The sequence below is a fragment of the Pseudorca crassidens genome, chromosome 3 (assembly GCF_039906515.1).
Source record: "Pseudorca crassidens isolate mPseCra1 chromosome 3, mPseCra1.hap1, whole genome shotgun sequence".
Taxonomy (NCBI): domain Eukaryota; kingdom Metazoa; phylum Chordata; class Mammalia; order Artiodactyla; family Delphinidae; genus Pseudorca; species Pseudorca crassidens.
In genome coordinates, this window is record NC_090298.1 from 173716972 (window position 1) to 173860003 (window position 143032).

Here is a 143032-nt window from a genome sequence, read left to right on the forward strand (position 1 = left end):
GGTTAGGATTAGGGCACGGGTGAGGGTCAGGCTTCGGGGAAGGCTTAGGGTTAGGGTTCTGGCTAGGGTTAGGGTTAGGGGACGGGGACGGGTTAGGGTCCAGGTGAGGGTACGACAACGCTTTACGGGGAGCGTACGTGTGAGGGCGCGGGTTAGTGTCAGCGTACGGGTTAGGATTATGGGACGGGTGAGGGTCAGGCTTCGGGGTAGGGTTAGGTTTAGGATTCGGACTAGGGTTAGGGTTAGGGGATGGGGACGGCTTAGGGTCCAGGTGAGGGTACGACAACGGTTTAGGGGGAGCGTACGTGTGAGGGCGCGGGTTAGTGTCAGGGTACGGGTTAGGATTAGGGGACGGGTGAGGGTCAGGCTTCGGCGAAGGTTTAGGTTTAGGGTTCGTGCTAGGGTTAGGGTTAGGGGACGGGGACGGTTTAGGGTCCAGGTGAGGGCACGACAACGCTTTAGGGGGAGCGTACGTGTGTGGGCAAAGGTTAGTGTCAGCGTACGGGTTAGGATTAGGGGATGGGTGAGGGTCAGGCTTCGGGGAAGTGTTAGGGTTAGGGTTCAGGCTAGGGTTATGGTTAGGGGACGGGGACGGTTTAGGGTCCAGGTGAGGGTACGACAACGCTTTAGGGGGAGCGTAGGTGTGAGGGCGTGGGTTAGTGTCAGCGTACGGGTTAGGATTAGGGGACGGGTGAGTGTCAGGCTTCGGGGAAGGGTTAGGGTTAGGGTTCGGGCTAGGGTTAGGGTTAGGGGACGGGGACGGTTTAGGGTCCAGGTGAGGGTACGACAACGCTTTAGGGGGAGCGTACGTGTGAGGGCGCGGGTTAGTGTCAGTGTTCGGGTTAGCATTAGGGGACGGGTGAGGGTCAGGCTTCGGGGAAGGCTTAGAGTTAGGGTTCGGGCTAGGGTTAGGGTTAGGGGACCGGGACGGTTTAGGTTCCAGGTGAGGGTACAACAACGCTTTAGAGGGAGCACACGTGTGAGGGCGCGGCTTAGTGTCAGCGTACGGGTTAGGATTAGTTGACGGGTGAGGGTCAGGTTTCGGGGAAGGGTTAGGGTTAGGGTTCGGGCTAGGGTTAGGGTTAGGAGACGGGGACGGGTTAGGGTCCAGGTGGGGGTACGACAACGTTTTGGAGGGAGAGTACGTGTGAGGGCACGGGTTAGTGTCAGCGTACGGGTTAGGATTAGGGGACGGGTGAGTGTCAGGCTTCGGGGAAGGGTTAGGGTTAGGGTTCGGGCTAAGGTTAGGGTTAGGGGACGGGGACGGTTTAGGGTCCAGGTGAGGGTACGACAACGCTTTAGGGGGAGCGTACGTGTGAGGGCGCGGGTTAGTGTCAGTGTTCGGGTTAGGATTAGGGGACGGGTGAGGGTCAGGCTTCGGGGAAGGCTTAGAGTTAGGGTTCGGGCTAGGGTTAGGGTTAGGGGACCGGGACGGTTTAGGTTCCAGGTGAGGGTACAACAACGCTATAGAGGGAGCACACGTGTGAGGGCGCGGCTTAGTGTCAGCGTACGGGTTAGGATTAGGGGACGGGTGAGGGTCAGGTTTCGGGGAAGGGTTAGGGTTTGGGTTCGGGCTAGGGTTAGGATTAGGAGACGGGGACGGGTTAGGGTCCAGGTGGGGGTACGACAACGTTTTGGAGGGAGAGTACGTGTGAGGGCACGGGTTAGTGTCAGCGTACGGGTTAGGATTAGGGGACGGGTGAGTGTCAGGCTTCGGGGAAGGGTTAGGGTTAGGGTTCGGGCTAGGGTTAGTGTTAGGGGACGGGGACGGTTTAGGGTCCAGGTGAGGGTACGACAACGCTTTAGGTTGAGCGTACGTGTGAGGGCGCGGGTTAGTGTCAGCGTACGGGTTAGGATTAGGGCACGGGTGAGGGTCAGGCTTCGGGGAAGGCTTAGGGTTAGGGTTCTGGCTAGGGTTAGGGTTGGGGACGGGGACGGTTTAGGGTCCAGGTGAGGGTACGACAACGCTTTACGGGGAGCGTACGTGTGAGGGCGCGGGTTAGTGTCAGGGTACGGGTTAGGATTAGGGGACGGGTGAGGGTCAGGCTTCGGCGAAGGGTTAGGTTTAGGGTTCGTGCTAGGGTTAGGGTTAGGGCACGGGGACGGTTTAGGGTCCAGGTGAGGGCACGACAACGCTTTAGGGGGAGCGTACGTGTGTGGGCAAAGGTTAGTGTCAGCGTACGGGTTAGGATTAGGGGATGGGTGAGGGTCAGGCTTCGGGGAAGTTTTAGGGTTAGGGTGCGGGCTAGGGTTAGGGTTAGGGGACGGGGACGGTTTAGGGTCCAGGTGAGGGTACGACAACGCTTAAGGGGGAGCGTAGGTGTGAGGGCGTGGGTTAGTGTCAGCGTACGGGTTAGGATTAGGGGACGGGTGAGTGTCAGGCTTCGGGGAAGGGTTAGGGTTAGGGTTCGGGCTAGGGTTAGGGTTAGGGGACGGGGACGGTTTAGGGTCCAGGTGAGGGTACGACAACGCTTTAGGGGGAGCGTACGTGTGAGGGCGCGGGTTAGTGTCAGTGTTCGGGTTAGCATTAGGGGACGGGTGAGGGTCAGGCTTCGGGGAAGGCTTAGAGTTAGGGTTCGGGCTAGGGGTAGGGTTAGGGGACTGGGACGGTTTAGGTTCCAGGTGAGGGTACAACAACGCTTTAGAGGGAGCACACGTGTGAGGGCGCGGCTTAGTGTCAGCGTACGGGTTAGGATTAGTTGACGGGTGAGGGTCAGGTTTCGGGGAAGGGTTAGGGTTAGGGTTCGGGCTAGGGTTAGGGTTAGGAGACGGGGACGGGTTAGGGTCCAGGTGGGGGTACGACAACGTTTTGGAGGGAGAGTACGTGTGAGGGCACGGGTTAGTGTCAGCGTACGGGTTAGGATTAGGGGACGGGTGAGTGTCAGGCTTCGGGGAAGGGTTAGGGTTAGGGTTCGGGCTAGGGTTAGGGTTAGGGGACGGGGACGGTTTAGGGTCCAGGTGAGGGTACGACAACGCTTTAGGTTGAGCGTATGTGTGAGGGCGCGGGTTAGTGTCAGCGTACGGGTTAGGATTAGGGCACGGGTGAGGGTCAGGCTTCGGGGAAGGCTTAGGGTTAGGGTTCTGGCTAGGGTTAGGGTTAGGGGACGGGGACGGGTTAGGGTCCAGGTGAGGGTACGACAACGCTTTACGGGGAGCGTACGTGTGTGGGCGTGGGTTAGAGTCAGCGTACGGGTTAGGATTAGGGGACGGGTGAGGGTCAGGCTTCGGGGAAGGGTTAGGGTTAGGGTTCGGGCTAGGGTTAGGGTTAGGGGACGGGGACGCGTTAGGGTCCAGGTGAGGGTACGACAACGCTTTAGGGGGAGCGTACGTGTGAGGGCGCGGGTTAGTGTCAGTGTTCGGGTTAGCATTAGGGGACGGGTGAGGGTCAGGCTTCGGGGAAGGCTTAGAGTTAGGGTTCGGGCTAGGGTTAGGGTTAGGGGACCGGGACGGTTTAGGTTCCAGGTGAGGGTACAACAACGCTTTAGAGGGAGCACACGTGTGAGGGCGCGGCTTAGTGTCAGCGTACGGGTTAGGATTAGTTGACGGGTGAGGGTCAGGTTTCGGGGAAGGGTTAGGGTTAGGGTTCGGGCTAGGGTTAGGGTTAGGAGACGGGGACGGGTTAGGGTCCAGGTGGGGGTACGACAACGTTTTGGAGGGAGAGTACGTGTGAGGGCACGGGTTAGTGTCAGCGTACGGGTTAGGATTAGGGGACGGGTGAGTGTCAGGCTTCGGGGAAGGGTTAGGGTTAGGGTTCGGGCTAGGGTTAGGGTTAGGGGACGGGGACGGTTTAGGGTCCAGGTGAGGGTACGACAACGCTTTAGGTTGAGCGTATGTGTGAGGGCGCGGGTTAGTGTCAGCGTACGGGTTAGGATTAGGGCACGGGTGAGGGTCAGGCTTCGGGGAAGGCTTAGGGTTAGGGTTCTGGCTAGGGTTAGGGTTAGGGGACGGGGACGGGTTAGGGTCCAGGTGAGGGTACGACAACGCTTTACGGGGAGCGTACGTGTGTGGGCGTGGGTTAGAGTCAGCGTACGGGTTAGGATTAGGGGACGGGTGAGGGTCAGGCTTCGGGGAAGGGTTAGGGTTAGGGTTCGGGCTAGGGTGAGGGTTAGGGGACGGGGACGCGTTAGGGTCCAGGTGAGGGTACGACAACGCTTTAGGGGGAGCGTACGTGTGAGGGCGCTGGTTAGTGTCAGCGTACGGGTTAGGATTAGGGGACGGGTGAGTGTCAGGCTTCGGGGAAGGGTTAGGGTTAGGGTTCGGGCTAGGGTTAGTGTTAGGGGACGGGGACGGTTTAGGGTCCAGGTGAGGGTACGACAACGCTTTAGGGGAACGTACTTGTGAGGGCGCGGGTTAGTGTCAGTGTTCGGGTTAGGATTAGGGGACTGGTGAGGGTCAGGCTTCGGGGAAGTCTTAGAGTTAGGGTTCGGGCTAGGCTTAGGATTAGGGGACCGGGACGGTTTAGGGTCCAGGTGAGGGTACATCAACGCTTTAGAGGGAGCACACGTGTTAGGGCGCGGTTTAGTGTCAGCGAACGGGTTAGGATTAGGGGACGGGTGAGAATCAGGCTTCGGGGAAGGGTTAGGGTTAGGGTTCGGGCTAAGGTTAGGGTTAGGGGACGGGGACGGTTTAGGGTCCAGGTGAGGGCACGACAACGCTTTAGGGGGAGCGTACGTGTGTGGGCACAGGTTAGTGTCAGCGTACAGGTTAGGATTAGGGGATGGGTGAGGGTCAGGCTTCGGGGAAGTGTTAGGGTTAGGGTTCGGGCTAGGGTTAGGGTTAGGGGACGGGGACGGTTTAGGGTCCAGGTGAGGGTATGACAACGCTTAAGGGGGAGCGTAGGTGTGAAGGCGTGGGTTAGTGTCAGCGTACGGGTTAGGATTAGGGGACGGGTGAGTGTCAGGCTTCGGGGAAGGGTTAGGATTAGGGTTCGGGCTAGGGTTAGGGTTAGGGGACGGGGACGGTTTAGGGTCCAGGTGAGGGTACGACAACGCTTTAGGGGGAGCGTACGTGTGAGGGCGCGGGTTAGTGTCAGTGTTCGGGTTAGGATTAGGGGACGTGTGAGGGTCAGGCTTCGGGGAAGGCTTAGAGTTAGGGTTCAGGCTAGGGTTAGGGTTAGTGGACCGGGACGGTTTAGGTTCCAGGTGAGGGTACAACAACGCTATAGAGGGAGCACACGTGTGAGGGCGCGGCTTAGTGTCAGCGTACGGGTTAGGATTAGGGGACGGGTGAGGGTCAGGTTTCGGGGAAGGGTTAGGGTTAGGGTTCGGGCTAGGGTTAGGGTTAGGAGACGGGGACGGGTTAGGGTCCAGGTGGGGGTACGACAACGTTTTGGAGGGAGAGTACGTGTGAGGGCACGGGTTAGTGTCAGCGTACGGTTTAGGATTAGGGGACGGGTGAGTGTCAGGCTTCGGGGAAGGGTTAGGGTTAGGGTTCGGGCTAGGGTTAGGGTTAGGGGACGGGGACGGTTTAGGGTCCAGGTGAGGGTACGACAACGCTTTAGGTTGAGCGTACGTGTGAGGGCGCGGGTTAGTGTCAGCGTACGGGTTAGGATTAGGGCACGGGTGAGGGTCAGGCTTCGGGGAAGGCTTAGGGTTAGGGTTCTGGCTAGGGTTAGGGTTAGGGGACGGGGACGGGTTAGGGTCCAGGTGAGGGTACGACAACGCTTTACGGGGAGCGTACGTGTGAGGGCGCGGGTTAGTGTCAGCGTACGGGTTAGGATTATGGGACGGGTGAGGGTCAGGCTTCGGGGTAGGGTTAGGTTTAGGATTCGGACTAGGGTTAGGGTTAGGGGACGGGGACGGCTTAGGGTCCAGGTGAGGGTACGACAACGGTTTAGGGGGAGCGTACGTGTGTGGGCAAAGGTTAGTGTCAGCGTACGGGTTAGGATTAGGGGATGGGTGAGGGTCAGGCTTCGGGGAAGTGTTAGGGTTAGGGTTCGGGCTAGGGTTATGGTTAGGGGACGGGGACGGTTTAGGGTCCAGGTGAGGGTACGACAACGCTTTAGGGGGAGCGTAGGTGTGAGGGCGTGGGTTAGTGTCAGCGTACGGGTTAGGATTAGGGGACGGGTGAGTGTCAGGCTTCGGGGAAGGGTTAGGGTTAGGGTTCGGGCTAGGGTTAGGGTTAGGGGACGGGGACGGTTTAGGGTCCAGGTGAGGGTACGACAACGCTTTAGGGGGAGCGTACGTGTGAGGGCGCGGGTTAGTGTCAGTGTTCGGGTTAGCATTAGGGGACGGGTGAGGGTCAGGCTTCGGGGAAGGCTTAGAGTTAGGGTTAGGGCTAGGGTTAGGGTTAGGGGACCGGGACGGTTTAGGTTCCAGGTGAGGGTACAACAACGCTTTAGAGGGAGCACACGTGTGAGGGCGCGGCTTAGTGTCAGCGTACGGGTTAGGATTAGTTGACGGGTGAGGGTCAGGTTTCGGGGAAGGGTTAGGGTTAGGGTTCAGGCTAGGGTTAGGGTTAGGAGACGGGGACGGGTTAGGGTCCAGGTGGGGGTACGACAACGTTTTGGAGGGAGAGTACGTGTGAGGGCACGGGTTAGTGTCAGCGTACGGGTTAGGATTAGGGGACGGGTGAGTGTCAGGCTTCGGGGAAGGGTTAGGGTTAGGGTTCGGGCTAGGGTTAGGGTTAGGGGACGGGGACGGTTTAGGGTCCAGGTGAGGGTACGACAACGCTTTAGGTTGAGCGTATGTGTGAGGGCGCGGGTTAGTGTCAGCGTACGGGTTAGGATTAGGGCACGGGTGAGGGTCAGGCTTCGGGGAAGGCTTAGGGTTAGGGTTCTGGCTAGGGTTAGGGTTAGGGGACGGGGACGGGTTAGGGTCCAGGTGAGGGTACGACAACGCTTTACGGGGCGCGTACGTGTGTGGGCGCGGGTTAGTGTCAGCGTACGGGTTAGGATTAGGGGACGGGTGAGTGTCAGGCTTCGGGGAAGGGTTAGGGTTAGGGTTCGGGCTAGTGTTAGTGTTAGGGGACGGGGACGCGTTAGGGTCCAGGTGAGGGTACGACAACGCTTTAGGGGAACGTACTTGTGAGGGCGCGGGTTAGTGTCAGTGTTCGGGTTAGGATTAGGGGACTGGTGAGGGTCAGGCTTCGGGGAAGTCTTAGAGTTAGGGTTCGGGCTAGGCTTAGGATTAGGGGACCGGGACGGTTTAGGGTCCAGGTGAGGGTACATCAACGTTTTAGAGGGAGCACACGTGTTAGGGCGCGGTTTAGTGTCAGCGAACGGGTTAGGATTAGGGGACGGGTGAGAATCAGGCTTCGGGGAAGGGTTAGGGTTAGGGTTCGGGCTAAGGTTAGGGTTAGGGGACGGGGACGGTTTAGGGTCCAGGTGAGGGCACGACAACGCTTTAGGGGGAGCGTACGTGTGAGGGCGCGGGTTAGTGTCAGGGTACGTGTTAGGATTAGGGGACGGGTGAGGGTCAGGCTTCGGCGAAGGGTTAGGGTTAGGGTTCGTGCTAGGGTTAGGGTTACGGGACGGGGACGGTTTAGGGTCCAGGTGAGGGCACGACAACGCTTTAGGGGGAGCGTACGTGTGTGGGCACAGGTTAGTGTCAGCGTACAGGTTAGGATTAGGGGATGGGTGAGGGTCAGGCTTCGGGGAAGTGTTAGGGTTAGGGTTCGGGCTAGGGTTAGGGTTAGGGGACGGGGACGGTTTCGGGTCCAGGTGAGGGTACGACAACGCTTAAGGGGGAGCGTAGGTGTGAGGGCGTGGGTTAGTGTCAGCGTACGGGTTAGGATTAGGGGACGGGTGAGTGTCAGGCTTCGGGGAAGGATTAGGGTTAGGGTTCGGGCTAGGGTTAGGGTTAGGGGACGGGGACGGTTTAGGGTCCAGGTGAGGGTACGACAACGCTTTAGGGGGAGCGTACGTGTGAGGGCGCGGGTTAGTGTCAGTGTTCGGGTTAGGATTAGGGGACGGGTGAGGGTCAGGCTTCGGGGAAGGCTTAGAGTTAGGGTTCGGGCTAGGGTTAGGGTTAGTGGACCGGGACGGTTTAGGTTCCAGGTGAGGGTACAACAACGCTATAGAGGGAGCACACGTGTGAGGGCGCGGCTTAGTGTCAGCGTACGGGTTAGGATTAGGGGACGGGTGAGGGTCAGGTTTCGGGGAAGGGTTAGGGTTAGGGTTCGGGCTAGGGTTAGGGTTAGGAGACGGGGACGGGTTAGGGTCCAGGTGGGGGTACGACAACGTTTTGGAGGGAGAGTACGTGTGATGGCACGGGTTAGTGTCAGCGTACGGGTTAGGATTAGGGGACGGGTGAGTGTCAGGCTTCGGGGAAGTGATAGGGTTAGGGTTCGGGCTAGGGTTAGGGTTAGGGGACGGGGACGGTTTAGGGTCCAGGTGAGGGTACGACAACGCTTTAGGTTGAGCGTACGTGTGAGGGCGCGGGTTAGTGTCAGCGTACGGGTTAGGATTAGGGCACGGGTGAGAGTCAGGCTTCGGGGAAGGCTTAGGGTTAGGGTTCTGGCTAGGGTTAGGGTTAGGGGACGGGGACGGGTTAGGGTCCAGGTGAGGGTACGACAACGCTTTACGGGGAGCGTACGTGTGAGGGCGCGGGTTAGTGTCAGCGTACGGGTTAGGATTAGGGGACGGGTGAGGGTCAGGCTTCGGGGAAGGGTTAGGGTTAGGGTTCGGGCTAGGGTGAGGGTTAGGGGACGGGGACGGGTTAGGGTCCAGGTGAGGGTACGACAACGCTTTAGGGGGAGCGTACGTGTGAGGGCGCTGGTTAGTGTCAGCGTACGGGTTAGGATTAGGGGACGGGTGAGTGTCAGGCTTCGGGGAAGGGTTAGGGTTAGGGTTCGGGCTAGGGTTAGTTTTAGGGGACGGGGACGGTTTAGGGTCCAGGTGAGGGTACGACAACGCTTTAGGGGGAGCGTACGTGTGAGGGCGCGGGTTAGTGTCAGTGTTCGGGTTAGGATTAGGGGACTGGTGAGGGTCAGGCTTCGGGGAAGTCTTAGAGTTAGGGTTCGGGCTAGGGTTAGGATTAGGGGACCGGGATGGTTTAGGGTCCAGGTGAGGGTACATCAACGCTTTAGAGGGAGCACACGTGTTAGGGCGCGGGTTAGTGTCAGCGAACGGGTTAGGATTAGGGGACGGGTGAGAATCAGGCTTCGGGGAAGAGTTAGGGTTAGGGTTCGGGCTAAGGTTAGGGTTAGGGGACGGGGACGGTTTAGGGTCCAGGTGAGGGCACGACAACGCTTTAGGGGGAGCGTACGTGTGAGGGCGCGGGTTAGTGTCAGCGTAAGGGTTAGGATTAGGGGACGGGTGAGGGTCAGGCTTCGGGGAAGGGTGAGTGTTAGGGTTCGGGCTAGGGTTAGGGTTAGGGGATGGGGACGGTTTAGGGTCCAGGTGAGGGCACGACAACGCTTTAGGGGGAGCGTACGTGTGAGGGCGTGGGTTAGTGTCAGCGTAAGGGTTAGGATTAGGGGACGGGTGAGGGTCAGGCTTCGGGGAAGGGTTAGGGTTAGGGTTCGGGCTAGGGTTAGGTTTAAGGGACGGGGACGGTTTAGGGTCCAGGTGAGGGAACGACAACGCTTTACGGGCAGCGTACGTGTGAGGGTGCGGGTTAGTGTCAGCGAACGGGTTAGGATTAGGGGACGGGTGAGGGTCAGGCTTCGGGGAAGTGTTAGGTTTAGGGTTCGTGCTACGGTTAGGGTTAGGGGACGGGGACGGTTTAGGGTCCAGGTGAGGGCACAACAACGCTTTAGTGGGAGCGTACGTGTGAGGGCGCGGTTTAGTGTCAGCGTAGGGGTTAGGATCAGGGGACGGGTGAGGGTCAGGCTTCGGGGAAGGGTTAGGGTTAGGGTTCGGGCTAGGGTTAGGGTTAGGGGATGGGGACGGTTTAGGGTCCAGGTGAGGGCACGACAACGCTTTAGGGGGAGCGTACGTGTGAGGGCGTGGGTTAGTGTCAGCGTAAGGGTTAGGATTAGGGGACGGGTGAGGGTCAGGCTTCGGGGAAGGGTTAGGGTTAGGGTTCGGGCTAGGGTTAGGTTTAAGGGACGGAGACGGTTTAGGGTCCAGGTGAGGGAACGACAACGCTTTACGGGCAGCGTACGTGTGAGGGTGCGGGTTAGTGTCAGCGAACGGGTTAGGATTAGGGGACGGGTGAGGGTCAGGCTTCGGGGAAGTGTTAGGGTTAGGGTTCGTGCTACGGTTAGGGTTAGGGGACGGGGACGGTTTAGGGTCCAGGTGAGGGCACAACAACGCTTTAGTGGGAGCGTACGTGTGAGGGCGCGGTTTAGTGTCAGCGTAGGGGTTAGGATCAGGGGACGGGTGAGGGTCAGGCTTCGGGGAAGGGTTAGGGTTAGGGTTCGGGCTACGGTTAGGGTTAGGGGACGGGGACGGTTTAGGGTCCAGGTGAGGATACGACAACGCTTTAGGGGGAGCGTACGTGTGAGGGCGCGGCTTAGTGTCAGCGTACGGGTTAGGATTAGGGGACGGGTGAGGGTCAGGCTTCGGGGAAGGGTTAGGGTTAGGGTTCGGGCTAGGGTTAGGGTTAGGGGACTGGGACGGTTTATGGTCCAGGTGAGGGTACGACAACGCTTTAGGGGGAGAGTACGTGTGAGGGCGCGGGTTAGTGTCAGGGTACGGGTTAGGATTAGGGGACGGGTGAGGGTCAGGCTTCGGCGAAGGGTTAGGGTTAGGGTTCGTGCTAGGGTTAGGGTTAGGGGACGGGGACGGTTTAGGGTCCAGGTGAGGGCACGACAACGCTTTAGGGGGAGCGTACGTGTGTGGGCGCAGGTTAGTGTCAGCGTACGGGTTAGGATTAGGGGATGAGTGAGGGTCAGGCTTCGGGGAAGTGTTAGGGTTAGGGTTCGGGCTAGGGTTAGGGTTAGGGGACGGGGACGGTTTAGGATCCAGGTGAGGGTACGACAACGCTTTAGGGGGAGCGTAGGTGTGAGGGCGCGGGTTAGTGTCAGCGTACGGGTTAGGATTAGGGGACGGGTGAGTGTCAGGCTTCGGGGAAGGGTTAGGGTTAGGGTTCGGGCTAGGGTTAGGGTTAGGGGACGGGGACGGTTTAGGGTCCAGGTGAGGGTACGACAACGCTTTAGGGGGAGCGTACGTGTGAGGGCGCGGGTTAGTGTCAGTGTTCGGGTTAGGATTAGGGGACGGATGAGTGTCAGGCTTCGGGGAAGGCTTAGAGTTAGGGTTCGGGCTAGGGTTAGGGTTAGGGGACCGGGACGGTTTAGGGTCCAGGTGAGGGTACAACAACGCTTTAGAGGGAGCACACGTGTGAGGGCGCGGGTTAGTGTCAGCGAACGGTTTAGGATTAGGGGACGGGTGAGAATCAGGCTTCGGGGAAGGGTTAGGGTTAGGGTTCAGGCTAAGGTTAGGGTTAGGGGACGGGGACGGTTTAGGGTCCAGGTGAGGGCACGACAAGGCTTTAGGGGGAGCGTACGTGTGAGGGCGCGGATTAGTGTCAGCGTAAGGGTTAGGATTAGGGGACGGATGAGGGTCAGGCTTCGGGGAAGGGTTAGTGTTAGGGTTCGGTCTAGGGTCAGGGTTAGGGGACGGGGACGGTTTAGGGTCCAGGTGAGGGCACGACAAAGTTTACGGGGAGCGTACGTGTGAGGGCGTGGGTTAGTGTCAGCGTAAGGGTTAGGATTATGGGACGGGTGAGGGTCAGGCTTCGGGGAAGCGTTAGGGTTAGGGTTCGGGCTAGGGTTAGGTTTAAGGGACGGGGACAGTTTAGGGTCCAGGTGAGGGCACGACAATGCTTTACGGGCAGCGTACGTGTGAGGGTGCGGGTTAGTGTCAGCGAACGGGTTAGGATTAGGGGACGGGTGAGGGTCAGGCTTCGGGGAAGTGTTAGGGTTAGGGTTCGGGCTAGGGTTAGGGTTAGGGGACGGGGACGGGTTAGGGTCCAGGTGAGGGTACGATAACGCTTTAGGGGGAGCGTACGTGTGAGGGCGCGGGTTAGTGTCAGCGTACGGGTTAGGATTAGGGGACGGGTGAGGGTCAGGCTTCGGGGAAGTGTTAGGGTTAGGGTTCGGGCTAGGGTCAGGGTTAGGGGACGGGGACGGCTTAGGGTCCAGGTGAGGGTACGACAACGCTTTAGGAGGAGCGTACGTATGAGGGCGCGGGTTATTGTCAGCGTACGGCTTAGGATTTGGGGACGGTTGAGGGTCAGGCTTCGGGGAAGGGTTAGGGTTAGGGTTCGGGCTAGGGTTAGGGTTAGGGGACGGGGACGGTTTAGGGTCCAGGTGAGGGTACGGCAACGCTTTAGGGGGAGCGTACGTGTGAGGGCGCGGGTTAGTGTCAGCGTACGGGTTAGGATTAGGGGACGGGTGAGGTTCAGGCTTCGGGATAGGGTTAGGGTTAGGGTTCGGGCTAGGGTTAGGGTTAGGGGACGGGGACGGTTTAGGATCCAGGTGAGGGTACGACAACGCTTTAGGGGGAGCGTACGTGTGAGGGCGTGGGTTAGTGTCAGCGTACGGGTTAGGATTAGGGGACGGGTGAGGGTCAGGCTTCGGGGAAGGTTTAGGGTTAGGGTTCGGGCTAGCGTTAGGGTTAGGGGATGGGGATGGTTTAGGGTCCAGGTGAGGGCACGACAACGCTTTAGGGGGAGCGTACGTGTGAGGGCGCGGGTTAGTGTCAGCGTACGGGTTAGGATTAGGGAACGGGTGAGGGTCAGGCTTCGGGGAAGGGTTAGGGTTAGGGTTCAGGCCAGGATTAGGGTTAGGGGACGGGGACGGCTTAGGGTCCAGGTGAGAGTACGACAACGCTTTAGGGGGAGCGTACGTGTGAGGGCGCGGGTTAGTGTCAGCGTACGGGTTAGGATTAGGGGACGGGTGAGGGTCAGGCTTCGGGGAAGTGTTAGGGTTAGGGTTCGGGCTAGGGTTAGGGTTAGGGGACGAGGACGCTTTAGGGTCCAGGTGAGGGTACGACAACGCTTTTAGGGAGCGTACGTGTGAGGGCGCGGGTTCGTGTCAGCGTAAGGGTTAGGATTAGGGGACGGGTTATGGTCAGGCTTCGGAGAAGGGTTAGGGTTAGGGTTCGGGCTAGGCTTAGGGTTAGGGGACGGGGACGGTTTAGGGTCCAGGTGAGGGCACGACAACGCTTTAGGGAGAGCGTACGTGTGAGGGCGCGGGTTAGTGTCAGCGAACGGGTTAGGATTAGGGGACGGGTGAGGGTCATGCTTCCAGGAAGGTTTAGGTTTAGGGTTCGGGCTAGGGTTAGGGTTAGGGGACGGGGACGGTTTAGGGTCCAGGTGAGGGCACGACAACGCTTTAGTGGGAGCGTACGTGTGAGGGCGCGGTTTAGTGTCAGCGTACGGGTTAGGATCAGGGGACGGGTGAGGGTCAGGCTTCGGGGAAGGGTTAGGGTTAGGGTTCGGGCTACGGTTAGGGTTAGGGGACGGGGACGGTTTAGGGTCCAGGTGAGGATACGACAACGCTTTAGGGGGAGCGTACGTTTAAGGGCGCGGCTTAGTGTCAGCGTACGGGTTAGGATTAGGGGACAGGTGAGGGTCAGGCTTCGGGGAAGGGTTAGGGTTAGGGTTCGGGCTAGAGTCAGGCTTAGGGGACGGGGACGGCTTAGGGTCCAGGTGAGTATACGACAACGCTTTAGGGGTAGTGTACGTGTGAGGGTGCGGGTTAGTGTCAGCGTACGGGTTAGGATTAGGGGACGGGTGAGGGTCAGGCTTCGGGGAAGGGTTAGGGTTAGGGTTCGGGCTAGGGTTAGGGTTAGGGGACGGGGACGGTTTATGGTCCAGGTGAGGGTACGACAACGCTTTAGGGGGAGAGTACGTGTGAGGGCGCGGGTTAGTGTCAGCGTACGTGTTAGGATTAGGGGACGGGTGAGGGTCAGGCTTCGGGGAAGGGTTAGGGTTAGGGTTCGGGCTAGGGTTAGGGTTAGGGGACGGGGACGGTTTAGGGTCCAGGTGAGGGCACGACAAGGCTTTAGGGGGAGCGTATGTGTGAGGGCGCGGGTTAGTGTCAGCGAACGGGTTAGGATTAGGGGACGGGTGAGGATCAGGCTTCGGGGAAGGGTTAGGGTTAGGGTTCGGGCTAGGGTTAGTGTTAGGGGACGGGGACGCGTTAGGGTCCAGGTGAGGGTACGACAACGCTTTAGGGGAACGTACTTGTGAGGGCGCGGGTTAGTGTCAGTGTTCGGGTTAGGATTAGGGGACTGGTGAGGGTCAGGCTTCGGGGAAGTCTTAGAGTTAGGGTTCGGGCTAGGCTTAGGATTAGGGGACCGGGACGGTTTAGGGTCCAGGTGAGGGTACATCAACGTTTTAGAGGGAGCACACGTGTTAGGGCGCGGTTTAGTGTCAGCGAACGGGTTAGGATTAGGGGACGGGTGAGAATCAGGCTTCGGGGAAGGGTTAGGGTTAGGGTTCGGGCTAAGGTTAGGGTTAGGGGACGGGGACGGTTTAGGGTCCAGGTGAGGGCACGACAACGCTTTAGGGGGAGCGTACGTGTGAGGGCGCGGGTTAGTGTCAGGGTACGTGTTAGGATTAGGGGACGGGTGAGGGTCAGGCTTCGGCGAAGGGTTAGGGTTAGGGTTCGTGCTAGGGTTAGGGTTACGGGACGGGGACGGTTTAGGGTCCAGGTGAGGGCACGACAACGCTTTAGGGGGAGCGTACGTGTGTGGGCACAGGTTAGTGTCAGCGTACAGGTTAGGATTAGGGGATGGGTGAGGGTCAGGCTTCGGGGAAGTGTTAGGGTTAGGGTTCGGGCTAGGGTTAGGGTTAGGGGACGGGGACGGTTTCGGGTCCAGGTGAGGGTACGACAACGCTTAAGGGGGAGCGTAGGTGTGAGGGCGTGGGTTAGTGTCAGCGTACGGGTTAGGATTAGGGGACGGGTGAGTGTCAGGCTTCGGGGAAGGATTAGGGTTAGGGTTCGGGCTAGGGTTAGGGTTAGGGGACGGGGACGGTTTAGGGTCCAGGTGAGGGTACGACAACGCTTTAGGGGGAGCGTACGTGTGAGGGCGCGGGTTAGTGTCAGTGTTCGGGTTAGGATTAGGGGACGGGTGAGGGTCAGGCTTCGGGGAAGACTTAGAGTTAGGGTTCGGGCTAGGGTTGGGGTTAGTGGACCGGGACGGTTTAGGTTCCAGGTGAGGGTACAACAACGCTATAGAGGGAGCACACGTGTGAGGGCGCGGCTTAGTGTCAGCGTACGGGTTAGGATTAGGGGACGGGTGAGGGTCAGGTTTCGGGGAAGGGTTAGGGTTAGGGTTCGGGCTAGGGTTAGGGTTAGGAGACGGGGACGGGTTAGGGTCCAGGTGGGGGTACGACAACGTTTTGGAGGGAGAGTACGTGTGAGGGCACGGGTTAGTGTCAGCGTACGGGTTAGGATTAGGGGACGGGTGAGTGTCAGGCTTCGGGGAAGTGTTAGGGTTAGGGTTCGGGCTAGGGTTAGGGTTAGGGGACGGGGACGGTTTAGGGTCCAGGTGAGGGTACGACAACGCTTTAGGTTGAGCGTACGTGTGAGGGCGCGGGTTAGTGTCAGCGTACGGGTTAGGATTAGGGCACGGGTGAGAGTCAGGCTTCGGGGAAGGCTTAGGGTTAGGGTTCTGGCTAGGGTTAGGGTTAGGGGACGGGGACGGGTTAGGGTCCAGGTGAGGGTACGACAACGCTTTACGGGGAGCGTACGTGTGAGGGCGCGGGTTAGTGTCAGCGTACGGGTTAGGATTAGGGGACGGGTGAGGGTCAGGCTTCGGGGAAGGGTTAGGGTTAGGGTTCGGGCTAGGGTGAGGGTTAGGGGACGGGGACGGGTTAGGGTCCAGGTGAGGGTACGACAACGCTTTAGGGGGAGCGTACGTGTGAGGGCGCGGGTTAGTGTCAGTGTTCGGGTTAGGATTAGGGGACTGGTGAGGGTCAGGCTTCGGGGAAGTCTTAGAGTTAGGGTTCGGGCTAGGGTTAGGATTAGGGGACCGGGACGGTTTAGGGTCCAGGTGAGGGTACATCAACGCTTTAGAGGGAGCACACGTGTTAGGGCGCGGGTTAGTGTCAGCGAACGGGTTAGGATTAGGGGACGGGTGAGAATCAGGCTTCGGGGAAGGGTTAGGGTTAGGGTTCGGGCTAAGGTTAGGGTTAGGGGACGGGGACGGTTTAGGGTCCAGGTGAGGGCACGACAACGCTTTAGGGGGAGCGTACGTGTGAGGGCGCGGGTTAGTGTCAGCGTACGGGTTAGGATTAGGGGATGGGTGAGGGTCAGGCTTCGGGGAAGTTTTAGGGTTAGGGTTCGGGCTAGGGTTAGGGTTAGGGGACGGGGACGGTTTAGGGTCCAGGTGAGGGTACGACAACGCTTAAGGGGGAGCGTAGGTGTGAGGGCGTGGGTTAGTGTCAGCGTACGGGTTAGGATTAGGGGACGGGTGAGTGTCAGGCTTCGGGGAAGGGTTAGGGTTAGGGTTCGGGCTAGGGTTAGGGTTAGGGGACGGGGACGGTTTAGGGTCCAGGTGAGGGTACGACAACGCTTTAGGGGGAGCGTACGTGTGAGGGCGCGGGTTAGTGTCAGTGTTCGGGTTAGCATTAGGGGACGGGTGAGGGTCAGGCTTCGGGGAAGGCTTAGAGTTAGGGTTCGGGCTAGGGTTAGGGTTAGGGGACCGGGACGGTTTAGGTTCCAGGTGAGGGTACAACAACGCTTTAGAGGGAGCACACGTGTGAGGGCGCGGCTTAGTGTCAGCGTACGGGTTAGGATTAGTTGACGGGTGAGGGTCAGGTTTCGGGGAAGGGTTAGGGTTAGGGTTCGGGCTAGGGTTAGGGTTAGGAGACGGGGACGGGTTAGGGTCCAGGTGGGGGTACGACAACGTTTTGGAGGGAGAGTACGTGTGAGGGCACGGGTTAGTGTCATCGTACGGGTTAGGATTAGGGGACGGGTGAGTGTCAGGCTTCGGGGAAGGGTTAGGGTTAGGGTTCGGGCTAGGGTTAGGGTTAGGGGACGGGGACGGTTTAGGGTCCAGGTGAGGGTACAACAACGCTTTAGGTTGAGCGTATGTGTGAGGGCGCGGGTTAGTGTCAGCGTACGGGTTAGGATTAGGGGACGGGTGAGGGTCAGGCTTCGGGGAAGGCTTAGGGTTAGGGTTCTGGCTAGGGTTAGGGTTAGGGGACGGGGACGGGTTAGGGTCCAGGTGAGGGTACGACAACGCTTTACGGGGAGCGTACGTGTGTGGGCGCGGGTTAGTGTCAGCGTACGGGTTAGGATTAGGGGACGGGTGAGGGTCAGGCTTCGGGGCAGGGTTAGGGTTAGGGTTCGGGCTAGGGTGAGGGTTAGGGGACGGGGACGCGTTAGGGTCCAGGTGAGGGTACGACAACGCTTTAGGGGGAGCGTACGTGTGAGGGCGCTGGTTAGTGTCAGCGTACGGGTTAGGATTAGGGGACGGGTGAGTGTCAGGCTTCGGGGAAGGGTTAGGGTTAGGGTTCGGGCTAGGGTTAGTGTTAGGGGACGGGGACGGTTTAGGGTCCAGGTGAGGGTACGACAACGCTTTAAGGGAACGTACTTGTGAGGGCGCGGGTTAGTGTCAGTGTTCGGGTTAGGATTAGGGGACTGGTGAGGGTCAGGCTTCGGGGAAGTCTTAGAGTTAGGGTTCGGGCTAGGCTTAGGATTAGGGGACCGGGACGGTTTAGGGTCCAGGTGAGGGTACATCAACGCTTTAGAGGGAGCACACGTGTTAGGGCGCGGTTTAGTGTCAGCGAACGGGTTAGGATTAGGGGACGGGTGAGAATCAGGCTTCGGGGAAGGTTTAGGGTTAGGGTTCGGGCTAAGGTTAGGGTTAGGGGACGGGGACGGTTTAGGGTCCAGTTGAGGGCACGACAACGCTTTAGGGGGAGCGTACGTGTGAGGGCGCGGGTTAGTGTCAGGGTACGTGTTAGGATTAGGGGACGGGTGAGGGTCAGGCTTCGGCGAAGGGTTAGGGTTAGGGTTCGTGCTAGGGTTAGGGTTACGGGACGGGGACGGTTTAGGGTCCAGGTGAGGGCACGACAACGCTTTAGGGGGAGCGTACGTGTGTGGGCACAGGTTAGTGTCAGCGTACAGGTTAGGATTAGGGGATGGGTGAGGGTCAGGCTTCGGGGAAGTGTTAGGGTTAGGGTTCGGGCTAGGGTTAGGGTTAGGGGACGGGGACGGTTTAAGGTCCAGGTGAGGGTACGACAACGCTTAAGGGGGAGCGTAGGTGTGAGGGCGTGGTTTAGTGTCAGCGTACGGGTTAGGATTAGGGGACGGGTGAGTGTCAGGCTTCGGGGAAGGGTTAGGATTAGGGTTCGGGCTAGGGTTAGGGTTAGGGGACGGGGACGGTTTAGGGTCCAGGTGAGGGTACGACAACGCTTTAGGGGGAGCGTACGTGTGAGGGCGCGGGTTAGTGTCAGTGTTCGGGTTAGGATTAGGGGACGGGTGAGGGTCAGGCTTCGGGGAAGGCTTAGAGTTAGGGTTCAGGCTAGGGTTAGGGTTAGTGGACCGGGACGGTTTAGGTTCCAGGTGAGGGTACAACAACGCTATAGAGGGAGCACACGTGTGAGGGCGCGGCTTAGTGTCAGCGTACGGGTTAGGATTAGGGGACGGGTGAGGGTCAGGTTTCGGGGAAGGGTTAGGGTTAGGGTTCGGGCTAGGGTTAGGGTTAGGAGACGGGGACGGGTTAGGGTCCAGGTGGGGGTACGACAACGTTTTGGAGGGAGAGTACGTGTGAGGGCACGGGTTAGTGTCAGCGTACGGTTTAGGATTAGGGGACGGGTGAGTGTCAGGCTTCGGGGAAGCCTTAGGGTTAGGGTTCGGGCTAGGGTTAGGGTTAGGGGACGGGGACGGTTTAGGGTCCAGGTGAGGGTACGACAACGCTTTAGGTTGAGCGTACGTGTGAGGGCGCGGGTTAGTGTCAGCGTACGGGTTAGGATTAGGGCACGGGTGAGGGTCAGGCTTCGGGGAAGGCTTAGGGTTAGGGTTCTGGCTAGGGTTAGGGTTAGGGGACGGGGACGGGTTAGGGTCCAGGTGAGGGTACGACAACGCTTTACGGGGAGCGTACGTGTGAGGGCGCGGGTTAGTGTCAGCGTACGGGTTAGGATTATGGGACGGGTGAGGGTCAGGCTTCGGGGTAGGGTTAGGTTTAGGATTCGGACTAGGGTTAGGGTTAGGAGACGGGGACGGCTTAGGGTCCAGGTGAGGGTACGACAACGCTTTAGGGGGAGCGTACGTGTGAGGGCGCGGGTTAGTGTCAGGGTACGGGTTAGGATTAGGGGACGGGTGAGGGTCAGGCTTCGGCGAAGGTTTAGGTTTAGGGTTCGTGCTAGGGTTAGGGTTAGGGGACGGGGACGGTTTAGGGTCCAGGTGAGGGCACGACAACGCTTTAGGGGGAGCGTACGTGTGTGGGCAAAGGTTAGTGTCAGCGTACGGGTTAGGATTAGGGGATGGGTGAGGGTCAGGCTTCGGGGAAGTGTTAGGGTTAGGGTTCGGGCTAGGGTTATGGTTAGGGGACGGGGACGGTTTAGGGTCCAGGTGAGGGTACGACAACGCTTTAGGGGGAGCGTAGGTGTGAGGGCGTGGGTTAGTGTCAGCGTACGGGTTAGGATTAGGGGACGGGTGAGTGTCAGGCTTCGGGGAAGGGTTAGGGTTAGGGTTCGGGCTAGGGTTAGGGTTAGGGGACGGGGACGGTTTAGGGTCCAGGTGAGGGTACGACAACGCTTTAGGGGGAGCGTACGTGTGAGGGCGCGGGTTAGTGTCAGTGTTCGGGTTAGCATTAGGGGACGGGTGAGGGTCAGGCTTCGGGGAAGGCTTAGAGTTAGGGTTCGGGCTAGGGTTAGGGTTAGGGGACCGGGACGGTTTAGGTTCCAGGTGAGGGTACAACAACGCTTTAGAGGGAGCACACGTGTGAGGGCGCGGCTTAGTGTCAGCGTACGGGTTAGGATTAGTTGACGGGTGAGGGTCAGGTTTCGGGGAAGGGTTAGGGTTAGGGTTCGTGCTAGGGTTAGGGTTAGGAGACGGGGACGGGTTAGGGTCCAGGTGGGGGTACGACAACGTTTTGGAGGGAGAGTACGTGTGAGGGCACGGGTTAGTGTCAGCGTACGGGTTAGGATTAGGGGACGGGTGAGTGTCAGGCTTCGGGGAAGGGTTAGGGTTAGGGTTCGGGCTAGGGTTAGGGTTAGGGGACGGGGACGGTTTAGGGTCCAGGTGAGGGTACGACAACGCTTTAGGTTGAGCGTATGTGTGAGGGCGCGGGTTAGTGTCAGCGTACGGGTTAGGATTAGGGCACGGGTGAGGGTCAGGCTTCGGGGAAGGCTTAGGGTTAGGGTTCTGGCTAGGGTTAGGGTTAGGGGACGGGGACGGGTTAGGGTCCAGGTGAGGGTACGACAACGCTTTACGGGGCGCGTACGTGTGTGGGCGCGGGTTAGTGTCAGCGTACGGGTTAGGATTAGGGGACGGGTGAGTGTCAGGCTTCGGGGAAGGGTTAGGGTTAGGGTTCGGGCTAGTGTTAGTGTTAGGGGACGGGGACGCGTTAGGGTCCAGGTGAGGGTACGACAACGCTTTAGGGGAACGTACTTGTGAGGGCGCGGGTTAGTGTCAGTGTTCGGGTTAGGATTAGGGGACTGGTGAGGGTCAGGCTTCGGGGAAGTCTTAGAGTTAGGGTTCGGGCTAGGCTTAGGATTAGGGGACCGGGACGGTTTAGGGTCCAGGTGAGGGTACATCAACGTTTTAGAGGGAGCACACGTGTTAGGGCGCGGTTTAGTGTCAGCGAACGGGTTAGGATTAGGGGACGGGTGAGAATCAGGCTTCGGGGAAGGGTTAGGGTTAGGGTTCGGGCTAAGGTTAGGGTTAGGGGACGGGGACGGTTTAGGGTCCAGGTGAGGGCACGACAACGCTTTAGGGGGAGCGTACGTGTGAGGGCGCGGGTTAGTGTCAGGGTACGTGTTAGGATTAGGGGACGGGTGAGGGTCAGGCTTCGGCGAAGTGTTAGGGTTAGGGTTCGTGCTAGGGTTAGGGTTACGGGACGGGGACGGTTTAGGGTCCAGGTGAGGGCACGACAACGCTTTAGGGGGAGCGTACGTGTGTGGGCACAGGTTAGTGTCAGCGTACAGGTTAGGATTAGGGGATGGGTGAGGGTCAGGCTTCGGGGAAGTGTTAGGGTTAGGGTTCGGGCTAGGGTTAGGGTTAGGGGACGGGGACGGTTTCGGGTCCAGGTGAGGGTACGACAACGCTTAAGGGGGAGCGTAGGTGTGAGGGCGTGGGTTAGTGTCAGCGTACGGGTTAGGATTAGGGGACGGGTGAGTGTCAGGCTTCGGGGAAGGATTAGGGTTAGGGTTCGGGCTAGGGTTAGGGTTAGGGGACGGGGACGGTTTAGGGTCCAGGTGAGGGTACGACAACGCTTTAGGGGGAGCGTACGTGTGAGGGCGCGGGTTAGTGTCAGTGTTCGGGTTAGGATTAGGGGACGGGTGAGGGTCAGGCTTCGGGGAAGGCTTAGAGTTAGGGTTCGGGCTAGGGTTAGGGTTAGGGGACCGGGACGGTTTAGGTTCCAGGTGAGGGTACAACAACGCTATAGAGGGAGCACACGTGTGAGGGCGCGGCTTAGTGTCAGCGTACGGGTTAGGATTAGGGGACGGGTGAGGGTCAGGTTTCGGGGAAGGGTTAGGGTTAGGGTTCGGGCTAGGGTTAGGGTTAGGAGACGGGGACGGGTTAGGGTCCAGGTGGGGGTACGACAACGTTTTGAAGGGAGAGTACGTGTGAGGGCACGGGTTAGTGTCAGCGTACGGGTTAGGATTAGGGGACGGGTGAGTGTCAGGCTTCGGGGAAGTGTTAGGGTTAGGGTTCGGGCTAGGGTTAGGGTTAGGGGACGGGGACGGTTTAGGGTCCAGGTGAGGGTACGACAACGCTTTAGGTTGAGCGTACGTGTGAGGGCGCGGGTTAGTGTCAGCGTACGGGTTAGGATTAGGGCACGGGTGAGAGTCAGGCTTCGGGGAAGGCTTAGGGTTAGGGTTCTGGCTAGGGTTAGGGTTAGGGGACGGGGACGGGTTAGGGTCCAGGTGAGGGTACGACAACGCTTTACGGGGAGCGTACGTGTGAGGGCGCGGGTTAGTGTCAGCGTACGGGTTAGGATTAGGGGACGGGTGAGGGTCAGGCTTCGGGGAAGGGTTAGGGTTAGGGTTCGGGCTAGGGTGAGGGTTAGGGGACGGGGACGGGTTAGGGTCCAGGTGAGGGTACGACAACGCTTTAGGGGGAGCGTACGTGTGAGGGCGCTGGTTAGTGTCAGCGTACGGGTTAGGATTAGGGGACGGGTGAGTGTCAGGCTTCGGGGAAGGGTTAGGGTTAGGGTTCGGGCTAGGGTTAGTGTTAGGGGACGGGGACGGTTTAGGGTCCAGGTGAAGGTACGACAACGCTTTAGGGGGAGCGTACGTGTGAGGGCGCGGGTTAGTGTCAGTGTTCGGGTTAGGATTAGGGGACTGGTGAGGGTCAGGCTTCGGGGAAGTCTTAGAGTTAGGGTTCGGGCTAGGGTTAGGATTAGGGGACCGGGACGGTTTAGGGTCCAGGTGAGGGTACATCAACGCTTTAGAGGGAGCACACGTGTTAGGGCGCGGGTTAGTGTCAGCGAACGGGTTAGGATTAGGGGACGGGTGAGAATCAGGCTTCGGGGAAGTGTTAGGGTTAGGGTTCGGGCTAAGGTTAGGGTTAGGGGACGGGGACGGTTTAGGGTCCAGGTGAGGGCACGACAACGCTTTAGGGGGAGCGTACGTGTGAGGGCGCGGGTTAGTGTCAGCGTAAGGGTTAGGATTAGGGGACGGGTGAGGGTCAGGCTTCGGGGAAGGGTGAGTGTTAGGGTTCGGGCTAGGGTTAGGGTTAGGGGATGGGGACGGTTTAGGGTCCAGGTGAGGGCACGACAACGCTTTAGGGGGAGCGTACGTGTGAGGGCGTGGGTTAGTGTCAGCGTAAGGGTTAGGATTAGGGGACGGGTGAGGGTCAGGCTTCGGGGAAGGGTTAGGGTTAGGGTTCGGGCTAGGGTTAGGTTTAAGGGACGGGGACGGTTTAGGGTCCAGGTGAGGGAACGACAACGCTTTACGGGCAGCGTACGTGTGAGGGTGCGGGTTAGTGTCAGCGAACGGGTTAGGATTAGGGTACGGGTGAGGGTCAGGCTTCGGGGAAGGGTTAGGGTTAGGGTTCGGGCTACGGTTAGGGTTAGGGGACGGGGACGGTTTAGGATCCAGGTGAGGGTACGACAACGCTTTAGGGGGAGCGTAGGTGTGAGGGCGCGGGTTAGTGTCAGGGTACGGGTTAGGATTAGGGGACGGGTGAGGGTCAGGCTTCGGCGAAGGGTTAGGGTTAGGGTTCGTGCTAGGGTTAGGGTTAGGGGACGGGGACGGTTTAGGGTCCAGGTGAGGGCACGACAACGCTTTAGGGTGAGCGTACGTGTGTGGGCGCAGGTTAGTGTCAGCGTACGGGTTAGGATTAAGGGATGAGTGAGGGTCAGGCTTCGGGGAAGTGTTAGGGTTAGGGTTCGGGCTAGGGTTAGGGTTAGGGGACGGGGACGGTTTAGGATCCAGGTGAGGGTACGACAACGCTTTAGGGGGAGCGTAGGTGTGAGGGCGCGGGTTAGTGTCAGCGTACGGGTTAGGATTAGGGGACGGGTGAGTGTCAGGCTTCGGGGAAGGGTTAGGGTTAGGGTTCGGGCTAGGGTTAGGGTTAGGGGATGGGGACGGTTTAGGGTCCAGGTGAGGGTACGACAACGCTTTAGGGGGAGCGTACGTGTGAGGGCGCGGGTTAGTGTCAGTGTTCGGGTTAGGATTAGGGGACGGATGAGTGTCAGGCTTCGGGGAAGGCTTAGAGTTAGGGTTCGGGCTAGGGTTAGGGTTAGGGGACCGGGACGGTTTAGGGTCCAGGTGAGGGTACAACAACGCTTTAGAGGGAGCACACGTGTGAGGGCGCGGGTTAGTGTCAGCGAACGGTTTAGGATTAGGGGACGGGTGAGAATCAGGCTTCGGGGAAGTGTTAGGGTTAGGGTTCAGGCTAAGGTTAGGGTTAGGGGACGGGGACGGTTTAGTGTCCAGGTGAGGGCACGACAAGGCCTTAGGGGGAGCGTACGTGTGAGGGCGCGGATTAGTGTCAGCGTAAGGGTTAGGATTAGGGGACGGATGAGGGTCAGGCTTCGGGGAAGGGTTAGTGTTAGGGTTCGGGCTAGGGTCAGGGTTAGGGGACGGGGACGGTTTAGGGTCCAGGTGAGGGCACGACAACGTTTACGGGGAGCGTACGTGTGAGGGCGCGGGTTAGTGTCAGCGTAAGGGTTAGGATTATGGGACGGGTGAGGGTCAGGCTTCGGGGAAGCGTTAGGGTTAGGGTTCGGGCTAGGGTTAGGTTTAAGGGACGGGGACGGTTTAGGGTCCAGGTGAGGGCACGACAATGCTTTACGGGCAGCGTACATGTGAGGGTGCGGGTTAGTGTCAGCGAACGGGTTAGGATTAGGGGACGGGTGAGGGTCAGGCTTCGGGGAAGTGTTAGGGTTAGGGTTCGGGCTAGGGTTAGGGTTAGGGGACGGGGACGGGTTAGGGTCCAGGTGAGGGTACGATAACGCTTTAGGGGGAGCGTACGTGTGAGGGCGCGGGTTAGTGTCAGCGTACGGGTTAGGATTAGGGGACGGGTGAGGGTCAGGCTTCGGGGAAGTGTTAGGGTTAGGGTTCGGGCTAGGGTCAGGGTTAGGGGACGGGGACGGCTTAGGGTCCAGGTGAGGGTACGACAACGCTTTAGGGGGAGCGTACGTATGAGGGCGCGGGTTATTGTCAGCGTACGGCTTAGGATTTGGGGACGGTTGAGGGTCAGACTTCGGGGAAGGGTTAGGGTTAGGGTTCGGGCTAGGGTTAGGGTTAGGGGACGGGGACGGTTTAGGGTCCAGGTGAGGGTACGGCAACGCTTTAGGGGGAGCGTACGTGTGAGGGCGCGGGTTAGTGTCAGCGTACCAGTTAGGATTAGGGGACGGGTGAGGTTCAGGCTTCGGGATAGGGTTAGGGTTAGGGTTCGGGCTAGGGTTAGGGTTAGGGGACGGGGACGGTTTAGGATCCAGGTGAGGGTACGACAACGCTTTAGGGGGAGCGTACGTGTGAGGGCTTGGGTTAGTGTCAGCGTACGGGTTAGGATTAGGGGACGGGTGAGGGTCAGGCTTCGGGGAAGGTTTAGGGTTAGGGTTCAGGCTAGCGTTAGGGTTAGGGGACGGGGATGGTTTAGGGTCCAGGTGAGGGCACGAGAACGCTTTAGGGGGAGCGTACGTGTGAGGGCGCGGGTTAGTGTCAGCGTACGGGTTAGGATTAGGGAACGGGTGAGGGTCAGGCTTCGGGGAAGGGTTAGTGTTAGGGTTCAGGCCAGGGTTAGGGTTAGGGGACGGGGACGGCTTAGGGTCCAGGTGAGAGTACGACAACGCTTTAGGGGGAGCGTACGTGTGAGGGCGCGGGTTAGTGTCAGCGTACGGGTTAGGATTAGGGGACGGGTGAGGGTCAGGCTTCGGGGAAGTGTTAGGGTTAGGGTTCGGGCTAGGGTTAGGGTTAGGGGACGAGGACGCTTTAGGGTCCAGGTGAGGGTACGACTACGCTTTTAGGGAGCGTACGTGTGAGGGCGCGGGTTCGTGTCAGCGTAAGGGTTAGGATTAGGGGACGGGTTAGGGTCAGGCTTCGGAGAAGGGTTAGGGTTAGGGTTCGGGCTAGGCTTAGGGTTAGGGGACGGGGACGGTTTAGGGTCCAGGTGAGGGCACGACAACGCTTTAGGGGGAGTGTACGTGTGAGGGCGCGGGTTAGTGTCAGCGAACGGGTTAGGATTAGGGGACGGGTGAGGGTCATGCTTCCAGGAAGGTTTAGGTTTAGGGTTCGGGCTAGGGTTAGGGTTAGGGGACGGGGACGGTTTAGGGTCCAGGTGAGGGCACGACAACGCTTTAGTGGGAGCGTACGTGTGAGGGCGCGGTTTAGTGTCAGCGTACGGGTTAGGATCATGGGACGGGTGAGGGTCAGGCTTCGGGGAAGGGTTAGGGTTAGGGTTCGGGCTACGGTTAGGGTTAGGGGACGGGGACGGTTTAGGGTCCAGGTGAGGATACGACAACGCTTTAGGGGGAGCGTACGTGTGAGGGCGCGGCTTAGTGTCAGCGTACGGGTTAGGATTAGGGGACAGGTGAGGGTCAGGCTTCGGGGAAGGGTTAGGGTTAGGGTTCGGGCTAGAGTCAGGCTTAGGGGACGGGGACGGCTTAGGGTCCAGGTGAGTGTACGACAACGCTTTAGGGGTAGCGTACGTGTGAGGGTGCGGGTTAGTGTCAGCGTACGGGTTAGGATTAGGGGACGGGTGAGGGTCAGGCTTCGGGGAAGGGTTAGGGTTAGGGTTCGGGCTAGGGTTAGGGTTAGGGGACGGGGACGGTTTATGGTCCAGGTGAGGGTACGACAACGCTTTAGGGGGAGAGTACGTGTGAGGGCGCGGGTTAGTGTCAGCGTACGTGTTAGGATTAGGGGACGGGTGAGGGTCAGGCTTCGGGGAAGGGTTAGGGTTAGGGTTCGGGCTAGGGTTAGGGTTAGGGGACGGGGACGGTTTAGGGTCCAGGTGAGGGCACGACAACGCTTTAGGGGGAGCGTATGTGTGAGGGCGCGGGTTAGTGTCAGCGAACGGGTTAGGATTAGGGGACGGGTGAGGATCAGGCTTCGGGGAAGTGTTAGGGTTAGGTTTCGGGCTAAGTTTAGGGTTAGGGGACGGGGACGGTTTAGGGTCCAGGTGAGGGCACGACAACGCTTTAGGGGGAGCGTACGTGTGAGGGCACGGGTTAGTGTCAGCGTACGGGTTAGGATTAGGGGACGGGTGAGGGTCAGGCTTCGGGGAAGGGTTAGGGTTAGGGTTCGGGCTAGGGTTAGGGTTAGGGGACGGGGACGGTTTAGGGTCCAGGTGAGGGTACGACAACGCTTTAGGGGGAGCGTACGTGTGAGGGCGCGGGTTAGTGTCAGCGTACGGGTTAGAATAATGGGACGGGTGAGGGTCAGGCTTCGGGGTAGGGTTAGGGTTAGGATTCGGGCTAGGGTTAGGGTTAGGGGACGGGGACGGCTTAGGGTCCAGGTGAGGGTACGACAACGGTTTAGGGGGAGCGTACGTGTGAGGGCGCGGGTTAGTGTCAGGGTACGGGTTAGGATTAGGGGACGGGTGAGGGTCAGTCTTTGGCGAAGGGTTAGGGTTAGGGTTCGTGCTAGGGTTAGGGTTAGGGGACGGGGACGGTTTAGGGTCCAGGTGAGGGCACGACAACGCTTTAGGGGGAGCGTACGTGTGTGGGCGCAGGTTAGTGTCAGCGTACGGGTTAGGATTAGGGGATGGGTGAGGGTCAGGCTTCGGGGAAGTGTTAGGGTTAGGGTTCGGGCTAGGGTTAGGGTTAGGGGACGGGGACGGTTTAGGGTCCAGGTGAGGGTACGACAACGCTTTAGGGGGAGCGTAGGTGTGAGGGCGCGGGTTAGTGTCAGCGTACGGGTTAGGATTAGGGGACGGGTGAGTGTCAGGCTTCGGGGAAGGGTTAGGGTTAGGGTTCGGGCTAGGGTTAGGGTTAGGGGACGGGGACGGTTTAGGGTCCAGGTGAGGGTACGACAACGCTTTAGAGGGAGCACACGTGTGAGGGCGCGGGTTAGTGTCAGCGAACGGTTTAGGATTAGGGGACGGGTGAGAATCAGGCTTCGGGGAAGGGTTAGTGTTAGGGTTCAGGCTAAGGTTAGGGTTAGGGGACGGGGACGGTTTAGGGTCCAGGTGAGGGCACGACAAGGCTTTAGGGGGAGCGTACGTGTGAGGGCGCGGATTAGTGTCAGCTTACGGGTTAGGATTAGGGGACGGATGAGGGTCAGGCTTCGGGGAAGGGTTAGTGTTAGGGTTCGGGCTAGGGTCAGGGTTAGGGGACGGGGACGGTTTAGGGTCCAGGTGAGGGCACGACAATGCTTTACGGGCAGCGTACGTGTGAGGGTGCGGGTTAGTGTCAGCGAATGGGTTAGGATTAGGGGACGGGTGAGGGTCAGGCTTCGGGGAAGGGTTAGGGTTAGAGTTCGGGCTAGGGTTAGGGTTAGGGTACGGGGACGGGTTAGGGTCCAGGTGAGGGTACGATAACGCTTTAGGGGGAGCGTACGTGTGAGGGCGTTGGTTAGTGTCAGCGTACGGGTTAGGATTAGGGGACGGGTGAGGGTCAGGCTTCGGGGAAGTGTTAGGCTTAGGGTTCGGGCTAGGGTTAGGGTGAGGGGACGGGGACGGTTTAGGGTCCAGGTGAGGGTACGACAACGCTTTAGGGGGAGCGTACGTGTGAGGGCGTGGGTGAGTGTCAGCGTAAGGGTTAGGATTAGGGGACGGGTGAGGGTCAGGCTTCGGGGAAGGGTTAGGGTTAGGGTTCGGGGTACGGTTAGCTTTAGGGGACGTGGACGGTTTAGGGTCCAGGTGAGGGTACGACAACGTTTTAGGGGGAGCGTACGTGTGAGGGCGCGGCTTAGTGTTAGCGTACGGTTTAGTATTAGGGCACGGGTGTGGTTCAGCCTTCGGGGAAGGGTTAGGGTTAGGGTACGGTCTAGGGTTAGGGTTAGGGGATGGGGACGGGTTAGGGTCCAGGTGAGGGTACGACAACGCTTTAGGGGGAGCGTACGTGTGAAGGCGCGGGTTAGTGTCAGCGTACGGGTTAGGATTAGGGGACGGGTGAGGGTCAGGCTTCGGGGAAGTGTTAGGGTTAGGGTTCGGGCTAGGGTCAGGGTTAGGGGATGGGGACGGTTTAGGATCCAGGTGAGGGTACGACAACGCTTTAGGGGGAGCGTACGTGTGAGGGCGTGGGTTAGTGTCAGCGTACGGGTTAGGATTAGGGGACGGGTGAGGGTCAGGCTTCGGGGAAGGGTTAGGGTTAGGGTTCGGGCTAGGGTTAGGGTTAGGGGACGGGGATGGTTTAGGGTCCAGGTGAGGGTACGACAACGCTTTAAAGGGGAGCGTACATGTGAGGGCGTGGGTTAGTGTCAGCGTACGGGTTAGGATTAGAGGACGGGTGAGGGTCAGGCTTTGGGGAAGGGTTAGGGTTAGGATCCGGGCTAGGGTTACGGTTAGGGGACGGGGACGGTTTAGGGTCCAGGAGAGGGTACGACAGCGCTTTAGGGGGAGCGTACGTGTGAGGGCGCGGGTTAGCATCAGCGTACGGGTTAGGATTAGGGGACGGCTGAGGGTCAGGCTTCGGGGAAGGGTTAGGGTTAGGGTTCGGGCTAGGGTTAGGGTTAGGGGACGGGGTCGGGTTAGGGTCCAGGTGAGTGCATGACAACGCTTTAGGGGGAGCGTACGTGTGAGGGCGTGGGTTAGTGTTAGCGTAAGGGTAAGGACTAGGAGATGGGTTAGGGTAAGGCTTCGGGGAAGGGTTAGGGTGGATCATACTCTGGATTCCACATGCATGTTTTAGCTGAAGGAAGAATCCCTGAAACCTGGAGAGTTGAGACCCGTGTAATGGGTACCATGCAATATGACTTCAAAGGGTCTTCATTTGCTCACCGAACCTCTCCAATCCTATCACTGCTGCATTTATTCCCCTGTACACACGCTTGCTTCTCTTTCGGAGACATAGAAATCCATAGGTTTTAAGATACTTACTAGTCAGGTACATTCTTAGGCGTTTAATATGGGGTGTTGAGTCCATTTCGTTGAGCAAGGAGTAGCTCTTGTCTATTCCATATTTCACTTAAGGAACTTTATCTGTGCTCATTTCAATCTCTGGTTTTATGCAGCACCCCAACTCACCTTTCCCCTTAAGCAAGCATAAGTTGGTTTTCTAAATTTGAGACCCTGTTCTGTTTTGTAATTCAGTTCCTATGTAGCCAAGTTTACATTCCGTGTATTAGAGATATCTTATGATGTTTCTCTTTCTGTGTGACTTCTTTCAGTTAGAATCATCATACGTGAATCCACTCATTATGCTGCTATGGGCCTGATGACATAGATTTCATTGCTGAGTGATATTGCATTGTATGTAAGTACCACAACTTCTTTATCCATTTTTCACTTTCTGCGATATTGAACTTGTACCGTAAACGAGGTTCTTGTAAACAGAGCCGTCCCAAACTTTGGGGTGGCTGTGTCTTTTTGATTTTAATTTCCCTAAGCTATAGGACCATAAGTGGAAGTGCCCTAGGCTCTGTTGCTTTGTTTTTTAGGTGTTTCAGGAAACACCATACAATTCATCCCAGTGGCTGTTGGCAATTTACATCCCCCCCATCAGCATAACAAGGCTCCCAGTTCTCCATGGCCTGTCCTGCCTTTCTGGATTTTACACTTTTTTCAGATGGCCCTTTTGACCGGGGTAAGTGAGACTTCATTGTAGTGCAGATTTCCTTTGCAAGCTTGCTTGGTTGGCCAAAAAGGGCGTATGCGTTTTTTCCTGAATATATTCAGGAAAAAACGCATACGCCCTTTTTGGCCAATTGCATCATTGTCAACGTTCTGCCTCTTTTCCTATGCTTTAAATGCAATTCCAGTCAACCTCCTGAAATCGGTTTCCTGCAATTCTGCCTTGCTTTCAATGCCTCTTCATAGCCTTACCTCAATATATTTTTTGAAAATAGTTGGCCTTTATAACTCTGCAGGTTTTTGAATTGCAGTGGCCCTTAGCTCCATTTTTCAGCTCTTATTTTTGTGATCTTGCCTCATAACCACAGGATTCCTTCAGGCCCTTTTCTTCTTCTGGGGCACCTTGCTGTTCCTTTGGTTTATTCTTCTTACTGATGTGAAATTAGAGTGACATGTGCCCATTGAAACCGCTACAGCTAGTTTCTCACTGGTTCCCCCTATTCCCATTCATCCTCCGCACTAACTGCAGACTGTGTGATACCAGAACTTAAAGGCATTGACTCTCCATGTGGGGATATTTTTGGTAAAGCGGCTGGAATGTCGATCCGGAGCCCCAGGAGAGGAAAAATGAGGTGCGTTTTAGAAACCTTTCCCGATCATATGGTATACCAGTCGCTGGGTTTCCCAAGCATGGTTTAGCTGTAGGAAGATTCCCTTCAACCTGGAGTGTTGGGACCCTTGGAATGAGTAGCATGAAGTATTGCATTAAACTTTTGGCAGTTGCTCACCGAAGCTCACCAATCCTGTCAGCCCCAAGTGTCCAGCCTTATGTCTTATCCAGCTGTGGGTTTATATGTGGTCAATCCAGGTTGCATCACAGCCCCTGAGCGAATTTTGTAAGAATTTTTCTCTCTTTCATTGTTTCTGCGTTTTGTTTTTAAAATTTATTTCTATAATGGGGTTTAGCTCATTTTCACTGCTGTGTTTGTGCCGCTCTGCACACACTTGATTCCCTTATGGAGATATATCAATACATGGGTTTTAAGATTCTTATAACTCAGATATATTTCTCTGCGGTGTATAGGGTGTGTTGAGGCCAGTTCATTGAGCAAGGTGTAGATCTTGTCTAATACCTATTTGGTTTATTGAACGGTATCTGTGCTAATTTCAAACTCTGGTTTTATGCATCACCCCACCTCTCCTTTCCCCTTAAGCTGACATAAGTGTGTTTTCTAAATGTGAGACACTGTTCTGTTCTGTAATTCATTTCTTGTGCAGCCATATTTACCCTCCCTCTATAAGTGATATCTTATGATATGTTTCTTTTTCTGTTTGACTTATTTCAAGTAGTATTATCGGACCTAAATCCACTCTTTATCCTTCTACTAGCCTTATTACATTGATTTCATGGTGAAGAGATATTCCATTGTACATAAGTACCACATCTTCTTTATCCATTGTTCTCTTTCCTGGGATATTTAAGGTGTACTGAAGTTGAGGTTCTTGTAAACAGAGTAGCCCTAAACTGTGGTGTGCTTGTGTCTTGTTGATTTTTAGACTTCCCTAGATATACTCCCATGATTGGAAGTGTCCTATGCTCTGTAGCTCTGTTTTTTAGATGATTTAGGAACCACCATACACTTCTCCAGAGTGGCTCTCGGCAGTTCACACACTGCCCATCAGCGTATAAAGGCTCCCTGTTCTCCATGGCCTGTCCTGCATTTCTGGTTTTTACAATTTTTTAGGATGGCCCTTTTGACCGGTGGGAAATGAGACTTCTTTGTTGTGCACATTCACATTGCTTGCTTGCTTTGTTGCCCATAAAGTGCGTATGCGTTTTTTCCTGGATATAATCAGGAAAAAACGCATACGCCCTTTTGGGCCAACTGCATCATTGTTGAAATTCTGCCACTTTTCATGTGCTTTAAAGACGAGTCCAATCTATCTCTTGAAATCTGTTTCTTGCAATTCTGTCTTGCATTCAGATCCTCTTCTTTGCCTTACCTCAACATATTTTTGGACGTTAGTTTTCATTTATAACTCTGCAGGTTTGTGAATTGCAGTGACCCTGAGCTCCATTTCTTAAGTTGCTCTTTTGTGAGCTGGCCTCAAACCCGCAGGATTGCTTCAGGCCCTATTTTGGCTCGGGCGAGGCGGGCTGAGCCTTTTTTCAATTCTTATTCTTAATGGGAAATTAGAGTGATATGTGCCCGTCCAAACCCCTACAACTATTCTCTCATTGGTTCCCCCTCTTCCCGTTCATCCTCCTCACAATTTGCAAAATGTGTGAAACAGAAGTTGAAATGTGCTGATTCTCCAAGTGGGGAGATTCTAAGTAACGTGGCTGGAATGGTGAACAGGAGCACCAGGAGAGGATAAATGAGCTGCATTTTAGACACATCTCCCGATCACATGGTGTACAGTCCTCTGGGTTTTCCATGCATGTTTTAGCTGTAGGAAGATCCCTTGAACCTGCAGATTTGGGACCCATTGAATGGGTACCAGGTAGTATTACTTTAAAGAGTGTGCATTTCCTCACCCAAACTCACATTTCTCTTAGCGCAAACAGTTTCCAGCCTTATGTCTCATCCTGCTGTGGGTCTAGATGTGTTCAATCCATGTTGCATCACCGGCCCTGAGGAAAAGTTGTAAGAGGTTTTCTCTGTCTCTCTGTCGTTTATTTTTTTCAATTTATTACTATATTGGTTACAGCTGATTTTCAAAGCTCTGTTTCTTGCTGCTGTACATCCACTTGATTCACGTACAGAGAGACATCAGTAAATTCTTTTTCAGATTCTTACCAGTCGTATATATTCTTTTCCGGTGACTTGAGTGTGCTGAGTGCAGTTCTTTTAGCTACCGTGTAGGCCTTGTTGATTATCAGTTTGGTATTTGGAATGGTATCTTTGCTAATTTCAACCTCCTGGATGATGCCTCACCCCTTCCCACCTTTCCCGTTTAGCAGCCTTATGCGTGTTTTCTACATATTTGACTATGTTTTTGTTTTGTAATTTATTTCATGTGTAGCCATTTTGGATTCCACCTTTAAGTGATATCTTATGATATGTGTCTTTTTCTTTTTGAATTATGTCACTTAGAAAGATCATACGTAACTCCTCCGGAGTTGTTACAACTGGCCATATTTCATTGATTTCCAGGCTGAATAATATTCCACTCTACCTAAGTACAACATCTCTACCCATTTTTTCCCTCCAGAGACATTTAAGTTATATCCTAGTCGAGGATCTTTTAAACAGAGAGGGGGTAAACATTGGGGTGCCTGTGTCCTCTCGATTTTTGTTTTTCTCAAGATATACGCCCATGAGTGCAAGTGCCCTATGCTCTGTAGCTCATTTTTTAGATGCTTTAGTAAACACAATACACTTCTCCAGAATGGCCGTTGGCAATATACATTTCCACTATAAGTCTCACAGGGCTCCCTCTTCTCCTTGCCCTGTCCTGCATTTCTGTTGTTTACGCTTTATGAGGATGGCTCTTCTGACTGATGCGAAGTGATATCTTTTGTAGTATTGACTTCCAGTGCCCACCTGTTTGGTTGGCTAAAAAAGTGTATGCCCTTTTCTTGAATATATACAGAAAAAAACGCATACACCCTTTTTGGCCAACTGCAATGTTGGCAATGTTCAGCTCCTTTTCTTGTGCTTAATGGCGAGTCCTTTCTACCTCCTCAAATCCCTTTCCTGCCATTCTCCCTTGCTTACAAGTCCTTTTCTCTGACTTTCCTCAAGACATTTTTCAGTGATGGATATTTTCAACTCTGCAGTTTCGTGAATTTTACTGCCCCTGAGTTCCATTGTTCAACTTGTGTTTATGGGAACTGGCCACAAAGCAGCGGGATTTCCTCAAGCCCTATACTGTTTCCATGGGCAACCCTAGCTTTTGGTCAATTCGTCTTCCTGATTGGAAATTAGAGTGACATGTGCCTGTCTGAACACCTAGGACTTGTCTCTCATTGTTCCTCATCCTTCCGCTTCATCCTCTGGACAAATTCCAAACTGTACGCAACAGGATGTTGACAGTGCTGACATCTCCAAGTGGGGAGACTGTTAGTAAAGACGCTGGAGGGGTGAACCCGAGCACCAGGAGATGAGGAGATGAGATGCCTTTTCCAAACTCTTCCCGATCAGACGGTATACCATCCTCTGGGTGTGACAGACATGTTTTAGCAGTAGGAAGAGTCCCATTCATGTAAGGAGAACACCAGGGCTTTTTCAAAATCAGTGTCTCCCCGAAACCCAAACTGGGGAATTTTTTAAGCTACGGCTACACATATGTTCATTAAGGGCCTTGGGAAGTAGGCAGAGTCCAAACTTTAGATGATTGAAGTCTTCAGGGTCAGAAGCACTCACCACCAGCTTCCCTTAGGTTACACTTTAACTGTCATTGATAGATGATGTCAATAAAAATATCTATTCTTTTTCAGATTATTTCCCCTTATAGGTTATTGCCAAATGTTGAGTGTAGTTCCCTGTGCTATACAGTAGTTCCTTGTTGATGATCTATTTTATACATAGCAGTGTGTATGTGTTAATCCCAAACTGTTAGTTTATCCCTCCTCCCACCTTTCCCCTTTGGTAATAATAAATTATAAGATTTTATACTTCTCAGAAATGGGGGAGCTGAAAGAGAGGTATCATTTTCAATGGAAAAGCATTTAAAACAAGATTGAAGCTTTAACCAAGATTATTAGATGTACATCCTTGGAAAGAAATCACTTCGTTTCTCTAATATTGACCTGACAAATAAGACAAACCTTTTCATTGAACTTGCTTATAATAAAGTGATGGAAATATCAAATGGAAGCGTTAGAAACATCTTATTTTACCCGAGCCTTATACACTGTTCTATGTTAACTACAGTTTGGCTCACACATCTGTTCATTGAGGTTACAATAGTCTCAATTTCTGTTACTGATCCTCCAGAGTGGACCCCAACAAGTGTCCCCCTGCCCAGTGTCATTGGGGCCAACAGATCGAGACTGAGTTTGGTTCACAAGCAAAGGAAACTTTATATTTTGATCAGAGAATGGAGAGGTGAGAGCATGCACTACCCCGTGGGCTGTGGGCTGGGCTGCTGTGTAGAGATCCTGTCAGAGTCAGTGGGAGGGAGGGAGGGTGCGGAGCTCTCGAGGGCCGGGTTGGCTGTAGCTCAGGCTCTATATCGCGGAGTCTGCACTGGGCCCCAGGAGCTGAGGTGTCGTCCCAGCCATTCTGCACTAGGAAATCTGGTCTGAAGTGCCGGGTGTGGAACCTCTGCATGCGGGACCCTAGGAGCACATGAAATTAGACAAAGCACAAAGGATAAAAAAGGTTAGACTTGACTTTATTGCCCAGATTCTATTTTTATCTCCCAGGGATTTTTAATGGGCTTTGCTGGGGACAAACCCCTCCTCTGCCTTTTGTCCCGTTCCTCATTCTTGGAGTGCTGAGGGTGCAGACGCTTCTTCTGTAACTGCTGAGTGCTGAGTTGGGAGCCCTAATACCCGGGGGCGAGGGTCAGAGCTTCTCCCCAGCAGCCTCCAGGTGACGTTGATTGTCCCCAGGCCCCCTGCCTCCCTGCTCGTCCACCTGAGCACCAGCATTGGAAGTGTTATAGATTCTAATGACCTTTAAGGGTCCAGGAAAGAGATGTGCAGAGACGCTGTGGGGGCCGGTTTCACCCCGCCCCACATTTGTTCGGCCACCTTAGGCTGACCGTTTCTGCCAGCCTAGATGCTCTGACCAGTAGTCTGCGCTTTCTTCAATTAGGCCCCTGAATTAACGTACAAACAGCACCAGGTGTCAGAGCCCTGCCCGCTCAACTCCCAGACAGTCCAGGGTCAGTGGTGATCAAGGACCATGATGGCCACTGAGTCAACAGCCTTTTGAAGTAAACAGGAGTCCAGCCGGTCTTATTGGCCACCATCATCACGGTGTCTGTAGGCTTTTCTATGGTGACAGTGTGATATACGGTTCCCCCGCCAAGATTATTAGCTCCCCTCTGGGTGCAGTAAGTCCTGCAAGCAGTAGTCTACTCTTTTGGGACACACTCTTGTTGTTTTATGAGAGAAACTCCAGGTCAAGTGATGTTCACACGAGTCGTCATGGTGCCCTGTTGCCCCCGGTTATCTGCGGCAGTGGGCCAAGCCCCTTGGTGACCGTAGTTTATCCTACCTGGATGGCATTCTTGCATTGTTCCATTTCAAGTGGTCCCAGTTTTTGCACTAATTCTCCAATGGCGATTCACCTTTCACCGGGAATGTAAAGGTCAAAGGGTTTAGCTAAATTAGGGAGTTCCAGGGCAAGGGTCTGAATTGACTGCTCTTTCCATTCTTGAAAGGCCACTTCTGGATTCTATTCAAAAGGATCATCATCTTTTCCTTTCAGTGTTTCATATAGAGGCCCAGCTAGTAGACTGTAGTTAGGGATCCAGAAGCAGCAAACCCTGGCCTCCCCAGGAACCCCTAAGCTGTCTTCTAGTTTTAGAAAGGGGTAAGGCCGAAAATGGTTTCTTCCTTTTCCTGGGATGGGCTTCTCCGACCTTCTGTGAGAATGAAGCCCAGGCAGGTCACCGCAGTCTGTGATATTTGAGCTTTTTCTTGGACAACTTCTATCCTTTATTGGCTTGGTAGTTCAGAGGCCTCCTTAGTAGGGCTGGCGATCAGAATGTCATCTGCGTACTGAAGGAGGGTTTCATTTTCCAGAGGTAGAACTTTTAGGTATTTAGCTAAGCTTTCCCCAAAGATGGTGTGGGAATTTTTGCAACCTTGGGGCAAGACGGCCCGGAAGTATTGTTTTAGTTGTATGTTGAGTCCTGCCACTCACAAGCCAAAATTTCTTGTGACTCTGGGACTAATGGAATACAAAAGAAGGCATCATTGAAGACTAATACAGAATACCATGTCCTGCTGGTTGGTAGAATGACCAGCAGGGTGTAGGAATTAGGAGCAGCTGGAGGTATATCCTCGGTGGCTTCACTGACTGTCCTGACATCCTTTACCATGTCCCCAGCAGCCCACGGGGCTCTCGTAGTCAGGCCCCTCCCAGGATACAGAGCTACCCTTGCAGGTACCGTGGCAGGGCTGGGCACACAGGAACCGTGCACATAGCCCTCATTGCAGAGCACCCCCAGCTCACCTGTCGCTCAGAGCTGAGACAGAGCACCTCAGAGCAGGTCTTGAACTAACAAACAGCAGCTGCGACAGGTCTGTGACCCTGGGCATCACTCTGTGTGGCCTCCCTCCACCTGGTCTTCCAGAGACTTCCACTGCACCCGGGGCACCAGGCCTCTGTCTCCAACCACCACCTACCCCTCCTCTCCCTGACTCCTGGGTTCCTCTCATTAGGAGAGGGTTTTCTTGAAGTTGTCTCCCACTCATGGGCCAGATAAAATGATTAGAAAACAAGCCAAAGCTGCAGCCCCTTGTCTATCCTGACTCTCAGGAGCCCACACCTGTTCTTTGGACCTGGCCGGTTCAGCAAGTTCCATTTTCTGCAACTGTGAGCCCCTGAGGGGTGATGATTGGCTGACCTGGGCAGCCTTACCGTGCCGGCCAGCCCTCCCCAGGTGTGCCTGGGTTGAGATCAATATAAATACCACTCCAGGCAGCAAGAGCCCCTGCAGCCGTGCCTGACGCCATTTTCTCTGCCCTGTCAGCAGTCTCGGGGCTGGGCTGGTGGGAGGGAGTGAGAGGCCACGGCTTTGTGGGTGGCCCAGTGTGAGTGGGGCTCTGCTGGACTTTCTGCAGCAGTTGCCAGGCTGCCACCTGCTAAAGAAGAGGATGTGTCACCCATACCTGCTGCTGGAATTTCTCCCTGGGCAGAGGTGAGGAAGGAAAAAAGCAGTGGGGGCAGGGACAGGACGGGTATCTCAGGCAGGGAAATGGAAATCTTCCAGAAGAGCACCCAGGGCCAGGACCATCCTGGCTGGCCTGCAGGCACCAAGTCGGCCGGCATGCTGTCACTCGTGTGGCTCTATGGCCCTTCCTCTAGGCTTTCAAGTCCTTGTATATATTCAGGTGTTTTACCTGGGATGGGTGGGAATAGTTCAGCAGCAACTGGCCTGGGGCTCAGCTCACGTTTACTCACAGATGCCTCGGCACGGTGCCCCAGCTTTGCAATGAGGACGCTTGTTGCGTGGGGGCTGCTGGCTGAATGGGAGACGATTCCCCACCACTGACCAACTTCAGAATTGTTTACAACTGGAGCAAGTGCCCTGATACGGTTTTCCTCTGTGGAACTGGTGGGTTCTGTGTTTTTTTTCTCTTTTTCGTTTTTGGTTCAAGGTAGATTTTATTCCTCTTTTTTGTATTTACAGATATAAGCATGGAAATAATTTATTCATATAAATACATGTATGTGCAGGGAATAGTTGTTTTTTCTGTTTTATTTTTTAAATTTTATTTCTTTTTAATTTTGAATTTTATTTTATATTTTTATACAGCAGGTTCTTATTGGTTATCTATTTTATACATATAAATGTATACATGCCAATCCCAGTCTCTCAACTCCTCCCACCACCACCCCCCCAACAGCTTTCCCCCCTTGTTGTCCATACGTTTGTTGTCTACATCTGTTGCTCTATTTATGCCTTGCAAAATGGTTAATCTGTACAGTTTTTCTAGGTTCCACATATATGCATGAATATACAAGATTTGTTTTTCTCTTTCTGACTTACTTCACTCTGTATGACAGTCTCTAGATCCATCGACGTCTCTACAAATGACCCAATTTCATTCCTTTTCATGGCTTAGTAATATTCCATTTTATATATGTACCACAGCTTTATGCATTCGTCTGTCTGTGGGCATTTAGGTTGCTTCCATTACCTCGATATTGTAAATAGTGATGCAATGAACATTGCGGTGAATGACTCTTTTTGATTTATGGTTTTGTCTGGGTATATGTCCAGTACTGGGATTGCTGTATCATATGGTAATTCTATTGTTAGTTTCTTAAGAAATTCCATATTGTTCTCCATAATGACTGTATCAATTTATATTCCCAACAATAGTGGAAGAGGGTTCCTTTTCTCCACACACTTTCCAGCATTTTTTGTTTGTAGATTTTCTATGATGCCTATTCTACCAGGTGTGAGGTGATACCTCATTGTTGAATCCATTTCGTTGAGCAAGGGGTAGGTCTTGTCTATTCCATATTTGGCTTATGGAATGGTATCTGTGCTAATTTCAAACTCTGCTTTTATGCAGCACCCCAACTCACCTTCCCCCTTAAGCAGGCATAAGTTGGTTTTCTAAACTTGAGACCCTGTTCTGTTTTGTAATTCAGTTCATGTGTAGCCAAATTCACATTCCGTGTATTAGTGATACCTTATGATGTTTCTTTTTCTGTGTGACTTATTTCACTTAGAATCATCGTGCCTCAATCCACTCATTATGCTGGTACGGGCCTGGTGACATAGATTTCATTGCTGAGTGGTATTCTGTTGTACATGAGTACCGCAACTTCTTTATCCATTATTTGCTCTCTGGGATATTTAACTTGTGCCACAGAAGAGATTCCTGTAAAAAGAGCCGTCCCAAATTTTGGGGTGGCTGTGTCTTTTTGATTTTAATTTCCCTAAGCTATAGGACCATAAGTGGAGGTGCCCTAGGCTCTGTTGCTTTGTTTTTTAGATGTTTCAGGAAACACCATACACTTCTACAGAGCGGCTGTTGGCAATTTACATCCCGCCCATCAGCATAACAAGGCTCCCAGTTCTCCATGGCCTGTCCTGCCTTTCTGGATTTTACACTTTTTTCAGATGGCCCTTTTGACCGGGGGGAAGTGAGACTTCATTGTAGTGCAGATTTCCTTTGCAAGCTTGCTTGGTTGGCCAAAAAGGGCGTATGCGTTTTTTCCTGAATATATTCAGGAAAACCGCATACGCCCTTTTTGGCCAAGTGCATCATTGTGGACGTTCTGCCTCTTTTCCTATGCTTTCAATGCAATTCCAGTCTACCTCCTGAAATCGGTTTCCTGCAATTCTGCCCCGCTTTCAAGTCCTCTTGGCAGCCTTACTTCAGTATATTTTTGGACGATAGCTGTCATTTATAAGTCTGCAGGTTTGTGAATTACAGAGCCCCTGAGCTCCTTTCTTCACCTCGCTTTCTTGTGAGCTGGCCGCAACACCGCAGGATTGCTTCAGGCCCTAATCTGGTTCCGGCAGGGCATGCTGAGCCTTTGGTTAATTCCTCTTCCTGGTGGGAAATGAGAGTTAAATTTGCCCGTCCAGACACCTCCAGCTAGTCTCTCATTGGTTCTCCCTATTCCTGTTCATCTTCCGCAGAATAGCAAACTGGGCCAAACAGGAGGTTAAAGGCACTGACTCTCCAAGTCGGGAGAGTGTTAGTAAAGTGTCTGGAATGTTGCACCCGAGTACCAGGGGACGAAAACTGAGACATACTGGAACACGTCTCCCGATCACACGGTTGATCATACTCTGGGTTCCACGTGCATGTTTTAGCTGAAGGAAGAATCCCTGAAACCTGGAGAGTTGAGACCCGTGGAATGGGTACCATGCAATATGACTTCAAAGGGTCTTCCTTTGCTCACCGAACCTCTCCAATCCTATCACTGCTGCATTTATGCCCCTTGACACACGCTTGATTCTCTTTTGCAGACATAGCAATCCGTAGGTTTTAAGATACTTAATAGTCAGATACATTCTTAGCGTTTAATATGGGGTGTTGAGTCCATTTCGTTGAGCAAGGAGTAGCTCTTGTCATTACATATTTGGCTTAAGGAACTTTATCTGTGCTCATTTCAATCTCTGGTTTTATGCAGCACCCCAACTCACCTTTCCCCTTAAGCAAGCATAAGTTGGTTTTCTAAATTTTAAACCCTGTTCTGTTTTGTAATTCAGTTCCTGTGTAGCCAAGTTTACATTCCGTGTATTACTGATATCTTATGATGTTTCTTTTTCTGTGTGACTTATTTCAGTTAGAATCATCATACCTGAATCCACTCATCATGCTGCTATGGGCCTGATGACATAGATTTCATTGCTGAGTGATATTGCATTTTACGTATGTACCACAATTTCTTTATCTATTTTTCACTTTCTTCGATATTGAACTTGTACCGTAAACGAGGTTCTTTTAATCAGAGCCGTCCCAAACTTTTGGGTGGCTGTGTCTTTTTGATTTTAATTTCCCTACGCTATAAGAACATAAGTGGAAGTGCCCTAGGCTCTGTTGCTTTGTTTTTTAGATGCTTCAGAAAACACCATACACTTCTCCAGAGTGGCTGTTGGCAATTTACATCCCGCCCATCAGCATAACAAGGCTCCCAGTTCTCCATGGCCTGTCCTGCCTTTCTGGATTTTACACTTTTTTCAGATGGCCCTTTTGACTGGGGGGAAGTGAGACTTCATTGTAGTGCAGATTTCCTTTGCAAGCTTGCTTGGTTGGCCAAAAAGGGCTTTTGCTTTTTTTCCTGAATATATTCAGGAAAAAACGCATACGCCCTTTTTGGCCAAGTGCATCATTGTGGACGTTCTGCCTCTTTTCCTGTGCTTTCAATGCAATTCCAGTCTACCTCCTGAAGTCGGTTGCCTGCAATTCTGACCCGCTTTCAACTCCTCTTGGCAGCCTTACTTCAGTATATTTTTGGACGATAGCTCTCATTTATAAGTCTGCAGGTTTGTGAATTACCGTGCCCCTGAGCTCCTTTCTTCAACTCGCTTTCTTGTGAGCTGGCCGCAACACCGCACGATTGCTTCAGGCCCTAATCTGGTTCAGCCACGGCACGCTGAGCCTTTGGTTAATTCCTCTTCCTGGTGGGTAATGAGAGTTAAATTTGCCCGTCCAGACACCTCCAGCTAGTCTCTCATTGGTTCTCCCTATTCCTGTTCATCTTCCGCAGAAATTGCAAACTGGGCCAAACAGGAGGTTAAAGGCACTGACTCTCCAAGTCGGGAGAGTGTTAGTAAAGCGTCTGGAATGTTGCACCCGAGTACCAGGGGACGAAAACTGAGACATATTTGAACACGTCTCCCGATCACACGGTGGATGATACTCTGGGTTCCACATGCATGTTTTAGCTGAAGGAAGAATCCCTGAAACCTGGAGAGTTGAGACCCGTGGAATGGGTACCATGCAATATGACTTCAAAGGGTCTTCCTTTGCTCACCGAACCTCTCCAATCCTATCACTGCTGCATTTATGCCCCTGGACACACGCTTGATTCTCTTTTGGAGACATAGCAATCCGTAGGTTTTAAGATACTTAATAGTCAGATACATTCTTAGCGTTTAATATGGGGTGTTGAGTCCATTTCGTTGAGCAAGGAGTAGCTCTTGTCTATTACATATTTGGCTTAAGGAACTTTATCTGTGCTCATTTCAATCTCTGGTTTTATGCAGCACCCCAACTCACCTTTCCCCTTAAACAAGCATAAGTTGGTTTTCTAAATTTGAGACCCTGTTCTGTTTTGTAATTCAGTTCCTGTGTAGCCAAGTTTACATTCCGTGTATTAGTGATATCTTATGATGTTTCTTTTTCTGTGTGACTTATTTCAGTTAGAATCATCATACCTGAATCCACTCATCATGCTGCTACGGGCCTGATGACATAGATTTCATTGCTGAGTGATATTGCATTGTACGTAAGTACCACAACTTCTTTATCCATTTTTCGCTCTTTACGATATTGAACTTGTACCGTAAACGAGGTTCTTGTAAACAGAACCATCCCAAACTTTGGGGTGGCTGTGTCTTTTTGATTTTAATTTCCCTAAGCTATAGGACCATAAGTGGAAGTGCCCTAGGCTCTGTTGCTTTGTTTTTTAGATGTTTCAGGAAGCACCATACACTTCTCCCGAGTGGTTGTTGGCAATTTACATCCAGCGCATCAGCATAACAAGGCTCCCAGTTCTCCATGGCCTGTCCTGCCTTTCTGGATTTTACACTTTTTTCAGATGGCCCTTTTGACCGGGGGGAAGTGAGACTTCATTGTAGTGCAGATTTCCTTTGCAAGCTTGCTTGGTTGGCCAAAAAGGGCGTATGCGTTTTTTCCTGAACATATTCAGGAAAAAACGCATACGCCCTTTTTGGCCAAGTGCATCATTGTGGACGTTCTGCCTCTTTTCCTATGCTTTCAATGCAATTCCAGTCTACCTCCTGAAATCGGTTTCCTGCAATTCTGCCCCGCTTTCAAGACCTCTTGGCAGCCTTACTTCAGTATATTTTTGGACGATAGCTGTCATTTATAAGTCTGCAGGTTTGTGAATTACAGTGTCCCTGAGCTCCTTTCTTCAACTCGCTTTCTTGTGAGCTGGCCGCAACACCGCACGATTGCTTCAGGCCCTAATCTGGTTCTGGCACGGCACGCTGAGCCTTTGGTTAATTCCTCTTCCTGGTGGGAAATGAGAGTTAAATTTGCCCGTCCAGACACCTCCAGCTAGTCTCTCATTGGTTCTCCCTATTCATGTTCATCTTCCGCAGAATAGCAAACTGGACCAAACAGGAGGTTAAAGGCACTGACTCTCCAAGTCGGGAGAGTGTTAGTAAAGCGTCTGGAATGTTGCACCCGAGTACCAGGGTACAAAAACTGAGACATATTTGTACACATCTCCCGATCACATGGTTGATCATACTCTAGGTTCCACATGCATGTTTTAGCTGAAGGAAGAATCCCTGAAACCTGGAGAGTTGAGACCCGTGGAATTGGTACCATGCAATATGACTTCAAAGGGTCTTCATTTGCTCACCGAACCTCTCCAATCCTATCACTGCTGTATTTATGCCCTTGTACACACACTTGATTCTCTTTCGGAGACATAGCAATCCATAGGTTTTAAGATACGTACTAGTCAGGTACATTCTTAGGCATTTAATATGGGGTGTTGAGTCCATTTCGTTGAGCAAGGAGTAGCTCTTGTCTATTACATATGTGGCTTAAGTAACTTTATCTGTGCTCATTTCAATCTCTGGTTTTATGCAGCACCCCAACTCACCTTTCCCCTTAAGCAAGCATAAGTTGGTTTTCTAAATTTTAAACCCTGTTCTGTTTTGTAATTCAGTTCCTGTGTAGCCAAGTTTACATTCCCTGTATTAGTGATATCTTATGATGTTTCTTTTTCTGTGTGACTTATTTCAGTTAGAATCGTCATACCTGAATCCACTCATGATGCTGCTACAGGCCTGATGACATAGATTTCATTGCTGAGTGATATTGCATTTTACTTATGTAAGACAATTTCTTTATCTGTTTTTCACTTTCTTCGATATTGAACTTGTACCGTAAACGAGGTTCTTTTAATCAGATCCGTCCCAAACTTTTGGGTGGCTGTGTCTTTTTGATTTTAATTTCCCTACGCTATAAGACCATAAGTGGAAGTGCCCTAGGCTCTGTTGCTTTGTTTTTTAGATGTTTCAGGAAACACCATACACTTCTCCCCAGTGGCTGTTGGCAAATTACATCCCGCCCATCAGCATAACAAGGCTCCCAGTTCTCCATGGCCTGTCCTGCCTTTCTGGATTTTACACTTTTTTCAGATGGCCCTTTTGACCGGGGGGAAGTGAGACTTCATTGTAGTGCAGATTTCCTTTGCACGCTTGCTTGGTTGGCCAAAAAGTGCGTATGTGTTTTTTCCTGAATTTATTCAGGAAAAAATGCATACGCCCTTTTTGGCCAAGGACATCATTTTAGACATTCTCCCTCTTTTCCTATGCTTTCAATGCAATTCCAGTCTACCTCCTGAAATCGGTTTCCTGCAATTCTGCCCCGATTTCAAGTCCTCTCGGCATCCTTACTTCAGTATATTTTTGGACGATAGCTGTCATTTATAAGTCTGCAGGTTTGTGAATTACAGTGTCCCTGAGCTCCATTCTTCAACTCGCTTTCTTGTGAGCTGGCCGCAACACCGCAGGATTGCTTCAGACCCTAAACTGGTTCCGGCACGGCACACTGAGCCTTTGGTTAATTCCTCTTCCTGGTGGGATATGAGAGTTAAATTTGCCCATCCAGACACCTCCAGCTAGTCTCTCATTGGTTCTCCCTATTCCTGTTCATCTTCCGCAGACATTGCAAACTGGGCCAAACAGGAGGTTAAAGGCACTGACTCTCCAAGTCGGGAGAGTGTTAGTAAAGCGTCTGGAATGTTGCACCCGAGTACCAGGGGACGAAAACTGAGACATATTTGAACACGTCTCCCGATCACACCGTGGATCATACTCTGGGTTCCACATTCATGTTTTAGCTGAAGGAAGAATCCCTGAAACCTGGAGAGTCGAGACCCGTGGAATGGGTACCATGCAATATGACTTCAAAGGGTCTTCATTTGCTCACCGAACTTCTCCAATCCTATCACTGCTGCATTTATGACCCTGTACACACGCTTGATTCTCTTTTGGAGACATAGCAATCCATAGGTTTTAAGATACTTACTAGTCAGCTACATTCTTAGGCGTTTAATATGGGGTGTTGAGTCCATTTCGTTGAGCAAGGAGTAGCTCTTGTCTATTACATATTTGGCTTAAGGAACTTTATCTGTGCTCATTTCGATCTCTGGTTTTATGCAGCACCCCAACTCACCTTTACCCTTAAGCAAGCATAAGTTGGTTTTCTAAATTTGAGACCCTGTTCTGTTTTGAAATTCAGTTCCTGTGTAGCCAAGTTTACATTCCGTGTATTAGTGATATCTTATGATGTTTCTTTTTCTGTGACTTATTTCAGTTAGAATCATCATACCTGAATGCACTCATTATGCTGCTATGGGCCTGTTGACATAGATTTCATTGCTGAGTGATATTGCATTGTATGTAAATACGACATCTTCTTTATCCATTTTTCACTTTCTGCGATATTGAACTTGTACCGTAAACAAGGTTCTTGTAAACAGAACCATCCCAAACTTTGGGGTGGCTGTGTCTTTTTGATTTTAATTTCCCTAAACTATAGGACCATAAGTGGAAGTGCCCTAGGCTCTGTTGCTTTGTTTTTTAGATGTTTCAGGAAGCACCATACACTTCTCCCGAGTGGTTGTTGGCAATTTACATCCAGCGCATCAGCATAACAAGGCTCCCAGTTCTCCATGGCCTGTCCTGCCTTTCTGGATTTTACACTTTTTTCAGATGGCCCTTTTGACCGGGGGGAAGTGAGACTTCATTGTAGTGCAGATTTCCTTTGCAAGCTTGCTTGGTTGGCCAAAAAGGGCGTATGCGTTTTTTCCTGAACATATTCAGGAAAAAACGCATACGCCCTTTTTGGCCAAGTGCATCATTGTGGACGTTCTGCCTCTTTTCCTATGCTTTCAATGCAATTCCAGTCTACCTCCTGAAATCGGTTTCCTGCAATTCTGCCCCGCTTTCAAGACCTCTTGGCAGCCTTACTTCAGTATATTTTTGGACGATAGCTGTCATTTATAAGTCTGCAGGTTTGTGAATTACAGTGTCCCTGAGCTCCTTTCTTCAACTCGCTTTCTTGTGAGCTGGCCACAACACCGCACGATTGCTTCAGGCCCTAATCTGGTTCTGGCACGGCACGCTGAGCCTTTGGTTAATTCCTCTTCCTGGTGGGAAATGAGAGTTAAATTTGCCCGTCCAGACACCTCCAGCTAGTCTCTCATTGGTTCTCCCTATTCATGTTCATCTTCTGCAGAATAGCAAACTGGGCCAAACAGGAGGTTAAAGGCACTGACTCTCCAAGTCGGGAGAGTGTTAGTAAAGCGTCTGGAATGTTGCACCCGAGTACCAGGGTACAAAAACTGAGACATATTTGTACACATCTCCCGATCACATGGTTGATCATACTCTAGGTTCCACATGCATGTTTTAGCTGAAGGAAGAATCCCTGAAACCTGGAGAGTTGAGACCCGTGGAATTGGTACCATGCAATATGACTTCAAAGGGTCTTCATTTGCTCACCGAACCTCTCCAATCCTATCACTGCTGTATTTATGCCCTTGTACACACACTTGATTCTCTTTCGGAGACATAGCAATCCATAGGTTTTAAGATACGTACTAGTCAGGTACATTCTTAGGCATTTAATATGGGGTGTTGAGTCCATTTCGTTGAGCAAGGAGTAGCTCTTGTCTATTACATATGTGGCTTAAGTAACTTTATCTGTGCTCATTTCAATCTCTGGTTTTATGCAGCACCCCAACTCACCTTTCCCCTTAAGCAAGCATAAGTTGGTTTTCTAAATTTTAAACCCTGTTCTGTTTTGTAATTCAGTTCCTGTGTAGCCAAGTTTACATTCCCTGTATTAGTGATATCTTATGATGTTTCTTTTTCTGTGTGACTTATTTCAGTTAGAATCGTCATACCTGAATCCACTCATGATGCTGCTACAGGCCTGATGACATAGATTTCATTGCTGAGTGATATTGCATTTTACTTATGTAAGACAATTTCTTTATCTGTTTTTCACTTTCTTCGATATTGAACTTGTACCGTAAACGAGGTTCTTTTAATCAGATCCGTCCCAAACTTTTGGGTGGCTGTGTCTTTTTGATTTTAATTTCCCTACGCTATAAGACCATAAGTGGAAGTGCCCTAGGCTCTGTTGCTTTGTTTTTTAGATGTTTCAGGAAACACCATACACTTCTCCCCAGTGGCTGTTGGCAAATTACATCCCGCCCATCAGCATAACAAGGCTCCCAGTTCTCCATGGCCTGTCCTGCCTTTCTGGATTTTACACTTTTTTCAGATGGCCCTTTTGACCGGGGGGAAGTGAGACTTCATTGTAGTGCAGATTTCCTTTGCACGCTTGCTTGGTTGGCCAAAAAGTGCGTATGTGTTTTTTCCTGAATTTATTCAGGAAAAAATGCATACGCCCTTTTTGGCCAAGGACATCATTTTGGACATTCTCCCTCTTTTCCTATGCTTTAAATGCAATTCCAGTCTACCTCCTGAAATCGGTTTCCTGCAATTCTGCCCCGATTTCAAGTCCTCTCGGCAGCCTTACTTCAGTATATTTTTGGACGATAGCTGTCATTTATAAGTCTGCAGGTTTGTGAATTACAGTGTCCCTGAGCTCCTTTCTTCAACTCGCTTTCTTGTGAGCTGGCCGCAACACCGCAGGATTGCTTCAGACCCTAAACTGGTTCCGGCACGGCACGCTGAGCCTTTGGTTAATTCCTCTTCCTGGTGGGATATGAGAGTTAAATTTGCCCATCCAGACACCTCCAGCTAGTCTCTCATTGGTTCTCCCTATTCCTGTTCATCTTCCGCAGACATTGCAAACTGGGCCAAACAGGAGGTTAAAGGCACTGACTCTCCAAGTGGGGAGAGTGTTAGTAAAGCGTCTGGAATGTTGCACCCGAGTACCAGGGGACGAAAACTGAGACATATTTGAACACGTCTCCCGATCACATGGTGGATCATACTCTAGGTTCCACATGCATGTTTTAGGTGAAGGAAGAATCCCTTAAACCTAGAGAGTTGAGACCCGTGGAATGGATACCATGCAATATGACTTCAAAGGGTCTTCATTTGCTCACTGAACCTCTCCAATCCTATCACTGCTGCATTTATGCCCCTGTACACATGCTTGATTCTCTTTTGGAGACATAGCAATCCATAGGTTTTAAGATACTTACAAGTCAGGTACATTCTTAGGTGTTTCATATGGGGTGTTGAGTCCATTTCGTTGAGCAAGGAGTAGCTCTTTTCTATTACATATTTGGCTTAAGGAACTTTATCTGTGCTCATTTCAATCTCTGGTTTTATGCAGCACCCCAACTCACCTTTCCCCTTAAGCAAGCATAAGTTGGTTTTCTAAATTTGAGACCCTGTTCTGTTTTGTAATTCAGTTCCTGTGTAGCCAACTTTACATTCCGTGTATTAGTGATATCTTATGATGTTTCTTTTTCTGTGTGACTTATTTCAGTTAGAATCATCATACCTGAATCCACTCTTCATGCTGCTACGGGCCTGATGACATAGATTTCATTGCTGAGTGATATTGCATTGTACGTAAGTACCACAACTTCTTTATCCATTTTTCGCTCTTTGCGATATTGAACTTGTACCGTAAACGAGGTTCTTGTAAACAGAGCCGTCCCAAACTTCCGGGTGGCTGTGTCTTTTTGATTTTAATTTCCCTAAGCTATAGGACCATAAGTGGAAGTGCCCTAGGTTCTGTTGCTTTGTGTTTTAGATGTTTCAGGAAACACCATACACTTCTCCTGAGTGGCTGTTGGCACTTTACATCCCACCCATCAGCATAACAAGACTCCCAGTTCTCCATGGCCTGTCATGCCTTTCTGGATTTTACACTTTTTTCAGATGGCCCTTTTGACCGGGGGGGAATTGAGACTTCATTGTAGTGCAGATTTCCTTTGCAAGCTTGCTTGGTTGGCCAAAAAATGCGTATGCATTTTTTCCTGAATATATTCAGGAAGAAACGCATACGCCCTTTTTGGCCAACTGCATCATTGTGGATGTTTTGCCTCTTTTCCTATGCTTTCAATGCAATTCCAGTCTACCTCCTGAAATCGGTTTCCTGCAATTCTGCCCCGCTTTCAAGTCCTCTTGGCAGCCTTACTTCAGTATATTTTTGGACGATAGCTGTCATTTATAACTCTGCAGGTTTGTGAATTACAGTGCCCCTGAGCTCCTTTCTTCACCTCGCTTTCTTGTGAGCTGGCCGCAACACCGCACGATTGCTTCAGGCCCTAATCTGGTTCTGGCACGGCACGCTGAGCCTTTGGTTAATTCCTCTTCCTGGTGGGAAATGAGAGTTAAATTTGCCCGTCCAGACACCTCCAGCTAGTCTCTCATTGGTTCTCCCTATTCATGTTCATCTTCCACAGAAATTGCAAACTGGGCCAAACAGGAGGTTAAAGGCACTGACTCTCCAAGTTGGGAGAGTGTTAGTAAAGCGTCTGAAATGTTGCACCCGAGTACCAGGGGACGAAAACTGAGACATATTTGAACACGTCTCCCGATCACACGGTGGATGATACTCTGGGTTCCACATGCATGTTTTAGCTGAAGGAAGAATCCCTGAAACCTGGAGAGTTGAGACCCGTGGAATGGGTACCATGCAATATGACTTCCAAGGGTCTTCATTTGCTCACCGAACCTCTCCAATCCTATCACTGCTGTATTTTTGCCCTTGTACACACACTTGATTCTCTTTCGGAGACATAGCAATCCATAGGTTTTAAGATACGTACTAGTCAGGTACATTCTTAGGCATTTAATATGGGGTGTTGAGTCCATTTCGTTGAGCAAGGAGTAGCTCTTGTCTATTACATATTTGGCTTAAGGAACTTTATCTGTGCTCATTTCAATCTCTAGTTTTATGCAGCACCCCAACTCACCTTTCCCCTTAAGCAAGCATAAGTTGGTTTTCTATATTTCAGACCCTGTTCTGTTTTGTAATTCAGTTCCTGTGTAGCCAAGTTTACATTCCCTGTATTAGTGATATCTTATGATGTTTCTTTTTCTGTGTGACTTATTTCAGTTAGAATCGTCATACCTGAATCCACTCATGATGCTGCTACAGGCCTGATGACATAGATTTCATTGCTGAGTGATATTGCATTGTACGTAAGTACCACAACTTCTTTATCCATTTTTCACTTTCTGCGATATTGAACTTTTACCGTAAATGAGGTTCTTTTAATGAGAGCTGTCCCAAACTTTTGGGTGGCTGTGTCTTTTTGATTTTAATTTCCCTAAGCTATAGGACCATAAGTGGAAGTGCCCTAGGCTCTGTTGCTTTGTTTTTTAGATGTTTCAGGAAACACCATACACTTCTCCAGAGTGGCTGTTGGCAATTTACATCCCGCCCATCAGCATAACAAGGCTCCCAGGTCTCCATGGCCTGTCCTGCCTTTCTGGATTTTACACTTTTTTCAGATGGCCCTTTTGACCGGGCGGAAGTGAGACTTCATTGTAGTGCAGATTTCCTTTGCAAGCTTGCTTGGTTGGCCAAAAAGGGCGTATGCGTCTTTTCCTGAATATATTCAGGAAAAAACGCATATGCCCTTTTTGGCCAAGTGCATCATTGTGGACGTTCTGCCTCTTTTCCTATGCTTTCAATGCAATTCCAGTCTACCTCCTGAAATCGGTTTCCTGCAATTCTGCCCCGCTTTCAAGTCCTCTTGGCAGCCTTACTTCAGTATATTTTTGGACGATAGCTGTCATTTATAACTCTGCAGGTTTGTGAATTACAGTGCCCCTGAGCTCCTTTCTTCAACTCGCTTTCTTGTGAGCTGGCCGCAACACCGCCGTATTGCTTCAGGCCCTAATCTGGTTCTGGCACGGCATGCTGAGCCTTTGGTTATTTCCTCTTCCTGGTGGGAAATGAGAGTTAAATTTGCCCGTCCAGACACCTCCAGCTAGTCTCTCATTGGTTCTCACTATTCCTGTTCACCTTCCGCAGAAATTGCAAACTGGGCCAAACAGGAGGTTAAAGGCACTGACTCTCCAAGTCGAGAGAGTGTTAGTAAAGCATCTGGAATGTTGCACCCGAGTACCAGGGTACGAAAACTGAGACATATTTGAACACGTCTCCCGATCACATGGTTGATCATACTCTAGGTTCCACATGCATGTTTTAGCTGAAGGAAGAATACCTTAAACCTTGGTAGTTGAAACCCGTGGAATGGATACCATGCAATATGACTTCAAAGGGTGTTCATTTGCTCACCGAACCTCTCCAATCCTATCACTGCTGCGTTTATGCCCCTGTACACATGCTTGATTCTCTTTCGGAAACATAGCAATCCATAGGTTTTAAGATACTTACTAGTCAGGTACATTCTTAGGCGTTTAATATGGGGTGTTGAGTCCATTTCGTTGAGCAAGGAGTAGCTCTTGTCTATTCCATATTTGGCTTAAGGAACTTTATCTGTGCTCATTTCAATCTCTGGTTTTATGCAGCACCCCAACTCACCTTTCCCCTTAAGCAAGCATAAGTTGGTTTTCTAAATTTGAGACACTGTTCTGTTCTGTAATTCAGTTCCTGTGTAGCCAAGTTTACATTCCGTGTATTACTGATATCTTATGATGTTTCTTTTTCTGTGTGACTTATTTCAGTTAGAATCATCATACCTGAATCCACTCATTGTGCTGCTAAGGGCCTGATGACATAGATTTCATTGCTGAGTGATATTGCTTTGTAAGTAAATACCACAACTTCTTTATCCATTTTTCACTTTCTGCGATGTTGAACTTGTACTGTAAACGAGGTTCTTGTAAACAGAGGCGTCCCAAACTTTGGGGTGGCTGTGTCTTTTTGATTTTAATTTCCCTAAGCTATAGGACCATAAGTGGAAGTGCCCTAGGCTCTGTTGCTTTGTTTTTTAGATGTTTCAGGAAACACCATACACTTCTCCTGAGTGGCTGTTGGCAATTTACATCCCGCCCATCAGCATAACAATGCTCCCAGTTCTCTGTGGCCTGTCCTGCCTTTCTGGATTTTACACTTTTTTCAGATGGCCCTTTTGACCGGGGGGAAGTGAGACTTCATTGTAGTGCAGATTTCCTTTGCAAGCTTGCTTGGTTGGCCTAAAAGGGCGTATCCGTTTTTTCCTGAATATATTTAGGAAAAAACGCATACGCTCTTTTTGGCCAAGTGCATCATTGTGGACGTTCTGCCTCTTTTCCTGTGCTTTCAATGCAATTCCAGTCTACCTCCTGAAGTCGGTTTCCTGCAATTCTGCCCCGCTTTCAACTCCTCTTGGCAGCCTTACTTCAGTATATTTTTGGACGATAGCTGTCATTTATAAGTCTGCAGGTTTGTGAATTACCATGCCCCTGAGCTCCTTTCTTCAACTTGCTTTCTTGTGAGCTGGCCGCAACACCGCACGATTGCTTCAGGCCCTAATCTGGTTCCGGCACGGCACGCTGAGCCTTTGGTTAATTCCTCTTCCTGGTGGGTAATGAGAGTTAAATTTGCCAGTCCAGACACCTCCAGCTAGTCTCTCATTGGTTCTCCCTATTCCTGTTCATCTTCCGCAGAAATTGCAAACTGGGCCAAACAGGAGGTTAAAGGCACTGACTCTCCAAGTCGGGAGAGTGTTAGTAAAGCGTCTGGAATGTTGCACCCGAGTACCAGGGGACGAAAACTGAGACATATTTGAACACGTCTCCCGATCACACGGTGGATGATACTCTGGGTTCCACATGCATGTTTTAGCTGAAGGAAGAATCCCTGAAACCTGTAGAGTTGAGACCCGTGGAATGGGTACCATGCAATATGACTTCAAAGGGTCTTCATTTGCTCACCGAACATTTCCAATCCTTTCACTGCTGCGTTTATGCCCCTGTACACACGCTTGATTCTCTTTTGGAGACATAGCAATCCATAGGTTTTCAGATACTTACTAGTCAGGTACATTCTTAGGCGTTTAATATGGGGTGTTGAGTCCATTTCGTTGAGCAAGGAGTAGCTCTTGTCTATTCCATATTTGGCTTAAGGAACTTTATCTGTGCTCATTTCAATCTCTGGTTTTATGCAGCACCCCAACTCACCTTTCCCCTTAAGCAAGCATAAGTTGGTTTTCTAAATTTGAGAACATTTTCTGTTTTGTAATTCAGTTCCTATGTAGCCAAGTTTACATTCCGTGTATTAGTGATATCTTACGATGTTTCTTTTTCTGTGTGACTTATTTCAGTTAGAATCATCATACCTGAATCCACTCATTATGCTGCTACGGGCCTGATGACATAGATTTCATTGCTGAGTGATATTGCATTGTACGTAAGTACCACAACTTCTTTATCCATTTTTCACTTTCTGCGATATTGAACTTTTACCGTAAATGAGGTTCTTGTAAACAGAGCCGTCCCAAACGTTGGGATGGCTGTGTGTTTTTGATTTTAATTTCCCTAAGCTATAGGACCATAAGTGGAAGTGCCCTAGGTTCTGTTGCTTTGTGTTTTAGATGTTTCAGGAAACACCATACACTTCTCCCGAGTGGCTGTTGTCAATTTACATCCCGCCCATCAGCATAACAAGGCTCCCAGTTCTCCATGGCCTGTCCTGCCTTTCTGGATTTTACACTTTTTTCTGATGGCCCTTCTGACCGGGGGGAAGTGAGACTTCATTGCAGTGCAGATTTCCTTTGCAAGCTTGCTTGGTTGGCCAAAAAGGGCGTATGCGTTTTTTCCTGAATATATTCAGGAAAAAACGCATACGCCCTTTTTGGCCAAGTGCATCATTGTGGACGTTCTGCCTCTTTTCCTGTGCTTTCAATTCAATTCCAGTCTACCTCCTGAAATCGGTTTCCTGAAATTCTGCCCCGCTTTCAACTCCTCTTGGCAGCCTTACTTCAGTATATTTTTGGACGATAGCTGTCATTTATAAGTCTGCAGGTTTGTGAATTACAGTGCCCCTGAACTCATTTCCTCAACTCGCTTTCTTGTGAGTTGGCCGCTACACCGCAGGATTGCTTCAGGCCCCAATCTGGCTCTGGCACGGCACGCTGAGCTTTTTGTTAATTCCTCTTCCCGGTGGGAAATGAGAGTTAAATTTGCCAGTCCAGACACCTCCAGCTAGTCCCTCATTGGTTCTCCCTATTCCTGTTCATCTTCCACAGAAATTGCAAACTGGGCCAAACAGGAGGTTAAAGGCACTGACTCTCCAAGTCGGCAGAGTGTTAGTAAAGCATCTGGAATGTTGCACCCGAGAACCACGGGACAAAAACTGAGACATACTGGAACACTGCTCCCGATCACACGGTTGATCATACTCTGGGTTCCACATGCATGTTTTAGCTGAAGGAAGAATCCCTGAAACCTGGAGAGTTGAGACCCGTGGAATGGGTACCATGCAATATGACTTCAAAGGGTCTTCATTTGCTCACCGAACCTCTCCAATCCTATCACTGCTGCATTTATGCCCCTGTACACATGCTTGATTCTCATTTGGAGACATAGCAATCCATAGGTTTTAAGATACTTACTAGTCAGGTACATTCTTAGGCGTTTAATATGGGGTGTTGAGTCCATTTCGTTGAGCAAGGAGTAGCTCTTGTCTATTCCATATTTGGCTTAAGGAACTTTATCTGTGCTCATTTCAATCTCTGGTTTTATGCAGCACCCCAACTCACCTTTCCCCTTAAGCAAACATAAGTTGGTTTTCTAAATTTCAGACCCTGTTCTGTTTTGTAATTCAGATCCTGTGTAGCCAAGTTTACATTCCGTGTATTAGTGATATCTTATGATGTTTCTTTTTCTCTGTGACTTATTTCAGTTAGAATCATCATAACTGAATCCACTCATTGTGCTGCTACGGGCCTGATGACATAGATTTCATTGCTGAGTGATATTGCATTGTAAGTAATTACCACAAATTCTTTATCCATTTTTCACTTTCTGCGATATTGAACTTGTACCCTAAATGAGGTTCTTGTAAACAGAGCCGTCCCAAACTTTGGGGTGGCTGTGTCTTTTTGATTGTAATTTCCCTAAGCTATTGGACCATAAGTGGAAGTGCCCTAGGCTCTGTTGCTTTGTTTTTTAGATGTTTCAGGAAACACCATACACTTCTCCCCAGTGGCTGTTGTCAATTTACATCCCACCCATCAGCATAACAAGGCTCCCAGTTCTCCATGGCCTGTCCTGCCTTTCTGGATTTTACACTTTTTTCAGATGGCCCTTTTGACCGGGCGGAAGTGAGACTTCATTGTAGTGCAGATTTCCTTTGCAAGCTTGCTTGGTTTGCTAAAAAGGGCGTATGCGTTTTTTCCTGAATATATTCAGGAAAAAACGCATACGCCCTTTTTGGCCAAGTGCATCATTGTGGACATTCTGCCTCTTTTCCTATGCTTTCAATGCAATTCCAGTCTACCTCCTGAAATCGGTTTCCTGCAATTCTGCCCCCCTTTCAAGTCCTCTTGGCAGCCTTACTTCAGTATATTTTTGGACGATAGCTGTCATTTATAACTCTGCAGGTTTGTGAATTACAGTGCCCCTGAGCTCCTTTCTTCAACTCGCTTTCTTGTGACATGGCCGCAACACCGCAGGATGGCTTCAGGCCCTAATCTGGTTCCGGCTCGGCACGCTGAGCCTTTGGTTAATTCCTCTTCCTGGTGGGAAATGAGAGTTAAATTTGCCCGTCCAGACACCACCAGCTTGTCTCTCATGGGTTCTCCCTATTCCTGTTCATCTTCCGCAGAAATTGCAAATTGGGCCAAACAGGAGGTTAAAGGCGCTGACTGTCCAAGTGGGGAGAGTGGTAGTAAAGTATCTGCAATGTTGCACCCGAGTACCAGGTGACGAAAACTGTGATACATTTGAACACGTCTCCCGATCACAGGATTGATGATACTCTGGGTTCCACATGCATGTTTTAGCTGAAGGAAGAATTCCTTAAACTTGGAGAGTTGAGACCCGTGGAATGGGTACCATGCAATATGACTTCACAGGGTCTTCATTTGCTCACCGAACCTCTCCAATCCTATCACTGCTGCGTTTATGCCCCTGTACACACGCTTGATTCTCTTTCAGAGACATAGCAATCCCTAGGTTTTAAGATACTTACTAGTCAGGTACATTCTTAGGCGTTTAATATGGGGTGTTGAGTCCATTTCGTTGAGCAAGGAGTTGCTCTTGTCTATTCCATATTTGGCTTAAGGAACTTTATCTGTGCTCATTTCAGTCTCTGGTTTTATGCAGCACCCCAACTCACCTTTCCCCTTAAGCAAGCATAAGTTGGTTTTCTAATTTTGAGACCCTGTTTTGTTTTGGAATTCAGTTCCTGTGTAACCAAGTTTACATTCTGTGTATTAGTGATATCTTATGTTCTTTCTTTTTCTGTGTGACTTATTTCAGTTAGAATCATCGTACCTGAATCCACTCATTATGCTGCTACGGGCTTGATGACATAGATTTCATTGCTGAGTGATACTGCATTGTACGTAAGTACCGCAAGTTCTTTATCCATTTTTCACTTTCTGTGATATTGAACTTGTACGGTAAACGAGGTTCTTGTAAACAGAGGCGTCCCAAACTTTGGGGTGGCTGTGTCTTTTTGATTTTAATTTCCCTAAGCTATAGGACCATAAGTGGAAGTGCCCTAGGCTCTGTTGCTTTGTTTTTTAGATGTTTCAGGAAACACCATACACTTCTGCTGAGTGGCTGTTGGCAATTTACATCCCGCCCATCAGCATAACAAGGCTCCCAGTTCTCCATGGCCTGTCCTGCCCTCTGGATTTTACACTTTTTTCAGATGGCCCTTTTGACCGGGGGGAAGTGAGACTTCATTGTAGTGCAGATTTCCTTTGCAAGCTTGCTTGGTTGGCCAAAAAGTGCGTATGCGTTTTTTCCTGAATATATTCAGGAAAAACTGCATAAGACCTTTTTGGCCAAGTGCATCATTGTGGACGTTCTGCCTCTTTTCCTATGCTTGAAATGCAATTCCAGTCTACCTCCTGCAATCGGTTTCCTGCAATTCTGTCCCGCTTTCAAGTCCTCTTGGCAGCGTTACTTCAGTATATTTTTGGACGATAGCTGTCATTTATAACTCTGCAGGTTTGTGAATTACAGTGCCCCTGAGCTCCTTTCTTCAACTCGCTTCCTTGTGAGCTGGCCGCAACACCGCAAGATGGCTTCAGGCCCTAATCTGGTTCCGGCACAGCATGCTGAGCCTTTGGTTAATTCCTCTTCCTGGTGGGAAATGAGAGTTAAATTTGCCCGTCCAGACACCTCCAGCTAGTCTCTCATTGGTTCTCCCTATTCCTGTTCATCTTCCGCAGAAATTGCAAACTGGGCCAAACAGGACGTTAAAGGCACTGACTCTCCAAGTCGGGAGAGTGTTAGTAAAGCGTCTGGAATGTTGCACCCGAGTACCAGGGGACGAAAACTGAGACATATTTGAACACGTCTCCCGATTATACGGTTGATCATACTCTGGGTTCCACATGCATGTTTTAGCTGAAGGAAGAATACCTTAAACCTGGAGAGTTGAGACCCGTGGAATGGGTACCATGCAATTTGACTTCAAAGGGTCCTCATTTGCTCACCGAACCTCTAAAATCCTATCACTGCTGCGTTTATGCCCCAGTACGCACGCTTGATTCTCTTTCGGAGACATAGCAATCCCTAGATTTTAAGATACTTACTAGTCAAGTACATTCTTAGGCGTTTAATATGGGGTGTTGAGTCCATTTCGTTGAGCAAGGAGTAGCTCTTGTCTATTCCATATTTGGCTTATGGAACTTTATCTGTGCTCATTTCAATCTCTGGTTTTATGCAGCACCCCAACTCACCTTTCCCCTTAAGCAAGCATAAGTTGGTTTCCTAAATTTGAGACCCTGTTCTGTTTTGGAATTCATTTCCTGTGTAGCCAAGTTTACATTCCGTCTATTACTGATATCTTATGATGTTTCTTTTTCTGTGTGAATTATTTCAGTTAGAATCATCATACCTGAATCCACTCATTGTGCTGCTACGGGCCTGATGACATAGATTTCATTGCTGATTGATATTGCATTGTACGTAAATACCACAAATTCTTTATCCATTTTTCACTTTCTGCGATATTGAACTTGTACCCTAAATGAGGTTCTTGTAAACAGAGCCGTCCCAAACATTGGGGTGGCTGTGTCTTTTTGATTTTAATTTCCCTAAGCTATAGGACCATAAGTGGAAGTGCCCTAGGCTCTGTTGCTTTCTTTTTTAGATGTTTCAGGAAACACCATACACTTCTCCCGAGTGTCTGTTGGCAATTTACATCCCGCCCATCAGCATAACAAGGCTCCCAGTTCTCCATGGCCTGTCCTGCCCTCTGGATTTTACACTTTTTTCAGATGGCCCTTTTGACCGGGCGGAAGTGAGACTTCATTGTAGTGCAGATTTCCTTTGCAAGCTTGCTTGGTTGGCCAAAAAGGGCGTATGCGTTTTTTCCTGAATATATTCAGGAAAAAACGCATACGCCCTTTTTGGCCAAGTGCATCATGGTGGACGTTCTGCCTCTTTTCCTATGCTTGAAATGCAATTCCAGTCTACCTCCTGAAATCGGTTTCCTGCAATTCTGCCCCCCTTTCAAGTCCTCTTGGCAGCCTTACTTCAGTATATTTTTGGACGATAGCTGTCATTTATAACTCTGCAGGTTTGTGAATTACAGTGCCCCTGAGCTCCTTTCTTCAACTCGCTTTCTTGTGAGCTGGCCGCAACACCGCAGGATGGCTTCAGGCCCTAATCTGGTTCCGGCACGGCACGCTGTGCCTTTTCTTAATTCCTCTTCCTGGTGGGAAATGAGAGTTAAATTTGCTCGTTCAGACACCTCCAGCTAGTCTCTCATTGGTTCTCCCTATTCCTGTTCATCTTCCGCAGAAATTGCAAACTGGGCCAAACAGGAGGTTAAAGGCACTGACTCTCCAACTCGGGAGAGTGTTAGTAAAGCGTCTGGAATGTTGCACCCAAGTACCAGGGGATGAAAACTGAGACATATTTGAACACGTCTCCCAATCACACGGTTGATCATACTCTGGGTTCCACATGCATGTTTTAGCTGAAGGAAGAATACCTTAAACCTGGAGAGTTGAGACCCGTGGAATGGGTACCATGCAATATGACTTCAAAGGGTCTTCATTTGCTTATCGAACCTCTCCAATCCTATCACTGCTGTGTTTATGCCCCTGTACACACGCTTGATTCTCTTTCAGAGACATAGCAATCCCTAGGTTTTAAGATACTTACTAGTCAGGTACATTCTTAGGCGTTTAATATGAGGTGTTGAGTCCCTTTCGTTGAGGAAGGAATAGCTCTTGTGTATTCCATATTTGGCTTAAGGAACTTTATCTGTGCTCATTTCAATCTCTGGTTTTATGCAGCACCACAACTCACCTTTCCCCTTAAGCAAGCATAAGTTGGTTTTCTAAATTTGAGACCCTGTTCTGTTTTGGAATTCAGTTCCTGTGTAGCCAAGTTTACATTCCGTGTATTAGTGATATCTTATGATGTTTCTTTTTCTGTGTGACTTATTTCAGTTAGAATCATTATACCTGAATCCACTCATTATGCTGCTACGGGCCTGATGACATAGATTTCATTGCTGAGTGATATTGCATTATACGTAAGTATCACAACTTCTTTATCCATTTTTCACTTTCTTCGATATTGAACTTGTACGGTAAATGAGGTTCTTGTAAACAGAGCCATCGCAAACTTTGGGGTGGCTGTGTCTTTTTGATTTTAATTTCCCTAAGCTATAAGACCATAAATGGAAGTGCCCTAGGCTCTGATGCTTTGTTTTTTAGATGTTTCAGGAAACACCATACACTTCTTCCAAGTGGCTGTTGGCAGTTTACATCCCGCCCATCAGCATAACAAGGCTCCCAGTTCTACATGGCCTGTCCTGCCTTTTTGGATTTTACACGTTTTTCAGATGGCCGTTTTGAGCGGGGGGAAGTGAGACTTCATTGTAGTGCAGATTTCCTTTGCAAGCTTGCTTGGTTGGTGAAAAAGTGCGTATGCGTTTTTTCCTGAATATATTCAGGAAAAAATGCATACGCCCTTTTTGGCCAAGTGCCTCATTGTGGACGTTCTGCTTCTTTTCCTATTCTTGCAATGCAATTCCAGTCTACCTCCTGAAATCGGTTTCCTGCAATTCTGCCCCGCTTTCAAGTCCTCTTGGCAGCCTTACTTCAGTATATTTTTGGACGATAGCTGTCATTTATAACTTGCAGGTTTGTGAATTACCGTGCCCCTGAGCTCCTTTCTTCAACTCGCTTTCTTGAGGGCTGGCCGCAATACCGCAGGATGGCTTCTGGCCCTAATCTGGTTCGGGCATGGCAAGCTGAGCCTTTTGTTAATTCCTCTTCCTGGTGGGAAATGAGAGTTAAATTTGCCCGTCCAGACACCACCAGCTAGTCTCTCATGGGTTCTCCCTATTCCTGTTCATCTTCCGCAGAAATTGCAAACTGGGCCAAACAGGAGGTTAAAGGCGCTGACTCTCCAAGTGGGGAGAGTGGTAGTAAAGCGTCTGGAATGTTGCACCCGAGTACCAGGGGACGAAAACTGTGATATATTTGAACACGTCTCCCGATCACACGATTGATGATACTCTGGGTTCCACATGCATGTTTTAGCTGAAGGAAGAATTCCTTAAACCTGGAGAGTTGAGACCCGTGGAATGGGTACCATGCAATATGACTTCAAAGGGTCTTCATTTGCTCACCGAACCTCTCCAATCCTATCACTGCTGCGTTTATGCCCTGTACACACGCTTGATTCTCTTTCGGAGACATAGCAATCCATAGGTTTTAAGATACTTACTAGTCAGGTACATTCTTAGGCGTTTAATATGGGGTGTTGAGTCCATTTCGTTGAGCAAGGAGTAGCTCTTGTCTATTCCATATTTGGCTTAAGGAACGTTATCTGTGCTCATTTCAATCTCTGGTTTTATGCAGCACCCCAACTCACCTTTCCCCTTAAGCAAGCATAAGTTGGTTTTCTAAATTTGAGACCCTGTTCTGTTTTGGAATTCAGTTCCTGTGTAGCCAAGTTTACATTCTGTGTATTAGTGATATCTTATGTTGTTTCTTTTTCTGTGTGACTTATTTCAGTTAGAATCATCGTACCTGAATCCACTCATTATGCTGCTACGGGCTTGATGACATAGATTTCATTGCTGAGTGACACTGCATTGTACGTAAGTACCACAAGTTCTTTATCCATTTTTCACTTTCTGTGATATTGAACTTGTACGGTAAACGAGGTTCTTGTAAACAGAGGCGTCCCAAACTTTGGGGTGGCTGTGTCTTTTTGATTTTAATTTCCCTAAGCTATAGGACCATAAGTGGAAGTGCCCTAGGCTCTGTTGCTTTGTTTTTTAGATGTTTCAGGAAACACCATACACTTCTGCTGAGTGGCTGTTGGCAATTTACATCCCGCCCATCAGCATAACAAGGCTCCCAGTTCTCCATGGCCTGTCCTGCCCTCTTGATTTTACACTTTTTTCAGATGGCCCTTGTGACCGGGGGGAAGTTAGACTTCATTGTAGTGCAGATTTCCTTTGCAAGCTTGCTTGGTTGGCCAAAAAGTGCGTATGTGTTTTTTCCTGAATATATTCAGGAAAAACTGCATAAGCCCTTTTTGGCCAAGTGCATCATTGTGGACGTCCTGCCTCTTTTCCTATGCTTTCAATGCAATTCCAGTCTACCTCCTGAAATCGGTTTCCTGCAATTCTGCCCCGCTTTCAAGTCCTCTTGGCAGCGTTACTTCAGTATATTTTTGGACGATAGCTGTCATTTATAACTCTGCAGGTTTGTGAATTACAGTGCCCCTGAACTCATTTCCTCAACTCGCTTCCTTGTGAGCTGGCCGCAACACCGCAGGATGGCTTCAGGCCCTAATCTGGTTCCGGCACGGCACGCTGAGCCTTTGGTTAATTCCTCTTCCTGGTGGGAAATGAGAGTTAAATTTGCCCGTCCAGACACCTCCAGCTAGTCTCTCATTGTTTCTCCCTATTCCTGTTCATCTTCCGCAGAAATTGCAAACTGGGCCAAACAGGACGTTAAAGGCACTGACTCTCCAAGTCGGGAGTGTGTTAGTAAAGCGTCTGGAATGTTGCACCCGAGTACCAGGGTACGCAAACTGAGACATATTTGAACACGTCTCCCGATTATACGGTTGATCATACTCTGGGTTCCACATGCATGTTTTAGCTGAAGGAAGAATACCTTAAACCTGGAGAGTTGAGACCCGTGGAATGGGTACCATGCAATTTGACTTCAAAGGGTCTTCATTTGCTCACCGAACCTCTCCAATCCTATCACTGCTGCGTTTATGCCCCAGTACGCACGCTTGATTCTCTTTCGGAGACATAGCAATCCCTAGATTTTAAGATACTTACTAGTCAAGTACATTCTTAGGCGTTTAATATGGGGTGTTGAGTCCATTTCGTTGAGCAAGGAGTAGCTCTTGTCTATTCCATATTTGGCTTAAGGAACTTTATCTGTGCTCATTTCAATCTCTGGTTTTATGCAGCACCCCAACTCACCTTTCCCCTTAAGCAAGCATAAGTTGGTTTTCTAAATTTGAGAACATTTTCTGTTTTGTAATTCAGTTCCTATGTAGCCAAGTTTACATTCCGTGTATTAGTGATATCTTACGATGTTTCTTTTTCTGTGTGACTTATTTCAGTTAGAATCATCATACCTGAATCCACTCATTATGCTGCTACGGGCCTGATGACATAGATTTCATTGCTGAGTGATATTGCATTGTACGTAAGTACCACAACTTCTTTATCCATTTTTCACTTTCTGCGATATTGAACTTTTACCGTAAATGAGGTTCTTGTAAACAGAGCCGTCCCAAACGTTGGGATGGCTGTGTGTTTTTGATTTTAATTTCCCTAAGCTATAGGACCATAAGTGGAAGTGCCCTAGGTTCTGTTGCTTTGTGTTTTAGATGTTTCAGGAAACACCATACACTTCTCCCGAGTGGCTGTTGTCAATTTACATCCCGCCCATCAGCATAACAAGGCTCCCAGTTCTCCATGGCCTGTCCTGCCTTTCTGGATTTTACACTTTTTTCTGATGGCCCTTCTGACCGGGGGGAAGTGAGACTTCATTGCAGTGCAGATTTCCTTTGCAAGCTTGCTTGGTTGGCCAAAAAGGGCGTATGCGTTTTTTCCTGAATATATTCAGGAAAAAACGCATACGCCCTTTTTGGCCAAGTGCATCATTGTGGACGTTCTGCCTCTTTTCCTGTGCTTTCAATTCAATTCCAGTCTACCTCCTGAAATCGGTTTCCTGAAATTCTGCCCCGCTTTCAACTCCTCTTGGCAGCCTTACTTCAGTATATTTTTGGACGATAGCTGTCATTTATAAGTCTGCAGGTTTGTGAATTACAGTGCCCCTGAACTCATTTCCTCAACTCGCTTTCTTGTGAGTTGGCCGCTACACCGCAGGATTGCTTCAGGCCCCAATCTGGCTCTGGCACGGCACGCTGAGCTTTTTGTTAATTCCTCTTCCCGGTGGGAAATGAGAGTTAAATTTGCCAGTCCAGACACCTCCAGCTAGTCCCTCATTGGTTCTCCCTATTCCTGTTCATCTTCCACAGAAATTGCAAACTGGGCCAAACAGGAGGTTAAAGGCACTGACTCTCCAAGTCGGCAGAGTGTTAGTAAAGCATCTGGAATGTTGCACCCGAGAACCACGGGACAAAAACTGAGACATACTGGAACACTTCTCCCGATCACACGGTTGATCATACTCTGGGTTCCACATGCATGTTTTAGCTGAAGGAAGAATCCCTGAAACCTGGAGAGTTGAGACCCGTGGAATGGGTACCATGCAATATGACTTCAAAGGGTCTTCATTTGCTCACCGAACCTCTCCAATCCTATCACTGCTGCATTTATGCCCCTGTACACATGCTTGATTCTCATTTGGAGACATAGCAATCCATAGGTTTTAAGATACTTACTAGTCAGGTACATTCTTAGGCGTTTAATATGGGGTGTTGAGTCCATTTCGTTGAGCAAGGAGTAGCTCTTGTCTATTCCATATTTGGCTTAAGGAACTTTATCTGTGCTCATTTCAATCTCTGGTTTTATGCAGCACCCCAACTCACCTTTCCCCTTAAGCAAACATAAGTTGGTTTTCTAAATTTCAGACCCTGTTCTGTTTTGTAATTCAGATCCTGTGTAGCCAAGTTTACATTCCGTGTATTAGTGATATCTTATGATGTTTCTTTTTCTCTGTGACTTATTTCAGTTAGAATCATCATAACTGAATCCACTCATTGTGCTGCTACGGGCCTGATGACATAGATTTCATTGCTGAGTGATATTGCATTGTAAGTAATTACCACAAATTCTTTATCCATTTTTCACTTTCTGCGATATTGAACTTGTACCCTAAATGAGGTTCTTGTAAACAGAGCTGTCCCAAACTTTGGGGTGGCTGTGTCTTTTTGATTGTAATTTCCCTAAGCTATTGGACCATAAGTGGAAGTGCCCTAGGCTCTGTTGCTTTGTTTTTTAGATGTTTCAGGAAACACCATACACTTCTCCCAAGTGGCTGTTGTCAATTTACATCCCACCCATCAGCATAACAAGGCTCCCAGTTCTCCATGGCCTGTCCTGCCTTTCTGGATTTTACACTTTTTTCAGATGGCCCTTTTGACCGGGCGGAAGTGAGACTTCATTGTAGTGCAGATTTCCTTTGCAAGCTTGCTTGGTTTGCTAAAAAGTGCGTATGCGTTTTTTCCTGAATATATTCAGGAAAAAACGCATACGCCCTTTTTGGCCAAGTGCATCATTGTGGACATTCTGCCTCTTTTCCTATGCTTTCAATGCAATTCCAGTCTACCTCCTGAAATCGGTTTCCTGCAATTCTGCCCCCCTTTCAAGTCCTCTTGGCAGCCTTACTTCAGTATATTTTTGGACGATAGCTGTCATTTATAACTCTGCAGGTTTGTGAATTACAGTGCCCCTGAGCTCCTTTCTTCAACTCGCTTTCTTGTGACATGGCCGCAACACCGCAGGATGGCTTCAGGCCCTAATCTGGTTCCGGCTCGGCACGCTGAGCCTTTGGTTAATTCCTCTTCCTGGTGGGAAATGAGAGTTAAATTTGCCCGTCCAGACACCACCAGCTTGTCTCTCATGGGTTCTCCCTATTCCTGTTCATCTTCCGCAGAAATTGCAAATTGGGCCAAACAGGAGGTTAAAGGCGCTGACTGTCCAAGTGGGGAGAGTGGTAGTAAAGTATCTGCAATGTTGCACCCGAGTACCAGGTGACGAAAACTGTGATACATTTGAACACGTCTCCCGATCACAGGATTGATGATACTCTGGGTTCCACATGCATGTTTTAGCTGAAGGAAGAATTCCTTAAACTTGGAGAGTTGAGACCCGTGGAATGGGTACCATGCAATATGACTTCACAGGGTCTTCATTTGCTCACCGAACCTCTCCAATCCTATCACTGCTGCGTTTATACCCCTGTACACACGCTTGATTCTCTTTCAGAGACATAGCAATCCCTAGGTTTTAAGATACTTACTAGTCAGGTACATTCTTAGGCGTTTAATATGGGGTGTTGAGTCCATTTCGTTGAGCAAGGAGTTGCTCTTGTCTATTCCATATTTGGCTTAAGGAACTTTATCTGTGCTCATTTCAGTCTCTGGTTTTATGCAGCACCCCAACTCACCTTTCCCCTTAAGCAAGCATAAGTTGGTTTTCTAATTTTGAGACCCTGTTTTGTTTTGGAATTCAGTTCCTGTGTAACCAAGTTTACATTCTGTGTATTAGTGATATCTTATGTTCTTTCTTTTTCTGTGTGACTTATTTCAGTTAGAATCATCGTACCTGAATCCACTCATTATGCTGCTACGGGCTTGATGACATAGATTTCATTGCTGAGTGATACTGCATTGTACGTAAGTACCGCAAGTTCTTTATCCATTTTTCACTTTCTGTGATATTGAACTTGTACGGTAAACGAGGTTCTTGTAAACAGAGGCGTCCCAAACTTTGGGGTGGCTGTGTCTTTTTGATTTTAATTTCCCTAAGCTATAGGACCATAAGTGGAAGTGCCCTAGGCTCTGTTGCTTTGTTTTTTAGATGTTTCAGGAAACACCATACACTTCTGCTGAGTGGCTGTTGGCAATTTACATCCCGCCCATCAGCATAACAAGGCTCCCAGTTCTCCATGGCCTGTCCTGCCCTCTGGATTTTACACTTTTTTCAGATGGCCCTTTTGACCGGGGGGAAGTGAGACTTCATTGTAGTGCAGATTTCCTTTGCAAGCTTGCTTGGTTGGCCAAAAAGTGCGTATGCGTTTTTTCCTGAATATATTCAGGAAAAACTGCATAAGACCTTTTTGGCCAAGTGCATCATTGTGGACGTTCTGCCTCTTTTCCTATGCTTGAAATGCAATTCCAGTCTACCTCCTGCAATCGGTTTCCTGCAATTCTGTCCCGCTTTCAAGTCCTCTTGGCAGCGTTACTTCAGTATATTTTTGGACGATAGCTGTCATTTATAACTCTGCAGGTTTGTGAATTACAGTGCCCCTGAGCTCCTTTCTTCAACTCGCTTCCTTGTGAGCTGGCCGCAACACCGCAAGATGGCTTCAGGCCCTAATCTGGTTCCGGCACAGCATGCTGAGCCTTTGGTTAATTCCTCTTCCTGGTGGGAAATGAGAGTTAAATTTGCCCGTCCAGACACCTCCAGCTAGTCTCTCATTGGTTCTCCCTATTCCTGTTCATCTTCCGCAGAAATTGCAAACTGGGCCAAACAGGACGTTAAAGGCACTGACTCTCCAAGTCGGGAGAGTGTTAGTAAAGCGTCTGGAATGTTGCACCCGAGTACCAGGGGACGAAAACTGAGACATATTTGAACACGTCTCCCGATTATACGGTTGATCATACTCTGGGTTCCACATGCATGTTTTAGCTGAAGGAAGAATACCTTAAACCTGGAGAGTTGAGACCCGTGGAATGGGTACCATGCAATTTGACTTCAAAGGGTCCTCATTTGCTCACCGAACCTCTAAAATCCTATCACTGCTGCGTTTATGCCCCAGTACGCACGCTTGATTCTCTTTCAGAGACATAGCAATCCCTAGATTTTAAGATACTTACTAGTCAAGTACATTCTTAGGCGTTTAATATGGGGTGTTGAGTCCATTTCGTTGAGCAAGGAGTAGCTCTTGTCTATTCCATATTTGGCTTATGGAACTTTATCTGTGCTCATTTCAATCTCTGGTTTTATGCAGCACCCCAACTCACCTTTCCCCTTAAGCAAGCATAAGTTGGTTTCCTAAATTTGAGACCCTGTTCTGTTTTGGAATTCATTTCCTGTGTAGCCAAGTTTACATTCCGTCTATTACTGATATCTTATGATGTTTCTTTTTCTGTGTGAATTATTTCAGTTAGAATCATCATACCTGAATCCACTCATTGTGCTGCTACGGGCCTGATGACATAGATTTCATTGCTGATTGATATTGCATTGTACGTAAATACCACAAATTCTTTATCCATTTTTCACTTTCTGCGATATTGAACTTGTACCCTAAATGAGGTTCTTGTAAACAGAGCCGTCCCAAACATTGGGGTGGCTGTGTCTTTTTGATTTTAATTTCCCTAAGCTATAGGACCATAAGTGGAAGTGCCCTAGGCTCTGTTGCTTTCTTTTTTAGATGTTTCAGGAAACACCATACACTTCTCCCGAGTGTCTGTTGGCAATTTACATCCCGCCCATCAGCATAACAAGGCTCCCAGTTCTCCATGGCCTGTCCTGCCCTCTGGATTTTACACTTTTTTCAGATGGCCCTTTTGACCGGGCGGAAGTGAGACTTCATTGTAGTGCAGATTTCCTTTGCAAGCTTGCTTGGTTCGCCAAAAAGGGCGTATGCGTTTTTTCCTGAATATATTCAGGAAAAAACGCATACGCCCTTTTTGGCCAAGTGCATCATGGTGGACGTTCTGCCTCTTTTCCTATGCTTGAAATGCAATTCCAGTCTACCTCCTGAAATCGGTTTCCTGCAATTCTGCCCCCCTTTCAAGTCCTCTTGGCAGCCTTACTTCAGTATATTTTTGGACGATAGCTGTCATTTATAACTCTGCAGGTTTGTGAATTACAGTGCCCCTGAGCTCCTTTCTTCAACTCGCTTTCTTGTGAGCTGGCCGCAACACCGCAGGATGGCTTCAGGCCCTAATCTGGTTCCGGCACGGCACGCTGTGCCTTTTCTTAATTCCTCTTCCTGGTGGGAAATGAGAGTTAAATTTGCTCGTTCAGACACCTCCAGCTAGTCTCTCATTGGTTCTCCCTATTCCTGTTCATCTTCCGCAGAAATTGCAAACTGGGCCAAACAGGAGGTTAAAGGCACTGACTCTCCAAGTCGGGAGGGTGTTAGTAAAGCGTCTGGAATGTTGCACCCAAGTACCAGGGGATGAAAACTGAGACATATTTGAACACGTCTCCCAATCACACGGTTGATCATACTCTGGGTTCCACATGCATGTTTTAGCTGAAGGAAGAATACCTTAAACCTGGAGAGTTGAGACCCGTGGAATGGGTACCATGCAATATGACTTCAAAGGGTCTTCATTTGCTTATCGAACCTCTCCAATCCTATCACTGCTGTGTTTATGCCCCTGTACACACGCTTGATTCTCTTTCAGAGACATAGCAATCCCTAGGTTTTAAGATACTTACTAGTCAGGTACATTCTTAGGCGTTTAATATGAGGTGTTGAGTCCCTTTCGTTGAGCAAGGAATAGCTCTTGTGTATTCCATATTTGGCTTAAGGAACTTTATCTGTGCTCATTTCAATCTCTGGTTTTATGCAGCACCACAACTCACCTTTCCCCTTAAGCAAGCATAAGTTGGTTTTCTAAATTTGAGACCCTGTTCTGTTTTGGAATTCAGTTCCTGTGTAGCCAAGTTTACATTCCGTGTATTAGTGATATCTTATGATGTTTCTTTTTCTGTGTGATTTATTTCAGTTAGAATCATTATACCTGAATCCACTCATTATGCTGCTACGGGCCTGATGACATAGATTTCATTGCTGAGTGATATTGCATTATACGTAAGTATCACAACTTCTTTATCCATTTTTCACTTTCTTCGATATTGAACTTGTACGGTAAACGAGGTTCTTGTAAACAGAGCCATCGCAAACTTTGGGGTGGCTGTGTCTTTTTGATTTTAATTTCCCTAAGCTATAAGACCATAAATGGAAGTGCCCTAGGCTCTGATGCTTTGTTTTTTAGATGTTTCAGGAAACACCATACACTTCTTCCAAGTGGCTGTTGGCAGTTTACATCCCGCCCATCAGCATAACAAGGCTCCCAGTTCTACATGGCCTGTCCTGCCTTTTTGGATTTTACACGTTTTTCAGATGGCCGTTTTGAGCGGGGGGAAGTGAGACTTCATTGTAGTGCAGATTTCCTTTGCAAGCTTGCTTGGTTGGCGAAAAAGTGCGTATGCGTTTTTTCCTGAATATATTCAGGAAAAAATGCATACGCCCTTTTTGGCCAAGTGCCTCATTGTGGACGTTCTGCTTCTTTTCCTATTCTTGCAATGCAATTCCAGTCTACCTCCTGAAATCAGTTTCCTGCAATTCTGCCCCGCTTTCAAGTCCTCTTGGCAGCCTTACTTCAGTATATTTTTGGACGATAGCTGTCATTTATAACTTGCAGGTTTGTGAATTACCGTGCCCCTGAGCTCCTTTCTTCAACTCGCTTTCTTGAGGGCTGGCCGCAATACCGCAGGATGGCTTCTGGCCCTAATCTGGTTCGGGCATGGCAAGCTGAGCCTTTTGTTAATTCCTCTTCCTGGTGGGAAATGAGAGTTAAATTTGCCCGTCCAGACACCACCAGCTAGTCTCTCATGGGTTCTCCCTATTCCTGTTCATCTTCCGCAGAAATTGCAAACTGGGCCAAACAGGAGGTTAAAGGCGCTGACTCTCCAAGTGGGGAGAGTGGTAGTAAAGCGTCTGGAATGTTGCACCCGAGTACCAGGGGACGAAAACTGTGATATATTTGAACACGTCTCCCGATCACACGATTGATGATACTCTGGGTTCCACATGCATGTTTTAGCTGAAGGAAGAATTCCTTAAACCTGGAGAGTTGAGACCCGTGGAATGGGTACCATGCAATATGACTTCAAAGGGTCTTCATTTGCTCACCGAACCTCTCCAATCCTATCACTGCTGCGTTTATGCCCTGTACACACGCTTGATTCTCTTTCGGAGACATAGCAATCCATAGGTTTTAAGATACTTACTAGTCAGGTACATTCTTAGGCGTTTAATATGGGGTGTTGAGTCCATTTCGTTGAGCAAGGAGTAGCTCTTGTCTATTCCATATTTGGCTTAAGGAACGTTATCTGTGCTCATTTCAATCTCTGGTTTTATGCAGCACCCCAACTCACCTTTCCCCTTAAGCAAGCATAAGTTGGTTTTCTAAATTTGAGACCCTGTTCTGTTTTGGAATTCAGTTCCTGTGTAGCCAAGTTTACATTCTGTGTATTAGTGATATCTTATGTTGTTTCTTTTTCTGTGTGACTTATTTCAGTTAGAATCATCGTACCTGAATCCACTCATTATGCTGCTACGGGCTTGATGACATAGATTTCATTGCTGAGTGACACTGCATTGTACGTAAGTACCACAAGTTCTTTATCCATTTTTCACTTTCTGTGATATTGAACTTGTACGGTAAACGAGGTTCTTGTAAACAGAGGCGTCCCAAACTTTGGGGTGGCTGTGTCTTTTTGATTTTAATTTCCCTAAGCTATAGGACCATAAGTGGAAGTGCCCTAGGCTCTGTTGCTTTGTTTTTTAGATGTTTCAGGAAACACCATACACTTCTGCTGAGTGGCTGTTGGCAATTTACATCCCGCCCATCAGCATAACAAGGCTCCCAGTTCTCCATGGCCTGTCCTGCCCTCTTGATTTTACACTTTTTTCAGATGGCCCTTGTGACCGGGGGGAAGTTAGACTTCATTGTAGTGCAGATTTCCTTTGCAAGCTTGCTTGGTTGGCCAAAAAGTGCGTATGTGTTTTTTCCTGAATATATTCAGGAAAAACTGCATAAGCCCTTTTTGGCCAAGTGCATCATTGTGGACGTCCTGCCTCTTTTCCTATGCTTTCAATGCAATTCCAGTCTACCTCCTGAAATCGGTTTCCTGCAATTCTGCCCCGCTTTCAAGTCCTCTTGGCAGCGTTACTTCAGTATATTTTTGGACGATAGCTGTCATTTATAACTCTGCAGGTTTGTGAATTACAGTGCCCCTGAACTCATTTCCTCAACTCGCTTCCTTGTGAGCTGGCCGCAACACCGCAGGATGGCTTCAGGCCCTAATCTGGTTCCGGCACGGCACGCTGAGCCTTTGGTTAATTCCTCTTCCTGGTGGGAAATGAGAGTTAAATTTGCCCGTACAGACACCTCCAGCTAGTCTCTCATTGTTTCTCCCTATTCCTGTTCATCTTCCGCAGAAATTGCAAACTGGGCCAAACAGGACGTTAAAGGCACTGACTCTCCAAGTCGGGAGTGTGTTAGTAAAGCGTCTGGAATGTTGCACCCGAGTACCAGGGTACGCAAACTGAGACATATTTGAACACGTCTCCCGATTATACGGTTGATCATACTCTGGGTTCCACATGCATGTTTTAGCTGAAGGAAGAATACCTTAAACCTGGAGAGTTGAGACCCGTGGAATGGGTACCATGCAATTTGACTTCAAAGGGTCTTCATTTGCTCACCGAACCTCTCCAATCCTATCACTGCTGCGTTTATGCCCCAGTACGCACGCTTGATTCTCTTTCGGAGACATAGCAATCCCTAGATTTTAAGATACTTACTAGTCAAGTACATTCTTAGGCGTTTAATATGGGGTGTTGAGTCCATTTCGTTGAGCAAGGAGTAGCTCTTGTCTATTCCATATTTGGCTTAAGGAACTTTATCTGTGCTCATTTCAATCTCTGGTTTTATGCAGCACCCCAACTCACCTTTCCCCTTAAGCAAGCATAAGTTGGTTTTCTAAATTTGAGACCCTGTTCTGTTTTGGAATTCAGTTCCTGTGTAGCCAACTTTACATTCCGTGTATTAGTGATATCTTATGATGTTTCTTTTTCTGTGTGACTTATTTCAGTTAGAAACATCGTACCTGAATCCACTCATTATGCTGCTACGGGCCTGATGACATAGATTTCATTGCTGAGTGATACTGCATTGTACGTAAGTACCACAAGTTCTTTATCCATGTTTCACTTTCTGTGATATTGAACTTGTACGGTAAACGAGGTTCTTGTAAACAGAGCCATCCCAAACTTTGGGGTGGCTGTGTCTTTTTGATTTTAATTTCCCTAAGCTATAGGACCATAAGTGGAGGTGCCCTAGCCTCTGTTGCTTTGTTTTTTAGATGTTTCAGGAAACACCATACACTTCTACAGAGCGGCTGTTGGCAATTTACATCCCACCCATCAGCATAACAAGGCTCCCAGTTCTCCATGGCCTGTCCTGCCTTTCTGGATTTTACACTTTTTTCAGATGGCCCTTTTGACCGGGGGGAAGTGAGACTTCATTGTAGTGCAGATTTCCTTTGCAAGCTTGCTTGGTTGGCCAAAAAGGGTGTATGCGTGTTTTCCTGACTATATTCAGGAAAAAACACATACGCCCTTTTTGGCCAAGTGCATCATTGTCGAGGTTCTGACTCTCTTCATATGTTTTCAATGCAATTCCAGTGTACCTCCTGAAATCGGTTTCCTGCAATTCTGCCTTGCTTTCAATGCCTCTTCATAGCCTTACCTCAATATATTTTTTGAAAATAGTTGGCCTTTATAACTCTGCAGGTTTTTGAATTGCAGTGGCCCTTAGCTCCATTTTTCAGCTCTTATTTTTATGATCTTGCCTCATAACCACAGGATTCCTTGAAGCTCTATTCTTCTTCTGGGGCACCTTGCTGTGCCTTTGGTTTATTCTTCTTACTGATGTGAAATTAGAGTGACATGTGCCCATTGAAACCGCTACAGCTAGTTTCTCACTGGTTCCCCCTATTCCCATTCATCCTCCGCACTAACTGCAGACTGTGCGATACCAGAACTTAAAGGCATTGACTCTCCATGTGGGGATGTTGTTAGTAAAGTGGCTGGAATGTCGATCCGGAGCCCCAGGAGAGGAAAAATGAGGTGCGTTTTAGAAACCTTTCCCGATCATATGGTATACCAGTCGCTGGGTTTCCCAAGCATGGTTTAGCTGTAGGAAGATTCCCTTCAACCTGGAGTGTTGGGACCCTTGGAATGAGTAGCATGAAGTATTGCATTAAACTTTCGGCAGTTGCTCACCAAAGCTCACCAATCCTCTCAGCCCCAAGTGTCCAGCCTTATGTCTTATCCAGCTGTGGGTTTATATGTGGTCAATCCAGGTTGCATCACAGCCCCTGAGCGAATTTTGTAAGAATTTTTCTCTCTTTCATTGTTTCAGCGTTTTGTTTTTAAAATTTATTTCTATAATGGGGTTTAGCTCATTTTCACTGCTGTGTTTGTGCCGCTCTGCACACACTTGATTCCCTTATGGAGATATATCAATACATGGGTTTTAAGATTCTTATAACTCAGATATATTTCTCTGCGGTGTATAGGGTGTGTTGAGGCCAGTTCATTGAGCAAGGTGTAGATCTTGTCTAATACCTATTTGGTTTATTGAACGGTATCTGTGCTAATTTCAAACTCTGGTTTTATGCATCACCCCACCTCTCCTTTCCCCTTAAGCTGACATAAGTGTGTTTTCTAAATGTGAGACACTGTTCTGTTCTGTAATTCATTTCTTGTGCAGCCATATTTACCCTCCCTCTATAAGTGATATCTTATGATATGTTTCTTTTTCTGTTTGACTTATTTCAAGTAGTATTATCGGACCTAAATCCACTCTTTATCCTTCTACTAGCCTTATTACATTGATTTCATGGTGAAGAGATATTCCATTGTACATAAGTACCACATCTTCTTTATCCATTGTTCTCTTTCCTGGGATATTTAAGGTGTACTGAAGTTGAGGTTCTTGTAAACAGAGTAGCCCTAAACTGTGGTGTGCTTGTGTCTTGTTGATTTTTAGACTTCCCTAGATATACTCCCATGATTGGAAGTGTCCTATGCTCTGTAGCTCTGTTTTTTAGATGATTTAGGAACCACCATACACTTCTCCAGAGTGGCTCTCGGCAGTTCACACACTGCCCATCAGCGTATAAAGGCTCCCTGTTCTCCATGGCCTGTCCTGCATTTCTGGTTTTTACAATTTTTTAGGATGGCCCTTTTGACCGGTGGGAAATGAGACTTCTTTGTTGTGCACATTTGCATTGCTTGCTTGCTTCATTGCCCATAAAGTGCGTATGCGTTTTGTCCTGGATATAGTCAGGAAAAAACGCATACGCCCTTTTGGGCCAACTGCATCATTGTCAAAATTCTGCCGCTTTTCATGTGCGTTAAAGACGAGTCCCATCTATCTCTTGAAATCTGTTTCTTGCAATTCTGTCTTGCATTCAGATCCTCTTCTTTGCCTTACCTCAACATATTTTTGGACGTTAGTTTTCATTTATAACTCTGCAGGTTTGTGAATTGCAGTGACCCTGAGCTCCATTTCTTAAGTTGCTCTTTTGTGAGCTGGCCTCAAACCCGCAGGATTGCTTCAGGCCCTATTTTGGCTCCGGCGAGGCAGGCTGAGCCTTTCTTTAATTCTTATTCTTAATGGGAAATTAGAGTGATATGTGCCCGTCCAAACCCCTACAACTATTCTCTCATTGGTTCCCCCTCTTCCCGTTCATCCTCCTCACAATTTGCAAAATGTGTGAAACAGAAGTTTAAATGTGCTGATTCTCCAAGTGGGGAGATTCTAAGTAGCGTGGCTGGAATGGTGAACAGGAGCACCAGGAGAGGATAAATGAGGTGCATTTTAGACACATCTCCCGATCACATGGTGTACAGTCCTCTGGGTTTTCCATGCATGTTTTAGCTATAGGAAGATCCCTTGAACCTGCAGATTTGGGACCCATTGAATGGGTACCAGGTAGTATTACTTTAAAGGGTGTGCATTTCCTCACCCAACCTCACATTTCTCTTAGCGCAAACAGTTTCCAGCCTTATGTCTCATCCTGCTGTGGGTCTAGATGTGTTCAATCCATGTTGCATCACCGGCCCTGAGGAAAAGTTGTAAGAGGTTTTCTCTGTCTCTCTGTCGTTTATTTTTTTCAATTTATTACTATATTGGTTACAGCTGATTTTCAAAGCTCTGTTTCTTGCTGCTGTACATCCACTTGATTCACGTACAGAGAGACATCAATAAATTCTTTTTCAGATTCTTACCAGTCGTATATATTCTTTTCCGGTGACTTGAGTGTGCTGAGTGCAGTTCTTTTAGCTACCGTGTAGGCCTTGTTGATTATCAGTTTGGTATTTGGAATGGTATCTTTGCTAATTTCAACCTCCTGGATGATGCCTCACCCCTTCCCACCTTTCCCGTTTAGCAGCCTTATGCGTGTTTTCTACATATTTGACTATGTTTTTGTTTTGTAATTTATTTCATGTGTAGCCATTTTGGATTCCACCTTTAAGTGATATCTTATGATATGTGTCTTTTTCTTTTTGAATTCTGTCACTTAGAATGATCATACGTAACTCCTCCGGAGTTGTTACAACTGGCCATATTTCATTGATTTCCAGGCTGAATAATATTCCACTCTACCTAAGTACCACATCTCTATCCATTTTTTCCCTCCAGAGACATTTAAGTTATATCCTAGTCGAGGATCTTTTAAACAGAGAGGGGGTAAACATTGGGGTGCCTGTGTCCTCTCGATTTTTGTTTTTCCCAAGATATATGCCCATGAGTGCAAGTGCCCTATGCTCTGTAGCTCATTTTTTAGATGCTTTAGTAAACACAATACACTTCTCCAGAATGGCCGTTGGCAATATACATTTCCACTATAAGTCTCACAGGGCTCCCTCTTCTCCTTGCCCTGTCCTGCATTTCTGTTGTTTACGCTTTATGAGGATGGCTCTTCTGACTGATGCGAAGTGATATCTTTTGTAGTATTGACTTCCAGTGCCCACCTGTTTGGTTGGCTAAAAAAGTGTATGCCCTTTTCTTGAATATATACAGAAAAAAACGCATACACCCTTTTTGGCCAACTGCAATGTTGGCAATGTTCAGCTCCTTTTCTTGTGCTTAATGGCGAGTCCTTTCTACCTCCTCAAATCCCTTTCCTGCCATTCTCCCTTGCTTACAAGTCCTTTTCTCTGACTTTCCTCAAGACATTTTTCAGTGATGGATATTTTCAACTCTGCAGTTTTGTGAATTTTACTGCCCCTGAGTTCCATTGTTCAACTTGTGTTTATGGGAACTGGCCACAAAGCAGCGGGATTTCCTCAAGCCCTATACTGTTTCCATGGGCAACCCTAGCCTTTGGTCAATTTGTCTTCCTGATTGGAAATTAGAGTGACATGTGCCTGTCTGAACACCTAGGACTGGTCTCTCATTGTTCCTCATCCTTCCGCTTCATCCTCTGGACAAATTACAAACTGTACGCAACAGGATGTTGACAGTGCTGACATCTCCAAGTGGGGAGACTGTTAGTAAAGACGCTGGAGGGGTGAACCCGAGCACCAGGAGATGAGGAGATGAGATGCCTTTTCCAAACTCTTCCCGATCAGACGGTATACCATCCTCTGGGTGTGACAGACATGTTTTAGCAGTAGGAAGAGTCCCATTCATGTAAGGAGAACACCAGGGCTTTTTCAAAATCAGTGTCTCCCCGAAACCCAAACTGGGGAAGTTTTTAAACTACGGCTACACATATGTTCATTAAGGGCCTTGGGAAGTAGGCAGAGTCCAAACTTTAGATGATTGAAGTCTTCAGGGTCAGAATCACTCACCACCAGCTTCCCTTAGGCTACACTTTAACTGTCATTGATAGATGATGTCAATAAAAATATCTATTCTTTTTCAGATTATTTCCCCTTATAGGTTATTGCAAAATGTTGAGTGTAGTTCCCTGTGCTATACAGTAGTTCCTTGTTGATGATCTATTTTATACATAGCAGTGTGTATGTGTTAATTCCAAACTGTTAATTTTTCCCTCCTCCCACCTTTCCCCTTTGGTAATAATAAATTATAAGATTTTATACTTCTCAGAAATGGGGGAGCTGAAAGAGAGGTATCATTTTCAATGGAAAAGCATTGAAAACAAGATTGAAGGTTTAACCAAGATTATTGGATGTACATCCTTGGAAAGAAATCACTTCGTTTCTCTAATATTGACCTGACAAATAAGACAAACCTTTTCACTGAACTTGCTTATAAAAAGTGATGGAAATATCAAATGGAAGTGTTAAAAACATCTTATTTTACCCGAGCCTTATACACTGTTCTATGTTAACTACAGTTTGGCTCATACATCTGTTCATTGAGGTTACAATAGTCTCAATTTCTGTTACTGATCCTCCAGAGTGGACCCCAACAAGTGTCCCCCTGCCCAGTGTCATTGGGGCCAACAGATCGAGACTGAGTTTGGTTCACAAGCAAAGGAAACTTTATATTTTGATCAGAGAATGGAGAGGTGAGAGCATGCACTACCCCGTGGGCTGTGGGCTGGGCTGCTGTGTAGAGATCCTGTCAGAGTCAGTGGGAGGGAGGGAGGGGGCGGAGCTCTCGAGGGCCGGGTTGGCTGTAGCTCAGGCTCTATATCGTGGAGTCTGCACTGGGCCCCAGGAGCTGAGGTGTCGACCCAGCCATTCTGCACTAGGAAATCTGGTCTGAAGTGCCGGGTGTGGAACCTCTGCATGCGGGACCCTAGGAGCACGTGAAATTAGACAAAGCACAAAGGATAAAAAAGGTTAGACTTGACTTTATTGCCCAGATTCTATTTTTATCTCCCAGGGATTTTTAATGGGCTTTGCTGGGGACAAACCCCTCCTCTGCTTTTTGTCCCGTTCCTCATTCTTGGAGTGCTGAGGGTGCAGACCCTTCTTCTGTAACTGCTGAGTGCTGAGTTGGGAGCCCTAATACCCTGGGGCGAGGGTCAGAGCTTCTCCCCAGCAGCCTCCCGGTGACGTTGATTGTCCCCAGGACCCCTGCCTCCCTGCTCGTCCACCTGAGCACCAGCATTGGAAGTGTTATAGATTCTAATGACCTTTAAGGGTCCAGGAAAGAGATGTGCAGAGACGCTGTGGGGGCCGGTTTCACCCCGCCCCACATTTGTTCGGCCACCTTAGGCTGACCGTTTCTGCCAGCCTAGATGCTCTGACCAGTAGTCTGTGCTTTCTTCAATTAGGCCCCTGAATTAACGTACAAACAGCACCAGGTGTCAGAGCCCTGCCCGCTCAACTCCCAGACAGTCCAGGGTCAGTGGTGATCAAGGACCATGATGGCCACTGAGTCAACAGCCTTTTGAAGTAAACAGGAGTCCAGCCGGTCTTATTGGCCACCATCATCACGGTGTCTGTAGGCTTTTCTATGGTGACAGTGTGGTATACGGTTCCCCCGCCAAGATTATTAGCTCCCCTCTGGGTGCAGTAAGTCCTGCAAGCGGTAGTCTACTCTTTTGGGACACACTCTTGTTGTTTTATGAGAGAAACTCCAGGTCAAGTGATGTTCACACGAGGCGTCATGGTGCCCTCTTGCCCCTGGTTATCTCTCTGGATGTTGGAGTTGGAGGGCCTCCTCACTCGAGGTCGGTGTGCCCACGGAGCGAACCCTGCAACTTCAGGGCATGGTTGGTGGTTAGGATCACCACGTGGAGTCCTTTTCCCTTAGGAGGGAGGTGGCCTTTTGGGCTGCTGATTTCCAGGTTTTTAGATACCGCCAGTATCTTGGCCAGATGTGGCAGTGGGCCAAGCCCCTTGGTGACCGTAGTTTATCCTACCTGGATGGCATTCTTGCATTGTTCCATTTCAAGTGGTCCCAGTTTTTGCACTAATTCTCCAATGGCGATTCACCTTTCACCGGGAATGTAAAGGTCAAAGGGTTTAGCTAAATTAGGGAGTTCCAGGGCAAGGGTCTGAATTGACTGCTCTTTCCATTCTTGAAAGACCACTTCTGGATTCTATTCAAAAGGATCATCATCTTTTCCTTTCAGTGTTTCATATAGAGGCCCAGCTAGTAGACTGTAGTTAGGGATCCAGAAGGAGCAAACCCTGGCCTCCCCAGGAACCCCTAAGCTGTCTTCTAGTTTTAGAAAGGGGTAAGGCTGAAAATGGTTTCTTCCCTTTCCTGGGATGGGCTTCTCCGACCTTCTGTGAGAATGAAGCCCAGGCAGGTCACCGCAGTCTGTGATATTTGAGCTTTTTCTTGGACAACTTCTATCCTTTATTGGCTTGGTAGTTCAGAGGCCTCCTTAGTAGGGCTGGCGATCAGAATGTCGTCTGCATATTGAAGGAGGGTTTCCTTTTCCAGAGGTAGAACTTTTAGGTCTTTAGCTAAGCTTTCCCCAAAGATGGTGTGGGAATTTTTGCACCCTGGGGGCCAGACGGCCCGGAAGTATTGTTTTAGTTGTATGTTGAGTCCTGCCACTCACAAGCCAAAATTTCTTGTGACTCTGGGACTAATGGAATACAAAAGAAGGCATCATTGAAGACTAATACAGAATACCATGTCCTGGTGGTTGGTAGAATGACCAGCAGGGTGTAGGAATTAGGAGCAACTGGAGGTATATCCTCGGTGGCTTCACTGACTGTCCTGACATCCTTTACCAGGTCCCCAGCAGCCCATGGGGCTCTCATGGTCAGACCAATCCCAGAATATGGAGCTCACCTGGGCAGGTACCCCACCTCCACCCCAGCCCACGGGGCTCTCGTGGTCAGGCCCCTCCCAGGATACAGAGCTACCCTTGCAGGTACCGTGGCAGGGCTGGGCACACAGGAACTGTGCACATAGCCCTCATTGCAGAGCACCCCCAGCTCACCTGTCGCTCAGAGCTGACACAGAGCACCTCAGAGCAGGACTTGAACTAACAAACAGCAGCTGCGACAGGTCTGTGACCCTGGGCATCACTCCGTGAGGCCTCCCTCCACCTGGTCTTCCAGAGACTTCCACTGCACCCGGGGCACCAGGCCTCTGTCTCCAACCACCACCTACCCCTCCTCTCCCTGACTCCTGGGTTCCTCTCATTAGGAGAGGGTTTTCTTGAAGTTGTCTCCCACTCATGGGCCAGATAAAATGATTAGAAAACAAGCCAAAGCTGCAGCCCCTTGTCTATCCTGACTCTCAGGAGCCCACACCTGTTCCTTGGACCTGGCCGGTTCAGCAAGTTCCATTTTCTGCAACTGTGAGCCCCTGAGGGTTGATGATTGGCTGACCTGGGCAGCCTTACCAGTGCCGGCCAGCCCTCCCCAGGTGTGCCTGGGTTGAGATCACTATAAATACCACTCCAGGCAGCAAGAGCCCCTGCAGCCATGCCTGACACCATTTTCTCTGCCCTGTCAGCAGTCTCGGGGCTGGGCTGGTGGGAGGGAGTGAGAGGCCACGGCTTTGTGGGTGGCCCAGTGTGAGTGGGGCTCTGCTGGACTTTCTGCAGCAGTTGCCAGGCTGCCACCTGCTAAAGAAGAGGATGTGTCACCCATACCTGCTGCTGGAATTTCTCCCTGGGCAGAGGTGAGGAAGGAAAAAAGCAGTGGGGGCAGGGACAGGACGGGTATCTCAGGCAGGGAAATGGAAATCTTCCAGAAGAGCACCCAGGGCCAGGACCATCCTGGCTGGCCTGCAGGCACCAAGTCGGCCGGCATGCTGTCACTCGTGTGGCTCTATGGCCCTTCCTCTAGGCTTTCAAGTCCTTGTATATATTCAGGTGTTTTACCTGGGACGGGTGGGAATAGTTCAGCAGCAACTGGCCTGGGGCTCAGCTCACGTTTACTCACAGATGCCTCGGCACGGTGCCCCAGCTTTGCAATGAGGACGCTTGTTGCGTGGGGGCTGCTGGCTGAATGGGAGACGATTCCCCACCACTGACCAACTTCAGAATTGTTTACAACTGGAGCAAGTGCCCTGATACGGTTTTCCTCTGTGGAACTGGTGGGTTCTGTGTTTTTTTTCTCTTTTTCGTTTTTGGTTCAAGGTAGATTTTATTCCTCTTTTTTGTATTTACAGATATAAGCATGGAAATAATTTATTCATATAAATACATGTATGTGCAGGGAATAATTGTTTTTTCTGTTTTATTTTTTAAATTTTATTTCTTTTTAATTTTGAATTTTATTTTATATTTTTATACAGCAGGTTCTTATTGGTTATCTATTTTATACATATAAATGTATACATGCCAATCCCAGTCTCTCAACTCCTCCCACCACCACCCCCCCAACAGCTTTCCCCCCTTGTTGTCCATACGTTTGTTGTCTACATCTGTTGCTCTATTTATGCCTTGCAAAATGGTTAATCTGTACAGTTTTTCTAGGTTCCACATATATGCATGAATATACAAGATTTGTTTTTCTCTTTCTGACTTACTTCACTCTGTATGACAGTCTCTAGATCCATCGACGTCTCTACAAATGACCCAATTTCATTCCTTTTCATGGCTTAGTAATATTCCATTTTATATATGTACCACAGCTTTATGCATTCGTCTGTCTGTGGGCATTTAGGTTGCTTCCATTACCTCGATATTGTAAATAGTGATGCAATGAACATTGCGGTGAATGACTCTTTTTGATTTATGGTTTTGTCTGGGTATATGTCCAGTACTGGGATTGCTGTATCATATGGTAATTCTATTGTTAGTTTCTTAAGAAATTCCATATTGTTCTCCATAATGACTGTATCAATTTATATTCCCAACAATAGTGGAAGAGGGTTCCTTTTCTCCACACACTTTCCAGCATTTTTTGTTTGTAGATTTTCTATGATGCCTATTCTACCAGGTGTGAGGTGATACCTCATTGTTGAATCCATTTCGTTGAGCAAGGGGTAGGTCTTGTCTATTCCATATTTGGCTTATGGAATGGTATCTGTGCTAATTTCAAACTCTGCTTTTATGCAGCACCCCAACTCACCTTCCCCCTTAAGCAGGCATAAGTTGGTTTTCTAAACTTGAGACCCTGTTCTGTTTTGTAATTCAGTTCATGTGTAGCCAAATTCACATTCCGTGTATTAGTGATACCTTATGATGTTTCTTTTTCTGTGTGACTTATTTCACTTAGAATCATCGTGCCTCAATCCACTCATTATGCTGGTACGGGCCTGGTGACATAGATTTCATTGCTGAGTGGTATTCTGTTGTACATGAGTACCGCAACTTCTTTATCCATGATTTGCTCTCTGGGATATTTAACTTGTGCCACAGAAGAGATTCCTGTAAAAAGAGCCGTCCCAAATTTTGGGGTGGCTGTGTCTTTTTTATTTTAATTTCCCTAAGCTATAGGACCATAAGTGGAGGTGCCCTAGACTCTGTTGCTTTGTTTTTTAGATGTTTCAGGAAACACCATACACTTCTACAGAGAGGCTGTTGGCAATTTACATCCCGCCCATCAGCATAACAAGGCTCCCAGTTCTCCATGGCCTGTCCTGCCTTTCTGGATTTTACACTTTTTTCAGATGGCCCTTTTGACCGGGGGGAAGTGAGACTTCATTGTAGTGCAGATTTCCTTTGCAAGCTTGCTTGGTTGGCCAAAAAGGGCGTATGCGTTTTTTCCTGAATATATTCAGGAAAAAACGCATACGCCCTTTTTGGCCAAGTGCATCATTGTGGACGTTCTGCCTCTTTTCCTATGCTTTCAATGCAATTCCAGTCTACCTCCTGAAATCGGTTTCCTGCAATTCTGCCCCGCTTTCAAGTCCTCTTGGCAGCCTTACTTCAGTATATTTTTGGACGATAGCTGTCATTTATAACTCTGCAGGTTTGTGAATTACAGTGCCCCTGAGCTCCTTTCTTCAACTCGCTTTCTTGTGAGCTGGCCGCAACACCACAGGATGGCTTCAGGCCCTAATCTGGTTCCGGCAGGGCATGCTGAGCCTTTGGTTAATTCCTCTTCCTGGTGGGAAATGAGAGTTAAATTTGCCCGTCCAGACACCTCCAGCTAGTCTCTCATTGATTCTCGCTATTCCTGTTCATCTTCCGCAGAAATTGCAAACTGGGCCAAACAGGAGGTTAAAGGGACTGACTCTCCAAGTTGGGAGAGTGTTAGTAAAGCGTCTGGAATGTTGCACCCGAGTACCAGGGGACGAAAACTGAGACATATTTGAACACGTCTCCCGATCACATGGTTGATCATACTCTGGGTTACACGTGCATGTTTTAGCTGAAGGAAGAATACCTTAAACCTGGAGAGTTGAGACCCGTGTAATGGGTACCATGCAATATGACTTCCAAGGGTCTTCATTTGCTCACCGAACCTCTCCAATCCTATCACTGCTGTGTTTATGTCCCTGTACACACGCTTGATTCTCTTTTGGAGACATAGCAATCCATAGGTTTTAAGATACTTACTAGTCAGGTACATTTTTAGGCGTTTAATATGGGATGTTGAGTCCATTTCGTTGAGCAAGGAGTAGCTCTTGTCTATTCCATAGTTGGCTTAAGGAACTTTATCTGTGCTCATTTCAATCTCTGGTTTTATGCAGCACCCCAACTCACCTTTACCCTCAAGCAAGCATAAGTTGGTTTTCTAAATTTGAGACCCTGTTCTGTTCTGTAATTCAGTTCCTGTGTAGCCAAGTTTACATTCCGTGTATTACTGATATCTTATGATGTTTCTTTTTCTGTGTGACTTATTTCAGTTATAATCATCATACCTGAATCCACTCATTGTGCTGTTAAGGGCCTGATGACATAGATTTCATTGCTGAGTGATATTGCTTTGTAAGTAAATACCACAACTTCTTTATCCATTTTTCACTTTCTGTGATGTTGATCTTGTACTGTAAACGAGGTTCTTGTAAACAGAGGCGTCCCAAACTTTGGGGTGGCTGTGTCTTTTTGATTTTAATTTCCCTAAGCTATAAGACCATAAGTGGAAGTGCCCTAGGCTCTGTTGCTTTGTTTTTTAGATGTTTCAGGAAACACCATACACTTCTCCACAGTGGCTGTTGGCAATTTACATCCCACCCATCAGCATAACAAGGCTCCCAGTTCTCCATGGCCTGTCCTGCCTTTCTGGATTTTACACTTTTTTCAGATGGCCCTTTTGACCGGGGGGAAGTGAGACTTCATTGTAGTGCAGATTTCCTTTGCAAGCTTGCTTGGTTGGCCAAAAAGGGCGTATGCGTTTTTTCCTTAATATATTCAGGAAAAAACGCATACGCCCTTTTTGGCCAAGTGCATCATTGTGGACGTTCTGCCTCTTTTCCTATGCTTTCAATGCAATTCCAGTCTACCTCCTGAAATCGGTTTCCTGCAATTCTGCCCCGCTTTCAAGTCCTCTTGGCAGCCTTACTTCAGTATATTTTTGGACGATAGCTGTCATTTATAACTCTGCAGGTTTGTGAATTACAGTGCCCCTGAGCTCCTTTCTTCAACTCGCTTTCTTGTGACCTGGCCGCAACACCGCAGGATGGCTTCAGGCCCTAATCTGGTTCCGGCACGGCACGCTGAGCCTTTGGTTATGTCCTTTTCCTGTTGGGAAATGAGAGTTAAATTTGCCCGTCCAGACACCTCCAGCTATTCTCTCATTGGTTCTCCCTATTCCTGTTCATCTTCCAAGGAAATTGCAAACTGGGCCAAACAGGAGGTTAAAGGCGCTGACTCTCCAAGTGGGGAGAGTGTTAGTAAAGCGTCTGGAATGTTGCACCCGAGTACCAGGGGAGGAAAACTGAGACATATTTGAACACGTCTCCCCTTCACACGGTTGATCATACTCTGGGCTCCTCATGCATGTTTTAGCTGAAGGAAGAATCCCTTAAACCTTGAGAGTTGAGACCCGTGGAATGGGTACCATGCAATATGACTTCAAAGGGTCTTCATTTGCTCACCGAACCTCTCCAATCCTATCACTGCTGCATTTATGCCCCTGTACACACGCTTGATTCTCTTTCGGAGACATAGCAATCCATAGGTTTTAAGATACTTACTAGTCAGGTACATTCTTAGGCGTTTAATATGGGGTGTTGAGTCCATTTCGTTGAGCAAGGAGTAGCTCTTGTCTATTCCATATTTGGCTTAAGGAACTTTATCTGTGCTCATTTCAATCTCTAGTTTTATGCAGCACCCCAACTCACTTTTACCCTCAAGCAAGCATAAGTTGGTTTTCTAAATTTGAGACACTGTTCTGTTCTGTAATTCAGTTCCTGTGTAGCCAAGTTTACATTCTGTGTATTACTGATATCTTATGATGTTTCTTTTTCTGTTTGACTTATTTCAGTTAGAATCATTATACCTGAATCCACTCATTGTGCTGCTAAGGGCCTGATGACATAGATTTCATTGCTGAGTGATATTGCTTTGTAAGTAAATACTACAACTTCTTTATCCATTTTTCACTTTCTGCGATGTTGATCTTGTACTGTAAACGAGCTTCTTGTAAACAGAGGCGTCCCAAACTTTGGGGTCGCTGTGCCTTTTTGATTTTAATTTCCCTAAGCTATAGGACCATAAGTGGAAGTGCCCTAGGCTCTGTTGCTTTGTTTTTTAGATGTTTCAGGAAACACCATACACTTCTCCCGAGTGTCTGTTGGCAATTTACATCCCGCCCATCAGCATAACAAGGCTCCCAGTTCTCCATGGCCTGTCCTGCCTTTCTGGATTTTACACTTTTTTCAGATTGCCCTTTTGACCAGGGGGAAGTGAGACTTCATTGTCGTGCAGATTTCCTTTGCAGGCTTGCTTGGTTGGCCAAGAAGGGCGTATGCGTTTTTTCCTGAATATATTCAGGAAAAAACGCATACGCTCTTTTTGGCCAAGTGCATCATTGTGGACGTTCTGCCTCTTTTCCTATGCTTTCAATGCAATTCCAGTCTACCTCCTGAAATCGGTTTCCTGCAATTCTGCCCCGCTTTCAAGTCCTCTTGGCAGCCTTACTTCAGTATATTTTTGGACGATAGCTGTCATTTATAACTCTGCAGGTTTGTGAATTACAGTGCCCCTGAGCTCCTTTCTTCAACTCGCTTTCTTTTGAGCTGGCCGCAACACCGCAGGATGGCTTCAGGCCCTAATCTGGTTCCGGCACGGCACGCTGAGCCTTTGGTTATGTCCTCTTCCTGGTGGGAAATGAGAGTTAAATTTGCCCGTCCAGACACCTCCAGCTAGTCTCTCATTGGTTCTCCCTATTCCTGTTCATCTTCCGCAGAAATTGCAAACTGGGCCAAACAGGAGTTTAAAGGGACTGACTCTCCAAGTCAGGTGAGTGTCAGTAAAGCGTCTGGAATGTTGCACCCGAGTACCAGGGTACGAAAACTGAGACATATTTGAACACGTCTCCCGATCACATAGTTGATCATACTCTAGGTTCCACATGCATGTTTTAGCTGAAGGAAGAATACCTTAATTCTGGGTAGTTGAAACCCGTGGAATGGGTACCATGCAATATGACTTCAAAGGGTCTTCATTTGCTCACGGAACCTCTACAATCCTATCACTGCTGCGTTTATGCCCCTGTACACATGCTTGATTCTCTTTCAGAGACATAGCAGTCCATAGGTTTTAAGATACTTACTAGTCAGGTACATTCTTAGGCATTTAATATGCGGTGTTGAGTCCATTTCGTTGAGCAAGGAGTAGCTCTTGTCTATTCCATATTTGGCTTAAGGAACTTTATCTGTGCTCATTTCAATCTCTGGTTTTATGCAGCACCCCAACTCACTTTTACCCTCAAGCAAGCATAAGTTGGTTTTCTAAATTTGAGACACTGTTCTGTTCTGTAATTCAGTTCCTGTGTAGCCAAGTTTACATTCCGTGTATTACTGATATCTTATGATGTTTCTTTTCCTGTGTGACTTATTTCAGTTAGAATCATCATACCTGAATCCACTCATTGTGCTGCTGAGGGCCTGATGACATAGATTTCATTGCTGAGTGATATTGCTTTGTAAGTAAATACCACAACTTCTTTATCCATTTTTCACTTTCTGCAATGTTGAACTTGTACTGTAAACGAGGTTCTTGAAAACAGAGGCGTCCCAAACTTTGGGGTGGCTGTGTCTTTTTGATTTTAATTTCCCTAAGCTATAGGACCATAAGTGGAAGTGCCCTAGGCTCTGTTGCTTTGTTTTTCAGATGTTTCAGGAAACACCATACACTCCTCCCAAGTGTCTGTTGGCAATTTACATCCCGCCCATCAGCATAACAAGGCTCCCAGTTCTCCATGGCCTGTCCTGCCTTTCTGGATTTTACACTTTTTTCAGATGGCCCTTTTGACCGGGGGTAAGTGAGACTTCATTGTAGTGCAGATTTCCTTTGCAAGCTTGCTTGGTTGGCCAGAAAGGGCGTATGAATTTTCTCCTGAATATATTCAGGAAAAAACGCATACGCCCTTTTTGGCCAAGTGCATCATTGTGGACGTTCTGCCTCTTTTCCTATGCTTTCAATGCAATTCCAGTCTACCTCCTGAAATCGGTTTCCTGCAATTCTGCCCCGCTTTCAAGTCCTCTTGGCAGCCTTACTTCAGTATATTTTTGGACCATAGCTGTCATTTATAACTCTGCAGGTTTGTGAATTACAGTGCCCTTGAGATCCTTTCTTCAACTCGCTTTCTTGTGAGCTGGCCGCAACACCGCACGATTGCTTCAGGCCCTAATCTGGTTCCGGCACGGCACGCTGTGCCTTTGGTTAATTCCTCTTCCTGTTGGGAAATGAGAGTTAAATTTGCCCGTCCAGACACCTCCAGCTAGTCTCTCATTGTTTCTCCCTATTCCTGTTCATCTTCCGCAGAAATTGCAAACTGGGCCAAACAGGAGGTTAAAGGCACTGACTCTCCAAGTCGGGAGAGTGTTAGTAAAGCATCTGGAATGTTGCACCCGAGTACCAGGGGACGAAAACTGAGACATATTTGAACACGTCTCCCGATCACATGGTTGATCATACTCTGGGTTCCACATGCATGTTTTAGCTGAAGGAAGAATCCCTGAAACCAGGAGAGTTGAGACCCGTGGAATGGGTACCATGCATTATGACTTCACAGGGTCTTCATTTGCTCACTGAACCTCTCCAATCCTATCACTGCTGCATTTATGCCCCTGGACACACGCTTGATTCTCTTTTGGAGACATAGCAATCCGTAGGTTTTAAGATACTTAATAGTCAGATACATTCTTAGCGTTTAATATGGGGTGTTGAGTCCATTTCGTTGAGCAAGGAGTAGCTCTTGTTTATTACATATTTGGCTTAAGGAACTTTATCTGTGCTCATTTCAATCTCTGGTTTTATGCAGCACCCCAACTCACCTTTCCCCTTAAGCAAGCATAAGATGGTTTTCTAAATTTGAGACCCTGTTCTGTTTTGTAATTCACTTCCTGTGTAGCCAAGTTTACATTCCCTGTATTAGTGATATCTTATGATGTTTCTTTTTCTGTGTGACTTATTTCAGTTAGAATCATCATACCTGAATCCACTCATCATGCTGCTATGGGCCTGATGACATAGATTTAATTGCTGAGTGATATTGCATTGTACGTAAGTACCACAACTTCTTTATCCATTTTTCGCTCTTTGTGACATTGAACTTGTACTGTAAACGAGGTTCTTGTAAACAGAGCCGTCCCAAACTTCGGGGTGGCTGTGTCTTTTTGATTTTAATTTCCCTAAGCTATAGGACCATAAGTGGAAGTGCCCTAGGTTCTGTTGCTTTGTGTTTTAGATGTTTCAGGAAACACCATACACTTCTCCCGAGTGGCTGTTGGCAATTTACATCCCACCCATCAGCATAACAAGACTCCCAGTTCTCCATGGCCTGTCATGCCTTTCTGGATTTTACACTTTTTTCAGATGGCCCTTTTGACCAGGGGGGAAGTGAGACTTCATTGTAGTGCAGATTTCCTTTGCAAGCTTGCTTGATTGGCCAAAAAGTGCGTATGCATTTTTTCCTGAATATATTCAGGAAGAAACGCATACGCCCTTTTTGGCCAAGTGCATCATTGTGGATGTTTTGCCTCTTTTCCTATGCTTTCAATGCAATTCCAGTCTACCTCCTGAAATCGGTTTCCTGCAATTCTGCCCCGCTTTCAAGTCCTCTTGGCAGCCTTACTTCAGTATATTTTTGGACGATAGCTGTCATTTATAACTCTGCAGGTTTGTGAATTACAGTGCCCCTGAGCTCCTTTCTTCAACTCGCTTTCTTGTGAGCTGGCCGCAACACCGCACGATTGCTTCAGGCCCTAATCTGGTTCTGGCACGGCACGCTGAGCCTTTGGTTAATTCCTCTTCCTGGTGGGAAATGAGAGTTAAATTTGCCCGTCCAGACACCTCCAGCTAGCCTCTCATTGATTCTCCCTATTCATGTTCATCTTCCGCAGAAATTGCAAACTGGGCCAAACAGGAGGTTAAAGGCACTGACTCTCCAAGTTGGGAGAGTGTTAGTAAAGCGTCTGAAATGTTGCACCCGAGTACCAGGGGACGAAAACTGAGACATATTTGAACACGTCTCCCGATCACACCGTGGATCATACTCTGGGTTCCACATGCATGTTTTAGCTGAAGGAAGAATCCCTGAAACCTGGAGAGTTGAGACCCGTGGAATGGGTACCATGCAATATGACTTCAAAGGGTCTTCATTTGCTCACCGAACCTCTCCAATCCTATCACTGCTGCATTTATGCCCCTGTACACACGCTTGATTCTCTTTTGGGGACATAGCAATCCATAGGTTTTAAGATATTTACTGGTCAGGTACATTCTTAGGCGTTTAATATGGGGTGTTGTGTCCATTTCGTTGAGCAAGGAGGAGCTCTTTTCTATTACATATTTGGCTTAAGGAACTTTATCTGTGCTCATTTCAATCTCTGGTTTTATGCAGCACCCCAACTAACCTTTCCCCTTAAGCAAGCATAAGTTGGTTTTCTAAATTTCAAACCCTGTTCTGTTTTGTAATTCAGTTCCCGTGTAGCCAAGTTTACATTCCCTGTATTAGTGATATCTTATGATGTTTCTTTTTCTGTGTGACTTATTTCAGTTAGAATCGTCATACCTGAATCCACTCATCATGCTGCTACGGGCCTGATGACATAGATTTCATTGCTGAGTGATATTGCATTTTACTTATGTAAGACAATTTCTTTATCTGTTTTTCACTTTCTTCGATATTGAACTTGTACCGTAAACGGGGTTCTTTTAATCAGATCCGTCCCAAACATTTGGGTGGCTGTGTCTTTTTGATTTTAATTTCCCTACGCTATAAGACCATAAGTGGAAGTGCCCTAGGCTCTGTTGCTTTGTTTTTTAGATGTTTCAGGAAACACCATACACTTCTCCCCAGTGGCTGTTGGCAAATTACATCCCACCCATCAGCATAACAAGGCTCCCAGTTCTCCATGGCATGTCCTGCCTTTGTGGATTTTACACTTTTTTCAGATGGCCCTTTTGACCGGGGAGAAGTGAGACTTCATTGTAGTGCAGATTTCCTTTGCTCGCTTGCTTGGTTGGCCAAAAAGGGCGTATGCGTTTTTTCCTGAATATATTCAGGAAAAAACGCATACGCCCTTTTTGGCCAAGGACATCATTTTGGACATTCTCCCTCTTTTCCTATGCTTTAAATGCAATTCCAGTCTACCTCCTGAAATCGGTTTCCTGCAATTCTGCCCCGATTTCAAGTCCTCTCGGCAACCTTACTTCAGTATATTTTTGGACGATAGCTGTCATTTATAAGTCTGCAGGTTTGTGAATTACAGTGTCCCTGAGCTCCTTTCTTCAACTAGCTTTCTTGTGAGCTGGCCGCAACACCGCAGGATTGCTTCAGGCCCTAAACTGGTTCCGGCACGGCACGCTGAGCCTTTGGTTAATTCCTCTTCCTGGTGGGAAATGAGAGTTAAATTTGCCCATCCAGACACCTCCAGCTAGTCTCTCATTGGTTCTCCCTATTCCTGTTCATCTTCCGCAGAAATTGCAAACTGGGCCATACAGGAGGTTAAAGGCACTGACTCTCCAAGTCGGGAGAGTGTTAGTAAAGCGTCTGGAATGTTGCACCCGAGTACCAGGGGACGAAAACTGAGACATATTTGAACACGTCTCCCGATCACACGGTGGATCATACTCTAGGTTCCACATGCATGTTTTAGGTGAAGGAAGAATCCCTTAAACCTAGAGAGTTGAGACCCGTGGAATGGGTACCATGCAATATGACTTCAAAGGGTCTTCATTTGCTCACTGAACCTCTCCAATCCTATCACTGTTGCATTTATGCCCCTGTACACACGCTTGATTCTCTTTTGGAGACATAGCAATCCATAGGTTTTAAGATACTTACAAGTCAGGTACATTCTTAGGTGTTTCATATGGGGTGTTGAGTCCATTTCGTTGAGCAAGGAGTAGCTCTTTTCTATTACATATTTGGCTTAAGGAACTTTATCTGTGCTCATTTCAATCTCTGGTTTTATGCAGCACCCCAACTCACCTTTCCCCTTAAGCAAGCATAAGTTGGTTTTCTAAATTTGAGACCCTGTTCTGTTTTGTAATTCAGTTCCTGTGTAGCCAAGTTTACATTCCGTGTATTAGTGATATCTTATGATGTTTCTTTTTCTGTGTGACTTATTTCAGTTAGAATCATCATACCTGAATCCACTCATCATGCTGCTACGGGCCTGATGACATAGATTTCATTGCTGAGTGATATTGCATTGTACGTAAGTACCACAACTTCTTTATCCATTTTTCGCTCTTTGCGATATTGAACTTGTACCGTAAACGAGGTTCTTGTAAACAGAGCCGTCCCAAACTTTGGGGTGGCTGTGTCTTTTTGATTTTAATTTCCCTAAGCTATAGGACCATAAGTGGAAGTGCCCTAGGCTCTGTTGCTTTGTTTTTTAGATGCTTCAGAAAACACCATACACTTCTCCAGAGTGGCTCTTGGCAATTTACATCCCGCCCATCAGCATAACAAGGCTCCCAGTTCTCCATGGCCTGTCCTGCCTTTCTGGATTTTACACTTTTTTCATATGGCCCTTTTGACTGGGGGGAAGTGAGACTTCATTGTAGTGCAGATTTCCTTTGCAAGCTTGCTTGGTTGGCCAAAAAGGGCGTATGCTTTTTTTCCTGAATATATTCAGGAAAAAACGCATACGCCCTTTTTGCCCAAGTGCATCATTGTGGACGTTCTGCCTCTTTTCCTATGCTTTCAATGCAATTCCAGTCTACCTCCTGAAATCGGTTTCCTGCAATTCTGCCCCGCTTTCAAGTCCTCTTGGCAGCCTTACTTCAGTATATTTTTGGACGATAGCTGTCATTTATAAGTCTGCAGGTTTGTGAATTTCAGTGTCCCTGAGCTCCTTTCTTCAACTCGCTTTCTTGTGAGCTGGCCGCAACACCGCAGGATCGCTTGAGGCCCTAATCTGGTTCAGGCACGGCACGCTGAGCCTTTGGTTAATTCCTCTTCCTGGTGGGAAATGAGAGTTAAATTTGCCCGTCCAGACACCTCCAGCTAGTCTCTCATTGGTTCTCCCTATTCCTGTTCATCTTCCGCAGAAATTGCAAACTGGGCCAAACAGGAGGTTAAAGGCACTGACTCTCCAAGTTGGGAGAGTGTTAGTAAAGCGTCTGAAATGTTGCACCCGAGTACCAGGGGACGAAAACTGAGACATATTTGAACACGTCTCCTTATCACACGGTGGATGATACTCTGGGTTCCACATGCATGTTTTAGCTGAAGGAAGAATCCCTGAAACCTGGAGAGTTGAGACCCGTGGAATGGGTACCATGCAATATGACTTCAAAGGGTCTTCATTTGCTCACCGAAACTCTCCAGTCCTATCACTGCTGCATTTATGACCCTGTACACACGCTTGATTCTCTTTTGGAGACATAGCAATCCATAGGTTTTAAGATATTTACTGGTCAGGTACATTCTTAGGCGTTTAATATGGGGTGTTGAGTCCATTTCGTTGAGCAAGGAGTAGCTCTTGTCTATTCCATATTTGGCTTAAGGAACTTCATCTGTGCTCATTTCAATCTCTGGTTTTATGCAGCACCCCAACTCACCTTTCCCCTTAAGCAAGCATAAGTTGGTTTTCTAAATTTGAGACTCTGTTCTGTTTTGTAATTCAGTTCCTGTGTAGCCAAGTTTACATTCCGTGTATTAGTGATATCTTATGATGTTTCTTTTTCTGTGTGACTTATTTCAGTTAGAATCATCATACCTGAATCCACTCATTATGCTGTTACGGGCCTGATGACATAGATTTCATTGCTGAATGATATTGCATTGTAGGTATGTACCACAACTTCTTTATCCATTTTTCCCTTTCTGCGATATTGAACTTGTACCGTAAACAAGGTTCTTGTAAACAGAGCCATCCCAATCTTTGGGGTGGCTGTGTCTTTTTGATTTTAATTTCCCTAAGCTATAGGACCATAAGTGGATGTGCCCTAGGCTCTGTTCCTTTGTGTTTTAGATGTTTCAGGAAACACCATACACTTCTCCCGAGTGGCTGTTTGCAATTTACATCCCGCCCATCAGCAAACAAGGCTCCCAGTTCTCCATGGCCTGTCCTGCCTTTCTGGATTTTACACTTTTTTCACATGTCCCTTTTGACCGGGGGTAAGTGAGACTTCATTGTAGTGCAGATTTCCTTTGCAAGCTTGCTTGGTTGGCCAGAAAGGGCGTATGAATTTTCTCCTGAATATATTCAGGAAAAAGCGCATACGCCCTTTTTGGGCAAGTGCATCATTGTGGACGTTCTGCCTCTTTTCGTATGTTTTCAATGCAATTCCAGTCTACCTCCTAAATCGGTTTCCTGCAATTCTGTCCCGCTTTCAAGTCCTCTTGGCAGCCTTACTTCAGTATATTTTTGGACGATAGCTGTCATTTATAACTCTGCAGGTTTGTGAATTACAGTGCCCCTGAGCTCCTTTCTTCAACTCGCTTTCTTGTGAGCTGGCCGCAACACCGCAGGATTGCTTCAGACCCTAATCTGGTTCCGGCACGGCACGCTGAGCCTTTGGTTAATTCCTCTTCCAGGTGGGAAATGAGAGTTAAATTTGCCCGTCCAGACACCTCCAGCTAGTCTCTCATTGGTTCTCCCTATTCCTGTTCATCTTCCGCAGAATAGCAAACTGGGCCAAACAGGAGGTTAAAGGCACTGACTCTCCAATTCGGAAGAGTGTTAGTAAAGCGTCTGGAATGTTGCACCCGAGTACCAGGGGACGAAAACTGAGACATATTTGAACACGTCTCCCGATCTGATGGTGGATCATACTCTGGGTTCCACATGCATGTTTTAGCTGAAGGAAGAATCCCTGAAACCTGGAGAGTTGAGACCCGTGGAATGGGTACCATGCAATATGAGTTCAAAGGGTCTTCATTTGCTCACCGAACCTCTCCAATCCTATCACTGCTGCGTTTATGCCCCTGTACACACGCTTGATTCTCTTTCAGAGACATAGCAATCCATAGGTTTTAAGATACTTACTAGTCAGGTACATTCTTAGGCGTTTAATATGCGGTGTTGAGTCCATTTCGTTGAGCAAGGAGTAGCTCTTGTCTATTCCATATTTGGCTTAAGGAACTTTATCTGTGCTCATTTCAATCTCTGGTTTTATGCAGCACCCCAACTCACCTTTCCCCTTAAGCAAGCATAAGTTGGTTTTCTAAATTTGAGACCCTGTTCCGTTTTGGAATTCAGTTCCTGTGTAGCCAAGTTTACATTCCGTGTATTAGTGATATCTTATGATGTTTCTTTTTCTGTGACTTATTTCAGTTAGAATCATCATACCTGAATGCACTCATTATGCTGCTATGGGCCTGTTGACATAGATTTCATTGCTGAGTGATATTGCATTGTATGTAAATACCACATCTTCTTTATCCATTTTTCACTTTCTGCGATATTGAACTTGTACGGTAAACGAGGTTCTTGTAAACAGAGGCGTCCCAAACTTTGGGGTGGCTGTGTCTTTTTGATTTTAATTTCCCTAAGCTATAGGACCATAAGTGGAAGTGCCCTAGGCTCTGTTGCTTTGTTTTTTAGATGTTTCAGGAAACACCATACACTTCTCCCCAGTGGCTGTTGGCAATTTACATCCCGCCCATCAGCATAACAAGGCTCCCAGTTCTCCATGGCCTGTCCTGCCCTCTGGATTTTACACTTTTTTCAGATGGCCCTTGTGACCGGGGGGAAGTGAGACTTCATTGTAGTGCAGATTTCCTTTGCAAGCTTGCTTGGTTGGCCAAAAAGGGCGTATGCGTTTTTTCCTGAATATATTCAGGAAAAACTGCATAAGCACTTTTTGGCCAAGTGCATCATTGTGGACGTTCTGCCTCTTTTCCTATGCTTGAAATGCAATTCCAGTCTACCTCCTGAAATCGGTTTCCTGCAATTCTGCCCCGCTTTCAAGTCCTCTTGGCAGCGTTACTTCAGTATATTTTTGGACGATAGCTGTCATTTATAACTCTGCAGGTTTGTGAATTACAGTGCCCCTGAGCTCCTTTCTTCAACTCGCTTCCTTGTGAGCTGGCCGCAACACCGCAGGATGGCTTCAGGCCCTAATCTGGTTCCAGCACGGCACGCTGAGCCTTTGGTTAATTCCTCTTCCTGGTGGGAAATGAGAGTTAAATTTGCCCGTCCAGACACCTCCAGCTAGTCTCTCATTGGTTCTCCCTATTCCTGTTCATCTTCCGCAGAAATTGCAAACTGGGCCAAACAGGACGTTAAAGGCACTGACTCTCCAAGTCGGGAGAGTGTTAGTAAAGTGTCTGGAATGTTGCACCCGAGTACCAGGGGACGAAAACTGAGACATATTTGAACACGTCTCCCGATTATACGGTTGATCATACTCTGGGTTCCACATGCATGTTTTAGCTGAAGGAAGAATACCTTAAACCTGGAGAGTTGAGACCCGTGGAATGGGTACCATGCAATTTGACTTCAAAGGGTCTTCATTTGCTCACCGAACCTCTCCAATCCTATCACTGCTGCGTTTATGCCCCAGTACGCACGCTTGATTCTCTTTCGGAGACATAGCAATCCTTAGATTTTAAGATACTTACTAGTCAAGTACATTCTTAGGCGTTTAATATGGGGTGTTGAGTCCATTTCGTTGAGCAAGGAGTAGCTCTTGTCTATTCCATATTTGGCTTATGGAACTTTATCTGTGCTCATTTCAATCTCTGGTTTTATGCAGCACCCCAACTCACCTTTCCCCTTAAGCAAGCATAACTTGGTTTCCTAAATTTGAGACCCTGTTCTGTTTTGGAATTCAGTTCCTGTGTAGCCAAGTTTACATTCCGTGTATTACTGATATCTTATGATGTTTCTTTTTCTGTGTGACTTATTTCAGTTAGAATCATCATACCTGAATCCACTCATTGTGCTGCTACGGGCCTGATGACATAGATTTCATTGCTGATTGATATTGCATTGTACGTAAATACCACAAATTCTTTATCCATTTTTCACTTTCTGCGATATTGAACTTGTGCCCTAAATGAGGTTCTTGTAAACAGAGCCGTCCCAAACATTGGGGTGGCTGTGTCTTTTTGATTTTAATTTCCCTAAGCTATAGGACCATAAGTGGAAGTGCCCTAGGCTCTGTTGCTTTGTTTTTTAGATGTTTCAGGAAACACCATACACTTCACCCCAGTGGCTGTTGGCAATTTACATCCCGCCCATCAGCATAACAAGGCTCCCAGTTCTCCATGGCCTGTCCTGCCTTTCTGGATTTTACACATTTTTCAGATGGCCCTTTTGACCGGGGGGAAGTGAGACTTCATTGTAGTGCAGATTTCCTTTGCAAGTTTGCTTGGTTGGCCAAAAAGGGCGTATGCGTTTTTTCCTGAATATATTCAGGAAAAAACGCATACGCCCTTTTTGGCCAAGTGCATCATTGTGGACGTTCTGCCTCTTTTCCTATGCTTTCAATGCAATTCCAGTCTACCTCCTGAAATCGGTTTCCTGCAATTCTGCCCCGCTTTCAAGTCCTCTTGGCAGCCTTACTTCAGTATATTTTTGGACGATAGCTGTCATTTATAAGTCTGCAGGTTTGTGAATTTCAGTGTCCCTGAGCTCCTTTCTTAACTCGCTTTCTTGTGACCTGGCCGCAACACCGCAGGATGGCTTCAGGCCCTAATCTGGTTCCGGCTCGGCACGCTGAGCCTTTGGTTAATTCCTCTTCCTGGTGGGAAATGAGAGTTAAATTTGCCCGTCCAGACACCTCCAGCTAGTCTCTCATTGGTTCTCCCTATTCCTGTTCATCTTCCGCAGAAATTGCAAACTGGGGCAAACAGGAGGTTAAAGGGACTGACTCTCCAAGTGGGGAGAGTGTTAGTAAAGTGTCTGGAATGTTGCACCCGAGTACCAGGGGACGAAAACTGAGACATATTTGAACACGTCTCCCGATCACATGGTTGATCATACTCTAGGTTCCACATGCATGTTTTAGCTGAAGGAAGAATACCTTAAACCTGGGTAGTTGAAACCCGTGGAATGGGTACCATGCAATATGACTTCAAAGGGTCTTCATTTGCTCACCGAACCTCTCCAATCCTATCACTGCTGCGTTTATGCCCCTGTACACACGCTTGATTCTCTTTTGCAGACATAGCAATCCATAGGTTTTAAGATACTTACTAGTCAGGTACATTCTTAGGCGTTTAATATGGGGTGTTGAGTCCATTTTGTTGAGCAAGGAGTAGCTCTTGTCTATTCCATATTTGGCTTAAGGAACTTTATCTGTGCTCATTTCAATCTCTGGTTTTATGCAGCACCCCAACTCACCTTTACCCTTAAGCAAGCATAAGTTGGTTTTCTAAATTTGAGACCCTGTTCTGTTCTGTAATTCAGTTCCTGTGTAGCCAAGTTTACATTCCGTGTATTACTGATATCTTATGATGTTTCTTTTTCTGTGTGACTTATTTCAGTTAGAATCATAATACCTGAATCCACTCATTGTTCTGCTAAGGGCCTGATGACATAGATTTCATTGCTGAGTGATATTGCTTTGTAAGTAAATACCACAAATTCTTTATCCATTTTTCACTTTCTGCGATGTTGAACTTGTACTGTAAACGAGGTTCTTGTAAACAGAGGCGTCCCAAACTTTTGGGTGGCTGTGTCTTTTTGATTTTAATTTCCCTAAGCTATAGGACCATAAGTGGAAGTGCCCTAGGCTCTGTTGCTTTGTTTTTTAGATGTTTCAGGAAACATCATACACTTCTCCCGAGTGTCTGTTGGCAATTTACATCCCGCCCATCAGCATAACAAGGCTCCCAGTTCTCCATGGCCTGTCCTGCCTTTCTGGATTTTACACTTTTCTCAGATGGCCCTTTTGACCGGGGGGAAGTGAGACTTCATTGTAGTGCAGATTTCCTTTGCAAGTTTGCTTGGTTGGCCAAAAAGTGCGTATGCGTTTTTTCCTGAATATATTCAGGAAAAAACGCATACGCCCTTTTTGGCCAAGTGCATCATTGTGGACGTTCTCCCTCTTTTCCTATGCTTTCAATGCAATTCCAGTCTACCTCCTGAAATCGGTTTCCTGCAATTCTGCCCCCCATTCAAGTCCTCTTGGCAGCCTTACTTCAGTATATTTTTGGATGATAGCTGTCATTTATAACTCTGCAGGTTTGTGAATTACAGTGCCCCTGAGCTCCTTTCTTCAACTCGCTTTCTTGTGAGCTGGCCGCAACACCGCAGGATGGCTTCAGGCCCTAATCTGGTTCCGGCACGGCACGCTGTGCCTTTGGTTAATTCCTCTTCCTGGTGGGAAATGAGAGTTAAATTTGCTCGTTCAGACACCTGCCGCTAGTCTCTCATTGGTTCTCCCTATTCCTGTTCATCTTCCGCAGAAATTGCAAACTGGGCCAAACAGGAGATTAAAGGCACTGACTCTCCAAGTCGGGAGAGTGTTAGTAAAGCGTCTGGAATGTTGCACCCAAGTACTAGGGGATGAAAACTGAGACATATTTGAACACGTCTCCCAATCACACGGTTGATCATACTCTGGGTTCCACATGCATGTTTTAGCTGAAGGAAGAATACCTTAAACCTGGAGAGTTGAGACCCGTGGAATGGGTACCATGCAATATGACTTCAAAGGGTCTTCATTTGCTCACCGAACCTCTCCAATCCTATCACTGCTGCATTTATGCCTCTGTACACACGCTTGATTCTCTTTTGGAGACATAGCAATCTATAGGTTTTAAGATACTTACTAGTCAGGTACATTCTTAGGCGTTTAATATGGTTGTTGAGTCCATTTCATTGAGCAAGGAGTAGCTCTTGTCTATTCCATATTTGGCTTAAGGAACTTTATCTGTGCTCATTTCAATCTCTGGTTTTATGCAGCACCCCAACTCACCTTTCCCCTTAAGCAAGCATAAGTTGGTTTTCTGAATATGAGACCCTGTTCTGTTTTGGAATTCAGTTCCTGTGTAGCCAAGTTTACATTCTGTGTATTAGTGATATCTTATGTTGTTTCTTTTTCTCTGTGACTTATTTCAGTTAGAATCATCATACCTGAATCCACTCATTATGCTGCTACGGGCTTGATGACATAGATTTCATTGCTGAGTGATACTGCATTGTACGTAAGAACCGCAAGTTCTTTATCCATTTTTCACTTTCTGTGATATTGAACTTGTACGGTAAACGAGGTTCTTGTAAACAGAGGCGTCCCAAACTTTGGGGTGGCTGTGTCTTTTTGATTTTAATTTCCCTAAGCTATAGGACCATAAGTGGAAGTGCCCTAGGCTCTGTTGCTTTGTTTTTTAGATGTTTCAGGAAACACCATACACTTCTCCCGAGTGTCTGTTGGCAATTTACATCCCGCCCATCAGCATAACAAGGCTCCCAGTTCTCCATGGCCTGTCCTGCCTTTCTGGATTTTACACTTTTTTCAGATGGCCCTTTTGACCGGGGGGAAGTGAGACTTCATTGTAGTGCAGATTTCCTTTGCAAGCTTGCTTGGTTGGCCAAAAAGGGCGTATGCGTTTTTTCCTGAATATATTCAGGAAAAAACGCATACGCCCTTTTTGGCCAAGTGCATCATTGTGGACGTTCTGCCTCTTTTCCTATGCTTTCAATGCAATTCCAGTCTACCTCCTGAAATCGGTTTCCTGCAATTCTGCCCCGCTTTCAAGTCCTCTTGGCAGCCTTACTTCAGTATATTTTTGGACGATAGCTGTCATTTATAACTCTGCAGGATTGTGAATTACAGTGACCCTGAGCTCCTTTTTTCAACTCGTTTTCTTATGAGCTGGCCGCAACACCGCAGGATGGCTTCAGGCCCTAATCTGGTTCCGGCACGGCACGCTGAGCCTTTGGTTAATTCCTCTTCCTGGTGGGAAATGAGAGTTAAATTTGCCCATTCAGACACCTCCAGCTAGTCTCTCATTGGTTCTCCCTATTCCTGTTCATCTTCCGCAGTAATTGCAAACTGGGCCAAAGAGGAGGTTAAAGGCACTGACTCTCCAAGTCGGGAGAGTGTTAGTAAAGCGTCTGGAATGTTGCACCCAAGTACCAGGGTACGAAAACTGAGACATATTTGAACACGTCTCCCAATCACACGGTTGATCATACTCTGGGTTCCACATGCATGTTTTAGCTGAAGGAAGAATCCTTTAAACCTCGAGAGTTGAGACCCGTGGAATGGGTACCATGCAATATGACTTCAAAGGGTCTTCATTTGGTCACCGAACCTCTCCAGTCCTATCACAGCTGCGTTTATGCCCCTGTACACACGCTTGATTCTCTTTTGGAGACATAGCAATCCATAGGTTTCAAGATACTTCTAGTCAGGTACATTCTTAGGTGTTTAATATGGGGTGTTGAGTCCATTTCGTTTAGCAAGGAGTAGCTCTTGTCTATTCCATATTTGGCTTAAGGAACATTATCTCTGCTCATTTCAATCTCTGGTTTTATGCAGCACCCCAACTCACCTTTCCCCTTAAGCAAGCAGAAGTTGGTTTTCTAAATTTGAGACCCTGTTCTGATTTGGAATTCAGTTCCTGTGTAGCCAAGTTTACATTCCGTGTATTAGTGATATCTTATGATGTTTCTTTTTCTGTGTGACTTATTTCAGTTAGAATCATCGTACCTGAATCCACTCATTATGCTGCTACGGGCCTGATGACATAGATTTCATTGCTGATTGATATTGCATTGTACGTAAGTACCACAACTTCTTTATCCATTTTTCACTTTCTGCGATATTGAACTTGTACCGTAAACGAGGTTCTTGTAAACAGAGCCGTCCCAAACTTTGGGGTGGCTGTGTCTTTTTGATTTTAATTTCCCTAAGCTATAGGACCATAAGTGGAAGTGCCCTAGGCTCTGTTGCTTTGTTTTTTAGATGTTTCAGGAAACACCATACAGTTCTCCCGAGTGTCTATTGGCAATTTACATCCCGCCCATCAGCATAACAAGGCTCCCAGTTCTCCATGGCCTGTCCTGCCTTTCTGGATTTTACACTTTTTTCAGATGGCCCTTTTGACCGGGTGGAAGTGAGACTTCATTGTAGTGCAGACTTCCTTTGCAAGCTTGCTTGGTTGGCCAAAAAGGGCGTATGCGTTTTTTCCTGAATATATTCAGGAAAAAACGCATACGGCCTTTTTGGCCAAGTGCATCATTTTGGACGTTCTGCCTCTTTTTCTATGCTTTCAATGCAATTCCAGTGTACCTCCTGAAATCGGTTTCCTGCAATTCTTCCCCGCTTTCAAGTCCTCTTGGCAGCCTTACTTCAGTATATTTTTGGACGATAGCTGTCATTTATAACTCTGCAGGTTTGTGAATTACAGTGCCCCTGAGCTCCTTTCTTCAACTCGCTTTCTTGTGAGCTGGCCGCAACACCGCAGGATGGCTTCAGGCCCTAATCTGGTTCCGGCACGGCACGCTGAGCCTTTGGTTAATTCCTCTTCCTGGTGGGAAATGAGAGTTAAATTTGCCCGTCCAGACACCTCCAGCTAGTCTCTCATTGGTTCTCCCTATTCCTGTTCATCTTCCGCAGAAATTGCAAACTGGGCCAAACAGGAGGTTAAAGGCGCTGACTCTCCAAGTGGGGAGAGTGTTAGTAAAGCATCTGGAATGTTGCACCCGAGTACCAGGGGAGGAAAACTGAGACATATTTGAACACGTCTCCCGTTCACACGGTTGATCATACTCTGGGTTCCACATGCATGTTTTAGCTGAAGGAAGAATACCTTAAACCTGGAGAGTTGAGACCCGTGGAATGGGTACCATGCAATATGACTTCACAGGGTCTTCATTTGCTCACCGAACCTCTCCAATCCTATCACTGCTGCGTTTATGCCCCTGTACACACGCTTGATTCCCTTTTGGAGACATAGCAATCCCTAGGTTTTAAGATACTTACTAGTCAGGTACATTCTTAGGCGTTTAATATGGGGTGTTGAGTCCATTTCGTTGAGCAAGGAGTAGCTCTTGTCTATTCCATATTTGGCTTAAGGAACTTTATCTGTGCTCATTTCAATCTCTGGTTTTATGCAGCACCCCAACTCACCTTTCCCCTTAAGCAAGCATAAGTTGGTTTTCTAAATTTGAGACCCTGTTCTGTTTTGGAATTCAGTTCCTGTGTAGCCAAGTTTACATTCTGTGTATTAGTGATATCTTATGATGTTTCTTTTTCTGTGTGACTTATTTCAGTTAGAATCATCGTACCTGAATCCACTCATTATGCTGCTACGGGCCTGATGACATAGATTTCATTGTTGAGTGATGCTGCATTGTACGTAAGTACCGCAAGTTCTTTATCCATTTTTCACTTTATGTGATATTGAACTTGTACGGTAAATGAGGTTCTTGTAAACAGAGGTGTCTCAAACTTTGGGGTGGCTGTGTCTTTTTTATTTTAATTTCCCTAAGCTATAGGACCATAAGTGGAAGTGCCCTAGGCTCTGTTGCTTTGTTTTTTAGATGTTTCAGGAAACAGCATACACTTCTCCCGAGTGTCTGTTGGCAATTTACATCCCGCCCATCAGCATAACAAGGCTCCCAGTTCTCCATGGCCTGTCCTGCCCTCTGGATTTTACACTTTTTTCAGATGGCCCTTTTGACCGGGGGGAAGTGAGACTTCATTGTAGTGCAGATTTCCTTTGCAAGCTTGCTTGGTTGGCGAAAAAGTGCGTATGCGTTTTTTCCTGAATATATTCAGGAAAAAATGCATACGCCCTTTTTGGCCAAGTGCCTCATTGTGGACGTTCTGCCTCTTTTCCTATTCTTGCAATGCAATTCCAGTCTACCTCCTGAAATCGGTTTCCTGCAATTCTGCCCCGCTTTCAAGTCCTCTTGGCAGCCTTACTTCAGTATATTTTTGGACGATAGCTGTCATTTATAACTTGCAGGTTTGTGAATTACAGTGCCCCTGAGCTCCTTTCTTCAACTCGCTTTCTTGTGAGCTGGCCGCAACACCGCAGGATGGCTTCTGGCCCTAATCTGGTTCGGGCATGGCACGCTGAGCCTTTTGTTAATTCCTCTTCCTGGTGGGAAATGAGAGTTAAATTTGCCCGTCCAGACACCACCAGCTAGTCTCTCATGGGTTCTCCCTATTCCTGTTCATCTTCCGCAGAAATTGCAAACTGGGCCAAACAGGAGGTTAAAGGCGCTGACTCTCCAAGTGGGGAGAGTGGTAGTAAAGTATCTGCAATGTTGCACCCGAGTACCAGGTGACGAAAACTGTGATATATTTGAACACGTCTCCCGATCACACGATTGATGATACTCTGGGTTCCACATGCATGTTTTAGCTGAAGGAAGAATTCCTTAAACCTGGAGAGTTGAGACCCGTGGAATGGGTACCATGCAATATGACTTCACAGGGTCTTCATTTGCTCACCGAACCTCTCCAATCCTATCACTGCTGCGTTTATGCCCCTGTACACACGCTTGATTCTCTTTCGGAGACATAGCAATCCCTAGGTTTTAAGATACTTACTAGTAAGGTACATTCTTAGGCGTTTAATATGGGGTGTTGAGTCCATTTCGTTGAGCAAGGAGTAGCTCTTGTCTATTCCATATTTGGCTTAAGGAACTTTATCTGTGCTCATTTCAATCTCTGGTTTTATGCAGCACCGCAACTCACCTTTCCCCTTAAGCATGCATAAGTTGGTTTTCTAAATTTGAGACCCTGTTCTGTTTTGGAATTCAGTTCCTGTGTAGCCAAGTTTACATTCCGTGTATTAGTGATATCTTATGATGTTTCTTTTTCTTTGTGACTTATTTCAGTTAGAATCATTATACCTGAATCCACTCATTATGCTGCTACGGGCCTGATGACATAGATTTCATTGCTGAGTGATATTGCATTGTACGTAAGTATCACAACTTCTTTATCCATTTTTCACTTTCTGCGATATTGAACTTGTACGGTAAACGAGTTTCTTGTAAACAGAGCCATCGCAAACTTTGGGGTGGCTGTGTCTTTTTGATTTTAATTTCCCTAAACTATAAGACCATAAATGGAAGTGCCCTAGGCTCTGATGCTTTGTTTTTTAGATGTTTCAGGAAACACCATACACTTCTTCCAAGAGGCTGTTGGCAGGTTACATCCCGCCCATCAGCATAACAAGGCTCCCAGTTCTACATGGCCTGTCCTGCCATTTTGGATTTTACACGTTTTTCAGATGGCCGTTTTGAGCGGGGGGAAGTGAGACTTCATTGTAGTGCAGATTTCCTTTGCAAGCTTGCTTGGTTGGCGAAAAAGTGCGTATGCGTTTTTTCCTGAATATATTCAGGAAAAAATGCATACGCCCTTTTTGGCCAAGTGCCTCATTGTGGACGTTCTGCCTCTTTTCCTATTCTTGCAATGCAATTCCAGTCTACCTCCTGAAATCGGTTTCCTGCAATTCTGCCCCGCTTTCAAGTCCTCTTGGCAGCCTTACTTCAGTATATTTTTGGACGATAGCTGTCATTTATAACTTGCAGGTTTGTGAATTACAGTGCCCCTGAGCTCCTTTCTTCAACTCGCTTTCTTGTGGGCTGGCCGCAATACCGCAGGATGGCTTCTGGCCCTAATCTGGTTCGGGCATGGCAAGCTGAGCCTTTTGTTAATTCCTCTTCCTGGTGGGAAATGAGAGTTAAATTTGCCCGTCCAGACACCACCAGCTAGTCTCTCATGGGTTCTCCCTATTCCTGTTCATCTTCCGCAGAAATTGCAAACTGGGCCAAACAGGAGGTTAATGGCACTGACTCTCCAAGTGGGGAGAGTGGTAGTAAAGCATCTGGAATGTTGCACCCAAGTACCAGGGGAGGAAAACTGAGACATATTTGAACACGTCTCCCGATCACACGATTGATGATACTCTGGGTTCCACATGCATGTTTTAGCTGAAGGAAGAATTCCTTAAACCTGGAGAGTTGAGACCCGTGGAATGGGTACCATGCAATATGAATTCAAAGGGTCTTCATTTGCTCACCGAACCTCTCCAATCCTATCACTGCTGCGTTTATGCCCCTGTACACACGCTTGATTCTCTTTCGGAGACATAACAATCCCTAGGTTTTAAGATACTTACTAGTCAGGTACATTCTTAGGCGTTTAATATGGGGTGTTGAGTCCATTTCGTTGAGCAAGGAGTAGCTCTTGTCTATTCCATATTTGGCTTAAGGAACGTTATCTGAGCTCATTTCAATCTCTGGTTTTATGCAGCACCCCAACTCACCTTTCCCCTTAAGCAAGCATAAGTTGGTTTTCTAAATTTGAGACCCTGTTCTGTTTTGGAATTCAGTTCCTGTGTAGCCAAGTTTACATTCTGTGTATTAGTGATATCTTATGTTGTTTCTTTTTCTGTGTGACTTATTTCAGTTAGAATCATCGTACCTGAATCCACTCATTATGCTGCTACGGGCTTGATGACATAGATTTCATTGCTGAGTGATACTGCATTGTACGTAAGTACCACAAGTTCTTTATCCATTTTTCACTTTCTGTGATATTGAACTTGTACGGTAAACGAGGTTCTTGTAAACAGAGGCGTCCCAAACTTTGGGGTGGCTGTGTCTTTTTGATTTTAATTTCCCTAAGCTATAGGACCATAAGTGGAAGTGCCCTAGGCTCTGTTGCTTTGTTTTTTAGATGTTTCAGGAAACACCATACACTTCTGCTGAGTGGCTGTTGGCAATTTACATCCCGCCCATCAGCATAACAAGGCTCCCAGTTCTCCATGGCCTGTCCTGCCCTCTGGATTTTACACTTTTTTCAGATGGCCCTTGTGACCGGGGGGAAGTGAGACTTCATTGTAGTGCAGATTTCCTTTGCAAGCTTGCTTGGTTGGCCAAAAAGGGCGTATGCGTTTTTTCCTGAATATATTCAGGAAAAACTGCATAAGCACTTTTTGGCCAAGTGCATCATTGTGGACGTTCTGCCTCTTTTCCTATGCTTGAAATGCAATTCCAGTCTACCTCCTGAAATCGGTTTCCTGCAATTCTGCCCCGCTTTCAAGTCCTCTTGGCAGCGTTACTTCAGTATATTTTTGGACGATAGCTGTCATTTATAACTCTGCAGGTTTGTGAATTACAGTGCCCCTGAGCTCCTTTCTTCAACTCGCTTCCTTGTGAGCTGGCCGCAACACCGCAGGATGGCTTCAGGCCCTATTCTGGTTCCGGCACGGCACGCTGAGCCTTTGGTTAATTCCTCTTCCTGGTGGGAAATGAGAGTTAAATTTGCCCGTCCAGACACCTCCAGCTAGTCTCTCATTGGTTCTCCCTATTCCTGTTCATCTTCCGCAGAAATTGCAAACTGGGCCAAACAGGACGTTAAAGGCACTGACTCTCCAAGTCGGGAGAGTGTTAGTAAAGCGTCTGGAATGTTGCACCCGAGTACCAGGGGACGAAAACTGAGACATATTTGAACACGTCTCCCGATTATACGGTTGATCATACTCTGGGTTCCACATGCATGTTTTAGCTGAAGGAAGAATACCTTAAACCTGGAGAGTTGAGACCCGTGGAATGGGTACCATGCAATTTGACTTCAAAGGGTCTTCATTTGCTCACCGAACCTCTCCAATCCTATCACTGCTGCGTTTATGCCCCTGTACACACGCTTGATTCTCTTTTGCAGACATAGCAATCCATAGGTTTTAAGATACTTACTAGTCAGGTACATTCTTAGGCGTTTAATATGCGGTGTTGAGTCCATTTTGTTGAGCAAGGAGTAGCTCTTGTCTATTCCATATTTGGCTTAAGGAACTTTATCTGTGCTCATTTCAATCTCTGGTTTTATGCAGCACCCCAACTCACCTTTACCCTTAAGCAAGCATAAGTTGGTTTTCTAAATTTGAGACCCTGTTCTGTTCTGTAATTCAGTTCCTGTGTAGCCAAGTTTACATTCCGTGTATTACTGATATCTTATGATGTTTCTTTTTCTGTGTGACTTATTTCAGTTAGAATCATAATACCTGAATCCACTCATTGTTCTGCTAAGGGCCTGATGACATAGATTTCATTGCTGAGTGATATTGCTTTGTAAGTAAATACCACAAATTCTTTATCCATTTTTCACTTTCTGCGATGTTGAACATGTACTGTAAACGAGGTTCTTGTAAACAGAGGCGTCCCAAACTTTTGGGTGGCTGTGTCTTTTTGATTTTAATTTCCCTAAGCTATAGGACCATAAGTGGAAGTGCCCTAGGCTCTATTGCTTTGTTTTTTAGATGTTTCAGGAAACATCATACACTTCTCCCGAGTGTCTGTTGGCAATTTACATCCCGCCCATCAGCATAACAAGGCTCCCAGTTCTCCATGGCCTGTCCTGCCTTTCTGGATTTTACACTTTTCTCAGATGGCCCTTTTGACCGGGGGGAAGTGAGACTTCATTGTAGTGCAGATTTCCTTTACAAGTTTGCTTGGTTGGCCAAAAAGGGCGTATGCGTTTTTTCCTGAATATATTCAGGAAAAAACGCATACGCCCTTTTTGGCCAAGTGCATCATTGTGGACGTTCTCCCTCTTTTCCTATGCTTTCAATGCAATTCCAGTCTACCTCCTGAAATCGGTTTCCTGCAATTCTGCCCCCCTTTCAAGTCCTCTTGGCAGCCTTACTTCAGTATATTTTTGGATGATAGCTGTCATTTATAACTCTGCAGGTTTGTGAATTACAGTGCCCCTGAGCTCCTTTCTTCAACTCGCTTTCTTGTGAGCTGGCCGCAACACCGCAGGATGGCTTCAGGCCCTAATCTGGTTCCGGCACGGCACGCTGTGCCTTTGGTTAATTCCTCTTCCTGGTGGGAAATGAGAGTTAAATTTGCTCGTTCAGACACCTGCCGCTAGTCTCTCATTGGTTCTCCCTATTCCTGTTCATCTTCCGCAGAAATTGCAAACTGGGCCAAACAGGAGGTTAAAGGGACTGACTCTCCAAGTCGGGAGAGTGTTAGTAAAGCGTCTGGAATGTTGCACCCAAGTACCAGGGGATGAAAACTGAGACATATTTGAACACGTCTCCCGATCACACGGTTGATCATACTCTGGGTTCCACATGCATGTTTTAGCTGAAGGAAGAATACCTTAAACCTGGAGAGTTGAGACCCGTGGAATGGGTAGCATGCAATATGACTTCAAAGGGTCTTCATTTGCTCACCGAACCTCTCCAATCCTATCACTGCTGCATTTATGCCTCTGTACACACGCTTGATTCTCTTTTGGAGACATAGCAATCCATAGGTTTTAAGATACTTACTAGTCAGGTACATTCTTAGGCGTTTAATATGGTTGTTGAGTCCATTTCATTGAGCAAGGAGTAGCTCTTGTCTATTCCATATTTGGCTTAAGGAACTTTATCTGTGCTCATTTCAATCTCTGGTTTTATGCAGCACCCCAACTCACCTTTCCCCTTAAGCAAGCAAAGTTGCTTTTCTAATTTAGAGACCCTGTTCTGTTTTGGAATTCAGTTCCTGTGTAGCCAAGTTTACATTCCATGGATTAGTGATATCTTATAATGTTTCTTTTTCTGTGTGACTTATTTCAGTTAGAAACATCGTACCTGAATCCACTCATTATGCTGCTACGGGCCTTATGACATAGATTTCATTGCTGAGTGATACTGCATTGTACGTAAGTACCACAAGTTCTTTATCCATGTTTCACTTTCTGTGATATTGAACTTGTACGGTAAACGAGGTTCTTGTAAACAGCGCCATCCCAAACTTTGGGGTGGCTGTGTCTTTTTGATTTTAATTTCCCTAAGCTATAGGACCATAAGTGGAGGTGCCCTAGGCTCTGTTGCTTTGTTTTTTAGATGTTTCAGGAAACACCATACACTTCTACAGAGCGGCTGTTGGCAATTTACATCCCGCCCATCAGCATAACAAGGCTCCCAGTTCTCCATGGCCTGTCCTGCCTTTCTGGATTTTACACTTTTTTCAGATGGCCCTTTTGACCGGGGGGAAGTGAGACTTCATTGTAGTGCAGATTTCCTTTGCAAGCTTGCTTGGTTGGCCAAAAAGGGCGTATGCGTGTTTTCCTGACTATATTCAGGAGAAAACACATACGCCCTTTTTGGCCAAGTGCATCATTGTCGAGGTTCTGACTCTCTTCATATGTTTTCAATGCAATTCCAGTGTACCTCCTGAAATCGGTTTCCTGCAATTCTGCCTTGCTTTCAATGCCTCTTCATAGCCTTACCTCAATATATTTTTTGAAAATAGTTGGCCTTTATAACTCTGCAGGTTTTTGAATTGCAGTGGCCCTTAGCTCCATTTTTCAGCTCTTATTTTTGTGATCTTGCCTCATAACCACAGGATTCCTTGAAGCTCTATTCTTCTTCTGGGGCACCTTGCTGTGCCTTCGGTTTATTCTTCTTACTGATGTGAAATTAGAGTGACATGTGCCCATTGAAACCGCTACAGCTAGTTTCTCACTGGTTCCCCCTATTCCCATTCATCCTCCGCACTAACTGCAGACTGTGCGATACCAGAACTTAAAGGCATTGACTCTCCATGTGGGGATGTTGTTAGTAAAGTGGCTGGAATGTCGATCCGGAGCCCCAGGAGAGGAAAAATGAGGTGCGTTTTAGAAACCTTTCCCGATCATATGGTATACCAGTCGCTGGGTTTCCCAAGCATGGTTTAGCTGTAGGAAGATTCCCTTCAACCTGGAGTGTTGGGACCCTTGGAATGAGTAGCATGAAGTATTGCATTAAACTTTCGGCAGTTGCTCACCAAAGCTCACCAATCCTCTCAGCCCCAAGTGTCCAGCCTTATGTCTTATCCAGCTGTGGGTTTATATGTGGTCAATCCAGGTTGCATCACAGCCCCTGAGCGAATTTTGTAAGAATTTTTCTCTCTTTCATTGTTTCAGCGTTTTGTTTTTAAAATTTATTTCTATAATGGGGTTTAGCTCATTTTCACTGCTGTGTTTGTGCCGCTCTGCACACACTTGATTCCCTTATGGAGATATATCAATACATGGGTTTTAAGATTCTTATAACTCAGATATATTTCTCTGCGGTGTATAGGGTGTGTTGAGGCCAGTTCATTGAGCAAGGTGTAGATCTTGTCTAATACCTATTTGGTTTATTGAACGGTATCTGTGCTAATTTCAAACTCTGGTTTTATGCATCACCCCACCTCTCCTTTCCCCTTAAGCTGACATAAGTGTGTTTTCTAAATGTGAGACACTGTTCTGTTCTGTAATTCATTTCTTGTGCAGCCATATTTACCCTCCCTCTATAAGTGATATCTTATGATATGTTTCTTTTTCTGTTTGACTTATTTCAAGTAGTATTATCGGACCTAAATCCACTCTTTATCCTTCTACTAGCCTTATTACATTGATTTCATGGTGAAGAGATATTCCATTGTACATAAGTACCACATCTTCTTTATCCATTGTTCTCTTTCCTGGGATATTTAAGGTGTACTGAAGTTGAGGTTCTTGTAAACAGAGTAGCCCTAAACTGTGGTGTGCTTGTGTCTTGTTGATTTTTAGACTTCCCTAGATATACTCCCATGATTGGAAGTGTCCTATGCTCTGTAGCTCTGTTTTTTAGATGATTTAGGAACCACCATACACTTCTCCAGAGTGGCTCTTGGCAGTTCACACACTGCCCATCAGCGTATAAAGGCTCCCTGTTCTCCATGGCCTGTCCTGCATTTCTGGTTTTTACAATTTTTTAGGATGGCCCTTTTGACCGGTGGGAAATGAGACTTCTTTGTTGTGCACATTTGCATTGCTTGCTTGCTTCGTTGCCCATAAAGTGCGTATGCGTTTTGTCCTGGATATAATCAGGAAAAAACGCATACGCCCTTTTGGGCCAACTGCATCATTGTCGAAATTCTGCCGCTTTTCATGTGCGTTAAAGACGAGTCCCATCTATCTCTTGAAATCTGTTTCTTGCAATTCTGTCTTGCATTCAGATCCTCTTCTTTGCCTTACCTCAACATATTTTTGGACGTTAGTTTTCATTTATAACTCTGCAGGTTTGTGAATTGCAGTGACCCTGAGCTCCATTTCTTAAGTTGCTCTTTTGTGAGCTGGCCTCAAACCCGCAGGATTGCTTCAGGCCCTATTTTGGCTCCGGCGAGGCAGGCTGAGCCTTTCTTTAATTCTTATTCTTAATGGGAAATTAGAGTGATATGTGCCCGTCCAAACCCCTACAACTATTCTCTCATTGGTTCCCCCTCTTCCCGTTCATCCTCCTCACAATTTGCAAAATGTGTGAAACAGAAGTTTAAATGTGCTGATTCTCCAAGTGGGGAGATTCTAAGTAGCGTGGCTGGAATGGTGAACAGGAGCACCAGGAGAGGATAAATGAGGTGCATTTCAGACACATCTCCCGATCACATGGTGTACAGTCCTCTGGGTTTTCCATGCATGTTTTAGCTATAGGAAGATCCCTTGAACCTGCAGATTTGGGACCCATTGAATGGGTACCAGGTAGTATTACTTTAAAGGGTGTGCATTTCCTCACCCAACCTCACATTTCTCTTAGCGCAAACAGTTTCCAGCCTTATGTCTCATCCTGCTGTGGGTCTAGATGTGTTCAATCCATGTTGCATCACCGGCCCTGAGGAAAAGTTGTAAGAGGTTTTCTCTGTCTCTCTGTCGTTTATTTTTTTCAATTTATTACTATATTGGTTACAGCTGATTTTCAAAGCTCTGTTTCTTGCTGCTGTACATCCACTTGATTCACGTACAGAGAGACATCAATAAATTCTTTTTCAGATTCTTACCAGTCGTATATATTCTTTTCCGGTGACTTGAGTGTGCTGAGTGCAGTTCTTTTAGCTACCGTGTAGGCCTTGTTGATTATCAGTTTGGTATTTGGAATGGTATCTTTGCTAATTTCAACCTCCTGGATGATGCCTCACCCCTTCCCACCTTTCCCGTTTAGCAGCCTTATGCGTGTTTTCTACATATTTGACTATGTTTTTGTTTTGTAATTTATTTCATGTGTAGCCATTTTGGATTCCACCTTTAAGTGATATCTTATGATATGTGTCTTTTTCTTTTTGAATTCTGTCACTTAGAATGATCATACGTAACTCCTCCGGAGTTGTTACAACTGGCCATATTTCATTGATTTCCAGGCTGAATAATATTCCACTCTACCTAAGTACCACATCTCTATCCATTTTTTCCCTCCAGAGACATTTAAGTTATATCCTAGTCGAGGATCTTTTAAACAGAGAGGGGGTAAACATTGGGGTGCCTGTGTCCTCTCGATTTTTGTTTTTCCCAAGATATATGCCCATGAGTGCAAGTGCCCTATGCTCTGTAGCTCATTTTTTAGATGCTTTAGTAAACACAATACACTTCTCCAGAATGGCCGTTGGCAATATACATTTCCACTATAAGTCTCACAGGGCTCCCTCTTCTCCTTGCCCTGTCCTGCATTTCTGTTGTTTACGCTTTATGAGGATGGCTCTTCTGACTGATGCGAAGTGATATCTTTTGTAGTATTGACTTCCAGTGCCCACCTGTTTGGTTGGCTAAAAAAGTGTATGCCCTTTTCTTGAATATATACAGAAAAAAACGCATACACCCTTTTTGGCCAACTGCAATGTTGGCAATGTTCAGCTCCTTTTCTTGTGCTTAATGGCGAGTCCTTTCTACCTCCTCAAATCCCTTTCCTGCCATTCTCCCTTGCTTACAAGTCCTTTTCTCTGACTTTCCTCAAGACATTTTTCAGTGATGGATATTTTCAACTCTGCAGTTTTGTGAATTTTACTGCCCCTGAGTTCCATTGTTCAACTTGTGTTTATGGGAACTGGCCACAAAGCAGCGGGATTTCCTCAAGCCCTATACTGTTTCCATGGGCAACCCTAGCCTTTGGTCAATTCGTCTTCCTGATTGGAAATTAGAGTGACATGTGCCTGTCTGAACACCTAGGACTTGTCTCTCATTGTTCCTCATCCTTCCGCTTCATCCTCTGGACAAATTCCAAACTGTACGCAACAGGATGTTGACAGTGCTGACATCTCCAAGTGGGGAGACTGTTAGTAAAGACGCTGGAGGGGTGAACCCGAGCACCAGGAGATGAGGAGATGAGATGCCTTTTCCAAACTCTTCCCGATCAGACGGTATACCATCCTCTGGGTGTGACAGACATGTTTTAGCAGTAGAAAGAGTCCCATTCATGTAAGGAGAACACCAGGGCTTTTTCAAAATCAGTGTCTCCCCGAAACCCAAACTGGGGAATTTTTTAAGCTACGGCTACACATATGTTCATTAAGGGCCTTGGGAAGTAGGCAGAGTCCAAACTTTAGATGATTGAAGTCTTCAGGGTCAGAAGCACTCACCACCAGCTTCCCTTAGGTTACACTTTAACTGTCATTGATAGATGATGTCAATAAAAATATCTATTCTTTTTCAGATTATTTCCCCTTATAGGTTATTGCAAAATGTTGAGTGTAGTTCCCTGTGCTATACAGTAGTTCCTTGTTGATGACCTATTTTATACATAGCAGTGTGTATGTGTTAATTCCAAACTGTTAATTTATCCCTCCTCCCACCTTTCCCCTTTGGTAATAATAAATTATAAGATTTTATACTTCTCAGAAATGGGGGAGCTGAAAGAGAGGTATCATTTTCAATGGAAAAGCATTGAAAACAAGATTGAAGCTTTAACCAAGATTATTAGATGTACATCCTTGGAAAGAAATCACTTCGTTTCTCTAATATGGACCTGACAAATAAGACAAACCTTTTCACTGAACTTGCTTATAAAAAGTGATGGAAATATCAAATGGAAGTGTTAAAAACATCTTATTTTACCCGAGCCTTATACACTGTTCTATGTTAACTACAGTTTGGCTCACACATCTGTTCATTGAGGTTACAATAGTCTCAATTTCTGTTACTGATCCTCCAGAGTGGACCCCAACAAGTGTCCCCCTGCCCAGTGTCATTGGGGCCAACAGATCGAGACTGAGTTTGGTTCACAAGCAAAGGAAACTTTATATTTTGATCAGAGAATGGAGAGGTGAGAGCATGCACTACCCCGTGGGCTGTGGGCTGGGCTGCTGTGTAGAGATCCTGTCAGAGTCAGTGGGAGGGAGGGAGGGGGCGGAGCTCTCGAGGGCCGGGTTGGCTGTAGCTCAGGCTCTATATTGTGGAGTCTGCACTGGGCCCCAGGAGCTGAGGTGTCGACCCAGCCATTCTGCACTAGGAAATCTGGTCTGAAGTGCCGGGTGTGGAACCTCTGCATGCGGGACCCTAGGAGCACGTGAAATTAGACAAAGCACAAAGGATAAAAAAGGTTAGACTTGACTTTATTGCCCAGATTCTATTTTTATCTCCCAGGGATTTTTAATGGGCTTTGCTGGGGACAAACCCCTCCTCTGCTTTTTGTCCCGTTCCTCATTCTTGGAGTGCTGAGGGTGCAGACCCTTCTTCTGTAACTGCTGAGTGCTGAGTTGGGAGCCCTAATACCCGGGGGCGAGGGTCAGAGCTTCTCCCCAGCAGCCTCCCGGTGACGTTGATTGTCCCCAGGCCCCCTGCCTCCCTGCTCGTCCACCTGAGCACCAGCATTGGAAGTGTTATAGATTCTAATGACCTTTAAGGGTCCAGGAAAGAGATGTGCAGAGACGCTGTGGGGGCCGGTTTCACCCCGCCCCACATTTGTTCGGCCACCTTAGGCTGACCGTTTCTGCCAGCCTAGATGCTCTGACCAGTAGTCTGTGCTTTCTTCAATTAGGCCCCTGAATTAACGTACAAACAGCACCAGGTGTCAGAGCCCTGCCCGCTCAACTCCCAGACAGTCCAGGGTCAGTGGTGATCAAGGACCATGATGGCCACTGAGTCAACAGCCTTTTGAAGTAAACAGGAGTCCAGCCGGTCTTATTGGCCACCATCATCACGGGGTCTGTAGGCTTTTCTATGGTGACAGTGTGGTATACGGTTCCCCCGCCAAGATTATTAGCTCCCCTCTGGGTGCAGTAAGTCCTGCAAGCGGTAGTCTACTCTTTTGGGACACACTCTTGTTGTTTTATGAGAGAAACTCCAGGTCAAGTGATGTTCACATGAGGCGTCATGGTGCCCTGTTGCCCCTGGTTATCTCTCTGGATGTTGGAGTTGGAGGGCCTCCTCACTCGAGGTCGGTGTGCCCACGGAGCGAACCCTGAAACTTCAGGGCATGGTTGGTGGTTAGGATCACCACGTGGGGTCCTTTTCCCTTAGGAGGGAGGTGGCCTTTTGGGCTGCTGATTTCCAGGTTTTTAGATACCGCCAGTATCTTGGCCAGATGTGGCAGTGGGCCAAGCCCCTTGGTGACTGTAGTTTATCCTACCTGGATGGCATTCTTGCATTGTTCCATTTCAAGTGGTCCCAGTTTTTGCACTAATTCTCCAATGGCGATTCACCTTTCACCGGGAATGTAAAGGTCAAAGGGTTTAGCTAAATTAGGGAGTTCCAGGGCAAGGGTCTGAATTGACTGCTCTTTCCATTCTTGAAAGACCACTTCTGGATTCTATTCAAAAGGATCATCATCTTTTCCTTTCAGTGTTTCATATAGAGGCCCAGCTAGTAGACTGTAGTTAGGGATCCAGAAGCAGCAAACCCTGGCCTCCCCAGGAACCCCTAAGCTGTCTTCTAGTTTTAGAAAGGGGTAAGGCTGCAAATGGTTTCTTCCCTTTCCTGGGATGGGCTTCTCCGACCTTCTGTGAGAATGAAGCCCAGGCAGGTCACCACAGTCTGTGATATTTGAGCTTTTTCTTGGACAACTTCTATCCTTTATTGGCTTGGTAGTTCAGAGGCCTCCTTAGTAGGGCTGGCGATCAGAATGTCGTCTGCATATTGAAGGAGGGTTTCCTTTTCCAGAGGTAGAACTTTTAGGTCTTTAGCTAAGCTTTCCCCAAAGATGGTGTGGGAATTTTTGCACCCTTGGGGCCAGACGGCCCGGAAGTATTGTTTTAGTTGTATGTTGAGTCCTGCCACTCACAAGCCAAAATTTCTTGTGACTCTGGGACTAATGGAATACAAAAGAAGGCATCATTGAAGACTAATACAGAATACCATGTCCTGGTGGTTGGTAGAATGACCAGCAGGGTGTAGGAATTAGGAGCAACTGGAGGTATATCCTCGGTGGCTTCACTGACTGTCCTGACATCCTTTACCAGGTCCCCAGCAGCCCATGGGGCTCTCGTGGTCAGACCAATCCCAGAATATGGAGCTCACCTGGGCAGGTACCCCACCCCCACCCCAGCCCACGGGGCTCTCGTGGTCAGGCCCCTCCCAGGATACAGAGCTACCCTTGCAGGTACCGTGGCAGGGCTGGGCACACAGGAACTGTGCACATAGCCCTCATTGCAGAGCACCTCCAGCTCACCTGTCGCTCAGAGCTGACACAGAGCACCTCAGAGCAGGACTTGAACTAACAAACAGCAGCTGCGACAGGTCTGTGACCCTGGGCATCACTCCGTGAGGCCTCCCTCCACCTGGTCTTCCAGAGACTTCCACTGCACCCGGGGCACCAGGCCTCTGTCTCCAACCACCACCTACCCCTCCTCTCCCTGACTCCTGGGTTCCTCTCATTAGGAGAGGGTTTTCTTGAAGTTGTCTCCCACTCATGGGCCAGATAAAATGATTAGAAAACAAGCCAAAGCTGCAGCCCCTTGTCTATCCTGACTCTCAGGAGCCCACACCTGTTCCTTGGACCTGGCCGGTTCAGCAAGTTCCATTTTCTGCAACTGTGAGCCCCTGAGGGGTGATGATTGGCTGACCTGGGCAGCCTTACCAGTGCCGGCCAGCCCTCCCCAGGTGTGCCTGGGTTGAGATCAATATAAATACCACTCCAGGCAGCAAGAGCCCCTGCAGCCATGCCTGACACCATTTTCTCTGCCCTGTCAGCAGTCTCGGGGCTGGGCTGGTGGGAGGGAGTGAGAGGCCACGGCTTTGTGGGTGGCCCAGTGTGAGTGGGGCTCTGCTGGACTTTCTGCAGCAGTTGCCAGGCTGCCACCTGCTAAAGAAGAGGATGTGTCACCCATACCTGCTGCTGGAATTTCTCCCTGGGCAGAGGTGAGGAAGGAAAAAAGCAGTGGGGGCAGGGACAGGACGGGTATCTCAGGCAGGGAAATGGAAATCTTCCAGAAGAGCACCCAGGGCCAGGACCATCCTGGCTGGCCTGCAGGCACCAAGTCGGCCGGCATGCTGTCACTCGTGTGGCTCTATGGCCCTTCCTCTAGGCTTTCAAGTCCTTGTATATATTCAGGTGTTTTACCTGGGACGGGTGGGAATAGTTCAGCAGCAACTGGCCTGGGGCTCAGCTCACGTTTACTCACAGATGCCTCGGCACGGTGCCCCAGCTTTGCAATGAGGACGCTTGTTGCGTGGGGGCTGCTGGCTGAATGGGAGACGATTCCCCACCACTGACCAACTTCAGAATTGTTTACAACTGGAGCAAGTGCCCTGATACGGTTTTCCTCTGTGGAACTGGTGGGTTCTGTGTTTTTTTTCTCTTTTTCGTTTTTGGTTCAAGGTAGATTTTATTCCTCTTTTTTGTATTTACAGATATAAGCATGGAAATAATTTATTCATATAAATACATGTATGTGCAGGGAATAGTTGTTTTTTCTGTTTTATTTTTTAAATTTTATTTCTTTTTAATTTTGAATTTTATTTTATATTTTTATACAGCAGGTTCTTATTGGTTATCTATTTTATACATATAAATGTATACATGCCAATCCCAGTCTCTCAACTCCTCCCACCACCACCCCCCCAACAGCTTTCCCCCCTTGTTGTCCATACGTTTGTTGTCTACATCTGTTGCTCTATTTATGCCTTGCAAAATGGTTAATCTGTACAGTTTTTCTAGGTTCCACATATATGCATGAATATACAAGATTTGTTTTTCTCTTTCTGACTTACTTCACTCTGTATGACAGTCTCTAGATCCATCGACGTCTCTACAAATGACCCAATTTCATTCCTTTTCATGGCTTAGTAATATTCCATTTTATATATGTACCACAGCTTTATGCATTCGTCTGTCTGTGGGCATTTAGGTTGCTTCCATTACCTCGATATTGTAAATAGTGATGCAATGAACATTGCGGTGAATGACTCTTTTTGATTTATGGTTTTGTCTGGGTATATGTCCAGTACTGGGATTGCTGTATCATATGGTAATTCTATTGTTAGTTTCTTAAGAAATTCCATATTGTTCTCCATAATGACTGTATCAATTTATATTCCCAACAATAGTGGAAGAGGGTTCCTTTTCTCCACACACTTTCCAGCATTTTTTGTTTGTAGATTTTCTATGATGCCTATTCTACCAGGTGTGAGGTGATACCTCATTGTTGAATCCATTTCGTTGAGCAAGGGGTAGGTCTTGTCTATTCCATATTTGGCTTATGGAATGGTATCTGTGCTAATTTCAAACTCTGCTTTTATGCAGCACCCCAACTCACCTTCCCCCTTAAGCAGGCATAAGTTGGTTTTCTAAACTTGAGACCCTGTTCTGTTTTGTAATTCAGTTCATGTGTAGCCAAATTCACATTCCGTGTATTAGTGATACCTTATGATGTTTCTTTTTCTGTGTGACTTATTTCACTTAGAATCATCGTGCCTCAATCCACTCATTATGCTGGTACGGGCCTGGTGACATAGATTTCATTGCTGAGTGGTATTCTGTTGTACATGAGTACCGCAACTTCTTTATCCATTATTTGCTCTCTGGGATATTTAACTTGTGCCACAGAAGAGATTCCTGTAAAAAGAGCCGTACCAAATTTTGGGGTGGCTGTGTCTTTTTGATTTTAATTTCCCTAAGCTATAGGACCATAAGTGGAGGTGCCCTAGGCTCTGTTGCTTTGTGTTTTAGATGTTTCAGGAAACACCATACACTTCTCCACAGTGGCTGTTGGCAATTTACATCCCGCCCATCAGCATAACAAGGCTCCCAGTTCTCCATGGCCTGTCCTGCCTTTCTGGATTTTACACTTTTTTCAGATGGCCCTTTTGACCGGGGGGATGTGAGACTTCATTGTAGTGCAGATTTCCTTTGCAAGTTTGCTTCGTTGGCCAAAGATGGCATATGCGTTTTTTCCTGAACATATTCAGGAAAAAACGCATACGCCCTTTTTGGCCAAGTGCATCATTGTGGACGTTCTGCCTCTTTTCCTATGCTTTCAATGCAATTCCAGTCTACCTCCTGAAATCGGTTTCCTGCAATTCTGCCCCGCTTTCAAGTCCTCTTGGCAGCCTTACTTCAGTATATTTTTGGACGATAGCTGTCATTTATAACTCTGCAGGTTTGTGAATTACAGTGCCCCTGAGCTCCTTTCTTCAACTCGCTTTCTTGTGAGCTGGCCGCAACACCGCAGGATGGCTTCAGTCCCTAATCTGGTGCAGGCACGGCACGCTGAGCCTTTGGTTATTTCCTCTTCCTGGTGGGAAATGAGAGTTAAATTTGCCCGTCCAGACACCTCCAGCTAGTCTCTCATGGGTTCTCCCTATTCCTGTTCATCTTCCGCAGAAATTGCAAACTGGGCCAAACAGGAGGTTAAAGGCGCTGACTCTCCAAGTGGGGAGAGTGTTAGTAAAGCATCTGGAATGTTGCACCCGAGTACCAGGGTACGAAAACTGAGACATATTTGAACACGTCTCCCGTTCACACGGTTGATCATACTCTGGGTTCCACATGCATGTTTTAGCTGAAGGAAGAATTCCTTAAACCTGGAGAGTTGAGACCCGTGGAATGGGTACCATGCAATATGAGTTCAAAGGGTCTTTATTTGCTCACCGAATCTCTCCAATCCTATCACTGCTGTGTTTATGCCCCTGTACACATGCTTGATTCTCTTTCGGAGACATAGCAATCCATAGGTTTTAAGATACTTACTAGTCAGGTACATTCTTAGGCGTTTAATATGGGGTGTTGAGTCCATTTCGTTGAGCAAGGAGTAGCTCTTGTCTATTCCATATTTGGCTTAAGGAAATTTATCTGTGCTCATTTCAATCTCTGGTTTTATGCAGCACCCCAACTCACCTTTCCCCTTAAGCAAGCATAAGTTGGTTTTCTAAATTTGAGACCCTGTTCTGTTTTGGAATTCAGTTCCTGTGTAGCCAAGTTTACATTCCGTGTATTAGTGATATCTTATGATGTTTCTTTTTCTGTGTGACTTATTTCAGTTAGAATCATCGTACCTGAATCCACTCATTATGCTGCTACGGGCCTGATGACATAGATTTCATTGCTGAGTGATACTGCATTGTACGTAAGTACCACAAGTTCTTTATCCATTTTTCACTTTCTGTGATATTGAACTTGTACGGTAAACGAGGTTCTTGTAAACAGAGGCGTCCCAAACTTTGGGGTGGCTGTGTCTTTTTGATTTTAATTTCCCTAAGCTATAGGACCATAAGTGGAAGTGCCCTAGGCTCTGTTGCTTTGTTTTTTAGATGTTTCAGGAAACAGCATACACTTCTCCCGAGTGTCTGTTGGCAATTTACATCCCGCCCATCAGCATAACAAGGCTCCCATTTCTCCATGGCCTGTCCTGCCTTTCTGGATTTTACACTTTTTTCAGATGGCCCTTTTGACCGGGGGGAAGTGAGACTTCATTGTAGTGCAGATTTCCTTTGCAAGTTTGCTTGGTTGGCCAAAAAGGGCGTATGCGTTTTTTCCTGAACATATTCAGGAAAAAACGCATACGCCCTTTTTCCCCAAGTGCATCATTGTGGACGTTCTGCCTCTTTTCCTATGCTTTCAATGCAATTCCAGTCTACCTCCTGAAATCGGTTTCCTGCAATTCTGCCCCGCTTTCAAGTCCTCTTGGCAGCCTTACTTCAGTATATTTTTGGACGATAGCTGTCATTTATAACTCTGCAGGTTTGTGAATTACAGTGCCCCTGAGCTCCTTTCTTAACTCGCTTTCTTGTGACCTGGCCGCAACACCGCAGGATGGCTTCAGGCCCTAATCTGGTTCCGGCTCGGCACGCTGAGTCTTTGGTTAATTCCTCTTCCTGGTGGGAAATGAGAGTTAAATTTGCCCGTCCAGACACCTCCAGCTAGTCTCTCATTGGTTCTCCCTATTCCTGTTCATCTTCCGCAGAAATTGCAAACTGGGCCAAACAGGAGGTTAAAGGGACTGACTCTCCAAGTGGGGAGAGTGTTAGTAAAGTGTCTGGAATGTTGCACCCGAGTACCAGGGGACGAAAACTGAGACATATTTGAACACGTCTCCCGATCACATGGTTGATCATACTCTAGGTTCCACATGCATGTTTTAGCTGAAGGAAGAATACCTTAAACCTGGGTAGTTGAAACCCGTGGAATGGGTACCATGCAATATGACTTCAAAGGGTCTTCATTTGCTCACCGAACCTCTCCAAACCTATCACTGCTGCGTTTATGCCCCTGTACACACGCTTGATTCTCTTTTGCAGACATAGCAATCCATAGGTTTTAAGATACTTACTAGTCAGGTACATTCTTAGGCGTTTAATATGGGGTGTTGAGTCCATTTCGTTGAGCAAGGAGTAGCTCTTGTCTATTCCATATTTGGCTTAAGGAACTTTATCTGTGCTCATTTCAATCTCTGGTTTTATGCAGCACCCCAACTCACCTTTACCCTTAAGCAAGCATAAGTTGGTTTTCTAAATTTGAGACCCTATTCTGTTCTGTAATTCAGTTCCTGTGTAGCCAAGTTTACATTCCGTGTATTACTGATATCTTATGATGTTTCTTTTTCTGTGTGACTTATTTCAGTTAGAATCATAATACCTGAATCCACTCATTGTTCTGCTAAGGGCCTGATGACATAGATTTCATTGCTGAGTGATATTGCTTTGTAAGTAAATACCACAAATTCTTTATCCATTTTTCACTTTCTGCGATGTTGAACTTGTACTGTAAACGAGGTTCTTGTAAACAGAGGCGTCCCAAACTTTTGGGTGGCTGTGTCTTTTTGATTTTAATTTCCCTAAGCTATAGGACCATAAGTGGAAGTGCCCTAGGCTCTGTTGCTTTGTTTTTTAGATGTTTCAGGAAACACCATACACTTCTCCCGAGTGTCTGTTGGCAATTTACATCCCGCCCATTAGCATAACAAGGCTCCCAGTTCTCTATGGCCTGTCCTGCCTTTCTGGATTTTACACTTTTTTCAGATGGCCCTTTTGACCTGGGGGAAGTGAGACTTCATTGTAGTGCAGATTTCCTATGCAAGCTTGCTTGGCTGGCCTAAAAGGGCGTATGCGTTTTTTCCTTAATATATTCAGGAAAAAATGCATACGCCCTTTTTGGCCAAGTGCATCATTGTGGACGTTCTGCCTCTTTTCCTATGCTTTCAATGCAATTCCAGTCTACCTCCTGAAATCGGTTTCCTGCAATTCTGCCCCGCTTTCAAGTCCTCTTGGCAGCCTTACTTCAGTATATTTTTGGACGATAGCTGTCATTTATAACTCTGCAGCTTTGTGTATTACAGTTCCCCTGAGCTCCTTTCTTCAACTCGTTTTCTTGTGAGCTGGCCGCAACACCGCAGGATGGCTTCAGGCCCTAAACTGCTTCCGGCACGGCACGCTGAGCCTTTGGTTATTTCCTCTTCCTGGTGGGAAATGACAGTTAAATTTACCCGTCCAGACACCTCCAGCTAGTCTCTCATTGGTTCTCCCTATTCCTGTTCATCTTCCGCAGAAATTGCAAACTGGGCCAAACAGGAGGTTAAAGGCGCTGACTCTCCAAGTGGGGAGAGTTTTAGTAAAGCGTCTTGAATGTTGCACCCGAGTACCAGGGGAGGAAAACTGAGACATATTTGAACACGTCTCCCGTTCACACGGTTGATCATACTCTGGGATCCACATGCATGTTTTAGCTGAAGGAAGAATTCCTTAAACCTGGAGAGTTGAGACCCGTGGAATGGGTACCATGCAATATGAGTTAAAGGGTCTTCATTTGCTCACCGAACCTCTCCAATCCTATCACTGCTGCGTTTATGCCCCTGTACACACGCTTGATTCTCTTTTGGAGACATAGCAATCCATAGGTTTTAAGATACTTACTAGTCAGGTACATTCTTAGGCATTTAATATGGGGTGTTGAGTCCATTTCGTTGAGCAAGGAGTAGCTCTTGTCTATTCCATATTTTGCTTAAGGAACTTTATCTGTGCTCATTTCAATCTCTGGTTTTATGCAGCACCCCAACTCACCTTTCCCCTTAAGCAAGCATAAGTTGGTTTTCTAAATTTGAGACCCTGTTCTGTTTTGGAATTCAGTTCCTGTGTAGCCAAGTTTACATTCCGTGTATTAGTGATATCTTATGATGTTTCTTTTTCTGTGTGACTTATTTCAGTTAGAATCATCGTACCTGAATCCACTCATTATGCTGCTACGGGCCTGATGACATAGATTTCATTGCTGAGTGATACTGCATTGTACGTAAGTACCACAAGTTCTTTATCCATTTTTCACTTTCTGTGATATTGAACTTGTACGGTAAACGAGGTTCTTGTAAACAGAGGCGTCCCAAACTTTGGGGTGGCTGTGTCTTTTTGATTTTAATTTCCCTAAGCTATAGGACCATAAGTGGAAGTGCCCTAGGCTCTGTTGCTTTGTTTTTTAGATGTTTCAGGAAACACCATACACTTCTCCCGAGTGTCTGTTGGCAATTTACATCCCGCCCATCAGCATAACAAGGCTCCCAGTTCTCCATGGCCTGTCCTGCCTTTCTGGATTTTACACTTTTTTCAGATGGCCCTTTTGACCGGGGGGAAGTGAGACTTCATTGTAGTGCAGATTTCCTTTGCAAGTTTGCTTGGTTGGCCAAAAAGTGCGTATGCGTTTTTTCCTGAATATATTCAGGAAAAAATGCATACGCCCTTTTTAGCCAAGTGCATCATTGTGGACGTTCTGCCTCTTTTCCTATGCTTTCAATGCAATTCCAGTCTACCTCCTGAAATCAGTTTCCTGCAATTCTGCCCCGCTTTCACGTCCTCTTGGCAGCCTTACTTCAGTATATTTTTGGACGATAGCTGTCAATTATAACTCTGCAGGTTTGTGAATTACAGTGCCCCTGAGCTCCTTTCTTCAACTCGCTTTCTTTTGAGCTGGCCGCAACACCGCAGGATGGCTTCAGGCCCTAATCTGGTTCCGGCACGGCACGCTGAGCCTTTGGTTATTTCCTCTTCCTGGTGGGAAATGACAGTTAAATTTGCCCGTCCAGACACGTCCAGCTAGTCTCTCATTGGTTCTCCCTATTCCTGTTCATTTTCCGCAGAATTTGCAAACTGGGCCAAACAGGAGGTTAAAGGTGCTGACTCTCCAAGTGGGCAGAGTGTTAGTAAAGCATCTGGAATGTTGCACCCGAGTACCAGGGTACGAAAACTGAGACATATTTGAACACGTCTCCTCTTCACACGGTTGATCATACTCTTGGTTCCACATGCATGTTTTAGCTGAAGGAATAATACCTTAAACCTGGAGAGTTGAGACCCGTGGAATGGGTACCATGCAATATGACTTCAAAGGGTCTTCATTTGCTCACCGAACCTCTCCAATCCTATCACTGCTGCGTTTATGCCCCTGTACACACGCTTGATTCTCTTTTGGAGACATAGCAATCCATAGGTTTTAAGATACTTACTAGTCAGGTACATTCTTAGGCGTTTAATATGGGGTGTTGAGTCCATTTCGTTGAGCAAGGAGTAGCTCTTGTCTATTCCATATTTTGCTTAAGGAACTTTATCTGTGCTCATTTCAATCTCTGGTTTTATGCAGCACCCCAACTCACCTTTCCCCTTAAGCAAGCATAAGTTGGTTTTCTAAATTTGAGACCCTGTTCTGTTTTGGAATTCAGTTCCTGTGTAGCCAAGTTTACATTCCGTGTATTAGTGATATCTTATGATGTTTCTTTTTCTGTGTGACTTATTTCAGTTAGAATCATCGTACCTGAATCCACTCATTATGCTGCTACGGGCCTGATGACATAGATTTCATTGCTGAGTGATACTGCATTGTACGTAAGTACCACAAGTTCTTTATCCATTTTTCACTTTCTGTGATATTGAACTTGTACGGTAAACGAGGTTCTTGTAAACAGAGGCGTCCCAAACTTTGGGGTGGCTGTGTCTTTTTGATTTTAATTTCCCTAAGCTATAGGACCATAAGTGGAAGTGCCCTAGGCTCTGTTGCTTTGTTTTTTAGATGTTTCAGGAAACAGCATACACTTCTCCCGAGTGTCTGTTGGCAATTTACATCCCGCCCATCAGCATAACAAGGCTCCCATTTCTCCATGGCCTGTCCTGCCTTTCTGGATTTTACACTTTTTTCAGATGGCCCTTTTGACCGGGGGGAAGTGAGACTTCATTGTAGTGCAGATTTCCTTTGCAAGTTTGCTTGGTTGGCCAAAAAGGGCGTATGCGTTTTTTCCTTAATATATTCAGGAAAAAACGCATACGCCCTTTTTGGCCAAGTGCATCATTGTGGACGTTCTGCCTCTTTTCCTAAGCTTTCAATGCAATTCCAGTCTACCTCCTGAAATCGGTTTCCTGCAATTCTGCCCCACTTTCAAGTCCTCTTGGCAGCCTTACTTCAGTATATTTTTGGACGATAGCTGTCATTTATAACTCTGCAGCTTTGTGTATTACAGTGCTGCTGAGCTCCTTTCTTCAACTTGCTTTCTTGTGAGCTGGCTGCAACACCGCAGGATGGCTTCAGGCCCTAAACTGCTTCCGGCACGGCACGCTGAGCCGTTGGTTATTTCCTCTTCCTGGTGGGAAATGACAGTTAAATTTGCCCGTCCAGACACCTCCAGCTAGTCTCTCATTGGTTCTCCCTATTTCTGTTCATCTTCCGCAGAAATTGCAAACTGGGCCAAACAGGAGGTTAAAGGCGCTGACTCTCCAAGTGGGGAGAGTGTTAGTAAAGCGTCTGGAATGTTGCACCCGAGTACCAGGGGAGGAAAACTGAGACATATTTGAACACGTCTCCCGTTCACACGGTTGATCATACTCTGGGATCCACATGCATGTTTTAGCTGAAGGAAGAATACCTTAAACCTGGAGAGTTGAGACCCGTGGAATGGGTACCATGCAATATGAGTTAAAGGGTCTTCATTTGCTCACCGAACCTCTCCAATCCTATCACTGCTTCGTTTATGCCCCTGTACACACGCTTGATTCTCTTTTGGAGACATAGCAATCCATAGGTTTTAAGATACTTACTAGTCAGGTACATTCTTAGGCATTTAATATGGGGTGTTGAGTCCATTTCGTTGAGCAAGTAGTAGCTCTTGTGTATTCCATATTTGGCTTAAGGAACTTTATCTGTGCTCATTTCAATCTCTGGTTTTATGCAGCACCCCAACTCACCTTTCCCCTTAAGCAAGCATAAGTTGGTTTTCTAAATTTGAGACCCTGTTCTGTTTTGGAATTCAGTTCCTGTGTAGCCAAGTTTACATTCCGTGTATTAGTGATATCTTATCATGTTTCTTTTTCTGTGTGACTTATTTCAGTTAGAATCATCGTACCTGAATCCACTCATTATGCTGCTACGGGCCTGATGACATAGATTTCATTGCTGAGTGATACTGCATTGTACGTAAGTACCACAAGTTCTTTATCCATTTTTCACTTTCTGTGATATTGAACTTGTACGGTAAACGAGGTTCTTGTAAACAGAGGCGTCCCAAACTTTGGGGTGGCTGTGTCTTTTTGATTTTAATTTCCCTAAGCTATAGGACCATAAGTGGAAGTGCCCTAGGCTCTGTTGCTTTGTTTTTTAGATGTTTCAGGAAACAGCATACACTTCTCCCGAGTGTCTGTTGGCAATTTACATCCCGCCCATCAGCATAACAAGGCTCCCAGTTCTCCATGGCCTGTCCTGCCTTTCTGGATTTTACACTTTTTTCAGATGGCCCTTTTGACCGGGGGGAAGTGAGACTTCATTGTAGTGCAGATTTCCTTTGCAAGTTTGCTTGGTTGGCCAAAAAGTGCGTATGCGTTTTTTCCTGAATATATTCAGGATAAAATGCATACGCCCTTTTTAGCCAAGTGCATCATTGTGGACGTTCTGCCTCTTTTCCTATGCTTTCAATGCAATTCCAGTCTACCTCCTGAAATCAGTTTCCTGCAATTCTGCCCCGCTTTCACGTCCTCTTGGCAGCCTTACTTCAGTATATTTTTGGACGATAGCTGTCAATTATAACTCTGCAGGTTTGTGAATTACAGTGCCCCTGAGCTCCTTTCTTCAACTCGCTTTCTTTTGAGCTGGCCGCAACACCGCAGGATGGCTTCAGGCCCTAATCTGGTTCCGGCACGGCACGCTGAGCCTTTGGTTATTTCCTCTTCCTGGTGGGAAATGACAGTTAAATTTGCCCGTCCAGACACGTCCAGCTAGTCTCTCATTGGTTCTCCCTATTCCTGTTAATTTTCCGCAGAATTTGCAAACTGGGCCAAACAGGAGGTTAAAGGTGCTGACTCTCCAAGTGGGCAGAGTGTTAGTAAAGCATCTGGAATGTTGCACCCGAGTACCAGGGTACGAAAACTGAGACATATTTGAACACGTCTCCTCTTCACACGGTTGATCATACTCTTGGTTCCACATGCATGTTTTAGCTGAAGGAATAATACCTTAAACCTGGAGAGTTGAGACCCGTGGAATGGGTACCATGCAATATGACTTCAAAGGGTCTTCATTTGCTCACCGAAACTCTCCAATCCTATCACTGCTGCGTTTATGCCCCTGTACACACGCTTGATTCTCTTTTGGAGACATAGCAATCCATAGGTTTTAAGATACTTACTAGTCAGGTACATTCTTAGGCGTTTAATATGGGGTGTTGAGTCCATTTCGTTGAGCAAGGAGTAGCTCTTGTCTATTCCATATTTTGCTTAAGGAACTTTATCTGTGCTCATTTCAATCTCTGGTTTTATGCAGCACCCCAACTCACCTTTCCCCTTAAGCAAGCATAAGTTGGTTTTCTAAATTTGAGACCCTGTTCTGTTTTGGAATTCAGTTCCTGTGTAGCCAAGTTTACATTCCGTGTATTAGTGATATCTTATGATGTTTCTTTTTCTGTGTGACTTATTTCAGTTAGAATCATCGTACCTGAATCCACTCATTATGCTGCTACGGGCCTGATGACATAGATTTCATTGCTGAGTGATACTGCATTGTACGTAAGTACCACAAGTTCTTTATCCATTTTTCACTTTCTGTGATATTGAACTTGTACGGTAAACGAGGTTCTTGTAAACAGAGGCGTCCCAAACTTTGGGGTGGCTGTGTCTTTTTGATTTTAATTTCCCTAAGCTATAGGACCATAAGTGGAAGTGCCCTAGGCTCTGTTGCTTTGTTTTTTAGATGTTTCAGGAAACAGCATACACTTCTCCCGAGTGTCTGTTGGCAATTTACATCCCGCCCATCAGCATAACAAGGCTCCCATTTCTCCATGGCCTGTCCTGCCTTTCTGGATTTTACACTTTTTTCAGATGGCCCTTTTGACCGGGGGGAAGTGAGACTTCATTGTAGTGCAGATTTCCTTTGCAAGTTTGCTTGGTTGGCCAAAAAGGGCGTATGCGTTTTTTCCTTAATATATTCAGGAAAAAACGCATACGCCCTTTTTGGCCAAGTGCATCATTGTGGACGTTCTGCCTCTTTTCCTAAGCTTTCAATGCAATTCCAGTCTACCTCCTGAAATCGGTTTCCTGCAATTCTGCCCCACTTTCAAGTCCTCTTGGCAGCCTTACTTCAGTATATTTTTGGACGATAGCTGTCATTTATAACTCTGCAGCTTTGTGTATTACAGTGCTGCTGAGCTCCTTTCTTCAACTTGCTTTCTTGTGAGCTGGCTGCAACACCGCAGGATGGCTTCAGGCCCTAAACTGCTTCCGGCACGGCACGCTGAGCCGTTGGTTATTTCCTCTTCCTGGTGGGAAATGACAGTTAAATTTGCCCGTCCAGACACCTCCAGCTAGTCTCTCATTGGTTCTCCCTATTTCTGTTCATCTTCCGCAGAAATTGCAAACTGGGCCAAACAGGAGGTTAAAGGCGCTGACTCTCCAAGTGGGGAGAGTGTTAGTAAAGCGTCTGGAATGTTGCACCCGAGTACCAGGGGAGGAAAACTGAGACATATTTGAACACGTCTCCCGTTCACACGGTTGATCATACTCTGGGATCCACATGCATGTTTTAGCTGAAGGAAGAATACCTTAAACCTGGAGAGTTGAGACCCGTGGAATGGGTACCATGCAATATGAGTTAAAGGGTCTTCATTTGCTCACCGAACCTCTCCAATCCTATCACTGCTTCGTTTATGCCCCTGTACACACGCTTGATTCTCTTTTGGAGACATAGCAATCCATAGGTTTTAAGATACTTACTAGTCAGGTACATTCTTAGGCATTTAATGTGGGGTGTTGAGTCCATTTCGTTGAGCAAGGAGTAGCTCTTGTGTATTCCATATTTGGCTTAAGGAACTTTATCTGTGCTCATTTCAATCTCTGGTTTTATGCAGCACCCCAACTCACCTTTCCCCTTAAGCAAGCATAAGTTGGTTTTCTAAATTTGAGACCCTGTTCTGTTTTGGAATTCAGTTCCTGTGTAGCCAAGTTTACATTCCGTGTATTAGTGATATCTTATCATGTTTCTTTTTCTGTGTGACTTATTTCAGTTAGAATCATCGTACCTGAATCCACTCATTATGCTGCTACGGGCCTGATGACATAGATTTCATTGCTGAGTGATACTGCATTGTACGTAAGTACCACAAGTTCTTTATCCATTTTTCACTTTCTGTGATATTGAACTTGTACGGTAAACGAGGTTCTTGTAAACAGAGGCGTCCCAAACTTTGGGGTGGCTGTGTCTTTTTGATTTTAATTTCCCTAAGCTATAGGACCATAAGTGGAAGTGCCCTAGGCTCTGTTGCTTTGTTTTTTAGATGTTTCAGGAAACAGCATACACTTCTCCCGAGTGTCTGTTGGCAATTTACATCCCGCCCATCAGCATAACAAGGCTCCCAGTTCTCCATGGCCTGTCCTGCCTTTCTGGATTTTACACTTTTTTCAGATGGCCCTTTTGACCTGGGGGAAGTGAGACTTCATTGTAGTGCAGATTTCCTATGCAAGCTTGCTTGGTTGGCCTAAAAGGGCGTATGCGTTTTTTCCTGAATATATTCAGGAAAAAATGCATACGCCCTTTTTGGCCAAGTGCATCATTGTGGACGTTCTGCCTCTTTTCCTATGCTTTCAATGCAATTCCAGTCTACCTCCTGAAATCGGTTTCCTGCAATTCTGCCCCGCTTTCAAGTCCTCTTGGCAGCCTTACTTCAGTATATTTTTGGACGATAGCTGTCATTTATAACTCTGCAGCTTTGTGTATTACAGTTCCCCTGAGCTCCTTTCTTCAACTGGTTTTCTTGTGAGCTGGCCGCAACACCGCAGGATGGCTTCAGGCCCTAAACTGCTTCCGGCACGGCACGCTGAGCCTTTGGTTATTTCCTCTTCCTGGTGGGAAATGACAGTTAAATTTACCCGTCCAGACACCTCCAGCTAGTCTCTCATTGGTTCTCCCTATTCCTGTTCATCTTCCGCAGAAATTGCAAACTGGGCCAAACAGGAGGTTAAAGGCGCTGACTCTCCAAGTGGGGAGAGTTTTAGTAAAGCGTCTGGAATGTTGCACCCGAGTACCAGGGGAGGAAAACTGAGACATATTTGAACACGTCTCCCGTTCACACGGTTGATCATACTCTGGGATCCACATGCATGTTTTAGCTGAAGGAAGAATACCTTAAACCTGGAGAGTTGAGACCCGTGGAATGGGTACCATGCAATATGAGTTAAAGGGTCTTCATTTGCTCACCGAACCTCTCCAATCCTATCACTGCTGCGTTTATGCCCCTGTACACACGCTTGATTCTCTTTTGGAGACATAGCAATCCATAGGTTTTAAGATACTTACTAGTCAGGTACATTCTTAGGCATTTAATATGGGGTGTTGAGTCCATTTCGTTGAGCAAGGAGTAGCTCTTGTCTATTCCATATTTTGCTTAAGGAACTTTATCTGTGCTCATTTCAATCTCTGGTTTTATGCAGCACCCCAACTCACCTTTCCCCTTAAGCAAGCATAAGTTGGTTTTCTAAATTTGAGACCCTGTTCTGTTTTGGAATTCAGTTCCTGTGTAGCCAAGTTTACATTCCGTGTATTAGTGATATCTTATGATGTTTCTTTTTCTGTGTGACTTATTTCAGTTAGAATCATCGTACCTGAATCCACTCATTATGCTGCTACGGGCCTGATGACATAGATTTCATTGCTGAGTGATACTGCATTGTACGTAAGTACCACAAGTTCTTTATCCATTTTTCACTTTCTGTGATATTGAACTTGTACGGTAAACGAGGTTCTTGTAAACAGAGGCGTCCCAAACTTTGGGGTGGCTGTGTCTTTTTGATTTTAATTTCCCTAAGCTATAGGACCATAAGTGGAAGTGCCCTAGGCTCTGTTGCTTTGTTTTTTAGATGTTTCAGGAAACAGCATACACTTCTCCCGAGTGTCTGTTGGCAATTTACATCCCGCCCATCAGCATAACAAGGCTCCCAGTTCTCCATGGCCTGTCCTGCCTTTCTGGATTTTACACTTTTTTCAGATGGCCCTTTTGACCGGGGGGAAGTGAGACTTCATTGTAGTGCAGATTTCCTTTGCAAGTTTGCTTGGTTGGCCAAAAAGTGCGTATGCGTTTTTTCCTGAATATATTCAGGAAAAAATGCATACGCCCTTTTTAGCCAAGTGCATCATTGTGGACGTTCTGCCTCTTTTCCTATGCTTTCAATGCAATTCCAGTCTACCTCCTGAAATCAGTTTCCTGCAATTCTGCCCCGCTTTCACGTCCTCTTGGCAGCCTTACTTCAGTATATTTTTGGACGATAGCTGTCAATTATAACTCTGCAGGTTTGTGAATTACAGTGCCCCTGAGCTCCTTTCTTCAACTCGCTTTCTTTTGAGCTGGCCGCAACACCGCAGGATGGCTTCAGGCCCTAATCTGGTTCCGGCACGGCACGCTGAGCCTTTGGTTATTTCCTCTTCCTGGTGGGAAATGAGAGTTAAATTTGCCCGTCCAGACACGTCCAGCTAGTCTCTCATTGGTTCTCCCTATTCCTGTTCATTTTCCGCAGAAATTGCAAACTGGGCCAAACAGGAGGTTAAAGGTGCTGACTCTCCAAGTGGGCAGAGTGTTAGTAAAGCATCTGGAATGTTGCACCCGAGTACCAGGGTACGAAAACTGAGACATATTTGAACACGTCTCCTCTTCACACGGTTGATCATACTCTTGGTTCCACATGCATGTTTTAGCTGAAGGAATAATACCTTAAACCTGGAGAGTTGAGACCCGTGGAATGGGTACCATGCAATATGACTTCAAAGGGTCTTCATTTGCTCACCGAACCTCTCCAATCCTATCACTGCTGCGTTTATGCCCCTGTACACACGCTTGATTCTCTTTTGGAGATATAGCAATCCATAGGTTTTAAGATACTTACTAGTCAGGTACATTCTTAGGCGTTTAATATGGGGTGTTGAGTCCATTTCGTTGAGCAAGGAGTAGCTCTTGTCTATTCCATATTTTGCTTAAGGAACTTTATCTGTGCTCATTTCAATCTCTGGTTTTATGCAGCACCCCAACTCACCTTTCCCCTTAAGCAAGCATAAGTTGGTTTTCTAAATTTGAGACCCTGTTCTGTTTTGGAATTCAGTTCCTGTGTAGCCAAGTTTACATTCCGTGTATTAGTGATATCTTATGATGTTTCTTTTTCTGTGTGACTTATTTCAGTTAGAATCATCGTACCTGAATCCACTCATTATGCTGCTACGGGCCTGATGACATAGATTTCATTGCTGAGTGATACTGCATTGTACGTAAGTACCACAAGTTCTTTATCCATTTTTCACTTTCTGTGATATTGAACTTGTACGGTAAACGAGGTTCTTGTAAACAGAGGCGTCCCAAACTTTGGGGTGGCTGTGTCTTTTTGATTTTAATTTCCCTAAGCTATAGGACCATAAGTGGAAGTGCCCTAGGCTCTGTTGCTTTGTTTTTTAGATGTTTCAGGAAACAGCATACACTTCTCCCGAGTGTCTGTTGGCAATTTACATCCCGCCCATCAGCATAACAAGGCTCCCATTTCTCCATGGCCTGTCCTGCCTTTCTGGATTTTACACTTTTTTCAGATGGCCCTTTTGACCGGGGGGAAGTGAGACTTCATTGTAGTGCAGATTTCCTTTGCAAGTTTGCTTGGTTGGCCAAAAAGGGCGTATGCGTTTTTTCCTGAATATATTCAGGAAAAAACGCATACGCCCTTTTTGGCCAAGTGCATCATTGTGGACGTTCTGCCTCTTTTCCTAAGCTTTCAATGCAATTCCAGTCTACCTCCTGAAATCGGTTTCCTGCAATTCTGCCCCACTTTCAAGTCCTCTTGGCAGCCTTACTTCAGTATATTTTTGGACGATAGCTGTCAATTATAACTCTGCAGGTTTGTGAATTACAGTGCCCCTGAGCTCCTTTCTTCAACTCGCTTTCTTTTGAGCTGGCCGCAACACCGCAGGATGGCTTCAGGCCCTAATCTGGTTCCGGCACGGCACGCTGAGCCTTTGGTTATTTCCTCTTCCTGGTGGGAAATGAGAGTTAAATTTGCCCGTCCAGACACGTCCAGCTAGTCTCTCATTGGTTCTCCCTATTCCTGTTCATTTTCCGCAGAAATTGCAAACTGGGCCAAACAGGAGGTTAAAAGCGCTGACTCTCCAAGTGGGGAGAGTGTTAGTAAAGCGTCTGGAATGTTGCACCCGAGTACCAGGGGAGGAAAACTGAGACATATTTGAACACGTCTCCCGTTCACACGGTTGATCATACTCTGGGATCCACATGCATGTTTTAGCTGAAGGAAGAATACCTTAAACCTGGAGAGTTGAGACCCGTGGAATGGGTACCATGCAATATGAGTTAAAGGGTCTTCATTTGCTCACCGAACCTCTCCAATCCTATCACTGCTGCGTTTATGCCCCTGTACACACGCTTGATTCTCTTTTGGAGACATAGCAATCCATAGGTTTTAAGATACTTACTAGTCAGGTACATTCTTAGGCATTTAATATGGGGTGTTGAGTCCATTTCGTTGAGCAAGGAGGAGCTCTTGTCTATTCCATATTTGGCTTAAGGAACTTTATCTGTGCTCATTTCAATCTCTGGTTTTATGCAGCACCCCAACTCACCTTTCCCCTTAAGCAAGCATAAGTTGGTTTTCTAAATTTGAGACCCTTTTCTGTTTTGGAATTCAGTTCCTGTGTAGCCAAGTTTACATTCCGTGTATTAGTGATATCTTATGATGTTTCTTTTTCTGTGTGACTTATTTCAGTTAGAATCATCGTACCTGAATCCACTCATTATGCTGCTACGGGCCTGATGACATAGATTTCATTGCTGAGTGATACTGCATTGTACGTAAGTACCACAAGTTCTTTATCCATTTTTCACTTTCTGTGATATTGAACTTGTACGGTAAACGAGGTTCTTGTAAACAGAGGCATCCCAAACTTTGGGGTGGCTGTGTCTTTTTGATTTTAATTTCCCTAAGCTATAGGACCATAAGTGGAAGTGCCCTAGGCTCTGTTGTTTTGTTTTTTAGATGTTTCAGGAAACAGCATACACTTCTCCCGAGTGTCTGTTGGCAATTTACATCCCGCCCATCAGCATAACAAGGCTCCCAGTTCTCCATGGCCTGTCCTGCCTTTCTGGATTTTACACTTTTTTCAGATGGCCCTTTTGACCGGGGGGAAGTGAGACTTCATTGTAGTGCAGATTTCCTTTGCAAGTTTGCTTGGTTGGCCAAAAAGTGCGTATGCGTTTTTTCCTGAATATATTCAGGAAAAAATGCATACGCCCTTTTTGGCCAAGTGCATCATTGTGGACGTTCTGCCTCTTTTCCTATGCTTTCAATGCAATTCCAGTCTACCTCCTGAAATCAGTTTCCTGCAATTCTGCCCCGCTTTCACGTCCTCTTGGCAGCCTTACTTCAGTATATTTTTGGACGATAGCTGGCAATTATAACTCTGCAGGTTTGTGAATTACAGTGCCCCTGAGCTCCTTTCTTCAACTCGCTTTCTTTTGAGCTGGCCGCAACACCGCAGGATGGCTTCAGGCCCTAATCTGGTTCCGGCACGGCACGCTGAGCCTTTGGTTATTTCCTCTTCCTGGTGGGAAATGAGAGTTAAATTTGCCCGTCCAGACACGTCCAGCTAGTCTCTCATTGGTTCTCCCTATTCCTGTTCATTTTCCGCAGAAATTGCAAACTGGGCCAAACAGGAGGTTAAAGGTGCTGACTCTCCAAGTGGGCAGAGTGTTAGTAAAGCATCTGGAATGTTGCACCCGAGTACCAGGGTACGAAAACTGAGACATATTTGAACACGTCTCCTCTTCACACGGTTGATCATACTCTTGGTTCCACATGCATGTTTTAGCTGAAGGAATAATACCTTAAACCTGGAGAGTTGAGACCCGTGGAATGGGTACCATGCAATATGACTTCAAAGGGTCTTCATTTGCTCACCGAACCTCTCCAATCCTATCACTGCTGCGTTTATGCCCCTGTACACACGCTTGATTCTCTTTTGGAGACATAGCAATCCATAGGTTTTAAGATACTTACTAGTCAGGTACATTCTTAGGCGTTTAATATGGGGTGTTGAGTCCATTTCGTTGAGCAAGGAGTAGCTCTTGTCTATTCCATATTTTGCTTAAGGAACTTTATCTGTGCTCATTTCAATCTCTGGTTTTATGCAGCACCCCAACTCACCTTTCCCCTTAAGCAAGCATAAGTTGGTTTTCTAAATTTGAGACCCTGTTCTGTTTTGGAATTCAGTTCCTGTGTAGCCAAGTTTACATTCCGTGTATTAGTGATATCTTATGATGTTTCTTTTTCTGTGTGACTTATTTCAGTTAGAATCATCGTACCTGAATCCACTCATTATGCTGCTACGGGCCTGATGACATAGATTTCATTGCTGAGTGATACTGCATTGTACGTAAGTACCACAAGTTCTTTATCCATTTTTCACTTTCTGTGATATTGAACTTGTACGGTAAACGAGGTTCTTGTAAACAGAGGCGTCCCAAACTTTGGGGTGGCTGTGTCTTTTTGATTTTAATTTCCCTAAGCTATAGGACCATAAGTGGAAGTGCCCTAGGCTCTGTTGCTTTGTTTTTTAGATGTTTCAGGAAACAGCATACACTTCTCCCGAGTGTCTGTTGGCAATTTACATCCCGCCCATCAGCATAACAAGGCTCCCAGTTCTCCATGGCCTGTCCTGCCTTTCTGGATTTTACACTTTTTTCAGATGGCCCTTTTGACCGGGGGGAAGTGAGACTTCATTGTAGTGCAGATTTCCTTTGCAAGCTTGCTTGGTTGGCCAAAAAGGGCGTATGCGTTTTTACCTGAACATATTCAGGAAAAAACGCATACGCCCTTTTTGGCCAAGTGCATCATTGTGGACGTTCTGCCTCTTTTCCTATGCTTTCAATGCAATTCCAGTCTACCTCCTGAAATCGGTTTCCTGCAATTCTGCCCCGCTTTCAAGTCCTCTTGGCAGCCTTACTTCAGTATATTTTTGGACGATAGCTGTCATTTATAACTCTGCAGGTTTGTGAATTACAGTGCCCCTGAGCTCCTTTCTTCAACTCGCTTTCTTGTGACCTGGCCGCAACACCGCAGGATGGCTTCAGGCCCTAATCTGGTTCCGGCACGGCACGCTGAGCCTTTGGTTAATTCCTCTTCCTGGTGGGAAATGAGAGTTAAATTTGCCCGTCCAGACACCTCCAGCTAGTCTCTCATTGGTGCTCGCTATTCCTGTTCATCTTCCGCAGAAATTGCAAACTGGGCCAAACAGGAGGTTAAAGGCACTGACTCTCCAAGTCAGGTGAGTGTCAGTAAAGCGTCTGGAATGTTGCACCCGAGTACCAGGGTACGAAAACTGAGACATATTTGAACACGTCTCCCGATCACATGGTTGATCATACTCTAGGTTCCACATGCATGTTTTAGCTGAAGGAAGAATACCTTAAACCTGGGTAGTTGAAACCCGTGGAATGGGTACCATGCAATATGACTTCAAAGGCTCTTCATTTGCTCACCGAACCTCTCCAATCCTATCACTGCTGCGTTTATGCCCCTGTACACATGCTTGATTCTCTTTCGGAGACATAGCAGTCCATAGGTTTTAAGATACTTACTAGTCAGGTACATTCTTAGGCATTTAATATGCGGTGTTGAGTCCATTTCGTTGAGCAAGGAGTAGCTCTTGTCTATTCCATATTTGGCTTAAGGAACTTTATCTGTGCTCATTTCAATCTCTGGTTTTATGCAGCACCCCAACTCACCTTTACCCTTAAGCAAGCATAAGTTGGTTTTCTAAATTTGAGACCCTGTTCTGTTCTGTAATTCAGTTCCTGTGTAGCCAAGTTTACATTCCGTGTATTACTGATATCTTATGATGTTTCTTTTTCTGTGTGACTTATTTCAGTTAGAATCATCATACCTGAATCCACTCATTGTGCTGCTAAGGGCCTGATGACATAGATTTCATTGCTGAGTGATATTGCTTTGTAAGTAAATACCACAACTTCTTTATCCATTTTTCACTTTCTGCGATGTTGAACTTGTACTGTAAACGAGGTTCTTGTAAACAGAGGCGTCCCAAACTTTGGGGTGGCTGTGTCTTTTTGATTTTAATTTCCCTAAGCTATAGGACCATAAGTGGAAGTGCCCTAGGCTCTGTTGCTTTGTTTTTTAGATGTTTCAGGAAACAGCATACACTTCTCCCGAGTGTCTGTTGGCAATTTACATCCCGCCCATCAGCATAACAAGGCTCCCAGTTCTCCATGGCCTGTCCTGCCTTTCTGGATTTTACACTTTTTTCAGATGGCCCTTTTGACCGGGGGGAAGTGAGACTTCATTGTAGTGCAGATTTCCTTTGCAAGCTTGCTTGGTTGGCCAAAAAGGGCGTATGCGTTTTTACCTGAACATATTCAGGAAAAAACGCATACGCCCTTTTTGGCCAAGTGCATCATTGTGGACGTTCTGCCTCTTTTCCTATGCTTTCAATGCAATTCCAGTCTACCTCCTGAAATCGGTTTCCTGCAATTCTGCCCCGCTTTCAAGTCCTCTTGGCAGCCTTACTTCAGTATATTTTTGGACGATAGCTGTCATTTATAACTCTGCAGGTTTGTGAATTACAGTGCCCCTGAGCTCCTTTCTTCAACTCGCTTTCTTGTGAGCTGGCCGCAACACCGCAGGATGGCTTCAGGCCCTAATCTGGTTCCGGCACGGCACGCTGAGCCTTTGGTTAATTCCTCTTCCTGGTGGGAAATGAGAGTTAAATTTGCCCGTCCAGACACCTCCAGCTAGTCTCTCATTGGTGCTCGCTATTCCTGTTCATCTTCCGCAGAAATTGCAAACTGGGCCAAACAGGAGGTTAAAGGCACTGACTCTCCAAGTCAGGTGAGTGTCAGTAAAGCGTCTGGAATGTTGCACCCGAGTACCAGGGTACGAAAACTGAGACATATTTGAACACGTCTCCCGGTCACATGGTTGATCATACTCTAGGTTCCACATGCATGTTTTAGCTGAAGGAAGAATACCTTAAACCTGGAGAGTTGAGACCCGTGGAATGGGTACCATGCAATATGACTTCAAAGGGTCTTCATTTGCTCACCAAACCTCTCCAATCCTATCACTGCTGCGTTTATGCCCCTGTACACATGCTTGATTCTCTTTCGGAGACATAGCAATCCATAGGTTTTAAGATACTTACTAGTCAGGTACATTCTTAGGCGTTTAATATGGGGTGTTGAGTCCATTTCGTTGAGCAAGGTGTAGCTCTTGTCTATTCCATATTTGGCTTAAGGAACTTTATCTGTGCTCATTTCAATCTCTGGTTTTATGCAGCACCCCAACTCACCTTTACCCTTAAGCAAGCATAAGTTGGTTTTCTAAATTTGAGACCCTGTTCTGTTCTGTAATTCAGTTCCTGTGTAGCCACGTTTACATTCCGTGTATTACTGATATCTTATGATGTTTCTTTTTCTGTGTGACTTATTTCAGTTAGAATCATCGTACCTGAATCCACTCATTATGCTGCTACGGGCCTGATGACATAGATTTCATTGCTGAGTGATACTGCATTGTACGTAAGTACCACAAGTTCTTTATCCATTTTTCACTTTCTGTGATATTGAACTTGTACGGTAAACGAGGTTCTTGTAAACAGAGGCGTCCCAAACTTTGGGGTGGCTGTGTCTTTTTGATTTTAATTTCCCTAAGCTATAGGACCATAAGTGGAAGTGCCCTAGGCTCTGTTGCTTTGTTTTTTAGATGTTTCAGGAAACACCATACACTTCTCCCGAGTGTCTGTTGGCAATTTACATCCCGCCCATCAGCATAACAAGGCTCCCAGTTCTCCATGGCCTGTCCTGCCTTTCTGGATTTTACACTTTTTTCAGATGGCCCTTTTGACCGTGGGGAAGTGAGACTTCAATGTAGTGCAGATTTCCTTTGCAAGTTTGCTTGGTTGGCCAAAAAGGGCGTATGCGTTTTTTCCTGAATATATTCAGGAGAAAACGCATACGCCCTTTTTGGCCAAGTGCATCATTGTGGACGTTCTGCCTCTTTTCCTATGCTTTCAATGCAATTCCAGTCTACCTCCTGAAATCGGTTTCCCGCAATTCTGCCCCGCTTTCAAGTCCTCTTGGCAGCCTTACTTCAGTATATTTTTGGACGATAGCTGTCATTTATAACTCTGCAGGTTTGTGAATTACAGTGCCCCTGAACTCCTTTCTTCAACTCGCTTTCTTTTGAGATGGCCGCAACACCGCAGGATGGCTTCAGGCCCTAATCTGGTTCCGGCACGGCACGCTGAGCCTTTGGTTATTTCCTCTTCCTGGTGGGAAATGAGAGTTAAATTTGCCCGTCCAGACACCTCCAGCTAGTCTCTCATTGGTTCTCTCTATTCCTGTTCATCTTCCGCAGAAATTGCAAACTGGGCCAAACAGGAGGTTAAAGGGGCTGACTCTCCAAGTGGGGAGAGTGTTAGTAAAGCATCTGGAAAGTTGCACCCGAGTACCAGGGTACGAAAACTGAGACATATTTGAACACGTCTCCCGATCACATTGTTGATCATACTCTAGGTTCCACATGCATGTTTTAGCTGAAGGAAGAATACCTTAAACCTGGGTAGTTGAAACCCGTGGAATGGGTACCATGCAATATGACTTCAAAGGGTCTTCATTTGCTCACCGAACCTCTCCAATCCTATCACTGCTGCGTTTATGCCCCTGTATACACGCTTGATTCTCTTTTGGAGACATAGCAATCCATAGGTTTTAAGATACTTACTAGTCAGGTACATTCTTAGGCGTTTAATATGCGGTGTTGAGCCCAATTCGTTGAGCAAGGAGTAGCTCTTGTCTATTCCATATTTGGCATAAGGAACTTTATCGGTAATCATTTCAGTCTCTGGTTTTATGCAGCACCCCAACTCACCTTTCCCCTTAAGCAAGCATAAGTTGGTTTTCTAAATTTGAGACCCTGTTCTGTTCTGTAATTCAGTTCCTGTGTAGCCAAGTTTACATTCCGTGTATTAGTGATATCTTATGATGTTTCTTTTTCTGTGTGACTTATTTCAGTTAGAATCATCGTACCTGAATCCACTCATTATGCTGCTACGGGCCTGATGACATAGATTTCATTGCTGAGTGATACTGCATTGTACGTAAGTACCACAAGTTCCTTATCCATTTTTCACTTTCTGTGATATTGAACTTGTACGGTAAACGAGGTTCTTGTAAACAGAGGCGTCCCAAACTTTGGGGTGGCTGTGTCTTTTTGATTTTAATTTCCCTAAGCTATAGGACCATAAGTGGAAGTGCCCTAGGCTCTGTTGCTTTGTTTTTTAGATGTTTCAGGAAACACCATACACTTCTCCCGAGTGGCTGTTGGCAATTTACATCCCGCCCATCAGCATAACAAGGCTCCCAGTTCTCCATGGCCTGTCCTGCCTTTCTGGATTTTACACTTTTTTCAGATGGCCCTTTTGACCGGGGGGAAGTGAGACTTCATTGTAGTGCAGATTTCCTTTGCAAGCTTGCTTGGTTGGCCAAAAAGTGCGTATGCGTCTTTTCCTGAATATATTCAGGAAAAAACGCATACGCCCTTTTTGGCCAAGTGCATCATTGTGGACGTTCTGCCTCTTTTCCTATGCTTTCAATGCAATTCCAGTCTACCTCCTGAAATCGGTTTCCTGCAATTCTGCCCCGCTTTCAAGTCCTCTTGGCAGCCTTACTTCAGTATATTTTTGGACGATAGCTGTCATTTATAACTCTGCAGGTTTGTGAATTACAGTGCCCCTGAGCTCCTTTCTTCAACTCGCTTTCTTGTGACCTGGCCGCAACACCGCAGGATGGCTTCAGGCCCTAATCTGGTTCCGGCACGGCACGCTGAGCCTTTGGTTAATTCCTCTTCCTGGTGGGAAATGAGAGTTAAATTTGCCCGTCCAGACACCTCCAGCTAGTCTCTCATTGGTTCTCGCTATTCCTGTTCATCTTCCACAGAAATTGCAAACTGGGCCAAACAGGAGGTTAAAGGGACTGACTCTCCAAGTCGGCAGAGTTTTAGTAAAGCGTCTGGAATGTTGCACCCGAGTACCAGGGTACGAAAACTGAAACATATTTGAACACGTCTCCCGTTCACACGGTTGATCATACTCTGGGTTCCACATGCATGTTTTAGCTGAAGGAAGAATACCTTAAACCTGGGTAGTTGAAACCCGTGTAATGGGTACCAAGCAATATGACTTCAAAGGGTCTTCATTTGCTCACCGAACCTCTCCAATCCTATCACTGCTGCGTTTATGCCCCTGTACACATGCTTGATTCTCTTTCAGAGACATAGCAATCCATAGGTTTTAAGATACTTACTAGTCAGGTA

At 47.2% G+C, this 143032-nt stretch overlaps 2 long non-coding RNA genes across 5 annotated transcripts; both read left to right on the forward strand.

The window, feature by feature from the left end:
- Positions 1 to 35080: 35080 nt before the first annotated feature.
- On the forward strand, positions 35081 to 93873 carry LOC137220949 (uncharacterized). 4 transcript variants are annotated; one of them, XR_010941851.1, is made up of 10 exons: positions 35081 to 35243; positions 38279 to 38430; positions 39558 to 39643; positions 41134 to 41215; positions 60088 to 60169; positions 63245 to 63322; positions 78062 to 78172; positions 81470 to 81621; positions 82749 to 82826; positions 93805 to 93873. It is a non-coding gene; the product is annotated as an uncharacterized lncRNA (long non-coding RNA). The 4 variants fall into 4 exon arrangements; XR_010941850.1 differs by lacking the exons at positions 35081 to 35243; positions 93805 to 93873 and adding an exon at positions 90649 to 90733 and having other exon boundaries at positions 37693 to 38430; positions 82749 to 82834; XR_010941853.1 differs by lacking the exons at positions 35081 to 35243; positions 60088 to 60169; positions 63245 to 63322; ... (2 more) ...; positions 82749 to 82826; positions 93805 to 93873 and adding exons at positions 42713 to 42794; positions 89064 to 89145; positions 92225 to 92299 and having other exon boundaries at positions 37693 to 38430.
- Positions 93874 to 104867: 10994 nt separating this feature from the next.
- LOC137220950 (uncharacterized) lies at positions 104868 to 119891 on the forward strand. Its single transcript, XR_010941854.1, has 4 exons — positions 104868 to 104935; positions 114936 to 115046; positions 118344 to 118495; positions 119623 to 119891. It is a non-coding gene; the product is annotated as an uncharacterized lncRNA (long non-coding RNA).
- The last annotated feature ends 23141 nt before the right edge of the window (positions 119892 to 143032 follow it).